This window comes from Carassius auratus, chromosome 17 (genome assembly GCF_003368295.1).
Source record: "Carassius auratus strain Wakin chromosome 17, ASM336829v1, whole genome shotgun sequence".
NCBI lineage: Eukaryota > Metazoa > Chordata > Actinopteri > Cypriniformes > Cyprinidae > Carassius > Carassius auratus.
Genome location: NC_039259.1, coordinates 14,466,312 through 14,610,490, shown reverse-complemented (window position 1 = coordinate 14,610,490; position 144,179 = coordinate 14,466,312). Strand labels below are relative to the sequence as shown.

General features: G+C 37.0%; 4 protein-coding genes across 5 annotated transcripts in view; 3 read left to right on the top strand and 1 right to left on the bottom strand.

Annotated features, from left to right (window-relative positions):
* Positions 1 to 9,416, top strand: part of LOC113117341 (rho GTPase-activating protein 5-like) — a 37,177-nt gene extending 27,761 nt beyond the window's left edge. The window contains exons 4-7 of the mRNA XM_026285953.1: positions 4,093 to 4,170; positions 5,840 to 5,971; positions 8,089 to 8,194; positions 8,637 to 9,416. Coding sequence (XP_026141738.1) covers positions 4,093 to 4,170; positions 5,840 to 5,971; positions 8,089 to 8,194; positions 8,637 to 8,952 — 632 coding nt within the window. The 3' untranslated portion in view covers positions 8,953 to 9,416. The remainder of the gene's footprint in view (positions 1 to 4,092; positions 4,171 to 5,839; positions 5,972 to 8,088; positions 8,195 to 8,636) is intronic.
* Positions 9,417 to 12,295: 2,879 nt separating this feature from the next.
* LOC113117342 (BRISC complex subunit Abraxas 2-like) lies at positions 12,296 to 21,240 on the bottom strand. Of its 2 annotated transcripts, none has more exons than XM_026285954.1 (9): positions 21,119 to 21,240; positions 19,383 to 19,473; positions 18,557 to 18,593; positions 16,750 to 16,816; positions 16,437 to 16,627; positions 16,105 to 16,227; positions 15,521 to 15,605; positions 14,861 to 14,978; positions 12,296 to 14,771 (listed from the first exon to the last, which is right to left on the bottom strand). In XM_026285954.1, the coding sequence occupies exons 1-9, from the start codon at positions 21,188 to 21,190 to the stop codon at positions 14,326 to 14,328; spliced, it is 1,230 nt and encodes a 409-aa protein (XP_026141739.1). In that variant the 5' UTR covers positions 21,191 to 21,240; the 3' UTR covers positions 12,296 to 14,325. The 2 variants fall into 2 exon arrangements, with proteins under 2 accessions (XP_026141739.1, XP_026141740.1); XM_026285955.1 differs by having other exon boundaries at positions 16,105 to 16,224.
* A 594-nt stretch (positions 21,241 to 21,834) lies between these two features.
* On the top strand, positions 21,835 to 24,089 carry LOC113117340 (EEF1A lysine methyltransferase 2-like). Its single transcript, XM_026285952.1, has 6 exons — positions 21,835 to 21,951; positions 22,169 to 22,234; positions 22,450 to 22,564; positions 23,402 to 23,509; positions 23,622 to 23,838; positions 23,921 to 24,089. The coding sequence occupies exons 1-6, from the start codon at positions 21,842 to 21,844 to the stop codon at positions 24,016 to 24,018; spliced, it is 714 nt and encodes a 237-aa protein (XP_026141737.1). The 5' UTR covers positions 21,835 to 21,841; the 3' UTR covers positions 24,019 to 24,089.
* A 49,142-nt stretch (positions 24,090 to 73,231) lies between these two features.
* On the top strand, positions 73,232 to 132,130 carry LOC113117339 (protein FAM196A). Its single transcript, XM_026285951.1, has 5 exons — positions 73,232 to 73,581; positions 82,115 to 83,195; positions 94,737 to 94,808; positions 130,243 to 130,694; positions 130,804 to 132,130. The coding sequence occupies exons 2-4, from the start codon at positions 82,120 to 82,122 to the stop codon at positions 130,424 to 130,426; spliced, it is 1,332 nt and encodes a 443-aa protein (XP_026141736.1). The 5' UTR covers positions 73,232 to 73,581; positions 82,115 to 82,119; the 3' UTR covers positions 130,427 to 130,694; positions 130,804 to 132,130.
* Positions 132,131 to 144,179: the final 12,049 nt, after the last annotated feature.

Genomic DNA, 144,179 nt, shown 5'->3' with positions numbered 1-144,179 from the left:
CACATTCAAGATTACCTCTGCTAAAAGAGAACTGATAAATCTGTGTTATATTGTGATTTCTTCTGGGTTTTATATGAGTGCCTGATTTGATTTATGGTCTGTTTTTGCATATGGGCTCTATTTTGACATTTCCTGTGCTACCGTAATGCCTGTGATTTCCTGTATCATGGTGGCCTTTTGTTGCCTCTGAGGTTGAGCGCGATGGCAATCTGCTGATGAGGAGGTGCAGATAAAGTCCAGCGGTGAATGGGAAGGGCTTAGGGGGGACAATAGACTTGCATCCAAATTAAGATCACTTCCCTTAGTACGGTTTCCTGTTACTGTTTTTACCACTCTTTTGACATTGACCTTCCTCACAGCATTTGACTAAAGATCATCACGTCTGAAATTATTGATACGGCACACAGGATTCGCACACAGACTGATTTTACTTTTATGGCTGCCAGCTGTTAGACACCATGATCATCGGTGGCTTAGAATCCTCTTGGGAAGATTGTATTTATGTGTTGTGAAGTCGTGACTAACGATGTCAGGTGCGTTCAAATCACTTTGGTCAAAGCAAGATGGTGATGCACCTTTTCTACATAAACATACAGAATGTGCATTGGTTGTTCTGCATTGTTTTAACGATTTTTCAAAAATTTTACAATTCTGTTATTTTGTAAATGCAATTTCGAAAAAATAAAACTATTTTTTTTTTAAATTTTGACAAGCTTAAGGGATAGTTTACACAAAAAGTGAAACATCTGTTATCATTTACTCAATTTGAAGTTGTTCCAAATCGGTTTCTTTTTTGTTAAACACAAGATTTAAAGAATGTAGGGAATTAATTTTTTCCGGTAGTCACTGATTTCTTTAATCTAGAAAAAATACTGTGGAAGTCAACGGCTACTGGCAACTGTTTGGTAACCAACATTCTTCAAAATATCTTTTGTGCGTGTGTGTGTGTTCAGCAGAAGAAAAGAAAATTATGTCTGTTTTCATTTTTGGATGAACTATCCCTTTAAAGAAAATCCTGAGTTTCCCACTCGTAATTACAACTTAGTGAAATGCATGCGCATTCAACTCGTAATGACTATCTTTCTGATTTGACTTGAATGCACCATATGTTTGAAATGTGTCTGCGCTGAATGATGAGTAACATTTTACGTTATTTGGACTGGTTGAAGTGTGTTTATACTGTCCATCAAGTGATTTGTATAAACCTGAGTAGCTAAATCTCAGGGACGTGGAAATGTCTGTTTGTGTGTACTGTGTTTTATCAGCTATCTGAAATAGGAAGCAGACTCGTTCTTGAGCAAGCTGACAGTTCAGTACGTGTGAACTCCTTCAAGGCTTTGACTTTGGTTCAGTGCGGTTCATCTTGAAGTGTTCCTGCACTTGTAAGTGAGCTCACACTCTGTTTGCAGTGTCAGGCTGGGCATAACACCACCAGGCCGGAGCTCACGCTCACGCATGTGACAGGCCTGACAAAAAGGGTTGGATCCAAACCCACACCGTTGCGTGGGAACCTCACCAAACCATCACTTAATCTCCATGAGTCATCAGCAGGCCACAAATGACATCACAAAGCAACAATCAACCAGGGATGGGTCACGATGGTTGTCGAAGCAATAAATAAAGTTTGCTAATTCATCTAGGTTTATTTTATCTCCCTTATTTTTGTGTGTGTGTTTCCTTTTCACTTATTTCATGTACTAAAGTACGTTCTTCTTGCACATGCTGTTTCGACTTCTCAGGGGAATGGATTTGATAATATTTAGTTAGAATTAAAACATTTACATATTGTGGTGCTATTTTTATTTGGTCATAGTTTCACACTAGCTCCTTAAGTAACTTATGTCCCTCTGTAGAATGAGAGCATCAGAACATTAAAGATGTTTTCATTGTATATTTTTTAAAAGTTTTAATAGTATATTTGCTGATAGATTTATTTAGTTTTATTTTAAATTTAAACTGTTTTGGGGGCACAGAGAATTTAAAGGTGAGGATATAAATGCAAAATATTAAGAGTTGAACAGTCTTTTTATTTTATTTTGTATTTATATTCTCGCCTTTAAATTCTCTCTGCCCCCAAAAAAAGTAACCCTAAACATCTGCCTTTTTTTTTTTTTGCATTCCCAATTGCTCAAATAGCAAAATAAAATTGTCACAATAGTGTTTTCACTACTCCGCTGTTCCTTCTGTAAACCTTGATTGACAGATGACTCGTCCTGTCAGCGGTGATTTCTGACTTATTTTTTCCAAATTTTTGTTGAGTTTTCTGATTTGATTTTTCTTTTTTTTTTTTTTGATTTGCATTTGTAATTTGTTATTTTATTTTCAGAATTGTGATTTGTTCGGCACTTCTCGGCCACCGTACTGCTCACCGCACCGCACATTTATCCACAGTGGAGAGAGAGCACGTACTAATGGTTGCCAGGTTGACAAACTAAGATATTCCCATATTACACAAGTGTGAAGCTATGTTTCGTGCATTACGTCTCTTTATATCAGGCAACCCCGGTTGTGTTCTTCTGCGGCCAGATTAAACAGTGTTGTAGGCCTATATATTATAATCTGTTCATTATTTTTTAGAAACCTTTGCACTTTTCCACTCGGTTTTAAATGCTGCTCTTGTTTTCAAATTAAGCGCGGTCCATGATATCGATATTTGTATTGTCAAATCTCTGTCGATACATTGTCGTATCTGTGTATCAAACACAGTCCTATATTTTCGATTTACATTACTTTGAATCCATTTGGCAACAGTGGCCAAAGTTAGTTGAAATTAAAGTATCAGACAATCAGTTTCATCAGAAATAACTTAATTTGTGTTCTGAAGATGAACAGAGGTTTGAACTATCCCTTAAAGCTGGAATATGGCCACCTACTATGTCGGGGGTGTCAACCAGACACATAATTTTTCACAGTATTATCATCACTGTAGTATTAGCATGATAATATTTACTTCCACCCCCCCGCCCCCACCCCAATATTTGTATCTAGCTAGATCTTTAGATTTCAAAAAGACTCATGTTTCAATTATTTTGACCCATTTCACCCAGGCAGTAATAAACAGCCCACATCCGTCACTACACACCTGCCCTTTCCATGAACACGGTGGCAAGTAAAGCAGGCGCCTCTGTGTATTCTCCCACCTCTCTGGAGGAGGGACCGGCTCTGACATGTGCGAGCATCTCAAGAATGCACAGCGGTTTTGACTTGTAGCAGTTAGCAGCCCACAAGGCTTTGGAAGCGACTGTGGGGGCCCTGTGTTTTGCATCAGCGCTCCGGAGCACTGCGGAGCTACACAAGGTCACGGCTTCACAGAGCTATCTTTAGCTTGATAAATGGGCTTCAGTAGATTAGACGTAATGAAAATAAAGAGATACACGCAATGTTATCTGTCAGGGAACGGGGAAGTGTGGGTTGAATTCTGCTGCATTATCTGCATTTCTGGCCTACTTTTTCTCGCTGTGAGATCAGCTTGTATGTCCACTCGTCCATCTGGAGTGGCCCAGTTTACTAGGTTGAGTGCATGATTTGAAATATATGAGCAAAGGATGTAGAAAAAGAGCTGTAGATCGAGGCGCTATAGCTCTCAGTAATATTTGGTCTTCTGAGGAAGATTTGCACCTCGGTAATGACAGCATTTCCACGGATGTGAGACAGACACATACTGTTTTGGCAGATGCTTTCTTACCTGTGACTGACAACAACATACTGTTACTTTAGAAGGTAATACGCACTCAGATGGAAAAACACAACGGCACAGATACAGCTTGTCATATTAAAAAGCCCAGTTTAAAAGATCATCTTGTCCTTGGAATAAAAAGAAAAAGGATCATCTCACTGTTCAGATGTTTTGTTTTCCCAAGCATAATTTTCTGTCAAAAATATGGACCTTAACTTGTGTTTTCTCCACCCTTTACTGTTTGTTCTGCAGTGTTTCTTCATTTGTACGAAACTGCGACTGACACCGATCGTTCATTTGTGCATCATTTTAAGCATTAGCTGTTTTTTAGAGCACTAACTGCTTTGTTCCACTGAGGTTTTGTCACATAACCTTTGTGGGATTGATTTTAATGAAATGTCACTTTTAATTTGCAGGTCTCACCACAGAGGGCCTTTATCGAGTGAATGGAAACAAGACGGATCAAGACAACATTCAGAAACAATTCGACCAGGGTACGTACTGATTTTAACTGGGCTCTGTGGGAAATTAGGCTTCATTTGCAGGCGTTTGATGGCATGCCGCTGGGACACATGTTGGAAGATAGTTCGCAAATTGGATAGAAGGAGACTGATAAACTCTAATTTGAAGGGTTAATTTGTATATTTGATTTTCATGTCACCTTTTCGATTCATTATAGTTCTGTTGAAGACAAGCACTGCTCAGCAGCATTCACCTCACGTGTCTTGTCTGCTTTAGTTATTTGCTTCATTTTAATGTGCAATATTTTTTATTTAAAAAATTATATAATTTTCCTTCGTTATATATATATATATATATATATATATATATATATAATATTATTATTATTATTATTTTTTTTTTTTTTTTTTTCTGTTCATAGTACATTTATGTTAACAATTTACATAATACATTTTTCATATTTTCTTCTTACTATCAAAGGGTGAAATCTCCATTCAGCTGCATGAATGACAAGAAGCAGACCCTGAATTACGTGATTATGATCTCTCACACTGTAAATGGACCATTCCTGTAAAAACAAACTTGCCATTTGTGGCTACTGACTGGCGTGATGCCTGCAGGCCTCCACCAAGCTGTGATTTGCACTAGTTATTAGCTTATGCAGGAGCATTTTTAGCTTAAATCTCCTTGTGACACATAAAAGTGATCTGTTATATTCTCATTTTAAAGCGTAGAATTAAATTGTCACTACGCTGGCAATATATATTGAGGCAGTTACAGGCTAGCGGTGGGTGGTATGACCAAAATTTATTCCACGACACGAACAATTTTATTTCCCTGTAATGGTCTATATCACAGTGTAGTTATTTTGGCTGCAAATCCATTGAAAAATAGATTCTAGATATGAAATAACTGAGTATTTTGGATAATGCAGTGTGTATAAATACTTTCTGTTTGTAACTTGATGGACAGGAAGCAAATGATAAGATTATTCATAACAAATGAAGCCTGGCATGCATGCAAAAGTGGCTTGTAGCACGTTATGTAACGCTTGAGTGAAAAAACAACAGCTTCAATAAAACTTCAATTAAAACAATAAAACTGACAAAAACAAATGCTGTGCATAACAAAACCCTTGCTTATTTTGACAACTTAGCAATATATTTCTCGTGTGTAAGACCATCGTACCGCTCGCTATTACAGAAGATAGACGTTTTTATTTTGTAGCTTAAGTGAATCCACTCTTGTTTTCATATATCTTTCAAATCAAACACTAGTCATATCTAGCTGGTGAGTTGTGGAGATGAATGGGTGGAAAATCTTCAGCCGAGTGACCAGATTATTCACTCAGTGAGCCATCGTTTGGCCAAAAGAGCTACTATAGGCATCAGTCTGCCCGCTGGCCCGGAGCCATTAGCCTCGCTCTCTTTTTCTCTTCTCTCTCCTCACAATACTGTGAATTGGGTGCTTTTTCCCCTTTTTGTGTTCATTCAGTGCCTTTGCGGCGAGATCTAGTCTGACAGCTGTCATTTCACCTTAAACCCGACTCTTACAGCCTCTCTTTCGCTTTATTTTCCTTTTCTCCATAGTTTTCCTTCTATTCTGCTCAGTGGCGTTAAATCTGTTTTAGTGGCTTTTCCAGCAGTGACAAAGGGAGTTGGATGCTTATGCAAGCTCACACTATTTTCATTCTTCTCTCAGACCACAGTATTGACCTGATCGTGATGGATGTAGCCGTGAACGCCGTGGCTGGGGCCCTGAAGGCCTTCTTTGCCGACCTCCCCGACCCCCTCATACCGTATTCACTCCACCCAGAGCTAGTGGAAGCAGCCAGTAAGTACCGCTTCATTCAGGTTATTAAGTACTGTGTTAACGGACTGCCTATTTTTTAATTGAAGATCGTATGCTGACGGTTTCTGCTAAGTGTGACATTAAGTAGCTTTATCTAAGTTTTTTTTTATTATTATTTTTAAAATACATACAGCTGTAACTTAAGCCAGTCATTTGTAGGTTGATTCCTCTAAAAACCTGTCACTGTAGCACAAAAAATATTTCATTTCTTTGCGCATTATAATAACCGTAACCATTGACTTAACCGATGGTGTTTTTTTGTTTTTGTAAAATATCTGTTATCTGACTGCAGTGTTTAAAATTAATTTAGCCATGCCACAGACTGTAGTTATTACTGCCTTATTTTGTTTTGCGTTATTTCTTTAATGCATACTTGATAAATAGTAGTATTATTATTATTTTTCAATCAGACACAAATACTATAGTACAAAAATTAAATGTTTTTTTTTTTTTTTTTTTTTTTTTTTATAAAATCAACTTTAAAAAAAATGTATTTGTTGTTTATATAAGTGACCCTGAACCACAAAACCATAATCATAAGTAGCACGGGTATACTGTATTTGTAGCAATAGCCAAAAATACATTGTATGGGTCAAAATTATAGATTTATTTTATCCCAGAAATAATTGGTATATTAAGTAAAGATCATGTTCCATGAAGATATTTTGTAAATTTCCTATCGTAAATATATAAATCAAATGTTTATTTTTTATTAGTAACATGCATTGATAAGAACTTCATTTGGAATTAATTTTTTCACCCTCAGATTCCAGATTTTCAAAAAGTTGTATCTCAGCCAAATATTGTCCGATCCTAACAAACCATACATCAATGGAAAGCTTATTTATTCAGTTTTGTGTGATGTATAATCTAAATTTCAAATAAATTGACCCTAAGGACTAGTTTTGTAGTCCACGGTCAAATATGGTTATTTACGTTTTTATTTTTCACTTGTTTCTCCCCATTAATTGGCAGCCGACATGGCACAGAATTATTTACAAACAAATATTTTACATAAGGATTGGAAGAATTGCAGCAATTGAAATGATTTCATTTCCATATAAGGTGTAAGCCAAACAAACTTCAGTTGACTCCATCTGTAGTCATGTCTGACTCCAGTCTCTTATCCAAACTTCAGTCTTCACAAACAGCAGGTGGGCGGCAGTGTGTCGAGGTAAAATGAGGCAGGTTTAGTGACACAGCGTTCATCCGTTGCATCAGCACAGCTACAAGAAAGACAGGAAGTGTGTCTGCTTCAGCTATGAGAACAAGTAGCAACCTGCCCATGTTACTTCACCACCGTTTCAACAGCCTCCAGTCGAGTTTTTTTTATTTTTTATTTTTTTATCTGTACCCGGTTTCTTCTTTCAACTACGTTCAATATTAATCCCATCACCACACCGTCTAATCCCAGCCCAAGGTAGCTGAGAAGTCATTTAAATGCATCTGCATTTCCGTTTGATGCTTCCGAGTGCTGAATCTAATCCAGGGCCCCCTGTGATTTACTCCTCATTATTTCTGATCCACACTGCTGTAGATAAATGACATTAAGTGCTGGGATGCTGTTCTTTTTGAACATATTGATATTTCAGCTTTATCTCTTCCTTCCCCTTGCAGTTTTTTTGGCCAGGCGGTTGTAGCTTGTTGTCCTTATACAGAAATCTCTTTTTGATAACGAGTGTGACATGAATGCAAATTTCTCATTGTCTTTCTGATGGAAAATGTAAAATATACATTTATTATGTGCTTGCTTATACGTTTAAAATATTCTGTTCTTGTTGAACTTAATTATGAACAGATTGCACGTGACGTCTCTCTGAGTATTTGATTCTGATTGTTTAATTTTGGTTATCTGCAGTTAAATATAATATATATATATATATATATATATATATATATATATATATATATATTTTTTTTTTTTTTTTTTATACTACGGGGGGTCATTGAATGCTTGAATCTGATTGGCTGACGAACGTATTAAGACGTGCAGTTATTTTCTGGGAAACGCAGGTATCAATCAAGGAGTATAAATATATAAAGTCTAAATATTTCCTCTCTTCTCTGTCTAACGAGTTTGTTAAATGTGTTTTCTCCAGAAATTGTAGATCATTATGAAAGACTGCAAGTGCTGAAGGAAATCGTGAGAAAATTTCCTCCTGTGAACTATGAAGTTTTCAAATATGTCACCACTCACCTCAACAGGTAAAGCTTCAGCTTCCACTTTAGATTTGTCTTCAGCTTTAGAAAATATTTATCTTTGTTAAAGTTCTGTTAATAATAATTTGTCCCATTCATCTTTATTTTTTACTTTATAGGGGTGTAACAATACACATTAATTTTGAACTGTTTGGTATGAGGCTTTCAGTTTGGTACGCATTACAAACAGAATGATTCGGTTTGTTGGACTAGTCCTATTATGTTTGGAATATTAAACTGCTTGGTGTGTAAATAATGTTCTCAGTGCCTCTGCGCTCAACAAGGCAGCCCAAACAACAAAGACAGTCTAAAGATGATGATCTTGTATCGATGATAGTCAGAGATATTGTCAGAAACATCAACTGTTGGCAATATGATATTTGACACATATATGTGTGTGGTTTTTAAGAATGCTTTTAAAATAGATTTTATCTGCTTCTTCAACTAGGGTAAGTCAGCATAGTAAGACCACGTTGATGACGGCTGACAATCTGTCCATCTGTTTCTGGCCTACGCTCATGAGGCCTGATTTTGAGAACAAGGACACGCTGTCCACCACCAAACTCAACCAGTCCGTCATCGAGTCCTTCATCCAGCAGTGCCAGTATTTCTTCTATGGTGGTGAAATTACAGAGCCCTCCAGCGCCAAGGGGACGCCTCCTCCACACGGCCACGGCTTAGAGTCCCTGCTGGCCCTTCAGCTCCCTCCTCCCCTCCAGCCCCAGCAGATCCAGCACCCGCTGCCCCCCGAACCCCTCATATAGACCTCCTACTCACATTCGGCTTGTACGTGTGCGGATAAGCCGCTTAAAATAAGAAGTGAAAAAAAAAAAACACCTTTTTTTGTACAAAGGAATATGTGACTTGCCTGAGACCTCCCCTGTCCATTTTCTTTTATTTTTATAATTTCCCCCTTTTCTGTTCCTCAGCCAGTCTGAATGAGATGCTGAATAAAACTGTAAAAAAAAAAATTGTAAAGAAAATGTCAATGTTAATTTGACAGTAAATATGCACATCGACTAATTTCAAACATGGCAAACATAAGGAAGATATATTTATAAAGCTTTTGTTTTGTTTTGAAAGACAATGGAGCTGTCAATCACTCACTAAAACCAACACCACATGCACAGCTTGCCATAATGGCAAAATGTGCCTTTTTTTTTTTTTTTGCTTGTTTGTATTGTCCCCTTTTTATTTTACAATGGACTAAAGATATATTTTTAGGATATTTTTATCTTAAAGACAGCAGTTGTTGTTGGGGTGGTGGTGACCCAAGGCATTTGGGATTGAGCTAATATGAGTTCATGAAATCAGGGGCACCTGCCTAGGATGCACTTTGTCCTACAGACTTTAAACCGGGAGCCCCTCGTACTCTGGAAACCACAGAAAGGGAAACACTCCACTGCAACCGTTTGGCACATCTCAGAGATCCAGGCTTCAGAAGACGCCAGGTTATCTCCATCTCGTTTCATGTTCGTTCGTTTCTGTTTCCTCAGACCACTTTCACAATTTCTATGGTTCTGTTGATTCATTTCTTAAACTGTAGTTGCATGTTCTTTGCCACTTTTAATAACTGAAAGAGATGAAAAATGTTAATGCTTAACTGTTTTATGCAAGACTTTTTGTTTTTGTTTTCTAACTTGTTTGAGGGAACATTACAATGGGGTCAAATTGTTATATTAGTTTGTTTGTGTCATGCCATAGTTCGACTTATCATATTTTGACTTTAATCGTTTCCCTACAATAGGAAAATATAAATATATCTATATACACAGTGTATATATATATATATATATATATATATATATATATATATATATATATATATATATATATATATAAAATATGTGTTGGCCTTGTTTGATGGCTGGCAAAACAAAAATCCCGGGGTACTGGAGCTCTGTATAATCTTGTAAAACCTATAATCAGATTTTTTTTTTTGTTGTATGATAAATTTGGGGCTAGATCCATTGACTGTACTTAATTCTCTATATAAATACAACTTTTTTTTGTTTTTATTAGATGGTACTGAATTTTGTTCCACTGTAACAGATGCCGTTTAGAAAGCTTGCAGTCTTTGTGTGGAATACAGCACAACTCAGAGGTGTTTAGTTTTGATGCCGGAGCTTGTATGTGAATGGATGGGAACAAAAATGACAAGATTTATCTCAATTGACTCACTAAAACAGAGGAAAGGGCTCAATAGGGTAAGTGTGCAGCTGCTAGGATCCCATTTAGTGTAGTTTAAAAGAAAAGAGCAACATTATGTTCATATGACTGCATCATATGATGTACAAACTAAATATTTTAACATCATCTGCTATGTATTATAGTAAATAAATGATTTTGACAAATGATGTTTGCCTGATGTAATTTTTTCTGGTATGAGAGATGTCACACCTATGAAGAAACAACCAATTGTATGATGTATTTAAAATATGATTCTGTAATCGGGGTTGCCAGATCTGCGCAAAAGAACCAGTTTATGGGCAGTCAAAGCTTGCCAAAAATTTTATTTCAAATATAACAAAACTTAAAATACGCCATTTCCTACCTTTTACGTTTTATAATGCATATTGTAGTTATTATATTGCATTACAGTTAACTTAAAAATCACAGTAGAAATCGTAAAAGGTCTGTTTTTCAAATAGGATTATCTTACACTAAAACTAATGAGTGTAATGTGTACACAGACTTCCGTGGGGATTCTACATTTTTTATTTTTGACTTCTTGGTCCTTTTTATACATTTCTGCAAACATGCTCCTCATCAGATTATGTGGAGATTAAATATTGAGCAGGTTAAATATTTAAATACAAACATTCCGATCAAATAGAATTTCTGCAATATGTCAAACATTTAGCCCGCGGGAAAAAAAGGATAACGTTATAAGTGCTAAGTTTAAAGTATCCAAGTTCTTTTTCAACCCTGTCTGCAGATCCCGTGAATGACTTGCGCCACCTACAGGATCAAGATATAAACTACACAACTCGATGTGTGCGGTACTTAGTTCTATTTGATTTGTTTACATTATTATTATTTTTTTGTAACGAATATGGTAACATAACTAGCTTCAATGACACAAAATTGAGCTTATATATATGATCGAAAATTCAACATTTCTGTAGTAGTCATTGTTCCACCTGAGGCTGAAATCTTTTACCATCATAGTTGAGGATTTAAAACGATCACATTCAGTGAAAGGGTTTTTGCTCTCAAACCTAATATATTTGATAGCTCAGCTTAATTTGTCTTGTGTGAAGAGTGTCAAATCATAGTTACTCCTCATGTAGAGATCTTGTGAAATCTGAGGCCAGCAAAAAACACGTTTAAATTTGGCTTTAGGTGTCTGTTAAGCTTTTGCAGACTGCTAAATAAACGGGTCTAATAATTTAACAGATAAGGATAATGTCTACGGGATAAAATATGCCTTTTAGCCTAATATTATAGAGAAGTTGTTCAACCAAAAATTAAAAATCTGTCAGAATTGATTCAACCCCATGTTTTTTGGTACGTTTATGAGCTGCTTGAACATTCCCCACAACGAAAATGAATGGTGACCACAACTTCAATTGCTTACATTAGGCTTATCATGTGGCTTCAGGATTGGAATATACTGCATAAGTCATATGGATCACTTTAATAATGTCTCCGCCTTTATGAAGCTCGACAGGACCTAATCCCCATCCACATTCATTGTATGGAAAAGAGAAGCTTACACATTCTCCAACTATCTTCCTTTTAAGAAAAAGGCCCTGAAAGCACATGAGGGTGAGCAAATGATGAGAGAATGGGCATATTAGCCACCAAAGGATACGAACAATACAAAATGTGTTTGCTGAAACACTGCTACTAGTTCATAACTGGGAATTTGCTTCATATTTGTAAACACGTTGACAGATTTATGACAGAAGTAGATGGAACGGTTAAAGCTTGCAGTAGTGCAACAGCCTTCCAAACACACTCTACGCTTGTAAAACATGAGAAACTTCAGGCCAATTCTGACGGGAACAATGTTGATCACTCACAGCTGCTCGATTGCAGGAAAACAGTCAAGTCAGACCTGCAGCTGACTAAACTGACAATAAAAATGACAATCACATCATTGCAATTTCCCCGTTAAAATGGCACAATGCCAAATTTGAATTTATTTTGTAATCAGATTTGAAAGCATCTGTAAGAAGAAAGCAAAATGCAATATGGCAGCAAGGACTTATCATCATGAATAGCATTTGTTGGATCAGATCCTGTATATGCATATATATTTTATCATCTTAAGTGGCATTTATGTTCATCTGAACTTTCTAAGAAACATGTTAGTAATGATAAAATGGCATTTTTAAAGCTCAGAGGGACCGGCTGCCAGCTGTCCAAACAAGCCCACGTCAAGTTTAAATGTGGAATCTCTCCACTTTAGTGTCACTGTTCAGTTTAACGCTTACATATTCATGTTGAAAACCATGGGTGGTGGTGGTGGTTTTTGGCCGTACACTTGAAGACAGATGCCAAAGTCCGAATGAGGCAGAAACATTTAAAGCAGACGGTTAATGCAACATGATACAGCGGACTAAAACATCTCTGTCAGTGTACTCTCATTCACACTCATGCCAGGGAACAAACATTTGTTATTTTTCTGTCCTGCTGCGAAAAAATATCCTGAATGAAAAGTGAGACATTCTCGGGCTCTGCCAAAATAAACGTCAGAGCGTCAGACCCTGAGATAAAACTAAGAAACACGTTTTGGATTCTTTGGGAGAAAAGTCAGACAGCTCATCAATCTGATTCGAATTACTTGCTCAAAATTGTTCACAATATGCACAACATGAGTGAATCTCACAAGAACGTGTTAGTCACATTTCACTCCACATTTTTCAGGTTTATATATATATAAAATTTGTAACTGGGTTCCACTAAATCTCCAAATGTTATTGCAAAACTTGTTTAAAGTAATATTAAATTGTGAAGTGTCTATACATCATGGCCATTTGAAATTCAGTGGCAAGTTATTATTATTTAATGGTTAATGGTAAAATGACCCAGTCATGTTTTTCTGAGATTCACACACACACACAAACTTTTGAGGGAAAACGTCATTTTGGTTTGATCAGATGTAGCAAAACATCCACTAACAGATAACAAAACTGCTTCTACCTTTAAAGATCTGCTGCATATGGCTGAAATCTTTATTTCACGTGATCACAGAGCTCTAAACTGATTCACCACTGCACTGCTTTGAGCAATCATGTCTTCTCAACTAAAGAACAAAGGCATGTGGACAAGATGATGTGAGAAAACCGCAGCCCTGGAACTGTAAAAGAATCCTGAGATCGATGATGCTGCATTCTGACCCTTCCAGTTTCTGATGGCTCCGTCAAACCGTACGACCGGAAGATTCGGTTAAAGCTCAATGGTGAAAGTTTGAGGTTCAGCATAAAGAAATATCAAATTTGATTCATTCATTAGGAAAAAATGTGTTCAAGCCAATAAAATTAGTAGTGATCTAGTATGTCATAGAAAATACAAGCACCCCTTATCAAAGTTACTTTTATAATCGTTGACCCAAACAATTTTTATGAATAGGCCATTATATTACTCAATCAAATCAAATATAACTGATAAAACCAAAAATAAAATACATTTTTCTACAGTGTCAGCTGTAGTCCTAAGCACTTAATATAACTGATTTTTTTCTGTCCATTCAGATTTATGAAGCAAGACAATGAAGATAGAATAAGCGCGCACAGAGATGTGTCTGAAGGCTGCAACAAAAAAGAAAGACATCATTCCCTTTGCTTTTACAAATGCAGATCAAAAGAAGGCAAAACAGTGCAAGAGGTAAATGGTGCAAGAACCGAACGACTCCAGTGAGTGGCAGACACCGAGATAAGCAGGATGCACCTCTCCACCCAAACCAAACCAGAGAGGAGAGCATGAAACGGAGAAAAGGGGGCGTGTGGATCCAGATGGGGATATCATTCCATTCCGCTGTCCTGCACAGAGCTGTTAAATGTGTGCAACAGGACAGCATTGTCAAAACTCACAAAAGGCAAGTGTTTGTTTGTGTTCCGAACACCATGACCTCACGATCACACCTAGTTCTGTTCGTTCATCCGTATCCCCGTTGGTTTGTTTGACTATTAGGAGCCTGGGGGGCTGTGGGCATCTCCGTCGGGCCACAGTGTAGCCGGTCGTCCTAATGTAACAGTTTCTGTTAAGGAGGGTGGTTGCAATTGCTCGCTAACTAAATTTTCGTACTCGCTACTGTCCTCGTCGTCGCCGTCCTCCTGGCCGGTGGCCTGGCGGTTCAGGGAATCTGAGCTCGAACCGTCTCCGTTGCCCAGGCCCAGACTGGGAGACGGGTGTCCGGGCGAACCTACGGCTTGGGGCCGCGGTAGCAGTATAGCGCTTGGTGAATCTGGAGGCAGTGTGGTGCTGTAGATTGGTGGAGATGAGGAGTTCACGGGTCTCTCTACACTGGGCTCCACCGAGGGACCTGAGAGCACGACTTGAGTCGGTGAAGACTGTGAGGAGTCAGGAAGGGCAGAGTTATCAGGAAGCGGGACAGCGGCCGCCTCTTGGAGTCCTGTAAGGAAAACAGAGAGGATAATAAAAAGGAATCGTTTCCCTTTTTGGTTAAACAAGCCACAAATGCACAGAATCATCAGCACGCACTTCTCTCTTCCTCAGCGCGGTTCCGTTTCCTGAGAGCGATTTCCTCTTTGAGTTTGTTCACTTCTTCTTGGATTTTCTCCCTCACTCGTTCACTTTGATCTACTTCACAACACACCGCCTGCAGGATGACAGAAAATTCATTAGGGATGCATGATTTTATTGGAACGTCTTAATGTAAACATCAGCATCATCCCTGCTCAGGGAGTGCTAATGATTTTTAGAATTTATACAGCATTTTTGCTTAAGACCATCTACAAATGTTAAATCTAAAAAAAAGAATGTTAAGCTTACAACTGAATCTGTCGAGAAAAAATAAATAAAAATAAAGACAGCAGTGATTGATTTTATTATAGTTATTTTCAAAGCGTCCAGTGTACTTATAGCTTTTAATCATCTTTATTTAGTTCTAACAAGCAAGTAAACAAGGAAGCAAATTATTTTTCCACATTAATCTGCACAGGACAGACTTGGTGTTGTTTCCAAACAAAGTAAATGTGTATATCAGTATCGGCTATCGTGCATCCCTAAAATTCATAGATAGCACATTCTGAGCATAACTTATTTCAAACATTTAAATGTTATTAGACATAGCAAATTGAGGTGTATTTTAACCAAAATCTCCTGATGTAATCTGACAGTTCTGACTGAACTGAAACTCACCTGCACTCTTTCTTGAAGGGCACTGTACACTTGAAAAATAGCTCGAATGTCCTTCATCACCCCATCCTTATCAAAAAACTCATTCCTATAATTAAATAAATGAATTGGATATCATAATTCAAGTATTTACTGCAGCAAAAGAAAGACTATGTTTCACATGCTGTTTAGGTTAAATTATGTAAATGCAGAAAAACTTTATCATGGTTACTACAAAAATATTGAGCAGTGAAACTATTATCAACATAGATATCACTAAGAAATGTTTCTTGAGCACCAAATCAAAAAAAAAAAAAAAACGTGACACTGAAGAATAATGCTGAAAATTCAGCCTTACCATCACAGGAATTAATTTCTTTTTAAAGTATATTCAAATAGACAAGTTTTTAATTGTAATAATATTTCACAATATTACTGTTTCACTGTATTTTTGATCAAATAAACGTGCCACTTGATTTACAAAAGAGACTTCTTTAAAATCCTACATTTTTGAATGGTAGGACAAAATCAAAATAGCAGTTTGCTATAACAACATTTCGTGACATGGCTGAAGAGGAGTATTGAACAATGCAGTTATGTTGCCTCACCCATGTTCTTTAATGACCCCGGCGTAGTTCTTGGAGGTGTTCGGCACAGAGGAGACTTTATATTCCTGTTGACTGGTGTTGCCCAGGTTTGGGATGCTTAGAGATATCCTCTGATTATAGCTACTGAGATAAAGATCAAAATTGCAACAGAAATGCTCATAAACACAATATCAGCAACATCACACCATTTGCAAACATTATGCATGGTATTATGAAATACAAAAATGAGAGACAAGTCTCTAAACAGTTAAACAGAATCATGATTTTGTCATATTTTGTTCCTTTTTATCTCACAGTATTACATAATTATGTATTTACCAGCATGTACATACTTTCTGTTGGGCCTGAAGAGCACATACTCCAAAGCATGTGTGGAACTATTGGCTGTGGAGATGAAGCTGAAGAGGAGGAAGACCAGATCTGGGATGCCAAGTATATTGGTCAACTGCTTGTGGATCACCTGCTCCCTGAATGACATCTGCTGTTGAGTGTTCCTTCTAAACCGGTACCAGCCGATAACATTCTGCACAAAAAAGAAGAGACATTGGGAAGTGTCAGACAAAGTTGAACACCAAAGGTAATCGTTAATCATTTATTCATTTTACTCTCTAAAATTTGTATGCATATTTCATGATAACTGCTTACTTTTCTTCTGTCCTTGAGGATTCTGTTGAGATTTTCTTCATTGACGTTACCCGCATAGTCATAAAAGCTGCAACAAACAAAAACACTTGCAGTTAAAACTTTGATTTCAATAATTCCATTAAAAAAGTGAAACTTGTATATTATATTCATTCATTACACACAGACTGATATATTTCAGATGTTTATTTCTTTCAATTTTGATGATTATAACCGACAACTAAGGAAAATTCCAAATTCAGTATCTCAGAAAATTAGAATATTGTGAAAAGGTTCAATATTGAAGACACCTGGTACCACACTCTAATCAGCTAAGTAACTCAAAACACCTGCAAAGCCTTTAAATGGTCTCTCAGTCTAGTTCTGTAGGCTACACAATCATGGGGAAGACTGCTGAATTGACAGTTGTCCAAAAGACGACCATTGACACCCTGCACAGTGAGGGCAAGACACAAAAGGTCATTGCAAAAGAGACTGGCTGTCCACAGAGCTCTGTGTCCAAGCACATTAATAGAGATGTGAAGGGAAGGAAAAGATGTGATATAAAAAAAGTGTACAAGCAATAGGGATAACCGCAACCTGGAGAGGATTGTGAAACAAAACCCATTAAAAAATGTGGTGGAGATTCACAAAGAGTGGACTGCAGCTGGAGTCAGTGCTTCAAGAACCACTACACATAGACGTATGCAAGACATGGGTTTCAGCTGTCTCCTTCCTTGTGTCAAGCCACTCTTGAATTACAGACAGCGTCAGAAGAGACTCGCTTTAAAAATGACTGGACTGCTGTTGAGTGGTCCAAAGTTATGTTCTCTGATGAAAGTAAATTTTGCATTATATCAGGGTCCCAGAGTCTGGAGGAAGAGAGGAGAGGCACACAATCCACGTTTCTTGAGGTCCAGTGTAAAGTTTCCACAGTCAGTGATGGTTTAGGGTCCCATGTCATCTGCTGGTGTTGGTCCATTGTGTTTTCTGAGGTACAAGGTCAACACAGCCATATACCAGGAAGTTTTAGATCACTTTATGCTTCCTGCTGCTGGCCATCTTTATGTAGATGCAGATTTCATTCCAACAGGACTTGGCACCTGCACACAGTGCCAAAGTTACCAGTACCTGGTTTAAGGACCATGGTATCCCTGTTCTAAATTGGCCAGCAAACTCGCCTGACCTTAACCCCAGAGAAAATCAGTGGGCTATTGTGAAGTGGAAGATGTGATATGCCAGACCCAAGAATGCAGAAGAGCTGAAGGCCACTATCAGAGCAACCTGGGCTCTCATCACACCTGAGCAGAGCCCCAACAAGTATTTAGTGCTGTACATGCTCATACTTTTCATGTTCATACTTTTCAGTTGGCCAAAATTTCTAAAAATCCTTTCTTTGTATTGGTCTTAAGTAAAATTCAAATTTTCTGAGATACTGAATTTGGGATTTTCCGTAGTTGTCAGTTATAATCATCATAATTAAAATAAATAAACATTTGAAATATATCAGTCTGTGTGTAATGAATGAATATAATATACAAGTTTCACTTTTTGAATGGAATTAGTGAATCAACTTTTTGATGATATTTTAATTATATGACCAGCACCTGTATGTATATATATTCAAAGGTTTATGGTCATATATATATGATTTTTGTTGTGCAATAATATATATTATTATTTAATAATTATTTTAACCAAACCTTGGCGAACAAAAAAGGCTTATTTCAAAAATCTTTCAGACACAAAACATTTAATTGATAGTGACAAACTGACAAACATTTATAAAATGCATCTACTAAATCCAATTGCCCATGCAGGACATTCTTACCTAAACAGTTGTGCACAAGGTTCATGATTATGGACCTCTGAAAAACAAGTGAATGCGAGTGATCAATTATATTCAAAATCTGAGTAAAGCAAGCATGCTATGACTGTCAAAAGGTCTAATTTAAATATTAATAATATGCATACAGATAACATTAACCTTGGAATAAACTAAGGAAAATATGTTAGCAGATTTGTTCTCTAAAAACTGTAACATGCAGCCATCGTGATCTGAAGGTTGTCTAGAGGACAACATGACCTTCATAATGACTCCTCTTGCTGCAAATATAAGGTACTATCTGGGCCCACTTTTGATGTTGAAGGTCTTTGTGAAATTATTTGTAAAGTGATCAGAGATGAAGGGTACCTGGGAGCAACGCCAAACTCAGAAACATGATCACTTAATGCTGGAGGAAGCTATTTCCAGCATTTCTGAGCCAAAAAGGTCTACATTGATGTATGAAGCTTTATCTCTCAGGTCTTAATCAGAAATGCTGGCTGACACAAACTTAAGTGGTTTATCAAGTTATTGACAACCAGGGCAGCTTGCAACAGTTCTTTGAACGATTGAGACTAAACAGATTACATCAGCCATATCTTGAACTGATAATGTACCTCTGCTCACACACACGGAAGGTTGTCACGTCCTCAATGTGAAACGTATCATGTCTGTGATTTGAGCCTTCAAGGATTTCAGTAATCGTGCATCGTGTTTTGATAATGCATGATAAAATGGTCATTAAAAACTTTTTATTGTGCAACAGTATTTTTTTGTCTGTAGTTTTGGGACAGTAAAAAATAAAAAAATAAAAAATCAACCATGGTTTTACCTATTACACTGACGAATTCTGAACTACCGATGTGTGAGTCACTGATGCTTAAAGTCTCCTCCTGTCTCACTTCTCCCAACAGGAAGCCCTCCTAAAAGAGGCATAAAAGAGGCATAAAAATTACATTTCAAAGGCAAAGAAAGTGTAGTTAAGATTGAATGTTATTATTACAGAAGTTAATAGACGCTTTCAATAAAAAGTACAAAATAAGGCCAACAACTGTTTTAAAATTAAGTAATAATTACTATTATTATTAGGCCTATTATTACTCAAAATTTGGGATGTCTACATACAGTTTAATAATCTTGTATGATTTAGCAATTTCTTAGAAATAAATATGAAATACACATACCATTAAATATGCAAATGTTAAAAACAACTTAAAACTATCAACACATTTATATATATATATATATATAAACAGCATTCCAACTTTGTCATATGTTAAGCTGCTCTTTAGTCATTGCTTGCTAGTCTGTTACAAATGTTGGTTTTTAGTTACTTATCATAGTAATATAATTTTATTTTTCTTACTGTAACAGAACGAATGCCATTTAAAGGGACATTTCATGTGTTTAAGAGCAAACAAAACCTAACCTGTACCTCTAAAGGTCATGTTATACCAAAATGTACCATATTAGGTGAATATACCCAGAATCCATGCAACAAATATGTTACAAAATAGACAAGTTTATACAAAAAGGTCTAAAAAACTGAAATTTCCCAAACACTGCCTGCAATGAGAGAACAACAGAAACACTTTCTCCAGGCACACAACTCAACTTACCTGGCTATTTACTTCAGATCATACTAAAAATGCTGAGTGCTCTTCCCAATTAAAATAAAATTAGGTTACCAAGACGGTTTAGTATCATAAATACCATGTTAATTAACAGTTTATCCCATAAACAAGCTCAAATAAAAATTTAAATGGTTGTCATTTATATATTGAATACGGAAAAACAGTAAAACCCGTCATAACTTTAACTGAATGAACACTTGACTAACCAGCCCAAAGGTCAATGGCAGATCACCTAGTTCCTAATGCCTCATTAACTACATTAGAGGGCATGACATAAGGAGTAAAATAAGGCTGGAAATGTTAAGCAATTCGTGAACAGTCCATTAAATATGTCTTTCGGATATTCAAGTTTGCATTTGACAGTTGTTGCTGACATGATACAGTTAAGCTAGCCAGCCAGCTAACGTTAAAGTGACTATTTTGACACCTCGACGTAGACGAGACTGAATTCACCGAGAGCTACTGGGCGGTTTACACTGATGACAGCGAACAATCATACAGTGAATAAACGGCAATGACACTTTCTGACAAGCTTGTAAAATCTTACGGCTTGTAGATTTGCTAGCTGTCACCCTGGCTGCGTCTCCAAACCCAGTGTGCTCCCTCTCTAGACCGCACTCGGTTTATCATCAAAGGCGTTTAACGTTACGGAGTCTGCTTTATTCGACTAAACATATCTAAAAATGCCATGAAAAAGCACAACATTCCCGATGAGTCAAGATTTTCATTGTTCTAATACACCCTTGAATGTTAGAAAAGCTGTCTAGATAGGCGGCTGGCCGGGTTTTGATACACAGCCCCTATGAAGCCACACCAGGAAGATGACACCGGGAAATGAATTAACTGTGATTTGATGGAATAAACTGTTTGTTGTTTCGCTATGCGATCGTGTCCCTAAACATTTAACCTCAAAGTCATATGATGGAGTACTTACATGATCGGAATTGGTGTTGGCACTGTGATAACACACAGAACTAAAAGTGTATCCCGAAATTGACGCCGCCATGATGGAAACATACGCGCCGAGCCCACAATCCTTTGCGCACACACTGTACACCAGCCTTCCCATGAATAAACAAACGCTGAGATAAAATATCCTCACCCTATGTATATACTTGATTGATATATATGCTTGATTGGATTATTTTTTTATTATATAAATAAAACGCTGTAAATAAATAATAATTACATCAATTTTAAAATGTTATAAATCACACGTTAAAACTATTTGCATACACGTTATATAAACCATCATATTAACATTGAAACAACAACAACAGTGTTTTTTTTTTAACTTTAATCTATCTCTGTTTATAGTATAAAAATAGAAATAAGTGCAATCATCGTCATCAGAACTGACGACACACATTACGTCATGGCGGAATGATGTAAAACATAAAGTAAGAACTGTTATAATTTTCTACAACAAAAAAGTGCAACATTTGTCAACTGTGTGATGTTTTAATTTATTAAAATATATATTTTGCATATTGTTTTTATTGATATCCGTCAATCCGTGTTTTATTATTATTATTATTATTTATTTATTATTTTTATTTGTTTGATCGATTTTTGCTTTCGATTTTGAATATGCAATACTAAAAACTTTTATTTTGAAGTGTCATGTCGCTGGTCATGTTGTGTATGACGTCAGCGGATGTTGACGAGTCGAGTCGTCATGAGCACACATGGGGCAGAAGACTGTCCGCTGCAGTGCAAACAATCAGAAGATGATTTTGCTCCTTCAAAACTCGGAACAAAGGACTAGTAAGAGATTTTACTTGATAAGTTAGCCCTTCTAGAAGACCGGCACATGGGTTACACTTGACTTATGTTTTCACTCCTAATATACCTCACATGATTACTGTATATTCTACCCAGCATGCGCTGTTTTTTTTTTTTTTTTTTGAGTGATTATTTTAGATGTGACCAGACTTCTGACTTGAGCATAATTTTTCTGTCCATTCTAACGTTTTCCTTTAAGCTGGGATGATGCTTACAAGAGAGAGCTTCAGACTTTCAAGGATATTGGAGATGTTGGAGAAATATGGTAATTTTACTTCGTGTGTGTGTGTGTGAGTGGGTGTAGTTGACACATACTTGTTTATGAATGCAGTTTTATACAGATGTTCTTCTTCAAATAAAGTGGACAGTGTTTCAGTGCTAGTCCTTTGAACCAGTCCCATCTTCTGCTGTATAATAGTTGTGTTCAGTTATTCAGGAGATTTTGAAGACTGTTATAGTATTCTTCTGGTCCACCTTTAGGTTTGGAGAGGAAAGCATGGGCAGAGTAATCAGATGGATGGAAACACAAAATGTACCTGAAAATGCTGCCATACTTGACATTGGAACTGGAAACGGGATGTTTCTTGTGGAACTGGCAAGTCAAGTTAAATTTAGCTCAGCGTTTAGTTATTTACTTTATATTCAATCATTCTAATTAATTATTACTAATTAATAAGTCAATTATATCAATGAAGTGAGCAATATTAAGTAAGTTTATACATAAAACAAGATCAAACATCTGTCTTTAAGGTATGACTCCCTTTGAATTAGGTTGATTTTTTAACTTGACTGATATTTGTTCATGTTTTAAAGATTTATATATTTAGCCGTTATTTAACTAGGCAAGTTAATTAAGAACAAGTAACGTTACTTATGTTCAATAACAGCCTGGCAGGAGAATGAATATCTCCTGAGAAACATACATTACAATACATAAAACACATAAAAGAAAGAATAAAATCTTTACAGGTCGAGGTCAGAGCACTTACTTGTAATTTTTTTAATATACTGGAATATTTGGCTCTAATTTCAATAACTTTTGTAGCACATTCCAGCAAATTCAATAGCGTAAACAAACATTAGTTTTTTATAAAACAAGAATTTTGATGTCAAATAATTTTAACGGTTATGTAAATGTATCTTGATTTAGGAATCTTTAGAGAAAACAGACAAAAATACCAATACTAAATTTATTAAAGATATTAAATTTCATGAAGTTGTATTTTTAGACTTTGTTGATTGATTGTTCAAAACATTTACATTATGATTATTGTCACATTGAAGTATTGTTACAATTTATTCAATATCATACTCAAAAGTATCTTTTCTTGATCAAAAAAAAAAATCGTAAAATGTTGTCAAGTCTTTACCTCACAGAAACCCTGATGATGTAAATGAGTATAAATAATAATGGCATCAATTATCCTTTAAGGCCAAGCATGGTTTTTCAAACCTCACTGGAATTGACTATTCAAAGGCTGCTGTGGAGCTCACCGTAAATATTCTGGAAGAGGAAGGCTTAAAACATGTTAAAATTCAGGTAATGGAGATGATTTGTTCTTAACATACATCAATTAATCAAATAAGTTCATTGCACATTTAAAAAGAGCACAGAATAAAAGGGAATGTTTATTTGTCTTTGTGTTTTTCAGGTGGAGGATTTCCTGAACCCCAGCACTGCATTGAAGGGTTTTGATGTATGTATAGATAAAGGCACATTTGATGCCATTAGTTTGAGCCCAGAGGACAGAAAGGAGGCAAAAAAGCTCTATGTGAACTCTTTAAAAACTGTAATGCAGCCAGGAGGCTTCTTCATCATCACCTCCTGCAACTGGACCAAAGAGCAGCTGCTCCAGATCTTCAGACCTGGTACCTTGACATATCGCATATTCCTTGAACTAATAATGTTTCAAATACTGTATTGATTGAAGTATAATTGTGTTTCTTGCAGGGTTTGAGTTGGTCCGAGAGCTGCCCACCCCTCGTTTCCAGTTTGGTGGTGTGACGGGGAACAGCGTGACAGCTTTGGTATTTAAACGGATTGATTGATTCTAAAGTTGTTTTTTTTTTTTTTGCATTATCAGTTATGTACTTTTAGAATAAATCGTTTTGGAAAGCAATGATCTTTTTTTTCTCAATATTTCGGTAATACAAATAAAATGAATGACCTATTACGTGGGGGGTGTACACATGAGGGCAGTATTGAGCTACACATAATTTGAACGTTACTGTATGTCCATTTTGACTCAGTTCTTATGTTGATGTGTAATGTTAGGCATAAACATGGAGTAGTTAATTGTTGCAAACACTCACTGTCAGGTAAAGTTGTTTCTCTATATAGGGTATTTTATTAAAATCTTAACAATAATTTTTTTTATTGGTGATTTTAACATATTTCAAGTTTTTTTGGCTTTGTATGTAGTGTTTTCTCTGATTAGAGCAAGAGCAATTAGATATGATAAGATTAGAGCAACATTTTTTTTTACATATTTAAAAAAATATATATTTAAAATGATCTTTTCTTTTCTTTTTTTTGAGGTCTGAGCAGTGCCTTTTTCTAATTTAATATTTTGACTGTATTTCATGTTATTTCTTTTTGTCTTTGCATGAGATTTGAGCAAGACATTTTTTTTAATATATATTTCTTAAACTTTTGAGGCCATACAATGGAATTGAATGTAATGAAAATGCCAGCTGCAGAAGTTAAGTGCGGTGGAATTTGTTGAATAACATTTTCATTGCCATTTGATTGCTTGTTTTTAATGCCAAGTTTTCAGGCAGCAACTTAAAAGCCAATTTAATACCAAATTATGAAATCAGTTAAACTATCAAAAAGCCCCTTTATTTGTGCTCCATAATTTGTTTATCAATTTACTAAGCATCCAGTAATTGAGCTTTTTCCCTAGCAGTGTTCACGCACCAGAGCTTCACCCCGAAGCTCTCAGGCACTCTTGAGAAGTTTCTGTGCTGGTGTAAATGTGCGTTCTCTGTGTCTCCCTCTGAAACGACTGAACATTCACAAATGTCTCACGCTTAATACTGACTCACACTATTGACCGCTCAGGAATAGCATCCATACGGTCTCTGTTACCTCTCTCTTTCTTGGGGATATTTCTTTTTCTCTTGGTCATTTTTAAGAAAAAGTCTGACAGCTGCACCTGATAAGAAAGTGATTGAGCTTCCAGGACACGACTGCTGCCACGGCAACAGCGAGAGAGCAATAAAAGCCTGGCTTTGGGCCATGATGTTGTGGTACTTTAAAGAGAGAGAAATCCCCCATACCTCGCTGGTTATTACCCCGTCCCCCAGCCGGAGAATGAAATGAAAAACAAAAACCTGAATTTAAATCTCTCTTGGCACCTTCCAGAGATGAAAACAGAAGTTTACATTAAATAAATGGATTGAGGGTGCGAAAACTTCACTTTTTTCCAGTGCATCAGCATTTCTTGTCAGTAAGAATCTGAGTGGACAGAGAATCCAGACAGCTCTTATTGAAGCGGAGATGCTGAAGAGTGAATTAATAGAGTGTGAGATCGATGGCTTGCCAGTGTACATAAATGTGGGAATCATGTGAAGTCCGCAGCACTGGATCAGCTGTACCATGACCACTCGAACACACAGAGACTATGAGCTAGTTAGCAGCGGTTTTTGTTTTTGTTTGACAGATGGTCATTAATATATCTTAACTTGTTAACTTATGCCTTAATGCCTTATAGTCTTTTGTTTTCATGGACAAACATGTTTTAGGTAAACATGAATTTAAAAACAAAAATAGACAAGTCAAATTTTATAATTTTGAAATCTGTTTCTTCTGACTCTTGCTATAAATGAATACACAAATTGTGGACGTGATTAGAAAAGGCTAATTGCTCTTAAAAATAGTCAGACCTGTGACCTTTATGGCCAAAGTTACTGTCATATAAATGGGCAGAGCAAATTTTTTCTGAAAATCCTCTTTAAGCAGCTAGTGAATGCACATGCGCTGCATCATGGTATTTTATGTGGTATGGCATTACATATGATTTTCCTTATTTCTCAGAGATGAGAATGATAAAATCTGCCATCCATGCACTGGAATACCTTTTCTCTATGTTTTATAACTTTGCTTCATTTTTCTCTTCCATAATTTTTTAATAATTTATATAGAAATATATGGTGCATAATTTAGAGTGGAATATTGTTTAGTACAATAAATTGTGTTTTATAATATAAAACAAAGAAATTCTGCTTTAAACCTTTCAAAGCAGTCAAGACCATTATAAAAACAGAAAAATCTATTTCCATTGCCAGATGATGATCTTTCTTCAGGTTGCAATAATAAATGCTGATTTGAAAAGCCCACTCAGTGTTTCTTTAATTTAAGACTCTTGATTGTTTATGACTTTATTTATGACATTATCCTCTACTTGAAATTAAGGACAGGGCTTTATCTGTCTCACATTTATCTGCATAATTAGAGAGTTAAACCTTTAATTCAACATCCAAGCACAGGTCTCTCTAATGAAGAAAAATCGTTGTGTTTAACTGAATTAATTTACTAAGTCTGCCTTCTACCTAGTCTGCTAAATATAGGCTGATATATTTTATACTGGAAGTTTGCTCTTCTGTCACTAGTTTAGCACTCTTGGGTCTTCAAAGGATCTTCAGCAGATATAAATTCACAATGATGGTATAAAGGAGAAAGAAGTGGGCTGGAGGCTCTTCTGTAACATCTTTAACTCAATCCTGCTCTCGTCATGCAGGAATTGGCCCCAGCAGGTTGAGCGCAGACTGATGGTCAGACTAAAATACATCACCTTTGTTCAAAGAGTAGGTGGAGAGTTCTGGGGAAAGATGGAGCGGTCCAAGACAGAGCATGATGAGAGATGTACCTGATCTGTCTCCTCGTAGTGAATCTTTGAGATTAGGGCCTGTGTGGATGCTAAAAGGGCCAGGTCATTGTTCATATGGATGAACTGAAGTAAAATTGGGACACTAAAACTGTGAAAAAGAGCAAATAAATATGATTTGATCTTTCAGATATTTTTTTAAATACTTAACTAATGCCCTCTGAAGCTTTCTATTTTCTCATCCATCGTAAGAAAATTGTATAGTATGGGTTAAACTAGATTTAAATGGGTTGATCCTGAAAAGGTGGACTGAAATGTTGGTGGCTCCTATAATAACTGCTAGGTCATTCTGCCGTAAGGGGCCTATAGCAGAATCCCTCTGGGATGTAAGCAATAGCTTTTGTCCCGTAGTAAAGATTAAATATGTTTGATATCCACAGACTAGATGGGATCAGTCTGTTCAACTTTGAAACTTCAAGGCAAGTGTGTTGGAGCTGGTAGGAACTAAACACATTGTTTATGTTGGCCCTCCAGAAGCAGGATTGGACACCCCGATCTAATTTAACCAGTGGCGCGATTCTTACCACTTCTGAAATCACACCCGTTGTCCCCATCACAATTGTTTTTTTTTTTTTTGTACTCAACATTCAGTTGAGTTCAGTTCATTCTCACTATAGTGACATAAAAAGAGAGAGAGAGAGAAAAAAAACGGACTATTTGGACAGTTCATACACACACTGAGTTGTAAAATAATGCGATATGAACACAAGCACAAAAACAATTGATAAAGGGGAAAATTTGCCTACAATCCATACATCAAAAACTAGCATGAAATAAATAATTTCCATATTTTTAATAAATGCTATATGTTAAATTTTTCCTGCCATAGTATTTGACAGAATCAAGTGTGTATCCCATATTTTCTGTCAGCTGTTTAGAAAATTAAAGATGCTAAGTTTGTGAATGAATTACTGTCTAAATCGTTATTCCTTCTTTAATGAATGTCTGTGGATCACTCTTTTGACTCATTTTTTTTTTCAATGAACACGTGGGTCACACGAGTTAGTAAAGCTGAATCTGTTAATGATTTGGAATCATTCAAACCATTCGCCCATTCACTGAACCGTTAAGAGAGGTATCTCACTCATTAAAATACAGTCAAAAAGAGAACAGGGTGAAGTGGATAATTACCTGAAAAATTTGAAACAGCTGAAAATACATCTTATCATAATCTTTTGGTAGAGTTGAAGAAACACTTAGATCAACACGTCCACCTGCAGCTTGTGGACACCTCTGTATGTAAAGACACGGTCTCTTCATTACAAACACAGTGAGAAATGTAGGCTATACTATATATATTTTATAAATATTTACCTTTTTTATTTAAGTACCTTAACAATCTATTTTAATGAAGGGTGCTGTAGCTTCCAGCTTAGCATATCTAATATTAGTAGCTTGCCAACACTGTGTACATGACATGGTTAATGATAACCATTTGAAGGAGGAACTGGTCTGTTATCTACTTTACAAGCCAAGATCTTGGAAGGTGCCAAATGCAAAGAGGGAGTTGGGTAAGATGTAATGAGCAGTCAAAAGTAGCACGTCTGACCCCTACTGAGTCCAAAAGAGATTTTAAAACCCAACTGTTCATTCAAATGCAACATATGGTATATCTCAATGGCTCTACAGTAACCCTATGCCACAAAATCGATAAAGCTGAAACAGAAGGTACTTGGCCAGTGCTGAAAGGTTTGAGTTATGCTTTTAGTTCTCGGCCAGATGAGTGTGAGTTATCTGCACAGAGTTTCTAGAGCCAATTTCCATATGATAACTAGAGGCTAAAGGAGCATCTGTAGCTCGCTGTGGTCTGCATCTGGGACTGTGCAGACAGATGTGCCATTACTGTTCTGGACAGGACAGTGCTTCAGACATGTCATCAGGAGACGTCCCGTTAGTTCTCTACACGGGTCCATGTTTTTCACCATTTGCCCTTTTGGCTGTGCCATGGACTGACAAAGTAAGCCAGTCACCCTTAAAAACATAGTTCACCCCCCCCCCCCCATTTTAATTCTCATTTACTCAACCTTGTGTCACTGCAAACCTGTTTGACTTTCTTTCTTGTGTGGTAGACAAAAGATTTTAGAAGAATGTTGGGCTATGAATAAGTTTGGAAACCTTAGATTTTTTTTTTTACCTCATAAGAAAGAAATAAGAAAGAGAATGTACTATTTTCTAACAACACATTGATGATTTATATTTCATTTTTAGGTGAGCAATCCAATACTCCTGAGTGAACTGACTACATCTACTAAAAATCACCTTGTGATTAGTTGGATGGACAACTGTGAAAATGACTAAGGAGTGTAAAGTTAGAGCATTGTTTGTTTGCACTAATTATTTGATATTGTGTTATGTTGATACCTTTTCAAATTGTCCAAATATATGTTTATGTTTATACCAGTTAATACTTTGAATACAAATGAAGTCTCAGGATTTTTTTTTAAGGTTTATGCTTAAATTAAAGTCAAAGTTTTAGATTAATTGTGCCTACTTGACAGAAAAAAAATGACCTTATGTATTATATATATATATTTTTTTTTAGTGAATGGGATGGAACAGATGGAATAATAATGAAAAAGCAGCCAAGACTTGTTGGAACTCATTCAACACTTTTTAAAAAGCATCCAAGGATGCATAAAACTGGTTGAGAAGCCAGAATGTGCAGAGCTGTTATCTAGAGAATGGCAACTACTGAAGAACTGGCTACTGAGAAAGCTAAAATATATTTAATTGAAATATAATTTAAATGTATGTCTGTATACCTTTTCTAATGAAAATAATAATTATAATAATAAAGAATGAGTATCTTTTGACTGTAGACATCTCCCTGATGACTTATTTAAATTCCTGGTATGACCCTTGTCTGCCAAGTTAAAGCAGTATTATAGTTCATCATTCCCTTCCTCAAACCCTGCACTGCCCCTCCATCATTCGGCCCCCTGCTGATTTATTGCTTCGCATTAAATTCTGTGACACAGTTTTTGTCTCAGCTGAGCAATTGGCCGCTTAAGCAGCTCTGCTAATTGATCCTGTAAGACTTGTAAATCATGCTGGCATTCCTCTTTTTTGTCTCTCTCAGCCTGTGGATTAATCTCATTAAGAACCACACTACACTTGCCAAGGCACATTACAATGCACTTTTGCAGCTTACAAGGGACCCTACCTCCATGGAATAACTCAACTGGACTTTGCAGATGGCCGGTCAGAGACAATGTAAAATGTTTTTCTATCAATCTGATAATCAATTTTGCAGGTCCCAGATTTGGCTACACTGCAGTGTCATATTTTGAATAATGTCGGGGTTGTCCAAACAACACTGGAGCCCATTGACTTGGTACAAAAACACTGAGACATTTGTCTTCTTTTGTGTTCAGTGCAGTCATAGAGGTTTGGAATGACAGTAGGATGAGTACTTGTGTCAACTATGACTAAAAATAATTAAATAAATAAACAACAGTTCTTTCTTGTCCTCGAATCTGATTGGCTGAGGGTTTAATTTTCACTCTGCTATTTCTCACACCCAGTGTCATGGCGGATGCCCAAATCCACTTTAATTTGATAAAAATACTGTTTTGTGTCAAAGAATGTAGTTAAACATTTTTTTTAGGATGTAATTGTGACGGCTGGTGAAAGACAGTCCGGAAACAAATGCGAGTTTAACAGGCTTTAATGAAATGAAGACAAGTAGAACAATGATACACAAAGACGATGGGACGATAACACTCCAGGGAGACGGTGGTTGGTGAGAAATCCGGCCTGAGGTGGAGTGTAGGTGGGAAGTCCGGGTCTTGGTGGCGTGAGGCAGCAGGAGAGAGTGGCACAGGAACTGCGGGGAATAGAGCCGAAGGTAAGTGTCCGTGGCTGAGTGATCGTGCGGAGAGTGGATGAGGTTCTAGGAAAAAACACAGACATCCAAACGCAAACTAACACTTTAACCAGACGGGGGTAACACAACGACATGAAACAACGATCTCACAAACACAAGACGTGAGACAAGCCATATATATAGGAGATGAGTAATGAGTGGCAGCTGTTGCTGATACAATTAACGGAGACGCCCACAACTAATCAGTGCAAACGCAGAACACACAGAATTCACCACAAAGTGTAAACAACCCGAGATCACGGTTTACCAACCGTGACAGTACCCCCCCCTCTAAGAACTCCTCCTGGAGTTCCCAGAAGGGCCTACCTGCTGATTGAATTCATCAATAAGGGAGTGATCCAATATGTCCCTAGCAGGTACCCAACTCCTCTCCTCCGGACCGTAACCTTCCCAGTCCACCAGATACTGGAATCCTCGTCCCCTCCGTCTTGAGTCCAGAATACGATTAACCGAATATGCTGGTTCCCCTTCTACGAGACGCGGCGGCGGGGGAACCGGAGTAGGCGGATTAATACGTGCATAAAACACGGGTTTAATTTTGGACACATGAAAGGCGGGGTGTATCCTCTTGTACGCAGGAGGTAGTTTGAGGCGGACTGTCACCGGACTAATGATCTTGGTGATAGTGAACGGGCCGATAAATTTGGGAGCTAATTTGTTAGAAACGGATCGCAATGGAATGTTACTGGTAGAAAGCCACACTTTTTGACCCACGACGTAGACGGGAGGCTTTGACCGGTGGCGATCGGCCTTGGCCTTAGTGCGCTCCCTCACCCGGAGCAGAGTCTCACGGGCTCTGGTCCAGGTGCGGTGGCACCTCTGGACAAACGCGTGAGCGGAGGGGACCGTGACTTCAGATTCCAGACTGGGAAATGCTGGTGGCTGGTACCCTACACTACACTGGAACGGAGAGAGGCCCGTAGCAGACACTGGCAACGAATTGTGGGCGTACTCCACCATAGAGAGTTGTTGACTCCAGGAAGAAGGATTCTTGGAGACCAAACATCTCAACGTCCTCTCTAAATCTTGGTTGGCTCGCTCAGACTGTCCGTTTCTTTGCGGATGATAACCCGACGACAAGCTAACTGACGCTCCTAATAACTTGCAAAATTCTCTCCAAAATTTGGATATAAACTGGGATCCCCTGTCTGAGACCACGTCTACCGGGAGGCCATGAAGCCGAAAGACGTGATCTAACACAGTAACCGCTGTCTCCTTGGCTGTAGGTAATTTGGGCAAGGGAATGAAATGTGCCGCCTTCGAGAACCGGTCCACTACAGTCAAAACGACTGTCATGCCATTAGAGGGCGGGAGGGCGGTAACAAAATCTAGAGCGATATGTGACCAGGGTCTCGAAGGGACAGACAGCGGTTGAAGGAGCCCATCAGGAGGTCGGTTAGATGACTTACCACTGGCACACACTGAGCAAGCCAAAACAAAATCGCGGACGTCGCGAGCCATACGTGGCCACCAGAATCGTTGTCTAACCAACCCATTAGTTCTACTTATCCCTGGATGACAAGCCATGTTGGAACAATGACCCCACCGGACAACTTCGGACCTTAACTCCTCCGGCACAAATAAGCGGTTCGGTGGGCAACCGGACGGAGGCGTTACCCCTTCTAAGGCCGTCTTGACCTTCGACTCGACCTCCCATACGAGTGCTGAGACAACTAATCTCTCAGGCAAAATACACTCAGGAGTAACGGGACAGGCGGAGGGATCAAAAAGACGTGACAAAGAATCGGGTTTAACATTCTTGGAACCCGGGCGGTACGATAGGGTAAAATCAAAACGACCGAAAAAAAGTGCCCACCGAGCCTGCCTGGAATTGAGTCTTTTAGCAGTTCTAATGTATTCTAAATTCTTATGATCGGTCCAAACAATAAAGGGAACCCTGAACCCTCTAACCAGTGGCGCCACTCCTCCAACGCTAATTTGACCGCCAACAACTCTCTATTGCCAATGTCATAATTACGTTCGGCAGGAGATAATCGATGAGAGAAAAACGCGCAAGGGTGGACCTTATCGTCTGAAGCAGCACGTTGGGACAACACTGCTCCTACCCCCACCTCTGATGCGTCGACCTCCACCACGAACTGACGTGTGGGATCAGGGGCGACAAGGATGGGAGCCGAAACAAAGCGGCTCTTTAGGTTGGAAAACGCAGTTTCAGCTGCGTCAGACCACCTGAACGGAGTACTGGGGGAAGTCAAGGCTGTCAGAGGTGAGGCTAGTTGGCTGTAATTACGAATAAAACGCCGATAGAAATTGGCGAACCCCAGAAACCGCTGTAGGGCCTTACGGGAATCTGGAGATGGCCAATCTATCACAGCCTTTACCTTGTCAGGGTCCATTCGTATTCCCTCAGACGACACGATAAACCCTAGGAAGGGGACCGACTGTGCATGGAATACGCACTTCTCCGCCTTGACAAAAAGCCCATTCTCTAGTAACCTCTGGAGCACTCGTCTGACATGTTGGACATGTTCCTGGAGAGATGAAGAAAAAATCAGTATGTCATCCAGGTAAACATATATAAACTGATCTACCATATCTCTCAACACGTCATTTACGAGTGCTTGGAAAACCCCGGGCGAGTTGGAAAGCCCGAATGGCATAACCAAATATTCAAAATGCCCTCTAGGGGTATTAAAGGCAGTTTTCCATTCATCCCCCTTCCTGATGCGGACCAAATGATAAGCGTTACGTAAATACAATTTTGTGAATACCGATGCTCCCTGCAACCTCTCGAAAGCTGAAGACATGAGTGGTAATGGATAAGTATTCTTAATAGTAATGTTGTTCAGCTCCCGGTAATCAATACAAGGTCGCAGAGAACCATCCTTCTTACCCACAAAAAAGAACCCCGCCCCCGCTGGAGATGAGGAAGGACGGATGAATCCAGAGTCTAGGGAATCAGAAATGTATTTCTCCATGGCCTCCCTCTCAGGAATAGAAAGAGAGTATAACTTGCCTTTAGGCGGAGATTTACCTGACACTAAGTCTATGGCACAGTCGTAGGGACGATGCGGAGGAAGAGAAGCAGCCCGGGACTTACTGAACACTTCCTTCAGGTCCAGATACTCTACGGGCACGTTTGGCAATGCCATGATCTCCTTCTGAAAGACAAACACAGGAACAACAGGACAGGCAGAAACCAAACAAGACTCATGACAACTTTCACTCCACAATGTGATAGTGTTTGAACCCAATTCCACTCGTGGATTATGTTTGGACAACCAGGGGTGACCTAAAACAATGGGAGCAACAGGGGAGTCCATGAGAAAAAAGGATATAGTTTCTTGATGATTGCCGGATGTGATGAGTGTGATGGGTTCAGTATGATGGGTGACAGGAGGCAGTTCCTGGCCGTTGAGTGCGGTGACATGGATGGGGAGAGACACAGGAAGGACAGGAATGTTCAGGTGATGTGCAAGTGAAGAATCAATGAAATTACCTTCGGCTCCAGAGTCCAGAAGAGCTTGGCATTCATGATGTTGATTCCTCCACCGCAGTTTCACCGGAAGGAGGGTCGAGGATGTGGGTGAGGACTTCTCGGCGGAGATCCCACCCGATAGTAGCCTCAGGTTTACTATCGGGCTGACTCTTTTACCGGGCAAGAGTAGTTGTTATGATTAGCGCCTCCACAGTACAAGCATAGTCCTTGGGACCTCCGCCGTTCCCTCTCCCTCCGGGATAGCCGAGCTCGACCCACCTGCATGGGCTCGTGATCGTCGACTGAACCGACCGTGTTCTCTCGACTCAAGCGCCCCCTACCGGAAGAGAAGGGTTGTCTGGAGGGACTGTGTTGACGGCCCAGGCGATTAAACCTGGCGTCCACCCGCAACGCCAGGTCAATGAGTTCGTTGAGGGTAGGAGGCAGCTCGAGGAGGTAGATCTCCTGCTGAACACGGTCGGATAACCCATGCAGGAATCTATCCCACTGCGCCGCCTCGTTCCACTGGCACGCGGCCGCCAGGGTCCGGAACTCGATGGAGTATTCAGTGACAGATGAGTGTCCTTGTTGGAGTTCCGAGAGGCGATGGGCGGCCTCCCTGCCGGTCGCGGCCCGGTCGAAAACTCTCTTCATCTTTTCAGATAGGAGGTGGAACGAGGCACAGCACGGATGTTGATTCTCCCACACCGCCGTTCCCCATAAGGCAGCCTTGCCTGATAATAGTGTGAGCGTGAACGCTACCTTGGATTCTTCTGAGGCGAAAGTGTGGGGCTGCAGAGCAAAATGCATAGAGCACTTGTTAAGAAATGTTCTGCAATAAGTAGGCTCACCAGCGTAATTCTCCGGTGCCGGAAGTCGCGGCTCAGGCCAGAAGTGGTCCTGGGGAATCCCCGGGGGAACGGTCGGCGCAGGCGGGGCGATGGGCGCAGTGGGAGACGTGAGCTGATGGATCTGCTGGGTGAGCTCGGACACCTGTGCCACCAGCGCTTGGACAGCGCGTCCGGTGTTCGAGATGCTCTCCTGCTGCTGATCCATTCTCTTGACGCTATGGTGCATGAAATCGGTGAGGGTGTTGGTGCTCGCTGCTTCCATGTTGGGTGAGATCGTTCTGTGACGGCTGGTGAAAGACAGTCCGGAAACAAATGCGAGTTTAACAGGCTTTAATGAAATGAAGACAAGTAGAACAATGATGCACAAAGACGATGGGACGATAACACTCCAGGGAGACGGTGGTTGGTGAGAAATCCGGCCTGAGGTGGAGTGTAGGTGGGAAGTCCGGGTCTTGGTGGCGTGAGGCAGCAGGAGAGAGTGGCACAGGAACTGCGGGGAATAGAGCCGAAGGTAAGTGTCCGTGGCTGAGTGATCGTGCGGAGAGTGGATGAGGTTCTAGGAAAAAACACAGACATCCAAACGCAAACTAACACTTTAACCAGACGGGGGTAACACAACGACATGAAACAACGATCTCACAAACACAAGACGTGAGACAAGCCATATATATAGGAGATGAGTAATGAGTGGCAGCTGTTGCTGATACAATTAACGGAGACGCCCACAACTAATCAGTGCAAACGCAGAACACACAGAATTCACCACAAAGTGTAAACAACCCGAGATCAGTAATGTACTTGTTTAGACTTCAAATATGTGGTTTGTTAATAAAGATAATGTCAATTAGAAAATTTGTTTAAACGTTTTTCGAAAGGATTGTATGACACAGATATCGCTTTCCTCAGTGGACATTAAAAACTAATGTTTTATTGTGAATATGAGATTGATATGAAGAATAAATGCTGTATCAGATGCAGGTAATCACACTCGCTCAGTCAATCTCTCTCTGTCTCACAATACAATTGTTATGTCCTTGGGGACAGTTAGTGTATCTGTGTGTTTTGTTTCTCTTTTCTGTGTCTTTTTGCCTCTCTTTTGCTGTCACTCTAACAGGCCGTTGCTGATTTGCTGTTTTGCCTGTCAATCATCTGTGACGACTTGATTGGGTGTGCCCTGTGAGGGCGCGATCCTCACCATCCATGGCCATATCACACTGCCATATTACACTGCTCCTCATGTATATGAGAGAGTTGTTAACTGAAGCTAAAACTCGAAAAATCATTTTCGGTAATTGAAAAAATATAATTAATTGATGAAAACATTTAAACTTAAATGAAAATTAGAACTTTAAATTGAAAGTTTATGCTGAAGAACTAAAAGGCCTAAAACTTTAATTACCAAAATGTAAATTAAAATGCATTTAAAAACTAAAAACTAATTCAAAATACTATAATAGTGTATAAATAGTACAAAGAAAACAGTCATGTGGTTTTCCAAACTCTGAAAATAGCATAAAATATGTATAAATATTAATTATTGTCAGGAAAACAGCTTTGTGTGATGTATTGAATGCAGTTTTGGCTTAATGTAGTCAGAAAAAGTCCATGATGTGCAACGTAAACAACAGAGAAAAAAAAAACACTAAGTGCACCATTAAGATTAGCATCATTAAATAAGGATAGTTGTAAAATAATCATCATACTTAATTGCTCATTAATTTCTACATAGTGATCATTTATATAATCGCTCAAATATGGTTTGACCCTTGCAATGGTAATTGGATAAGTGTCTCCTGAGCCTCAGATTTATTGGTTCTCTGTCTTTGTTGATGAAGTAAACTATCTGTATGCCCCTTCTGATCTAATGAGGAATCCATCACAAAGGCCGACTGAGACTTCTCTCTAGCTTATTAAATGAAGGAGTTCTTCTGTTCTTCGATCACCAGATTCAAGTCCTGAAACAAGCCCATTGATCAGCCTGGTGTTATGTTCTCTGTGATTCATCAGCCACAAGGGGTGCTTTCTACTAGTATTGCATTAGTAAGCAGAGTTCCTCTTATTTTTCTTTTTACACGTTTGTGAGCCCCTCAATACACTTATTTCGTCTGAATAGTAAAACCCTCAATGAGGTTTATAGCTCATATAGTGTCTGTATTATTCATCACAGCAGTGATAATGAACATGTCTGCCTTTATATCTCTGGGAAAAAAGTAGTTTCAGCCATAAAACAGCAAGATGTTTCAGTTGTGACTTAAAAGATCAATGTATCAGTCGTATGATATTGCTTTTTCTCCATACTGTGAGCTCAAAGATGTAAATCATGAAATCAAGATATATTTGATTATGATGAAATTTAGTTTTCTGTCACCAGTATCGTCTTTTCATTACATTGCATGTAGTTTAATAGAATATTCTCCTGTAAGACCCTCTAAAATCCATTATATGACTCATTTAAACCAATTCAGAGGAGATATGATTTGAAAATCGAATCCAGTTGCGTTTGTATGTGTATGATGAGGTGATTGTATTTAATAGTATGTTTCAGTACCGTTCAAATCAGAGCTGTTTGGCATGACTCTTTCCAAAATGCAGGCAACCAGCAAATTTAATTCTCCAAACAGCTGAAGTAAGGGAGCCACAGTGCTTTGTAAGTAAAGTTCTTATTTAAACCATCAGCTCTTATTGAAATACTTGATGAAAAACAAGAAAAGGTTTTGCAATTGCTGTACAATGATTACTTGCCAGCATGACTATCCCAGCACACACTTCTGTGCACATCTATATGGAACACACAGTCTCTGCCTCACAGTCTCTTTCTCTCCTGTTTAACCATGCAAATAAATTAATCTTGAGAGTACACCTTGATTTATGACTTTAACATATCTAAATCTATCAGGGTGTCAAATATTATATATTCTGAATACAAAATCAACTGATCACTGAGTTTTGTCATGGCATAAGAAAAAACATTATTTAAATGATACAATTTCTTTAGAGCCAGCTTTTAAAAACTGGTCACTTGAAAACAAGTGATTAATAAGTGACTACTATAAGAAGAGTTCTTATATAATGAATGTAGTTCAACTATGATGTCTATATAAGCTTTAGAAATGAAACACAGGCAATATTTACCATACATTTATAATATACAATGCAAATGAAACAGGTTACAAATGTGTAGATGATTTCACACTGACTAACTGAAATGTGTCATCTGCAAACTTCAGGAGCTTGACAGAGGGGTCTTTATATGTGCAGTCCTTGGTGTCGAGGGAGAAGAGCAGTGGGGAGAGAACACAGCCCTGAGGAGCTCCAGTGCTGATCATACGAGGATGTGAAATTTCCCAGCCTTACTAGCTGCTGTCTGTCTGCCAGGAAGCTGTTGATCCACTGACAGACGGAGAGCTGCAGTTAGTTTGGGCAGGAGAAGGTTTGGAATGATAGTGTTAAAGGCTGAGCTGAAGTCCACAAACAGGATCCTCACATAAGTCCCTGGTTTGTCTAGATGTTGCAGAACATAATGCAGATGTTTACTGCATCATCCACAGACCTGTTTGTTCTGTAGGCAAACTGAAGAGGATCCAGCAAGGGTCCAGTGATGTCCTTCAGGGGGGCCAGCACCAGTTTATCAAATGACTTCATGACCACAGACGTTAAAGCTACAGGCCTGTAGTCATTTAGTCCTGTAATGTTGGATTTCTGTGATGGAGATGATGCAGTGATCTGCTGAAGATTTATGTGAAGATTGGGGCCAGCTGGTCAGCACATAATGACAATGTGGTAAAAAGATAGTGCCACAAAATACTGCAGGGTACTTTTAATAAGGAAATAAAATTGCTGTCAATTGGTTATGAAATTAATGCAGTCTTCACTAGGGTCAGAGATTTAACATCATTAATATGTTCAGATATTAATCCTTTGTGTCTTAGTCAGAAAATAGTAAGACATATCTGAAACACTGGGAAAGAAAAACAATGATTCCTTTAATCAGAAGACCTTTAACAATCAAAATAAAGTAAAAAAATAACCAATAACAGCATTTCAAATTAAAACAAAAGCTTATCTTCAGTTTATCTGGCTTCAGAGCATCATGCAAATGATTCAGTTCTCTCAGTGTGCACTAAAAAGACATCAGACAGACTTCACTTAAACAAAACACTGAATTACGAAAAAAAAAAAAAACTATTGAAAGAAAGTTGACACGGTGAATGTATTGCTTTCACAATGTTTGTGTATCGAAAAGCCCCCACTTAAAATTGAGTGCCTTTGGATGAACAAAATAATTTCTCTGAAATTAAATTAATTAAAAAATAATAATTTTACACAAAAATGTAACTTTACTAAAAATTATTCACTCTCAAGCCATCCAAGATGTAGGTGAGTTTGTTTAATTATCAGAACAGATTTGAAAAAAAAAGAAAAGAAAATAGCATTAAATCCCTTGCTCACCAATGGATCCTCTTGCTCACCAATGGGTCCTGTCAAAGTGAGTCCAAACAGCTGATTAAAAAAAAAAAAAAAAAACATTGTGGTAACCCACAAATAGACTCCAGTCCATAAGTTAATGTCTTGTGAAGTGAAAAACTGTGTGTTTGTAAGAAACAAAACCAATTTAACTTTAAACTGTCACTTCAGGCCAAGATACTTGCAGAGGATCCACTGGTGAACAAGTGACGTAATACTGAATTCCTCCGAATCTGTTCAGATGAAGAAACAAACTCATCAACATCTTGGATGGCCTGAGTGCCAGTAAACTTTCAGCCAATTTTCAGAACTATTCCTTTAACGGTTTTTTTAATGCCAACCTTATGTAGGTCTGATATACAGTACCTATACTTTGCTGCCCCTTAAGTAGATTAGTAGCTGCTTATTAAATCAAAAAGAGTTTAACCTGACAGCTAATCTAAATGGATAAACTACCTCTGAACCATATTACCGGTAAACCATTTTCGTCCATTAAGATCCACTCTCGCAACAAGGGACATCTTCATCTTTAACCTTATGCAGTGCAACAACTGACCATGACTAAGCTTGAAAAATGGCCTTTGTGTATACACTGCTATGCTATACATTACAAATCTTTTGACAATTTTGCAGTTATGAATCAAGTTGATGGCATCTGCGGGAGTCGTTGCTCACGCAGGGGTGGGAGAGGGCTCTCATCGCCATGGAGATAAGAGTGCTTCATTTTTGCGTGAGTGGAGTGGCTTGTCAAGGTCAGAACCGAAGTGTTCCTGTGCTGTCTCACAGCCCACACAAGAGAGGGAGGAACAGGGCACGCTGGTAATTGTTCAGCGGGGAGGAAACCTACTCTAAGAGTTTGATTGTAATGAGAGGGATGGACTGTAAATAGGGATGCTTTTCCACTGTATTTTCTCCCGTCTGTGCTTTGATGTCATAGCATTATAATTTACTTGAAATATTGAGCTGTTTGGGCATCAGAACAAAAGGTCTGTGTTAGAGGTTAAAAAATAAGCCATACCAAAGTACTTCATCTGTTTTTTTGTAATCGAATGTGAATGGTAGGAATATGAGTCTCCATATGTTTTGTATATCTTTTAAATATCCAAACATTTACTTTATTATTCAATAATGGCAATAGTTCAAGGCGTGATTTGGCTCAAAAATAATCATTACTATTGCAAACATGTGTTTTATGTGTCACGCTGTAGAGAGAAGCCTGCAGCTTTCGTTCCAATGGTGAGGGCAGATGGAAGAACAGCCACGTCTGTAATTATGTATGATTATGTGTCTCATCGAGTGGGAGGGAAGGCGAGCTTTGGTTATGTAATTATTAATCAACACTGTCCATAACAGTCTGAAGTTCACAGTTCCCCCACCAACAAGAACCCGTCACCGGCTCAGATTCGGCGACACACCAGCACCAGAAATAACACGCGGTTACAGAGAATGGTTGAATACACTTTTTCATTTTTATGTCTAAAATGCTTGTTAAACAAGTTTAAATGTATGTAATATTGTAAACTATCATGTATTCACTCAAATAAACGTAATTTGTCATGTTCTGTTCATATGATCTCGCTCATTAATAAATGTTCAACTTTTCATTATTGATGTTACCTTCTATTAATTGATGTTACAAAACATGCAACCAGCTGGCTCAAAATAATTTGTTCTGTCCAATATTTACCCAGCTCTGGGTTACCAAATAACCAAAGTTGGGTTGTTCTTTGCTGTGTTGTAAATTGTGTTATTCTATATAATGCAACATAAGGTTGAGATGTCAGTCAGCTGCATCAGCAGCGTTAGTTTCTCATGATGGAAACACCTTTTGCCTTGCATTACAGAAATTGATTTTATTTGATATAATACTGAGTTTAATTTAATTTGATGTTAAAATATGTTCTCTAATCTCAGTACTGTTTATGGGTAGGTTTTGGAGTCAGTCACAGCATCTTTCTGCAAAAAAGCAAAAAAAGCAAAATAAAAAGCATATATATATATATATACTTTGTGGAACAAAGGTATTTTCTTCATTTACTTTATTTTGAATTATCATTCAATGATTTGTTGACTAGATTGTGCTGTTGACAACTTTGCAAAGAGAGATCAGCCTTATCCAGGCTGCACATATGTATTATTTACACAGCTGATTTTTAAGGCAGACACCGTTCAAATTTTTTAAAGAAAAAACTAATTCTTCTTAAGGATGTATATGTGCAAGACGTTTATTAGACTATATGTAACAAGGTCATTCTCAACCAGAGGCTACCAATATGATGGCATTTTTCTGTGTGTGGGTGTAATGTTAGACCTCTGCAGTCTCATATGGGAGTCTTTGATGGCCATAATAATATAAAAATGAAAGCCATTTCTTTCTAAATGACTGCCGTCTCCCTCTTGAGGTCTGTTTTTTATGATTCATGTCTGTAGAAGGACATTTAAAGGACTAGTTATTTAAGACAGTGATAGTTAGGAATACTATTGCCCTACAGGAGAATTTTTGGAGCGTGATCTCAAGCTTTTGTGTGCTTTGCCTACATGTGTTTGTGTGTTTGAGTTTTTGGTGCTCTGGCTATCAGGCTGGGAAGCATCTCTGGGATCAATAGGCTTCATCTCCCTCTGCAAAGTGGAAACAGGTCCAGTTCACTGATTTAGAGGCTCACTGGTTGGCAAACACGCACACACACACACACGCATATGCACACCGTGCTCTCTTGGCCCCCTGCTGTTTGGAGATAGCCCTGAAGCAGCCTCTTGTTTGGCCTGCTGTGAAGGGTCTCGAGAAGGTGGGGTGCCACCCATTTCTACAGAAGAGCCTCTAATTACAGAAGCTGGGTGCCCTGCTATTGGTGCACAAGTGAATAATAGCCACAATTTGTCTCAATAAATGCCCCCTGTAAAGCGATGACACTGAGGAAAGACAGAAAAAGCAAGAGGAGTGATGAAGTGATGTTTAGCTTAAATTGAGAGACTGTGATTCTTCACTATTATCTCATTTGGTGGAGATCAATCAGAGACGCAAAAAGCATCACTGGGTCTTTTTTCTTCTGTCAGTCTGATTGACTTGTCAAATGCAAAAATGGTGGATTAAAAATTAGCGATATCAATGAGTGTAAACCTATACACACTCAAAATCACAATCACACACACAGTATACACACAGACACTTAATAGACATAGACAGTATTTATCATTAGTCTCTTATTACTCATTCTTTTACTTTTAGCAATTAATCACATTTGGATTCAAAATGACCAACTGTCTCTTTATCTGCCGTTCAAAAGTGTAAGATCAGCAATTTTTTTGTACATTTTTTATAATCATGATTTATAATCAATGTTGCGAACAGTTTTGATGCTTAAGATTTTTTGGGACTTATGATACTTTTTTCAGGAGTCTTTGATAAATAAGTTTAAGTTAAAAAGAACAGTGTTTGTTCAAAAATAAAAAAATTATGTTACACTACTACTATACACTACTATTTAAAAGTTTGGGGTCAGTACATTTTTTCTGTCTTTTTCTTTTTTTAAAGAAACATTTTTATACAGCAAGGATGTGTTACAGTTCTTTTTAGCTGCTTGCACACATTTTCAAAACCTTGCCTATTTTTTTCAAAACTTTACACAGAAATCCAAGAATCGCACACACAAAATACAAAATGCCTCACATCTCTTGCAAAATGAAGCACTGCATTCAAAATATCACAAACACATCTCAAAAGCAAACATTTCTTACGTATCACATAGAGAATGGTGTGTTGTGTTTTGCAAAACGTGTTTTAGGAAGGCAGAAAATTAGTGTACGATTTTAAATCAGCATATTTTTATGATTTCTGAAGGATTATGTGATGCTGAAAATTCAGCACTGCATCAAAGAAATACATTTTAAAGTATATTAAAATATGAAACCGATACTAGAAGTTGCAATAATTTATCAGTATTACAGTTTTTATTTCTGTATTGTTGATCGAATAAATACAGCTATAATGTAGGAGACTCTATTTAAACATTCAAAATCTAACTGATCCTACACTTTTGAATGGCAGTGTATGTGGTACAATATCTACTGTGCATGTACAATATTTTATATTGTATATGTATCTTTTATTATGTTTTATGATACACCACTGTTAAAAAGTTTTTTTTACATTTTTTTTAAGTATCGTATGTTCACCAAGACTGCTAAAAAATACAGTAACAATTTTCTATTTTAATATATTTATAATGTAATTTATTCCTGTGATGGCACAGCTGTATTCTCAGCAGTCATTACTCCAGTCTTCAGAGCTGTGGTGGTTTGGTTTGCGACCAAACTATCGTCTCCCAGAGAATTGAGAAAATTGAGCAAGCTGTTAAATGTTAAGAAAACGAATAATGATTCTCTGGGTAAAATTTGTTCAGAAACATTAAAATTTATGATTTCTGAACACAATTCATGCTCTTCTTCCTAATCAGCAATAGTCACTGGAAGCTCAAAAATTCCCAGCATGCATCTTCGTCCTGCTGCACTTAAAATGTATATGAGTAATGATGTCAGAGTACATGAGATGTAGGAATCTTTGCCCACCTCTTGTGCTCGATGGGAATGGCTCAGTTTATATCTGTTGTGATGAAGGAGAAGAAGATGAATAATAAGTGACACCTCTTAATGAGGGCACTGATTACACACAAAGCGCATTATCAATCAACAGGAGCGTTTCTGCTTTAATAGAGCCAGACAAATGCAAAAGGGCTAAAATCCAGAGCTGCTTCACCAACGGGCTTCCTAGCTTATATCAGTCACTCTGCAATATTAATATGAGTTATTTGTGCCATTATACCGCAAAAGGAGTCTCGGCACAAGGAGAGAATGTTGATTAGCACCAAATCTGGAGACTTTCTTTGATATGGCTGTTGTCAAGAGAATCACACGATCACATTAAATATGCCGAGCTGCTTCTTAAAGTTGAGTCTAATCAATGACTGTAAACTAAGGCTATTGTTATGTGCAGCAATGATAAACAGTGTCATATTTTAACACACTTCAGCATGATATAAAATAATATGATCCAATATAACACAGTGCAGAACATTATAAAAAATAACAATGTGTTACAGCAAACTGTTTTATAGTCAACAGTAAGCTGGTCCAAAATATATACTTGATATATCCACATAATATAAAATGAAAAATGTGTAAAAAAAAAAAAAATAAATAAAATAAAAAAAAAAAAAAGAAAGAAAGAAAAGAAGAAAAAAAGCAAATAATAAAAAAAATATGCATTTGTGGAAAATTTCAATTGTAAATATAAGTCCAAAGTCCATTCCATATTATTATTGTATTGTCACAATATGTCAGCAGTTACAATTTGAATATAGGCTTAATTTAATATTTTATGCAAGTCAAAGTAATAAATGCACAGGCATGCCTCTTCTGACCTACCAAAATAATAATGTAGAACACAATATCAACAATAATAAATGCTAAAAAATTTTTTTACCCCATCGACAAAGGATCCTACAGTAATTTGCTTACTTGATAAAAATCTGGGATTCTTACAACAGATTTTTATTTTTTTGTATTTTATGTGAAGGTAACTCATAAGCTTCTTAGAGCTATGGCTAAGATTGTCTATTAAAAGTAGTCATGTTTTGGTTTAAGGCAAGTTTAACCGTTTGTGTGGATAACACCACCTGTTGGTAATAAACAAGAATGGAAAAACAGATTTGGATAAGTCTCACAGGATCCGTTTTATATGAGCCATTCGAAATCTAATCCTCCAGTACTATTATAGGATATCTGAAAGAGGTTGAAAACACTTCAGTATTGCTCTGGCAACCATCTCCAAGGAGAGTCAGGTCTTTAAGTAGCCATGCCTATTCAGTGGATTTGATTTCAATAAGTAGGGCTCCGGAAGGGAGGTTCTGTGGGCTTACATACACCGCATACAGGCCTCTGAATATAACACAATTAATTAATGTCCATTGTATGGGGGATTGTCTGTAACAGTTTGAATGTAATGATTTACCAATCTCAAGGTTGGGCTTTTTGTTTATAAAGCCATAGTTCCTTATGGTCAGACCAGCTGTGTATGTTCACACGCAGAACATTGAAATGGTCACTTGAAACAAAGATGTAGTGCAACCTATCAATGTGACTCAAACAACTTCTAATCTGTGCAAAAAAGAAGTGGATCCTGTAAATTTAATACATAATGGAGTACACAGCTGATCTTCGGAAAAAGAAGATTAATCACAGGAAAAAAAATTCTTACATTTACTTTTAAAAATGAACATGACATTATTCATATTTTTATAAAATCTTTTTTTTTTTTATTATTACACACACACACACACACACACACACACACACACACACACATACAGACAGTGTTCTGGCTTGAAACTCTGGATGGCGCAGTCTGATAGGTCTAGCTCAGTCTGACCTAATGACATCATTATCACATGGCACAGCTGATTGGTTCTCTCCTGTATCAGTAGCCAATGAACTCGCTGCTCAGCATTCAAATATATGATTAGGGCTTACTGTAGGAGGTGCAGCTTGCTTCAGAAACCACACACATACACACATATACATACATATATACAATTATGTAATTATTTATATATTATACATATAACACTTTCTTCTTTCTTTTTCAAAGGAAAACATTGTGCAATTCTGAGTGTACTACACAGGTGAATTGGCTGGACAAACTGCTTGGAGAAACAGACTTTTTTCCCTCTATATGCACCAGACACTTTCCTATAAACACTCCATGTTAAAAGAACTAAAACTTGACTTGACTATATTGCCTATATAATACACAAAACCAAGTGTATTGTGATTGGCCGAACACCGCAAGCACTCGTGACTCGAGTGCTTGCGGTGTTCGGCCAATCACAATACACTTGGTCACAGGGCCGTGCACAGACCTTTTGAGGGGCATGTGCTGAAACTGAAAAGGGGCACCCCCCTCCCTTTTTTTATATCAAGATTATTCAGTAAGCCTGCATAAAAGGAAGAAATGGTCAAATCTTCATGACAAATTCAATACTACAAAATAATAGTCTCAAAATCTTTAGATTTATTCACGATTAATAACAACAATAATAATAATATTAGATAATTCGGTAATATAGATAAACATAAATATTTGTAAGGTCCTGTGTTTGTGAATTGCTCTTGTGTACTCCCTCTTCTTTTAAATTGCATTAATAGAGAAAAAAAATACTTGGCTCATACATAAACATGTTAACCAAATAATAAAAATTAGCTTATAAAACCAAACAGAAACCAAAATCTTTTTTTATTGAACTTTATGCACTTTTTTATGAACTTTGCAAAGAAAAAAATGATATATATTCTCTTTTTTAGCTATTCTGTTTGGTTTTATAAGCTAATTTGTATTATTTGGTTAACATGATTATGGATGACATTGAGAAGAGGGGAAGGTGAGCAATGAGTCAAGTATTTTTGACAAACTTTTTTGAAAAATAATTTATGTAATTATGTCCAACTCAATTCCAGATTATAAAAAACTATAGCCATAGAGTTACTATAACATATCCAAAATGTATCCGCCTACCTGGCAAAAATGTTATACTGTGGTGGACCAGGGATGTTGGTCTCTTGAAGGTCTCTTATTCACTACACTTTCCCTAAAATAAACCAGCAATGAATAAATAAATAAAAATGGTGTAAACAGTACAGTTGCAGTGAAAAGCATTTCTGATGGATCACGTGACACTGAAGAGTACTGAACTGGAGTAATGATGCTGAAAATTCAGCTTTGATCACAAAAATAAATTACATTTTAAAATATATTCAAATAGAAAACAGTTATTTAAATTTAGAAAAAATATTACACAATATTACTGTTTTTGCTGTATTTTGGATCAAATAAACGAAGCCTTGGAATAAATCATGAATTACATTCTGCATAATAAAATATAAAGATTTCACAGTGATCTTCTGTAAAAAAAAAAAAAAAATTGTTACTACATTACTGTAGTAAAACCATGTTTTACTACATTTTATACATGTGAGGACGAGCGGAGAGTATACTATAAGATGATTAGCCTAAATGTTAATAAATAAAGTGTATCAGCAATCATAAATCAAAGAAGACATTTCTTAGAAATATGTTATCTAAGTGACGAGGATCACTCATCGCTTTGTGTAAGTTCCAGTACGAAACAGCGCGGGGGCGCACCTGTTATGATTTTCCGATGGTAAAAACTAATTATATGTTGTTCTATTACTTATCAATATATAGTTTTTGACCAGCGAATGTGTGCAAATGTGATTTTTTTTTTTCGTCATTAAAACGGCGACGGCATCATATTACATTTTCATCTAGTTTACAAACTAGTTTTTGTAGCTATATAGACGGAGCGCTCAGTTTTTCCTGTGGTAAAAAGCATTTGGCCAAAATCGCATTTTATAAAAGATGAAATGCTACTGTATGCATAGGCTATTTAAGTGTTGGCTATATATCGGCTATGACTAGATGGCAAATGCTAGCCCTCTCTCTCTCGCCCACTAAGCTGTGTCCAAATTCAGGGTCTGCATCCTCCTTAGGATCCTTCCTACCCGGTTGAAGGAGGATGGGTCCTCCGATGACCGCAAAAACCGGAAGTCATTGTGAATTTGGACAGCCTACCCTTCTTTCAGTTCCCTCCCTTACCCGTTGCTCATTTCCTGTCGCCTAGCAACCGTGACAGCGCTAAGCAAGACGCGGGTGAAGAGCTCATCGTTCTCTCCCTGGAGCTTTATAAACACTTCTGTCTGGTCTTTCGTCCTTAGAAGCGTTAAAAACTGCTTCAATCACTAACAAATAAGCTGTGTGTAAGGCGATATTCACACAGGCAGTAAGGAAGAAGCTAGTTTACGAAAGTAAACTTTTTTTTTTTTTTTTTACATATACACGTACAAATGTAAAAAAAATGCTTAACGCTAAAACAAAATGCCTAACTAGAAAACCACTGAAAATATATATTTTTGAAAAGCCAGTTTTTAAAAAACATCGAAAATAATACTCCTCCCCCACTCCGCTACCGCTCGCTTTGTCCTGCCGAAAAGAATTATGGGATAGGTAGGACGCGAAAGGATCCATCACACCCATCCTTCCAATTCGGGGAAAAGGAGGACGCATTTGTGGGCCGCATTTGAAGGATCCTATGAATTTGGACAGCCTTCGTCGCGGCGCTGTGACGTAACATCCTTCAAATGAGTTCTCCGAAGGATGTAGACCCTGAATTTGGACACAGCTCACATAAACTTGTTCATGCCTTTATCACCAGCAGGGTGGACTACTGTAATGGGCTCCTCACCGACCTTCCCAAGAAGACCATTAGACAGCTGCAGCGCATCCAGAACGCTGCTGCCAGGATTCTGACTAGAACCAGAAAATCTGAGCATATCACACCAGTCCTCAGGTCCTTACACTGGCTTCCAGTTACATTTAGGATTGATTTTAAAGTACTTTTACTCATATATAAGTCACTAAATGACCTAGGACCGAAATATATTGCAGATATGCTCACTGAATATAAACCTAACAGACCACTCAGATCATTATGATCGAGTCAGTTAGAAATACCAAGGGTTCACACAAAACAAGGGGAGTCCTCCTTTAGTTACTAGGCTGCCCGCAGTTGGAATCAGCTTCCAGAAGAGATCAGATTTGCTAAAGCACTAGTCACATTTAAATCTAGACTTAAAACTCTGTTTGGCTGTGCATTTATTGAATGAGCACTGTGCAATGTCCGAACTGATTGCACTATATTTTCACTGTTTTTTTAATGTAAAATCATTTTTAAAATTGCTTGTCTTAATTTTTGTTATTATTTTTCTTCATGATTATTTTACTTTATTTTATGTAAAGCACTTTGAATTACCATTGTGTACGAAATGTGCTATATAAATAAACTTGCCTTGCCTTGCCTAGTAATAAGTAGACATTTAAAATACATCAATAACTGATATCATAGTTTAAAACGGATAAAATCAGAGTTAAGGCTTGCTTTATGTGTTGTTTGATGAGGATTTCTCTATCGTTGTGACTTAAAATCCTGAGGACACAAAATGCCGTGGAAGCTCCTGCCGCGGAGTGAAGAAGAGGTTGCGTTACAAGGATTTTCAGACAGTTGAAGTGTCCAATGGAGTTTTGGAGATTTGCTCTCAATCTATTTTCAACACTTTAGATTGTTTACCACGTGGGGTTTGACCAATAGCATTGAATTGTGAAAAAATATGAAATAGACAAAATTTGGACATGCAAGGATTCTGCCCGACAGTGACGATATTTTAATAAAGGTGTTCCATTCCAATGTTAACCTGATTCAATTGGATCTGTGGTTCATATGAATTGTATAGTATACTGTGCCTTATGAAATGTATAATTATTAAATGTATCATAAATATAGATCAGCACTTACCTAATGTAAGTTACTTTGCAGTAACAAAGAATTTGTCAACATTCTTCTCACCACTGATAATGTGATTTGGACTTGAGGCTATTTTGTCCAGCGTTCTTTCATTTTGGACACCTCATACATTGAGTGACAGAACACTCCTATTTGTCATGCTATATTTACATATTTGGTATTGCTGGATTCAGCATAACCTCACCTTTCCAACAATATATTATATGTGTTTCTATGATAATGCCAGGCAAAGCAAGCACAAAGTAAATGAAAACATTCTGCATTGATATTAAATTTGTGCATGTCCGCTTATTTTAGATATGTGTTTACATGTCTCTGTTTATTCCATACATCAAGATATTCACATCCAGTCTTTTTTAGTAGTTAAATCAACTTCCTGACTACAAACATGTCAAGTTTCATGCTTGTGTGATTGATCTACATTAGTTTATATGCCTTAACTCCCATACGGACAGGCTATATTTTAGTCCTTTATTGATTTTGGGGTGTATAACCATATCTGTTAATTTAACAATCTTAGCAGTAAAATATTTTTAGCCAAGAATCCATTTCATATATGGAAGACCTTAGAGATGAGGAAAAACATTTTTGGGTTTAGTTCTACCTCGTTAGGGGTATCTCGAAAACTAAATCACTTTTTGACCATTTGTCACTAGCCTAACATGTCTCAGTCAGTCAGACAGACATCCAATAAATAAAATATGAGCCGATCGAATAAGCTTGAGGATCGAATAAGATTTGCACAAGCTCGTTTTAAGAACTTTCATTTGCGAAATATTAGTAAAACAAACAGACAGACGTAAAGGGTGACCAATAGCATTGAAAAAAAAAAAAAACACCACTAAAAAAAAGGGCACTTTGGAGTGTAAGGGCAAAAAGGGCATGTGCTCTGCACAGGTTGAGCCCTAGCTGTGCACGTGCCTGATTGGTCAGTTGGCAAATCAGAGCAGACTGTGCTTGTCGGGAGGAGGGACTTTCTAGAAAATTACGTGTTTGAGAGAAGCAGGGTATAAAGGACCTACAATAATATACAGTATTTGAAAAATAATGTGTTTTTTGAAGATTAAAGCAAGTCAGCATATTCTGTTACATCAAATACACAAAATAATGATCTTCAAAAAAAGCATCATATGACCCCTTTAAAACTGTGGTGAGAACTAACTAGGGCTGAAACAGGGGTTTCATGACCCTTTAAAGCAAAGGTTCTCATTGATCACAAGTGGTCTGATTCCCAGAAGTGAAACCTCCTATAGGGTATACAGCTTAACATAACTTTAGACTGAGACAGACTGACAGCACATCGATAGTAAGGTATGAGAAATGCCCTTGGCTACTAGTCAGTACATCACAGTATTGATCAATGTTCTTTTTATGAGGTTCAAGGTCTTAGTGAAGAAGAAGCCTAGTCAGCCAGAACAGATACATGACCTCCACTACTGATGAAACTGAAGTAGCGACAGATATTTTCTTCTCTATACTGATGTACAACTAAATGTAATGCATTATCAGAAATTAAAGGTAAGGTGGGGACTTGGTTCATTGCATCTGTTGAGGCATTACATTCAAAGGTTGAATTGACTAAATGATTGGAGAGATAATGACAGTTATTTTGATTTTAAACATTACAAGGTATGAACAACTTGAACATGTTTAATAATATAGATAAGGCAAATTTTCATTGAGTAGAGCAGTGGTTTTCAAACCTGTTACTCTGTGGTACTCTGCACATTTTCAGTGTTTCCCTTATTTAACACGGCTGATTCAGATCATCAGCTTATTAGGAGAGAGCTCCATGAAGTGAACTGAGTGTGTCCGATAAGAGAGACATACAAAATGTGCAGAGCAGTGGGTCCCCAGGACTAGGATTGAAAACCATTGGAGTAGAGCACAAAGTGAGGAACAATTTAAAATGATCCCATTGGTGTTGAAAATATACAGTCATATACAGTGTCACATACAATATAATGTTACTGCACTCTAAAAAAATGCTGGTTTAAACACAACCAAACTTTGGTTATTTGGCAACCCAGCGCTGATTAAATATTTGACAGAACATATGATGGGTTATTTGGACTCAGCTGGTTGGGTTAATGTTTTTTATCCAACATGTTGGATTCTCTGTAATCACTTTTTACCAAAATATTGCTAATTTACAAGCCGGCGTGTCGCTGAAATCTGAGCCAGTGTAGAACTGCTGTTCGCCGGGGAAATTGCGAACTTCAGACCACTGCCTCCCATTTCACTCGTAGTTGAAAGAGGCCGTGACTGGTTTTGGAACCTGCCCATGAACAAACAGTACTGAGATTAAAATACACATTTTAACATCAAATTAAATTAAACAGTATTACAACAAATAAAATCCAATTATGTTATGCAAGGCAAAATGGGTTTCCATGATGCAGCTGACTGACATGTCAACCTTGTATGTTGCATTGCGTAAAATAACAGTACAGTACAGTACTTTATAAATTATATAAAACATATACAAACCTTTATTTTGGTGGTGGCGGCACTAAGAACTGCTCTCTCCTGTAGGATGCAAAAAGCCTGAGCACTGACTGTAACCCTGCAGCTGGGTTGTTTCATCGGAGACAGGTTTAAATCAGTGGTTGGGTAGAAAAATAACCCAGCATTAAAAATGACCCAGCAACTTAGTTTACAGAAAAACTACCTAGTGCCTGGGTAAAAAAGGACAAAAAATAACCCCAATAAAATGACCCAACAAGCTGAACCCAGCATTTGGGATACAAAAATAACCCAGTAATTTTTTAGAGTGTAGGAAAATAAATCATTGACAAAAATATAAAAAAAATAATTTTATATTTTAGATACAGCTTGTACAATCTCACAGACATCACTGGAAAGTTTGTACTTCGGTCGGATATTTCAAAAACAAGTAACCAAAATGTGCACAAGTTAATAAAGTTATTTGATGGTAAGGAGAGAGAGAGAGAGAGAGAGAGAGAGAGTCAGCATGCACTTGTTGCATGATTGTGATTGCTGTTTGCTCCATTAGCTCATGCATTCGGATTAAAACTAAATCGTAAATATAAAATAAATAAAAGTTATGGGACATTCAATATAACCTATAATTATAAATACTATAAATTTATGTTAAATATATAAATTAATCCAACTAACATGATTCTTATTCTTCTCATTATCTCTCTGTACCCAATATTTAAAAAACAAAAAACAAAAACAAAGACAAATGCTATGAAAATACAGGTATCAATATCGGTATCGTCCAAAAAGTAAAACGTACCAAAAATTAAAGTATCATTAGGAAACTCATTCTGAAAAAAAGGGATATCGGTGCATCCGTAAAATAAAATTTATATAATAGCAATTATATTTGCCTAAAATTACAAACATATTTTAAAGTGTAAAAGCAGAACACCAGGCCCTTTAGATAGATACAAAGTGAGGGTCTTTCAGAGAGTACTTTGCAAGTTGAATAGCAGAACCCCCAGACCCTCTGTACTAATATTAATCCTCATAGCCTAGTAGCCTATGTAAATTTCAATTTTCTTGCCAAATTGTCCTTGTTGCTTAATGTAGGATTAGAGTCTGCCACTAGAGGCATCAGCCCTGAGGGGCCTTCAGGGATGTGGTAGGAGCAGGTTTGAAGAGAAGAGAGAAGAGCGTGTGTTTGAAAGTCAAATGTTTAAGCGCCCATATTATGCTCATTTACATTTCATGATTTTATTTTTGGGGTCTGCTGGAATACATTTACATTATTTAAAGCTCAAAATCACATCTTTATTTGCCCGAAATGCTTTTACTAAAAAAGTATGTTCCATACTTGAGTGTAGTATGAATGAGTGCAGAATTAATGAGATTCTGATGTACAATATCTGCCATGCTATCACTGTCAGGTGCACATACAGGTGCATCTCAATAAATTAGAATTTAATGGAAAAGTGAATTTACTTCAGTAATTCAACTCAAATTGGGAAACTTGTGTATTAAATAAATTCAATGCACACAGACTGAAGTAGTTTGAGTTTTTGGTCCTTTTAATTGTAAAGATTTTGGCTCACATTTTACAAAATTAATCTTAACAAATTAGAATATGGTGACATGCCATTCAACTAATCAACTCAAAATGCCTGCAAAGGTTTCCTGAGCTTTCAAAATGGTCTTCACTAGGCTACAAAATCAGGGTGAAGACTGCTGATCTGACAGTTGTCCAGAAGACAATCATTGACACCCTTCAAAAGGAGGGTAAACCACAAACATTAATTGCCAAAGAAGCTGGCTGTTCACAGAGTGCTGTATCAAAGCATGTTAACAGAAAGTTGAGTGGAAGGAAAAAGCGTAGAAGAAAAAGATTTGAAACCAACTGAGAGAACTGCACAACTAACTGAGAGAACTGCAGACTTATGAGGATTGTCGAGCCAAATCGATTCAAGAATTTGAGTTAACTTCAAAAAGAATGAACTGAGGTCAAGGCATACAGACGTGTAAAGGAATTTGGTTACAGTCGTAGTATTCCTCTTGTTAAGTCACTGCTGAACCACAGACAACGTCAGAGGCATCTTACCTGGGAGAAGAAGAACTGGACTGTTGCCCAGTGGTCCAAAGTCCTCTTTTCAGATTAAAGCAAGTTTTGTATTTCATTTGGAAACCAAGGTCCTAGAGTCTGGAGGAAGGGTGGAGAAGCTCATAGCCCAAGTTGTTTGAAGTCCAGCGTTAAGTTTCCACAGTCTGTGATGATTTGGGGTGCAATGTTTTTTGAAAACCAAAGTCACAAATCACCACAATTAAAAGAACCAAAGACTTAAACTACTTCAGTCTGTGTGCACTGAATTTATTTAATACACAAGTTATTTGAGATGAATTACTAAAATGAACTTTTCCATGACATTCTAATTTATTGAGATGCACTTGTACAGTGTAAATTGCATGAATGAGTTCAGTGCCAGTCACAACTCCTCTCCCATGACCTCATGGAATAGTAAATTGTCCATTGGATGCACACTTCGGACTCTCGCCAGAAGTAGTACGACACCTGTATACTTTTTTCTGTAAACTAATTGGCTCACATACTGTTTTTCTACTATATGGAAGCAGACATATTTAGACAATGATTAGTTCCTGTATCTTCAAAGTCCACCCTTCCAAGAAAGCCCAATCTGTTCTGATTGGTCAGTAGTTAAGAACATGTTGGAAATGTAACACCGCTTACGATAATTGGGTTTCAGATCCTGAATATGGTAGTGTTGGTATTGGAAGTCCACACATTTCTTTTTTGCCCTTGCAGCTAAAAACATCTCCTTCACATAACAAAATTCCTTACCCATTTGTTCTTTAAGGGCAGGCATTATGCAAATATGAAGTCACAGAAATAATGGCAGGACTACAAACAAGTGCTTTCTGTTCTGCACTCACTGACCTGCAAAAATGCAGCTACGGTTAAACACAAAGTAGGAACATGATAACAAACGTCATCTCATTAATGATTTATGGTATCCAGAGAAAATGAAACTTTTTTTTTGTTTGCTCTTGGTTCATTTCAGAAAGCTTCATGATTGCTGCTGAAAATGATTGTTCTACTTTGCCCTCAATGTCATTACGCAGTGTTACATCTCTGCTGTCGTCCCTTTGAGTGCTCTGCACTTATAGTGAACCAGTGCCTGTTTGAGATGAAGGAAATGGAGCTATTAAAAATGAATAGAAGTTCCTGAAGAAGATCCTTAAAATATATTGTCAGTTCTGTAGCCAAGAGAACTCTGGGCATCATGTCACTTAGTGCTTCACAAAAAAGCTGCCACATCCAAATATTCTCTCGGTGTTCTTTGCGAAAAGGCTTCTGCAATTAAATTAAAGCCCAGTAATTATTTCAGAACACTGTGTACTGATGTCAGGAATAAGTTACCTATTAAAAATGTGCTAATGACTATACGCTTGTAAATGAAAAACCTTGCTAAGTCCTCCACAGATGGATTGATACGTGCATATGCAAATAAATCAAACCGCAGTAAAGCAATTCCCAGCAGTGACCAGAAAATCTCGTCATGTTTCTTACTGTGCCTTTATTTGTCACTGATGACATGAGCTCATTTTTACTTTACTGCACTACTGCAATGTAGCTGCAGCATAAGAACTTTTTTTTATTAACATGTGGCTCTATGCTTATCACTACCAGCCATTACTCTTTCTTCATATTTGCCTGACTGTCACCGCATGGTTAGACCAACCCTTCTTTTTCCTCCTGACAGGAAATGAAACTCAGGGAAGGCTGAACTTTACTTGACCTCACCATCTGCCTCCATAGTGATGAATTCATACTCTACCATGGTGACTGAGTTTTCTCAGAGTATGGTAGTCTTGGGCTGAACCAGAACCGAAATGTACAATTCTGTATATTTTCCGGTTTAGTGTCTCCTCTGGTGGAAAAACTCACACCTGCTTCTGATGTTCCTCCTTCTGCTAGCAGGGGCTAACTGCATCATGCTAACTACAGTAACTGAATCTAATGCTTATGTACTGAAGGGGATACTAAATGCTTAGTAAATGATACTAAAATGCTTCATTTCAGCTGTGGAAGCAAAGATTTTTAAAGACCCTTCTTGGAAAAATGCAACTAAACAGCACTGCCAGTCAACTGTTTAATTGGAAACTTTTGCAGAGAAGCCTAATTTATTGTGATGTTGGTGCATGACATCTCATGAACATAGAGGCACTGACGTAAATGTACACAGGAAATTATAAAACGGTTGCAATTATTATTTTTCCTTTACTATGATAGGACAGTATTTAGACAGAAGGTGAAGTGAGAGAGAGAGAGGGGTAATGGGATCAGGAAAGGTCCGCAAGCTGGGACTCAAACTCTGGACACCCAAATATATATATATATATATATATATATATATATATATATATATATATATATATATAATATATAATATAAATATAAATACATATATTCAATTACTATTGCAGAACTAATGCACTGTAAAATAAGAAGCTTAGTATTTACTGCGAATACTATTGTTATTCAATGTATATGTATTTTTTTATTATTATTTAAAGTCCAAAAATAAACAAATAAATAAATAGATATGCCAACCCCCCAGAGGACCTCAGATAATGCTAACCATGAAACAACATACAGAACGAACAAATATTGCTGCTTACTATGCAATCACATTATAATTGCTGTTAATAGTGTTCATCGTCTGGTTGACAATCTTGTATACATTTTTCTGAAAATTCCTGTCATATGCACACAAACTGATCACCACTTATAATCAACTACTAAATATTGTAGAAACCTTTATAAATATTGTAAAAAAAATGGAATTGAATTAAATATGACTTTTTAAATAATACTATTGTACTGTTAAATAAAAAGGTTGATTTCAGTAACAATAATATTACTACTACTACTACTACTAATTAGTATTTTTATTATAAAGAAATATAATACTACTGTATACTGTAAAATAAGAAGCTGAGTATTTATTATTGTTATTGAATAATACTGTTTTACTGTAAAATGTATTACTCTTACAATAATACTATTGAACTGTAAAATAAAAAGCTGAGTATTTAGCAATAATAAATGTAATTATTATTCAATATTATTTTATTATTATTAGTTTTTTTCAATTAAACAAATCAATAAAGCAAACTATTATTATATTAAATAGTAGTGTTTACTAATAATAATAATTTGAAATTATAATGTAGAAATATCCCACACAAACGACTTTGAATGTAGAGAATGGGGAAGCATTAGACAAGGAAGACAGGTGTGTGGGCACATGGTGGACCAGGACCTGATTGTGTTAAGACCAGAGATGAAACTGGAGATTTGCGTAGGAGCCTGCCGAGAACAAAGCCAATATGCCAAGAAACAGAAAAGTCTGTTGACACACACACACACACACACATACACATAAACCGTATCACAGTACTTCTGTTGGCAACAACACTATGAGTTCTCACAGGCAGCCAGCCACCGTGGTGATCAAGGAGCCTATCAAAAGACAACGTCAGGCAGAACTGACTCCAGGATATTTAGACAAGACTAATCAAATTCAAGCACTCTGCAAATATTTCTAAGCTTCTACAGATTTGAGAATTGCTCCTCTGTTTGGTTAGATACAGTAAACCAATAGCCTACTGCTCTGTAAGGCTCTTGCATAATGCAGACTAGCGCTTTATCTTCATATCTCAAGGCTGCTTCACGCATCGGCAAACTTGGAGATAATCTCTCAATCATAACTCAGCCTTATGTTTCATAAACTATATTCTAACTATGATCAGGTCAGCATGAAATAAGGAACAGTCAGTCAGGCATTCAGTATGGAGATGTAGCTACTTGTGAGCATATGTGAGCAATGTCTTGTAGACATTACAGTAAAAATATGATAATGAAGCAGTGACACATTGCTATTCAGAATTTAAGCATATCTAAACAACAATAAACAAAATATTTACAGTTATATGAAATGAAGTTTAATTGTAAACAATATTGCCACCAACATTTTCAATTATTACTCTGTTAACCTAATTATTTCAGATAAAATCAAAGCAAAATTGACCAAAAGACACAAATCAGTATTTTGAACAGACTGGTTGGGTAAATGATTCAATGACTCACTCACAGTTGCAGTTACCAAAATGAATCACGTTTTTGAATGAATCAGGTTGATTGAATGATTCATGATTAAAGGCACTTGTGGTGTGACCTACAAGAATCACTGAAAATTGAATAACAGTCTGTCTGAATCGTGCAAAAACAGAAAAGTGATACAAACAGTGAAAAGTTCCAGTGCTATTGGAACCTTGTCTAGCTTTGCACTGTTGATGTAAAGGCCTGGATTCAAAGTGAAAAGGTTTTTTCTATTATCATTAAATTACAACAGAATTTAATAGAGGACTAAGCTTAATCAGAGTCTTGGAAAACAGCCCTAAGAATAATTTCAGAAGGTGAAATTTTAATTTCATGCTAGTGGGTGTTGAAATAATGCAATAAGAGGATTCTGATAAAAGCAGAATACAAGCTTGTGGCAGTGTTTGCACATGTGTTATAATTTTAATTGATATTAGTTTCATTCAAGCAACAGGAAATAATCATAAGGGAAGCCTTATTCACAGAATGTCTGTAAGGCAGTAACCTGATATGATGAATGCAGTGAGGAAAGCAATAAACATAAAAGGAAAAAGTCATGGAAAGCCTTAATGAAGTTTCCAAAACATGATGGAAATGCATTCTTTTTCATGCGAGTGACTGAAAAAGAAAAAAAGAGAAGACCATGTTTAATATTCCAGGAATGAATCTATGACTTCACACCTCTCCTTCTGCTCTGCTGAGCACCCATTTCTTATTATGCATATCATTTTGCATCTGAATCCACTGCCTTTATTAGTATCCTGGGGATAGGACATGCACAGAAAACCCTCATACCCAACCTAACCCAACATCATTTCCAAAATAGATTTAAGAACTCACCGGGGCAATGATACCTATACACCTGCTATGAATATTTTCATAAGAAGCACTGCGATTAATTTACTCCTCCTTAGAAACAGGAGCTTAGTATAATCTACTGAAAAATGAATGCTTATGGTTGCTTTCATCGGTTAATAAAACTAATTATGAAAGCTATGATAATACCATGACAAAATTACAGCTTTAATGGTCCATTAGGTTGATTGGTCGCCCCCTAATATCACTGTTGGTTCAGGGTAATAACGCAGCCCTCTGCACTCATTAACATGCACTAAAATGAACTATAAAGCACCATCAAACAACATGCTCGTAAAATATTTCACATATGATACTTTTTTTTTTTTTTTTTGACAAGGTCTAAATCCCCCTAGCATCTGCTGCTATGACAAAGTAGTTGCAAAACATCAGATTTGGGCAGCTATGCAATCCATCTAGTCCTCTGGCGCTCAGTTCAGACCCTGAAGCCAGTGTAGCTGTTTGTCTTTGCCTCTGCCGCAGTATGCACGGTTCATTTACTGCCAGTAACCGTGCACATAATCTCACCTAGAATGTGCAGGGAGCATCTCCATCTTCTAACATAGTAATGTAATGATTTTAGCATGTGACAGTGATCAATACTGAGGTAAATTTATGGAACTACTCTTATTGTGTGCTGGGTAGATAATTGGCCATGGACTGTGCATATACCCTACGGAGTGTGCAAAGTAAATAGCAATGCTGGACTAAACAATGAGGTAAACTCACAAGTAACAGGCACATTCTGTTTTTTATTATTGCTCATGCTCATGAATCTAACACTGAATCTAACAGGATTTTCTGGGTGTATATTACTATATTCATTTATTTTTATCTTATCCGTTTTCATTTCCGTTTTGTCATGTGCTCTTGTTTTTATTTATTTATTAATAGCTCTTAATAGTTTTATTTCAATTTCAGTTTTATTTTAGTTTCAGCCATTTTAGTACTTCAACTCAATTCTCAGTTCAGTTAGTTGAAAAGGCAGCATTTAACAGTTTACGTTTTTAATCTGATATTTATATTTTATTACAGATTTATTTCAAATGACTTTAATTGCTTTAATTATAGTTAATGATTACAACACTGCTAGACAGATCAATCTCTTATTGATATATTGGATTGGATATTATATATTGTTATGTCTATATTATGTCTATATATATATTAAGAAAACTTGGAACAGCTCATGATCCAAAGGATGCAACATCATCATCTGTAAAACGATGGCATAGACATGCATGGCTTCCAGTGGCACTGGGTCACTGGTGTTTACGAAGTGAGAAGAATCCAGAAGACAGAAGGGTATATGGATATAATGTGTACTCACATTCAACCAAATGCAGAAGTTGTTTGGACAGTGCTTTACAGTACAGATACACAATGACCCAAAACATACAACAGAAGCAACCCAGGAGTTTTTGCAGGTATAAAAGTGGAATGTTCAGCAATGGCCAAGTCGATTGACTGATCTCAGATGTACTTCACTTGCTGAAGATAAAACTAAAGGCAGAAAGACCCACAAACAAACAACTGTTGAAGAAAAGCTTGTTTAGGTGTGTTTGATTAGCCCTGGAGCTAAACTCTACAGGAAAATGGACCTTTAGGGCCCACAATACTGAGCATTTTGCATTCACTTTAAGCAAACACACCTGATTCAGGTCATCAGCTCCTTAGTAGAGAATCCAATCCTTAAAATAGGTGTGTCAGACAAATGAGACATGTAACATGTACAGTGTTTGGGTCTCCAGGAACATCGTTATGAAACGATATAAATGATCTATAGGCTTATAAATTAGTAGAGTAGGTAAAGACAGCCATGAATAACAGGATGCTGGGGTCTCGTGCAACCAAGCTGTTTCTAATAGACCCCTAATAACATTACTGACATTTCATGCTTTAGCCAATTAGACAAGATAATTGCTTTAGTAAATCTGTCCCTTGGATTTTTACTCCCAGTTCTGTTTGCTGTCACAAGCTCCTCATACATTATTCAACTGCAGAATTTGAGGCTTGCCTCTAAGCAGTATTCAGGAATGTTCAAAGTTATACATAGTAGATCTGAGGTCTTTATTTCACCTGGGAATCATTCAGATTAATAGTGAATTAAAATACTTAAAATTCCTTGAATGCCATGGACCCAAGTTTTAAATCCAGACCGCAGTGATTTAGCTGAGCTGAGCACATTCGTTCCATCTTAAGTGAAATTCAGTCATAAAAGTACAATATTCACCTTTTAAAAGACTGATTCCATACCAGCTGAAGCAGTTCTGTAGATTTATTTAGTATTGCTGCAGGCTTAAGTCAGACTCACTGAAAATGATCTGGGATTATGATTACATGTTTCTATCCTGCCTTTACTTCTTTCTCTATTCTTCATGCTCTCGCTGTCTCTCTCATGAAATCAATTTTACACACATCCTGCCCAACAATTAATCGAACTTCATGATATTTATGGTACAGCAGATTTATCCTGCATACAGTCTGTGTTTGCCTGATAAGAAGAATGGAGAGCATGTACTTTTACAACAGCTTAGCGATATGTCAAGAACAACCCCAATAACAATGGAAGACATGCAATAGACTTTTAATAACATTATCAAATATTAAGACACTGAATCATACTTAGCAGATGTATTTTTAAATTTAATTAATGTATTTTGTATGTAATATACAAAAATAAACTAGAGACAAGCATTAAAAAAAATCCAGAAGGCCATCTATAAATACTCTCTTAATACAAAAATGAAAAATAATGAATTATAATTATTAAATGGGTTTTTTCTGGAAGAAGTTTGAGACATTTGGATTCAAAGAAAAAAATTTAATTGGCATATTATTAATGTTATATAAACAGAGAATTTGTAGTATGTAAAACTTCTAAAAGATGTCATTAGGAAAGTCAAAAGTTTGCTTCATATATATGTGGTCATATTTAAATATACATGAACTACTGAACTGTTCAACATTTTATACTTGTTAATGACATATGCTCTAATTGTTTCCACATTACGCTGTTATAACACCAGTGATTAATTTTTGTCTGTGTTCACACAGCAGGACACCTTGGATACATTCATTCACTATACATGGGTGTTTGAATCCATGCTATTAAACCTGTTCATCTTTGAATGCAAACACCATTTTGGATAAACCAACTGCTTTTTCACTTTACATTCAAAAGGTACTTTATACACCTTTATACCATAACAACACTAGTGGTGCTTCATGGGAAAAAAATATAACTAAACAAAAAACAAAGTTCAAGTGGATGAGTGCCAACTGTCAGTGAGGTTAATGTGGTATCTGTTCTCCTCTGTGCTCAGTGTGACAATGTGCTGATTGTAATTGCTGAGCACTAATAACAAGGAGGTGCGGCTGTGACTGTAGCACTAATTAACTCTCTTATGCAGATTACAGAAAGTGAGGAGAGATGAAAACCTGCGCCTTCCTCTCTTCCCCACAAGGCAACTTATAAAACATTTGTTACAGATAGTTAATAACTCAGGTACACAGGTAGACCACATTATATCATGTCTTAATGGAATTCTCGATCGCAATCTGAGTTGGTCTCTCAACCAATTCTTTTAAAACACTAAAGCTGTGTCAGGAATCAAACTACATTTGGATAAAAACATACTTTACAACCGATAAAACATAATGTTTTGAATGAATGAAATACGGACATATTACATCGGCCATGTTATAGCACCATTGGCTCTGCTTCATTGCCTCCTCTTCCATGCTCTCATGGCATGGTAAAGTGTCCAATGTGCACTTCAGAATCTAGTAGGCAAGTAGGCATATTCAGCCGCAGGGTAATGCTTTATGGGTGAGACATTGAATCATTCACTGAACCAGTTTGTTCAACATCACTGATTCATTCAGAAAAAGAAAAAGAAAACACTACCGTGTACTTGTGATCTCAGCATTACATATGCTTTTATTAATTTGTATGCTATTGTGAACCCATGCTGGCATTTTGCTTTATTTTCTGGGGCACTTTGGATGAGCTTAAGTTCATTTAAAATAATAGAGCCATGATAACTATTCCCCAAGCTCAGATGATCTTTCACATGAATTAGGCATGTGGGCTGTAGCAGAATGAGCTTCTGCACAATTCAAATGTTAGCTTTGCGTTCCACAGACTCCGGATCAACCATCAATGGAAATCATGTTTCGGAATGTGAAGCACGTGAAGCTCCCATTACGTGCTAGTTTGAAACCACAATTCTCCCCCCTGATAGTAGACGAGCTCATTAAAAGATCATGTGTGCTTCTTTAATTTGTAATCCAAAGCTGAGAAAGGTTCCACAACACTGAGCCTCATGACATTTATGTGGGTGTGCGCTTGGTGTTGTAGACATCAAATTGTCCCTGGCGATGTCATTATGTGACAAGCCGAAGCTCTCAGTCCACAAGGGTCAGTTCTGTCCGTTGTCAGGGGAATACGCTCAATCTCACTCAATGAAGCTGTTCGTTCACTCGTTAAATCTAATTTAAGGACCCGTAATTACATTCTAACAGACCAGGCGGAAGAATAACTCCACAAAATTGCCTAAAATAAGCCATATTTTCCCAAGCCACATTTTACAAGAAATGAGATGACTAAGCTCTGTATAAACAGTATAGAGTCCCATTTGGTCTATGATGTCATTAAGGCCAATATTGACGTTGGTTCTTATTGAAAGTGTGTGTGTGTAATAATGGATGGTATGGCCTCCTTGTCAGGGGATTTCATTGTTTTTCGAAGGTGTTTGTATATTTGGATATTTACAACAGACTGACAGTGTTTCCTTTTACAACTTTAGAGATTCATCATATGTAGCAAAAGCTACTCGGACACAATTTCACAGCAGGCCTCTTGTTTATTATTAAATGAAGGAAAAGTGTTGCCCCCAAAGGAAAAATAATTTTTTTTTAATGGCAAATGTATTTTGAAATGAAATGTAGATTTGAGCAATGCAAAATAAAGTCATTTGTATTTGCTATGTGGAGGAATTTAATTATCATCAAAGCTCAACGAATATGGAAATTAGTCTGTGTGTGTTCTTGAGAAGCCACACAGAACAGAATGAGAGGTAAATGCATTTAGTGCATTGAATAAATGTGATGGTATGAATTAACCCTTAACTGCTATAAATACAATTAATTCCATACATTCAATATAATATAAACATTCTACTTCTCTGAAGTTGCACATGTACAAACTCATTTATGTACTGCCATTATGTTGATTTTGTACAATTTAGGGTCTATGCAAAAACGCATGTGTGAAAGAACCACACTTTACATATGAATACTAATGTGATCATGTTTTCCTTGCGGCTAAATGCTATCGCTTTGCATATTTTATGCATCTACCTAATTATGAAACAACAGATCCACTGTACGTGTTTAATGAATATCTTGTTATATGTTTCATGATATTTTTGTGCAAATGTTAAGAAGGACTCTGTTTGCGCCTCAGGCTATATTCTGACTACAGGAAAGAAACAGAAACACTTCTCTCGAGCAATTACATGAAGAATGAAAGTGAAAATGGCTATGAACTATTTATCATAATTTACCACAAATGACTTAATCTACTCCACATCAAAACCAAAAAGTTAAACTGCACGGGCAATTTAAAACGACCAAGTAACCACTGGGAACAATCAATTACATCTATTGTCGTGCACTGTCAGAAAGGACAAACACTCCATCTCTGCATTACTAACAGCACGAGCATTTACATTTTCCTCTGATATGCTGTGTGTGGTGACAAAAGGACATTTGACAGCATTGAAACTCTCTCCAGGACTACTGCTTTTACAGCAAAGCCTCCTCATGTGGCGAGATCTGTTAGATGGCAAAGCTGTCATGTCTTGCCAACACGCCTCAGTGCTTTGTGTTTGTATCTGCTCCAAGCAGAGTTACAACCCACAGAACAGAGGGAGTTATGTTAAACAGATGTATAGCTGATACATAGTTTATGGCTAGTTTGACACAGTTCCCGTCGCTTCTGTTCTGTGGATGCTGTGACAGACTATTTACGGACAGTGTTGGAAAGCTGCTTTAAAATGGTAAAATGCCAAGCTACAAGCTAGTTACAATTTAAGAAGTTAATGACTGTCAAGTTATGTTTTTTTTTAAAAAAAAAGACAGTTAGCTCCACTACAAACAAAAAGTAGCTACCTAAATTAAAACACTTAAAGGAGGTAATATTTGATTGCAAAACTTGATTATTTTTCTTGCGCAATAACAATGCAGTTTTTTAAAATTAATTAATCTTGATGGTGACAGAATAAAACTTTGTACATTTGCAGTAAGAAAGATACCGACTTTTTGAATCAAGGTGTTTTTAACTGTCAGATATAACTGTCAGACTCTCCAACTGGAAAGACAAAGTGACATTAATCATGATGATTTTGTTTGGCATTAAGACACATTGGAGAAGGTCCCTACTGTATTATTAAACGTGATTGTAATTGCTTTTGAAAATAGAAGGTCAGTCCCTGCTTTTTAACATCAGCTTCGCTGTGTCAGAGTCAGTGGCTTTTGTCACTCTCACTGTATTAAAGATAGAGTTTTTACTGTTTAATGACTTTCTTGGTAAGTCACTCAGCTAAATCCAGACATACCCTCTAATCAGAGACTCAGCGCTGCACAGATAGGATACATTTTATGTCGACCCCAGTTCTTTCAATGGATTTTGCACAAAATAATTAAATCCATTATTTGTCATTTTAGAAAAAGCTGGATGATTGACAACTCAGGTTTGAAAGGAGGATTGTGAAGCTTAGCGGTTAAAGATCTGGTTTAGTCAAAGAGATTGTATAGGTTCAAATGCCTACTATCACCTCTCTGCCCTTGAACAAGGCACTTAAATCTGAGATGCTGAGAACAATTCAGATAAAGAGCAAATTAGTTGGGACTGGGTATACGTGTCCTCAACTAATTGTATAAGTGATCTATAGCATAAGATAACCATGAAATAATGGTAAGAACGCATGTCTTTTTATTTGGCCACAACCAGTGGTTTATGACCAAATTGATCCTTTAAACAGATTATTCCTAGTAAACAAAAATAATATTGCATAACCAGTTCAGAATAATTTATGAACAAATAGATTATTTTAAATAGCTTCTTTCAGGTCAGCCAAAACCATCCCAGCTTGACCAGTGCAGACCAGTCCGATTCACAAACAATCTGTACTTTTAAATGATTCAGTGAATCCAGAACATATAGCATGACCAGTGCAGACCGATTCACAAATGAATTACTCAAATATTATGAATCGGTCTTAGAATTGAGTTTTTCAGAATGACTCCGTTACAAATGAGGTATGGTGCTAAACGAAAGACAAAGTGCTAGAGGAGGAACGGGATCAAATGATGAGTTTACTGACGACAGAGAATACAGACTATACATAACACATTAAGTTACATCCAGTATACATTCATTGACACATTTAATCACGGACAAGGAGGAACTGAACAGAACGGGTATTTGAACACACAGAAGGTAATGAGGGAACTGGAGACAGGTGGGGAATAATCAATTAACCAAAACTAGAACAGGAAGACCAAATAAGGAAAAAGAAAGTTCATAATCGTAACAGACTCAGACTTTTTGTACTTTTTCATAGGAGTTTATTACTGAAACATTTAGAAGTTTATATTTTATAAATGTTATAATTATATTACATAATTAGATTTTTACACATTGTTATATAAACTGCAGCTTAAACATATGGTCAAGTAAAATTTTACTCCATTTAATATCCAGTTTTAATATTTTAAAATTTATATTTTCAGAATGCCACGTTAGAAAGTTCCCTGTATAATTTAGACCATAAGCAAATGAATGCTCAAATGAATCAGAATCTAATAAAACTGAATCAAGGGATTGTCAATCAGAATCTAATCATAAAACCATTACTAGGCCTACAAATTAAAGAGAAATTAAAAGGAAAAAATGTATCCAAGAAGACTGACGAAAAACCCCATCAGAAAACAGGCTTGTAACTGCTCATACCATACAGTTTAGCTGCAAGCTTTTACCAAGTGTAAATGAGTCCCTAGAGTGTAAATATCTCAGCTCTGCCTCCATTACTGCTATTTTATGAGTACTTTTTAACCATACAGACAAAGGACAGTGAGGATCGAGTAATGCCTTGTTAACAATTAAATTTAGGACTTCAGAACATCTCAAAGAGACTTGCAATTATATGGTACATGCAGGCGAATTTAAGTAACGAGACTAGAAACATTTTACTAGCAAAACTACAGACCTGACAAGCAGATTTATGTTTTGCTTCTGGAACGTGTCTTTAGTTAAGCTCTTGGGCTGATTTGGTTAATGCAAATTAATGCTGGTTAATTGAGGACAGTGGATCTGCCCTCTACGTATGGATTCCTCCCTGGATGCCTCCAAGCAATAATGCATTCTGGTGATAACAAGAGAAGGTTAATGATTAAAGTGTGGTCAGTTGTGCAGTCTAACTAGGCATGCAATCTCCGTTATTATTGTGAAAGATCAGGTGTGTGTGTTTAGACACGCAAGGTAACAGGACATTACTGAAGGTAGGGGGCAGCAATGCTTCAGTAGATGCAAATAGTCTAAATCTGAGCAAGACACCTGCTTTGTTTTTATACTCACCACTGCAAATGCACACACAGATGCCCGCACACATGCTGCCAAGAGAGCTGTGCTGACACCATATAGCCTGAGAAAAGGTTTAAACAACCACCAGTGATGCTGTTAATCACAGTCAATCTCCCGTGCACCACGCTTCACAAAGCCTGAAGAACATCCAGCATCCTCAGTCCCTTGGCACTCGTAACATCTGCCTACACCACTCTACAGCGCTCATGAGATGAACACAGTGCATACTTCTCAGTCCTCACCCTACTGAATAATAGCAACCTTTGTTCTTCCTTAACATGTAGAATTACTAAACAATTTGTGGAAACATCCTTTCAGCCAATTTTGATTCATCCTGACAGTGTGCTCTGGAGAAATCTCTTATTTCCATCATGTAGGTGTAGTCATACCCAGTATTGCATAAATAAAGAAACCTGAAGTGTGAAACCACATTGAATATATATATATATATATATATATATATATATATATATATATAGACAGAGAGAGAGAGAGAGAGAGAGAGAGAGAGGGCCGTGAAAAGGTTTTTGCTAACTTCCTGTTTTTTTTTGTATATTTGTCGTACTTAAAAGATTCAGATCATCAAACAAATTGTATTATTACACAGAGATAATACAAATAAATACAAAATGCAGTTTTTTTTTAAAATGTTGATTTCATTTATTAAGGGAAAAAAGCTGTCCAAACTTTAAATAGAACCTGTCTGACAAAGTGAAGCATGCTTAAAGAGCAACACATTATGCCACGATGTAAAGAAGTTCAAGAACAGATTGGAAACAAAAAAGTTGACGTATCAGAAAGGGTTATAAAGCTATTTCTAATGCCTGTTTCACACATACTCTGTCTGCTGTGTGTATGCAGTGTGTGTGTTACCTATGTGGTGCAGAAGCAGCACGGACTCATTGTGCTTTCACACAGGACACGTTTGCAATCCGCTAATGTTAAGGCCACAAACACAACAGTTGTTTTGATTTCAAATCCAAATGTTGTTACTGAAAATGCTTTTTCAGCATTGTGATCTACTTTTATCACAGTACAGTAACAATCTTTCATAGACATTAGTTTAAACCTGTTTTTATACAGTCTATGGGTTAAACTCAATCAATATAAACAATGTATTATTCATGCAGGCTATCAGAAACATTTAAAATGAAAGCTCACCACAGATAGACACAGTCGACCCTTGTGGCTTTTTTCATTTAAATCTTTATTACAACCAATCCCACGGGTCTTAAAAGATCTTTGTATTTCTACCTCCACAAGTGCATCTATTATGTTGCCTTGTCTATCTAAAATGGCACATTTTGACTGTGAAACACATTAGACTAGATTGTATCAATGTATTGTGAAATTACTAAATTTATGTGTCAATCCATGTAAAGTTTTTACTTTAAACAATGTGCTGTCACTTTAATTTATTGCGTACAGCAAAGCAAAAACGGACTGGTAATTGCTGCACTGCTGCATATGCGTCGCTCCTAGAACGCACCGACAGACTGCTAATCCGTTAACATGTTGACTTTTAAACAATTGTTTTTAGTGAATCAAAACCATACAGCATTAACAGTGCAATCTTATTCACAAATAAATTATTATTTTAAATCAATTATTTTTAGTGAACCAAAACTTACAGCACGATCAATGTAGTCTGATTCACAAACAAATGAATGAAATGACTCCATTAAAATGATTTAGTGCATACTCCTTAACTCTTTTTGAACAAAACGGGTGGTTTAGAATTTACAGTTGCATTTGACAAATACATTTGCAATTAAATACAAAAAAAAAAGAAAAGAAAGGAAATAGAAGCATTTTCCCTTATAACCTAACATTATAACCTTACATCTGTAGATAATATAAAAGAAGAAATATTCCAGGGAGTGATTTTAATTATATTGCTTGTTACTTTTCATACCTATTTGTACTAGAAGTTTGGAAATGAGGTGACCTATAGGATGGTGAGAAAGCTCTTAAGAGATTGTTTGGTTATTATTCAGTTAGAATATATATATGCAGTGGCTCATACAGTATAAATAGTTGAAGTCTTGAGGGAATATGCACGAACATCATGAAATTAATGAGCAGAAGGTGATCTGTTCCAGTAACAATAAGAGGAAGCCCAGCGGCCTTCAGTGAGAGCTGGGCCAATGGTGATCAAGCAGCAGAAATAACTCTTAGCTGTGGCACGAGAAGAAAGCAGGAGAATGTGCTCACAACATCAAGATGGGGGGCACAGAGAGAGGATTTTCTCCTCTTTCCTTTCACTCCTCTGATTAGCCCTGCTCAGTAATATAGGCTAGAGCTCAGTGGAGAATCTCAGCAAACATCTCAGCTGTCTCTCTCAAGGTTTCTTTTCTTCATATCCAGACTCACACCTCAGGGCATGTTCAGATCAGCGTTAAAACAACCAGAAGAGAAAATGATTTCCTTATGTTGTTCTATTGCCAGTTGTTGACATCTAGGAATTTGAATTTGGCTTCTATGCAGAGAAAAATCACTCTTGACAGACAAATCGATCCATAAAATATCTAGCTCATAGCACTATGAGGAAGGCCTCACATGGCATCTGCCCCCCCCCCCCACCCAAACCATGAGGGTATCCAGTACGCCAGTAGGCCGACTCTGATTTCATTGTCACTTTAAAAGAGCTGATATCTAGCTCTCTGTGCTGGCGGCACCGGAAGACAATTTGAATTGCACGAGACAACCCTCAACAGTGCATCCTGGAAATGGCAGAAATTCCATTTAAAAGATTTGACCTCACTGAAAGTCACTGTATAATTTGCACACATTACCACTCAGGGCATTCTGGGAAATGTCAGCTCAACATACTTCCTGTTCTGAACATCTTGTGAAGGGAGCTTCCCCGAAAGTGTTTTACAAATCTTTTTTTTGTGTGTGTCTTCAAACTGTTTAAGCTGTGCTAGCAGATGGAGTCTGTATTCCTGCTAAATTATGAAGATTTTTCTCCTTCAGTAATTGGTGGAGGGAACAGTTTTATTTCACTTTCTGCGTAATGACAGCCGATGGCCTGAGGCACAGGGGAGAGAAGTTCCATTTCACAGACACCTGCAGAGACTAACAATTTGTGGCTAAGAGAGACACTGTGTATGAACTCCCTACTCACCCTCTAATGAGAACAGCCTTTTTTTGCTGTTTTAATTGCAGAATATGCATGCAGAATATTTTTTTCTGAAGTTCATGAATATGATATGAGCACATTTACTGATGTAGGAACACTTCTAGCTGCTGCGGAGTAAGCTGAATTTGTAAAGCAATCAAGCATTTTTTGGAGAAAAATACCGGTGCAAATGAAACGCCAAATGGTCTTGCAAGTACATCAGACTTTTAGTTAAATGCAAATTTAAAAGTAAATAAAACATTTAATTCCAACAAAACAACTAAATATAATTACTTGTTGCTATAATACTGTTTTAGTGTTTTTAAAAGTTGTTTCTTATGCTCACCAAGGCTGCTTTATCTGATCAAAAATACAGTAAATGCAATAATTAAAGCAGTCATTACTCGTCACATGATCCTTCAGAAATCATTCTAATATGCTGCTTCGGTGCTCAAGAAACATTATTATTATCAATGTTAAAAACAATTTATTTTGCTTTTTGTGGAAACCTTGAAGAATTTTAGTTTTACATGAAAAAATATCATAATGTAGAATTCAAAATGAGTTTCAATCAGCTTTTCAAACTGATTTTGAGAATACTGACCGTCAAGGTCACATCCTTGACTGTGAGTTCATTTATTATGATCATCAGATGTTGTTGTATTCCAGGTGCAGGGACAGTAAAAGGGTTCTGACACTCAGTTAATGCATCTAAGAATTGTTCTGAGGTAGGTTTATGATTTTTGTTTTTCATTCGCATCTCAGTGGCTGTGAGTGAATAAAGATTCAGTTTCACTTTTGGGTGAGGAGATGATCTTTATCCGTGGCATGAAATATTAAGGCTACCATTTATATGGCCTTTTTTAAGAAAATGTCTTAACTGAACTTAAAATGTCAAGTTGCACTTAAAATCTGCCATAATTGTAGAAATGATTTAGGTTAAGCAATGTGTCATATTTTTATACAATTGCATAAATAAGTTCCCGTAATTTACATACAAGTAGTTCTAAATTTAATTGAATATTTGCTTTATGCATGTATACTATGTATACTATGGAAAGCAAAGTGCTTGTTTTCCTAAACTACTGACAACATCATATGAACAGGTGGAACACTAATGACTAAAAACACTCATGAAATAATGAAAAAACTGATCATTTTGAGTAGAAGAACAACACGTGCTGACATCACAGTTTACTAAACATGATAAAACAGCACTGTAAGCCCTGGGTCAAACAATGCAACCATATTAATTATTCATGCCCCAGTGCATGCTGGATACAGCGGATGGGACTGAGCCACAAGTCATTCCTTCAGTGTATTGAACTAACAAAAATGCATTCATCCAAATCATATGCTATGCTTTTTGGTTTGACTTATCCTAATGGCAAAGCAAGATGCATTTCTTGTGTTCCTGAAAGCTGCAGGCCTGCTTTGTTAGAACACCAAGTAAACAAAACCCTAAATCAATCAAATAAACATTTGCCGTTCTTTCAACATGACTTACGTGATCTAAGATTCATTTTTGACAGCGTACAATTATTAGTGAGCATGGATAATCAGGAGAGTGGTGTGTCTTTGAAGCAGCAACTTATCCCCAGAGGAATTCTGGTAATTATAAAACACAGAGATGTCTCGCGTTAATTAACAATCCAATTACGCTTCCTTACATTGAATTTTTTTTTCTCACCCACACTTTGTTCTTCCAATCTCTCCATCTCTTTCTCGTTTAAATCATGTCATCTTGTAACGAGGTGTAATCAGTGTGGCTAGCCATTTAAAACGCGTCAGTATTATTACTTCTCAGCTTCCGAAACCCCACTAACACAGCCATCCGCCCACCCACTCCTCCGATTACATAAGCTTTGTGGGTTAGTAAGATTAGATAAGATAGCATGTGAAATGACCAATTAAACTGAACTAAAACAGGACTTCCCTAACCATATTTCTCATCTTACTTCCCAAACTCTCCTTCCCCTCCTCTCTCTCTCTCTCTCTCTCTCTCTCTCTCTTCTTATTAAACACACAGGGTCTGCACTCTGCAGCGGCGGGAGGAACATCGTCTGCGCGCGCTCGTGCCAAATATGTGCGCTTGAGTGTGTGCAGGGCACGCACACATGTGCCTCTCCCGGTAATGTGAGAAATCAAGAGGGACACATCTCCTTGTGGTGGGATTTCAATTTGACGCACTGAACGTAACTCTCCCTGCATGTGTGTCCGCTCGCTAGGCTACAGCTCCGGCGTCGGGCAAACCCTCTCACTGCTGCACTTCAGCCACTGTGGAATAACTCGTCTGCAGCCGGTCGCCCCGTATGGCTGCTAAAGAAGCGGACATGCCACAGTTCCACGGGAGACTGCCGCCTTCACTGTCTTCCTCACCTCCGCTAATGGTCCTCTCAGGGTGAGTGTGCTCTCCGTCCAGCCGTTTTCACATCAAGTGCTGGAGCAGGAAGGTCTTTTTATGCATTGCAATGTGCTTATTCGCTGACGGTTACTTACTGTACTGACTGAGTGAGTGAGTGAGTGAGTTTGGTTTCAATTACACTTCATCTATGCCTGTGCCACAGACTGGAATATATTAATTAATTTCACTTTTTTTTCTGTGGGAACGCTGGAGCTTGTTCCCAGGTTTGTGATTGACGTGGTTTGCTGGAGCTATTCTGTAGCCTATAGTTGGTTCTGTTGGTAAGTCCAGTCTCTCTGCAATTTGAAATTTTGAAAGCCACGTCACAATGCTTCCTGTGAAAGCTTCAAAAACAATATTTGTAGGTGTAAAGGTAATTTGATGAACGTGGGATTATGTCCTTCGTGGATGAGGGCTTTTTCTCCCACGCCTCAGCAGGCTCGCCACAATGCATTTGCAATTGGATGCTGTGATTTTTTCCATATGCATAAGGTGTATTTTCAGTTGAAGTTATGTATTTTAAATGGCGCAGACTTGTTTAAAATCTGTTAGTCACTATAATGGGGAGTTTAATAAGCATTTATTGGAAGCTGTATTGTAGATGTGACAAAAAATTATTTAGATAACTTTTATGTAAGGTATAAACCTGTCAGGAAAACATGATAGGATGTGCGTTTGAATGATGGCATCCCTGCCATATGATATTGTGCTACATTGTGTGTGTGTGTGTGTGTGTGTGTGAGACAGAGATTTCCACTCTGTCACGGACCACCCTATATGATGGAATGACACTTTCTATTTTCACTGTGATTCAGAATCTCATTTTCTTCAGATATGAACTTTTTGTCATTTGTACACATGACAGAATGGAAAAATCTCCAGGATATTTTTCACCCATTTTGAGTGAAAAGTTTCCATCATTCTTTCATTACCTTGTCCTTGTGGGAAGATCAGATGCTCTGTTTTTTTTAAATTTCTTTTTACAGATTTACCTTTTGATTCCAGGAAACCAGACTGAATCACTGCATCCTTCCGTTTTATTTTAGTACCATTTTCGTCCACCGTATACCTCAGTCCTGCAGTCTTAGGCCTCTAACTGAACGGAGGATGAATGTGTTTAGTCACGCTCCAGAGCGTCTTTACTCTCTTCCCTTATTTTTTGGTCTTTCTTCAGTTTTTGTTCACTTTCTGTAAGTCATGACTGATGATGGGCCATTGAAATAAGCTTTTGTGTTTAGATTCGGGAAATGTGTGAATAAAGGAAAGATCATTTAAATAATAAATTACATTATTTAATTTATTTTGTATAGCACACCAAATCTTCATTATTTTCACAGCAACATGTAGAACATATTAAACACCCACCTTTCTTTTGCTTTCTACCTTTTAACCCTTTCAGTCATTACACAATGTCCATTGTAGAGAAGATTTGTCAAAATACAAAAGGGGTTGTAAAATATTTCAGATTCTGCACTATTGTAGGCATTGATCAAATGAGCACATTTGTGACTGATCATTTGACTCTGTACTCTGTAAAAAGTATGAAATTATAAAAACAGTAAATAGAAGCATTTGAGAATTTTTTAATTCCACTGTAGGATGTTGAATAAACAATTGAATTATACATATTTTTTTACTTAGTGACTGTGATTCATGCACCAAAGGGTTACATTTTTCTTCCTTTCATACACCCTCTTACAGTGGTTTAATGACACCCCAGTGTACATCACAAATCCAAAAGGGGATTCCTCCATTTTCAGTCACTTTAATACTTTAGCTTGTTAGTAGGATTAGTGCCACATTTCTCATTCACAGCCCCCTTGCTCAGAGCTCTGGTAATAGAAGTCATTTGATCCCACTGTACTCCTTACATGGCTTGCTGATAAGTCTGTAAATCCAGTGCTACAAACTAGTCCACCTTTCTCTGTACCAGCTAGTGGCCAAAGGCAGTTTGATGTTTAGTGAAGCCTGACCCAACACAGAAAGACAGTAACCCCCTTTAAAATGGGGATTTTGGCATGTCCCACATTTTGACCTTTTTCAGCTGTTTGAAACAATTAAAATTTCATCATTAGTTTGGTATTAAATAATCAATTCATTGTAGTAAAAATGATTTTAATTATTATTATATATATTTTTTAATAAGTAAAAATATGGTTGCTAGTGCAAAAAATAAAATTGTGTAAAAATAATATATATATATATATATATATATATATATATATATATATATATATAATATGCCATAAAAATGTTTTCAAGCAATATACAGTTATTGATAACTGCAAACCAACATTTGGTCCCAAGCTAATAAGCCCATATAGAGTGACAGCTTAATTTAGGCTGGTTTGCCAACTTGTTACTTGCAACGTTGCCGCTCAAGCAGTTTTCATTCAGAATTGGATTTTCATTTATTATTTACCATTTATGCTGCCCTCCTGAGCCTGACAGTCAACATTCATGAAGGTTAAACATCTCCTTTTCACTGAAGTGTCAGGCTTAATTTGTAACCTGTTTGTGGAAAGTAGCATACATACTAGACAGCAGTTTGAGGACTTTTGGCCTCCCAGCGAGCAACCTTCCAGTAACTTTTCACTGTACCGCAGTGTCAGTGCTTTCGGGTTTCAGACTGTGCAGTCATGTGGAGACAACGGAAGGCAACGGCAGCTTGAGAAAATCATTAGATTGTTCTTCACGTTAAGGTTTGGTGCTACAAGCAGAGCTCAAAGCCCTTTGCAGAATAAAAGACAGAGATTACAGCTCTCCTAATATTAATGACTGTTGCACCACACACAGCTTGGGATATGGTTACGATAAAGGGAAGAGGGGGAAATTGGACTGCCAGTATATTGTGTTATACTGTGTGCTTTTTAAACAAGTGATGCATTTATAACTTGCAAGCGCCAATGTTTTCCAAAAGGAGACAATTTGCTGGAAGTCAATTTACAGGTCCTTTATTCCAAGGACTGAAGTTAGCGATTCATTTTCATATTATTTTTAATGCTGAACTGTTTGATGAATAATGTCAAAGGTAAGATCTGACAAACTAGTACAGAGACAGGCCAGCAGCCTTCATTTTTACCATGAAACCCCAATGCTAATCAATGGTCATGCGTCACAAAAAAACACGTCAAATTGTGACGTCTGTGACATTTCGAACAATATTGTATTACAAAGTGGTCAACACTTTTTCAAAGGGAAGTAATGAAATATGTCAGTTTAGTGTGTTATCAAAAGAGCAACAGACAGGGATGGCTCAAGACCTCAGCATGATGTAGAAGGACAGTCAGTCAGGCAGTGTTTTATCTGAGGCAGGACTGTACCCATCCTCTCTCTCTCTCTCACTCTTTCTCTCTCGCACTCTCTTGAATCTTGCATAGACATATTGGTGGGGCTGAAAGCTTCCTGGTAGTTGGCTGATTGCTTCACTCACTGTTTTTTTTCATAAAGGCACCATCATAAAAATAAAAAAAGAAGACAGAAAATCAAGCCATCAAATCAGCTCAGTTCAAACTGAAGGTTTCACACTGATCCAGACGTGATATTAGGAATACCATGGCTAAAATACATGCCTACATTCTCCACCATTATACATTTAAAACACAATTAGCAGTCAGAAAGAATGAATTGTGGCTAGAAAGAAACCCATTATAACAAAACACAACCATTGTATAATATGCATTATTATATTTTGCATTATTTTGCGGAAAGAATGAATAGTGGCTAGAAAGAAACCCATTATAACAAAACACAACCAATTGTATAATATGCATTAATATATTTTAATACATAACATTGTATTTTAAAGGTCGAGCCTACAAACCCCACACTTGTTTTATAAAATATTTGAGGCATATTTTAGAGGCAATCGCTCCATGTTGTCTATAAGCATTAACACCATTTCCCTGCTAAATGTTACAATGCTTCATTCACACATCATGCTTCATTTGCATTACAAAACGTGAATAATATTTGTAGGATTTACACAAGAGCTGAGTACAATAGCATGCAATAAAGCTCCTGATGCACAGACAACAATAAAACCAGCTAGTGCTGTTATATCACTGCGATGTAAAAGGAATACTAATTATATCTCTGTGGTATAAAAGTCATATCAGCTCTCAAATCCACAGTGAATCTTATTATCCCCCCAAAATCGTGAGATAAGGACAGATTTTTGATATGAAGTCCCTAGTGGAACTGACCTGTAAATCTGAGGTCTCCTCAATATCAGGTTGTGCTCCAAGTTGATAGGATTTAAAGAAAACCAAAGCTGGTATAAATGAAATCAGAAATATCTGAGAATAAGATAGCATTGAATAAGGATGTAAGATGATGTTTTGAGCAACACATTGTTTGGCAGAGGAAGAGCAATGGAAGCTTTACAGTTCCTGCTGCGGGGGATAACCATCCATTGACACAGCTGGATGAGAGTGTGGGTTAAAGTTAATAAATAAATGTGTTGAAAAAAAAAACCCCCTAAAAATGCACATAGCTAAAGAGTTAAAGTCTGTTTCTTTTTCACAGCCGTTTTCAATAGGAGCAGTGGGCCTGTTTGAACTGACATGCTGCTAAAGTGCATGAGGAGAGTTAAGAGGATTATTTTTGCAATTTTAGATTCAATGCATTACTCATAATCCTGGGGTTGATGGTGGCCAAATTGTCAGGGTCGAAGGGGGGACCTCTGTGTGTGTGCTTGAAAGAGAGAGAGAGCGTGAGAAAGAGAGATTTAGTTTGCAGAACACTAAACCCGAAAAATAATATTTTGAAGTAATTTTGAAGAATTGTAATGGTCGCTCTTTTAAAATAAAAAGCTTTTATCCTTCAAAAAGAATATAAAAACACAATAAAAATGCTTTACACTGATATTTAAGTATTTAAGTGTTGCAAAAACTGTTGAAAAGAGGAACTTGACAATAAAACAGTATTATAAATCATTCAGACTGCATTTTTTTGATCTGACTCAACCAAAAATATTTAAAGAATAATTATTTCCTAAATTGGATATCATTATTACTAATGAAATAAGCTTCACTCATGTCAAAATGGATTACTTTTATGATAATTTGGTGGTGCTTATTTCATTCATTGTAATTGCCTTTAAAAGTACACCAGGGTGAGTGTGAGTAAATGATGAGATTATGACATTTTTAGATGAACTAGCCCTTTAAATGTCTAGTCTCTATCTGTATAATCTCAAGGTATTTTTGCCGAGTGCCCTTTGGGAGGAGAATTATTCACTGCAAATTATTGATGATGACAGTAATGATGGCAGTAATTGCTATCATCAAGAAACACCATTACAGCATAGCAGTGTTGCTGGGGCTTCTGCTACTGACCATTAATACCTTTCACAAGAATAAACTGAATCAGTTGCACAAGTGTCCACCAATACAGTTCTAATAATTGCCTTTACGCTGCTTTGAATGTGTTCCCAGGACATTGCAGATACATTTTCCTGAATACCACTGCGAGTACTCATAAATGACCCAAAGATCGTTTTCAATCCTAATCGTGATTCAGTTGGCACTTACGAGACACGCAGGTGAGCCACTACCATGTGGATTTAATTAAATTACAGAATCAATGAATCAATCAGCTGCCGCCATCTGTTTAAGGACAGATGGTGCTATAAATCCGAGATTGGTGGGAGAGCAGATGCTATGAGGGGTCTCAAGATTTTGGCATGTGCAAGGCAATACACTTCTGAAAAGTGATTGTAGAAAGCATTCATCTAAAAAAGCATAAAATACATAGTGTTACAAAACCTTTTTTGTCCCTAAACCAAATGACACCCGCATAACTTCTCTCGGCTTGCCACACGGCCTGCTGGGTAATAGTCTGCCATGAAGTCCACTCCTCTGCAGACTCTACAAAAGTCCACATCGAGGACATCGCATGTGACCCCTAAAATAACAAAAGGCTTCATTGACATGCACAAAATGACTGACGCCAAACAGGAAATGCTTGCTTTAAAATTTGTATTAATATCTCAAAATATCTTTCATTTATTTTTTATTCATTTTTATTAATTATTTTAAATATTAGTGTTTAGGTTGAATTTATTTTTATAATGTATGTTAAAAATATATGAATTTAGTTTTTCTGTTAGTTTTAAACAGTTTTCATTAATGTCAATAACCCTGCTTTTTAACACACACACACACACACACACACAAAAACAACAACAGACTTCCTCTCAAACTGAAGCAGACTGAGATTCATTTAACCCTTGTTGCGGAATCACTGCCATCATATACTGCGTATTCTACAGCCTCCAATAATTGATAGAGCACTGGGCTCATTATTTTAGTTGCTGATTGAATCGTTAGAGGGGGCAGTTCATTGACTCAAGGAGGATGAGTGTTATCACTGTCGAGTCAGATAAGCTTACGGAGTGAAAATCAGACACCGGAAGCCACTGCTGCTGACTGTCAGATGACAAGGTGTCCATTTGTATTCTTCCCTGTTACTGAGCCTGCCAGACACTGCAATGACTAACAGTAAATGATGGACCGCAGCTGAGTGAAATGAATATGATACAGAATGAAAACTGTCTTGCCACTATATTTATCTGCAGGCTGAAATATTTATTTAACATTGTATAGCCTGTCCATGGCATGTTAAAAATTGTGTGAACATGGCATTTGTTTGCCCAACAATATAAGGCTAGTGCTTGGTGATATGAAATTAGTGATCTTAAACAGTCATGGTGTTGACAAATTATTTTAACAATAATAAGTGGTGCTTTGCTATTAGTATTGCTCATATGAGGTGTTGGGGGTTTAAACAAATTAACAATCTTTAATATTAAGCAACGGACATGAATGATATTGCAAATTGTGCCATTTATCAAGAAACAATGAGTGATATTACTGTTCCAAGCATTTAAATGCATAAAATTGAATCTGACTTTATTGATCTAATAAGTTTAAAGCCCCCAGTTTAGTTAAACGTTTTCCACTTTGCATTTAGTTTATCCTGTCAAAGTTGATGTTTTAATCATAATCATATCCTCATGGTAAACAGTCAACAGTAAGTTTCCATTTAAATAATTACAGAATATATTTAATAATTTTACTGACAATATTTAGAAATAAATATATTTCTATATATGTCTATATATCTATATTTCTATGCAGAGGGTATAAATAAATATTACGACATTTCTATATCTAATTATTTTTAGATCAGTTTCATGCTGCAGAGCACCTAAAATATAATTTAATTAAATAATGTCCTCTCTTGGAAAATATAAATGAGTTAAAATAACACTTTGAAGTTTTTCATGGAAAACATGAGCTTATTTGTTTATGTATATTGATGATCCAATTGGTCTGCTGTTTTATTCCTAATGTAGTCTCACATAGCCAGACATTCAGGAAACTTCAGCAAAGATAATACCAATGTGATGCATACATCTCCCAGAAATCCTGCAGACTTCAACAAATCAGTTGACAAATTCAAAACTCCAGAAGTGTTTTCAATTTTGTGTGCCATATGCATCAGACGTTCAGCCAACAGTCTGTGGGCGTGATGTGATGTCAGAGGAGGAGACTGTTTCAAATATAACTCCTGGTTGTAGGCTTTAGTATTATTTATTGTATATGTAGGGTTACGTTTCAATTTTTTCCTTTCAAAGTTTAATGGCATGGCTTTCAAATATTTAGTGGTGAGCAAGCTGTAACCTAGTGTTAAGTAACATGCGCACTGGTGGTTGGGCTAGCAAGCAACTATACATAACACATTAGAAACCACGTAGCAATGCCTCTGGAACCACTATAGCAACCAATGCATCAAAACCACTTAGAAAACCTTTGCAACCATGTAGGATTACCCTGGCAACTGCTCACCCAAGCACTGTCAGTGAGTTTTGCACAGCCATAAAGTAGTTGAAATGAGCAAGCAAATTGACAAATTGACAAATTATTCACGGTCCACCAATTGGTAAAGCAGCATTTTTTTTAAACACACTCATGCATGCACCCCACCCCATAATCCATTAGATTTTCCTGTACATGAACAATTCATTCTGATCCAGAATGAATTGTGCGAAAAAACAGCAGAAACTCAAATTGATCATTCCTATGCACACATCTTTGATTGATGTTGTTTGAACCATTTTTCTCCTCTTAATTCAGGTGTTGTGTGTCTGTATTTGTCATCAAGTGTTGAGTTGTATTTCATATCTGATAACTCAAAGCCCTGTTCCGTCTCGCTGGCAGTCTGTGCTTCAGCCCCCATCTCCCATGTTCTGGCAGCCTCATTAGAGAGATGAAGCCTTAGTGTAATGAGAGAGCATGAATACAGGTCGCTCTGTGTCAGCTGTAACTTCCACTGCTAAACAAAACACACGCGCCCACAAAAAAAAAAAAAAAAAAAAAAAAACAAGCTTTGACTGCCAGGATGTTGTGCGCTGAGGAAAAGACAAAACTAGGCCATCTGTGCTTGAGCCGCAATCACTGGCATTTTATTAACTGTAAACGTTCTTGTTGTCCCTCATTCTTCCTCCTCTCTCTCTCCCTCACAGGAGTTATGGTCAGTAAGGAAGCAGGCCGCTGCACTCTGTCAAGTTCAGAGTCTGACTCAGAGTCTGGTGGTCCTTTGCTGGAGGGGAGCGGAGCAGACGCGGTACGCAAGCGAAACAAAGCCCTGCAGGTGCGTTTTAAAGACATCTGTGAGGCGCAGAATGAGGCTGCCCACCGAGGTGCCAGAGACCGCTCCGTTTCCTGCAAGGTCATCCACCGGAGGTACATGACCATGCCGGCTCGCCGCTCCATCCCAAATGTCACCAAGAGCACGGGCGTGCAAACCTCGCCCGATTTGAAAAAGCGCTACAAGACTTTCCCCTTTGACCGAAAGAAGGGAAACGTCATCAAACACACAGCTCTAGTGGAGAATTACCCTGATCAAAGCAATTGTTTTTTGAGTGATGTAAAGGGTGGGGAACTGGGGACAAGGTGCGAAGGACGGGTGCAGCAGACCCGGGTGTTGCTCCACACTACACCACAGTGCAGTGACGCTAAGGACTTGTGTGCTGGGCCGGACTGTTTAGATGGGAATCTCTGCACTGATCTGTCAGACACAGTTTTGGATCAGTTGGACTCACGGAGGGACACCAATGTCCTGGGGAGTGGGGCCAAGCACAAAGGATTACCCAGTGAAAGCGAGGCAGGGGCAGGCCAGCAGCCCAATTGTGCCTCCTTGACCACGCCGACTCAACCTCTGCAGGTCAGGGGTGACTGTTCAAAGATTTCTGGCCCTATTGCATGGACATCTTTGACACAAGTGGAATGCCCGGAGAGCCCCTCAGGGAGCTGCAAACGAAAAAAAGACACGGCACAGCTGAATGGATTGCAGACGCAGTCTCAGGCTTTGCCTCATTCGGCGAGTTGCGCTTCCCAGGCCCACTGTCACAGTAGTCAAAACGCGGGCACCGCAGAGACCCGGCAGGGCATGCAGGGGCAGCTGATTGCTCTCCCTGGGGCCGATGGGAATGTGAAAGACAGGCTCCAAGCTATGGAGGCTCTGATCAACTCCAGTCAAGAAACCATCAAAGTGCTGCTGGGGGTAATTCAGGAGCTGGAAAGAGGAGAAGCACAGCGAGAGGGGTGAGTCATAGTCTTTATGTAATGCATTTAGTATTCATCAACTGTATTTGTGCAGGTTTTGTGTTTCAGGCTTGTTTTCTCAATGTGAGCAAGAAAAGATAATACTAAAAATACCAGAGTTCTAAGGCTATTGAACCTGTTTTTCATCAGAGTTTGGAGAATCTGCCACTTGCTGATCGGAACTTAAAGAAAAGTTGTTTAAATTTCAGTTTGTAAACACCAACGGGAAATACTGTACAGTACAAAGGAAGCCTTGCAAAAAATGGTAATCCCACAAGTATCTGTTCAGACTTAACAGTCTACATATTTCTCACTGTATAGGGATGAAACAGGTTGAACATTTTGGCCAATATCGATTTATAAATATTTTATACTTTTTTTTCTGTAAAATAAAAATTAAATGCTAAAAATGAACAGCAATCATTTTAAAGGCGCAATATGTAATTTTTCTGCTTTACAAATAGCAGAAATCACTATATCTATGTTATATATATTTTTTAGTTGTGTACTTACATTATCCCGACAGTTTCCACGAACTTTCAAATCCGGAGAAAATTATATTTTAATTAGAAGACACGGCACGTTTCTTTATTTCCGTTTTGTCGCCCGTCTATGACGTCATATAAACTTTGACCCCTCCAGTTTATCTAACTTCCTGCGGAACCGCCAAATACAAAGGTGAACAAAAGCAAAGACAAGACGAAGAAGAAAAAGTAGTAGCTAGCCTTGATCGAGACTATTATATTTTATATTTATATTGTTTATATTCGTATTTATACCTCAATCAATAACTTAGTTATGGATCATGATTATGCTTTGCCTGCACGTTCTGTGAAGTGCAAACGTACGGGTACAGAGAGATGCCGAACTCGTTTGCATTCTGATAAACAGGTATGCATCCATTCAGCTAATGGTATCTATCCGTATATTTTGTGAAACGATGATGTCTTGTGTAAAACGCAGACGGACTAGCTCTCATGTATAGTATAATGTAAATCTACATTTGTTCTATATCTAGCTGGATAAAGTAGCTTCAAATGCAGTTCACTATATTGTTCGATATCATAGTATAAACGTAATTATAATTATTAACTACAGGCGACCGTATTTTTTTAACATATCGTCCCCTTGGAATTATAAGGTTCTATCTGCGTTCTGAGTAGTTATGAGATATTGAGCTTTAAAATTTTTGTGTTCCATAGACTTCTGTTGATAGAACCTTTTTGTTTTTTCAATAAAAAATCCCAAAATGTACACAACTTAAAATAAAACATCACATTATGTAAATAAATTATCACAGAACAAGAATATGTGAATAACTAAATTTTGTCAAAAATGTCAGATAAAACCTTATAATTCCAAGGGGACGATATATTACTACTAGCTAGATGGAATATTGATTTGATAGGGGTCTCATAATTCATATATCTCTCTGTTCGAAAAGACGTGATTGTCAAAATACTAATACTTTCTTCCTTATTGTGATCTACATGCTAATTGAACAGATTACTGAAAAAGGGGAAAAATTACTGTAGATGAATTTGGTTTTTCTATCAGTTGTTGATTGGAGATCTGAAAGCTTGCAGTGGATTGTAATAAAGGGGTGGGTTTAAACGGTTTAAATTATTGTAAAGGTCCTACAAATGTCCCCAGAGAGAAGTCTGACATTTTACCAGAAGATAAAGCTTTTTGATTATCATTTTGATTCGAACATTATGATGAAAAAAGGAATATGTGCATAGATTAATTGTTCACAGTAAGAACAATAAGATTGCTTTTCATTGTGAGCATTTGAATAGTAGGCTATTAAAGATTATCCAAAAAAATGGGTCAATTTTAATAGTGACACAAGATACCCAGAGAGAGTCCAAGCAGTGTTTTTCCTCATCCAAGTGACTACATAAACCTTGACAAGTGTATTATGTAAATTAAACTGTCACCTGCTTTCCTGAATGGACTTGTGGAACATCTGGAGGAACAGACATTTTCTCTTTTTTAATTTACAGTTTTTAATCACATTACTGTGATGTTTAACACTTTTAAAGGAAAATGCAATGTAACAATTCATTTCGACCCATTTAAGTATAACATCCAATCAATTGTTACCACTTTATGAGCACATTAACTAACAATCAAATGTTTGCATAAATTTTAATTTCAGTCATATGAGATGTTTGTAAATGTATGTTCTGCAGCAGTAAACAAGGGGGCGGTGCTTAACGAACTGTCAATCCATAGCCTGTAGTAGTCACTCTTCAAAGATAGAATAATAATGTTTGTTTGGAAAATGTGCTGGAGCTACTCTTCTGTTACACCATACTTCATTTAGCAGACAAGGTCACTCGTAAACAACAAAGCATTTCTAAAACGATCCGTCATACCTGATTTATGAATAAAAGGCAGGTGTGAAGTCAGCAGGGAATATGTATTCAACTCGGCAGGTCGAATATTTTAATTTCCCTGCATTTGTGGTGTTAGCGCCGCACAGGTTTAAACCAGCACTGTGAACAGCATGAACATCCATTTATAACAACTGTTTAAAGCTTTCAAATGCACTTCAGCTCCATTTCCATGCCAGCATCTATAGTGAGTGGCAAAAATTCAGGGTTATGGGTTGTGGTGACTGTTGAAATTGGAACCTGGGAAGTAAATGAGGTGAAAAGATGCTTCGGTGCCTGTTGAAAGCCACTTGCGCAGTAACACAGGGACACTTCAATGTCAGATGTCATCCTGCATTCTCTAATACCTGATGCTCCACAGGCACAGAGCCAACCTCACTTTCTCTCTGCCAGCCCTCCCGATGAGAGGAAAGAACTCGATACAATCAGTGCTCCTCATGTTTAATAATGCCCCTCCATTAAGTGGACGTCTCTTCTGGTTGGGATGCTGGGAGCTTAGAAGTGCCTGCCTCAGCTGTTGGCTGGACAGGACGTGACAGTTTATTTAGTGAAGGTCGATGAGAGTGGGTTCTGGAGATATTAGCAGCTCTTAATCTCTGGTAGAGATCCAAAAGGAGAGTTAGGCATGTGTTTTATATATATATACACACACACATGTTGACTACCATTTAAAAATACAACGTCATCTTTTTTTTGTTAAAAGAAATTGATTATTTTATCCAGCAGAGATGTATTACATTGCAATAAAGTGACAGGAAGGACATTTTACAAAAGGTTTCTGTTTCAAATAAATGCTATTCTTTTGAAATTTAGATTCATTAAAGAATCTTCAATATCATAGTTGCCAAAAATGTTAAACTTCAAAACTGTTTTCAACATAGATAATAATAAGAAATGTTTTTTGAGAACCAAATCAACATATTAGAATGATATCTGAAGCATCTTGTGACACTGAAAAGTCCTGTTTGCCATCACAGGAATAAATATAAAAATAGAAATCAGTTATTTTATCAGTTATTATGGCAATAATACTTTACAATATTACTGTTTTACTGTATCTTTGATCAAATAAATTCAGTTTTGGCCAGCAAAATAAACTACTAAGATGTATTAAAATATCTTAATAGCATATTTAGCACAAACATATTTATACATATATAAAAAAATCTTGAATTTTAATTAACAGTTGGTGGATTTTGAAATGTAAATCCCATTCAGCACTCAGGTTTTTTCTTGTAAAGTGTCATTAAACCCTAGACTAATAAACCATTCACTCACAGAAAACCTTTACAGAACATCCCAGGAATAAACTAGAGATTTCTGCTCCATTTTTTTTTATTTTATAAATAATTTTTATATTTTATTTTTATAAATACATGAACAATATCATGAAGCATACTAATTGGATTGGATATTATTTATATATGGGCTTGAATAAATTGACATTTTTATTTGATGCTTTGTTTTTTAATGGTAAATGAGGTTAAAATTTGATTAAAAAATCTAAATCAAGGCAAATGCTTCTCACAGTCAAATCCATCTGAATCCTCAAAACAATTCAACTAAAACAAAAACTTGTATTCTCTCCAGTCTGTTATGAGTGATCCGACAACAATATTTAACCATGGTTCTAGATCATTTCTCTGAAATGACTCTTTGAAACTAGTCTTCTGTAGACTGACATAAGAAAATGACAACTGTTTCTACGGTAAAATTGGTCCATAATATTTGTATTGCTGGGCTCAGCAAGGTGTCAGTAATAGCCACTTTATGTCTACCATATTATTTCCCATTAGTATGGCAGAGATCTTGTAAACAGCAGATAGCTGAATTTGTGTATACTGTATTTCACCCTAAACATCCCCTGAAATGAATCAAATTGGCCACTCAGAACTGGTCTAAATCCCACAGTCTCAGCACTTAATGTCCTTCAGGCATTGCTTTGGGCAGGTAATGGCCCTCAAACCTAACTCACTGTCTAAGGAGCACTGGACTTCTTTCTAATCCCAGCCAGGAGTGAAAAAAGCAGAGCACAAAACCACTACCCAAACAGCCTCAATTAGCAGTGCCTCATCAGGCAGCCCTTTCATCTTCGGAAGGAGAAAGTGTATCAGTTTTTGTGAAGTATGTGTAGCTCCTATACTTCACAATGAGTGTGGGGCCTATTATTAGAGGCAAGACCTCCGTGCCCACACTCCCACATGCTAGGTGTCATCAGAGCAGAGTGGCTCAGTGTGGGCAAATGAAAGCCCAGCCAGACTCCCTGGGTTAAACCAGCCAGAGCCAAGGGTTTTTGATGTACCTCTCTGTCTGAGTGCAGCGCTTTTAGTGCAAACAAAGCGTCTACATGCTGCTGACAGCCAGGGTGGGCAGAGCTTAAAATGCCAAGCACTCGGGAGCCCTGGCATGGATGCCTCTGGAACACCGGGGTAGAGCCTTTAGGTGTTAAGCCAGCTTTTATTGCTGATTGAGTTGTGCTGCGCCTGGAAATTTGGCCAGTTAGTTTGCATTAGGACAGTACTACAGTAGTCATCAGTCTAACAGAATTTAGACAATTTTTTGGCATTTTGCCCCATACGGACCAAAGTGTTTAGAATCAAAGAAAGATGGAATTTGCAAAATATTATTGGAAAAATAAAAAAATCTGAAAATGAATGAAGTGTTAATAAATAAATAAAACAGCATATTGATATATAACTGTACCCATATGGTTATATGACATATATTGCCCTTTAGATGGTTTCAACGGCAACAACATAAAATAGAGGTTTCCCCAGTAACAGCTGAGCTCACAAATGCTGCTTTATCAGACATTACATGCAAAATGAAATGAAAATGAAATCGAAAATGTTCTTAAGATAGCCTTCCTTCCTATCACATACAGTGATATAAAAACACCCGCGCCTCGTTTTGTTTTTTAAACGTGCAGTACGTGCTCATGTTTATTCAACGAAGCCTTTTGGAAAATCGGTCAGTTTTGATATAGTGGCGAGAGCCACAAATAATAAATATATGGGAAATACATAACACAGCACAACCACCTGAGCCCAACATTAGTCTCCTCATCACTTTAACTTTAAATCTTGCGTTTGTAGCCGGCGCCATAGCCAGACTGATAAACAAACACAGACCGGAAGCTAACTTAGGGCCAGGCTCATACTGTACGCCCGATGAAACCATACAGTATTTATCGAAGAGTGAAATTGCCATGTATGTTAATGTTACCTACATCATTTTCACATTCATACATTCTCTGGTTAGATGAACACAAGTGATTCTAGTTTCAAATAAACCTCTTTAGTAACTTTTCTATATGATGATTTTTATATGGTACCACTGTATGTAGCAACCATATATGTCAACAGTACATATTTATATATGCAACTTTATGAAAACGATTTATTGTATACTTATATTTTTTTTATATCTATATTTTAATAAATGTATATCGTTTATATTAATATAATAACTAGTTTTGATGGCTTTTAGGAAAGATACACATGTACATGTGCATGACATATAGGTCAAAAATTTACATATACATAAATATACATATTTGGATGAACTGGAAATGTATGTCAATATATTGTGAAATTGTTCCAATTTTTAAGAGGTTTCATATTGTTTTACTTTATATTTACTGTATCGCACCTACCCCAAACTCTTGAACAGTTTTATATAATTTCTTATTTGTAGGGATACTCTCATATACACAAAAATATACATTTTTCAGATGCTGGCATAAGTTTCTTTTTTAGGAAGGCAATTGAAAGATAATTGTAGAGGAGGAATAAATGATGATTCTGTGTTTCTTCAACTTTGCTGATGCCTCAAATTAGCAACAATATATAATTTTCCACAAGTACTTTAATGCATTTTGTTTCCACTCGCCGAGGCTCATTTCACCATTATTTTAGACGATAGATGCTTTTTTTAATGCAGTACTTTCCAAGGACAGTCACTGGGTGATGTATCCAAATGGAGATCCAACCGCCTGTACTGCTTTTTAATCATTATCACAACTGGCTCATTAGTGTGTCATTGACTTCCACAGCCAATCTGACAGCAACAGATTGTCAGTGTCTGGATGAAAATGGGATTTCACAAGGCTTGCTCTGCTGTGGTTTAAGGGCATTTGGATTCCTTTTCACTTAAAATGCATTTCTAAGCATTCACAATACAAAACAGCACAATTAAGTATCAGTCATTGAAGCTTATTAGTGCTGCTTAAGTACACTAAAAACTCAGATCATTTTATTGCTAAATATTGGGATTATTTCATTAATACATTTAAATGTAACTCTAACTACACTTTATGTAAACAACCAGTCAGTAAGCACTGATAAAGACAATCCGTTAGATGTAAGCTAAAATGTGTTTGATTCACTAAACACAACTGACACATTAGAGTCAGTTTTTCAGTAAGTGGACTATACTGGTTTAATATTGTGATTTTGATTCAATAAAGAGATCCGAATCATATTGTTCATTGTTCTATAAATAAACTACACTGGTCACATTGTGTGCTTTAAAATATTGCTGGAAACTGTTCAAGAATTTGAGTATGCTGTTCCATCCCTCCATAAATGCAAGAACCATTACTGGGAATCAAACAGCAACTGATTCCTGGTTCCCTCTTCTAGGCAAGCATCATTCATTCATTGTTTTAGATAACATAAAAATCTAGTTCTTCATTCTATATTTTGTCTTTGATGATCAACAAATGAATTATCCATGAGCAGCTTTCAGCACAAGTCAAGGGACTTCAATGAGTATCATCAGATACCGCTCTTGCTTACAGTGTCACGTATCATTTTCATTAGCATGTGCAAACATGAGTATGTCTTAATAGAATTCGCTGAATTTCAATGACATACGAACCATTGTGTACTTTATTCACATTAGAAACAAAACATTAGTTTGCTATTACACAGTGTGTAGACGTGCTTCTGCTGCCGGTGTCAGATTTTCACAGGTTATTCCAGGAACGTAGCAGTGTGCCACCTCCATGCACACTCAGGGCACACCTCCAGCGAGAGAGGGCAGAGCGTGCCTTTCAACAGAGCTGATGTCTGCAATAACTGAGAGCCAGCTTGGAGGGAAAAACACACACACACACACACACACACACACACACACACACACACACACACACACACACAGTCTGATCAATACTTATTTTAAAACAACTGAAATAGATACATAATATTACTGGATGCTCCACAAATTCACACTTTCACAGATGAGAAAGGAACCTGACAACTCTGTTTTGGAACATGGTTTCTAGCTGGTTATTAATTGGTGTAAACTGGTAGATCATATAAGCAGGGCATAGTTTACACACAAATGATAAGTCTGTCATTATTACCCTCATGTTGCTCCAAACCTGGGCTTGCATTTCCCAAAAGCATCATTAGTTAACTATGGTTGTTAGTTATTGAACTCTATTGGTAATGACGGAACTTGCAACCATAGTTGCTTTTTAGAAATGGTTGACTTTCTTTATGTTGCATAACAGAAAAGAAGACATTCTGAAGAATATTTCAATTCGTTATGCACATACAGTAAATGTTAATTGGGTCCAAAGCAACATTGTACTAGGACAGTACAGTATTAACAAAATATATTTTTGTTGTTAACGATAATTAGACCGTATTTTGCTGAGTGTGTTTTTGTACTGGTTTAGACTTTTTGTGGGCAGCTGATTAATAAAGCGTTTTGTATTCTTCAAATTATGTGCAGTGGATAGTTCACAGCAATGACAGAAATCATCTTTTTCATTAAGGGCTGCCTTTTGCCCCACTAAATTGATTTCCAGTGGCAATTTTTGCCCTATTGGATGTAGGTATACATGTATACATACATCAATAAATGAGACTGGAGTAGTTTAGTCTTTGGTTCTTTTAATTGTGATGATTTTGACTCACATTTAACAAAAACCCACCAATTCACCATCTCAACAAATTATAACACTTCATAAGACCAAAAAAAACATTAAGTGAATTGTTGGCTTACTGGAAAGTATGTTCATTTACTGTACATGTACTCAATAATTGGTAGGGGCTCCTTTTGCTATAATTACTGCCTTAATTCAGCGTGGCATGGAGGTGATCAGTTTGTGGCAATGCTGAGGTGGTATAGAAGCCGAGGTTTCTTTAACAGTGGCCTTCAGCTCATCTGCATTGTTTGGTCTCTTGTTTCTCATTTTCCTCTTGACAGTAGCCCATAGATTCTCTATGGGGTTCAGGTCTGGTGAGTTTGCTGGCCACTCAAACAAACCAACACCATGGTCATTTAACCAGCTTTTGGTGCTTTTGGCAGTGTGGGCAGGTGCCAAATCCTGCTGGAAAATGAAATCAGCATCTTCAAAAAGCTGGTCAGCAGAAGGAATCATGAAGTGCTCCAAAATTTATTGGTAAATGGGTGCGGTGACTTTGGTTTTCAAAAAACACAATGGACCAACACCAGCAGATGACATTGCACCCCAAATCATCACAGACTGTGGAAACTTAACACTGGACTTCAAGCAACTTGGGCTATGAGCTTCTCCACCCTTTCTCCAGACTCTAGGACCTTGGTTTCCAAATGAAATACAAAACTTGCTCTCATCTGAAAAGAGGACTTTGGACCACTGGGCAACAGTCCAGTTCCTTTTCTGCTTAGCCAAGATGAGACGCCTCTGACGTTGTCTGTGGTTCAGGAGTGGCTTAACAAGAGGAATACGACAACTGTAGCCAAATTCCTTGACATGTCTGTATGCCTTGACCACAGCCTCAGTCCATTCCTTGTTCACTCAAATTCTTGAATCGATTTTGCTTGATAGTTCTCATAATGCTGGTCATTTTGTGTGTAAATGTATATTTCTGATGTAATTTTTGCACATTTGATGTTAGAAATCAGTATTGTAGTAATTAAATATTTGTTTAGGTATCACAAAACTTATTCTATTTTGTTGTAGATCATTAAACCGTTATGTTGCCCCAGAAGTCTGTCCGAAATCAGGTTCATGAGGTGCCTTCGTGCAAAAACGCTGCCTGGAAAGTCATTGCCTCATACGGCAGCGAGGTAGCAGTCAGCTGCCTATGTTCTTGGATGCAGCCCATGAGACCATTTTGAAGGCTCAGGAAACCTTTGCAGGTGTTTTGAGTTGATGAGCTGATAGCATGTCACCATATTCTAATTTGTTGAGATTGGTAGGGAAGAACTGTTGAATGCAGTTGTTATTTTAGTTTACTTTTTGCACAAAAAGTATTCTTGAAGCTTTATAAAATTATGGTTGAACCACTGATGTCACAAGAACCATTTTAATGATGTCCTTCTATGTTTCGGTGCCTTGATTGTGGTTGTACCCTTGCTGTCTATGGAGGGTCAGAGAGCTCCCGGATTTCATCAAATATATATTCATTTGAGTTCCGAAGCTGAACGAAGGTCTTAAAGGTATTGAACAACATGAGAGTTTGAGGATGTGTGAGCTGCGCGATTTCCTATATGTGTGTGGGTGTCAGTAAGCAGCTCATTAATACAGAACGATAATTAAAGGCTCTAATGCACACCAGCACACCAGTATATGTGTGTATTGTAAGAGCTAGACGACGAACGCTGATGACGTGTGACGTCATGGTTGTGGTGTCCCAATCCTTAGGGGAATATCTTCTCCCCTACCCCCTTGACACTCAGTTTTATGGGACAAGGGGAAGGGGTAGGCGGAGGGGAAGGGGAAGGGGTATAAAATAGAATTGGGATTGGGCCTTAATGAGTCACTGAATCATGTATTCAAGCAATTTGCTCAAAATCACTGATGTATTCAAAAACAAAGTTTTATGAATAAATTATTGGATCATTTACTCAAATTATTTTGTTAAAAAATGCAGATTCACTATGTTCTGAAACACTGAATTTCACAATGTGAGTAACATTGTGTCAGCTCACACATCATTAACAACAGTTACAATCTTTACAGTGGACCCCACTTTTTATTATATATATATATATATATATATATATATATATATATATATATATATATATATATATATATATATATATATATATATATATAATATATATATATATTTGTGTTCCACAGAGGAAAGAAAATCAGTCAGGTTTGAAACGATGACAGATTATTCATGTTAATTTCAAAACACACAGGAACCAGCACTCACCTCCAACAGACCTAACCATCACATTGGATGCTTTTTGGGTCACCCTTACTGCCAATAATTCTTTGCCCTTCCTGACCTTTAGGATATTTCTTCCTTAGTGCTTCTGGAACAAGGAATGGTGCAATCTCATCTTATTCCTATTTATTCCAGATCATATTGAACATATTGATTTCCTTCCTTTTTTAAGTACAGTTCTCTCCTACCATGACGTAGTGCCCTAAATCTAAGCATTCAGGGAAAGATATTATTTTAGTCTATAAGCAAGTAAAGTAAAATCTCAGTTCAGGGGTTGTTTGTGCCGACTGCATTGCTGCAGCAAAACATCACTCTTCTACTTTCGGACATAATGTGTGTAACCACAGTCCTCAGTAATGTCAGATTGAACTGAATACAGAATATCAATGACCATCCCGACTCTTGAGTGCTCAGAGGGTTAAAGTGATCCAGTTAGGCTTTCATTTAGCTTTAATGAAAATGCATAACTGCATGGCTGCTGGGTGCAGCTCTGTTATTGTCTCTGGAGAAATGCTAGGCGTGTGTCACAGTGTCACATTAGCACACAAATAATATAGCAAAACCACTTCAAGTATGCCAGACTAGTGCATGATCCATCATCCCCTTGTACATACATTAATGCTGCTGAAGCCCAAGGGCCACAAATGAACTGTGGATAGATACAGGGAATTCAATCCTGGTGTCTTCCATCATGAAATAATATATAGAAATCCTGGTCGCAGGGCAGAATAAAACAGTAATCTGCAAGAGGCCCTGTGTTAAGAAAAGACTCCAATGCAGAAGATATAATTAAGGCTATAAATCAATGAAAAAGTTTTATTGAATCAAACAATTATATATCTCATGCTTAGCATACTGTAGCTGTATTGTTTTGAATCAAAACAGCACTGTGAAATATTAGAATTTGGTACTTTGTTTTAACTATACCTTTAAGTTTAATGAATTCTACTGTTTTTCCACAGACTGTCTTATCGAACTGGGCAGGATACAGCCAACTGTGACACATGTCGTAACAGTGCCTGCATCATATACAGGTGAGTCTCTGATATCACAATCTTTCAGCTTGGCCAACATTTTTATACTGTTCAAATTTTTTTTTTTTCCATTGTACATTTTGAAGTTTCATCTGAATCCTTGATTCAGAGATTCTCTGCATAAAAAGGCACACATTTGTACAAGTGCAGCTGCAGTGTCCAATCATATTGTCAAATTTGTCTCTGTTGCAGTAAAGCTTTGAAGAACTAAAAAGTATAAAAATCTGTGCTGTTAGCCTGAGCTCTTCTACCAATAAGAATTCAAGTGTAAAATGAAAAATATCATCAGTTCCTTTGATGCATCCCGCATATGGACTTCATACATTTTTACCAGACCAACTGAAAAATCCACTCAGAAACTGTAAAACTACACCATTTTTTCTTCAATGCAAGTTAAGTGCAATTGTACAATTATCATAAACATATCCTTTAATTTAAATATTTTAAATGAATGGTTTTGCTGTTAATTTTGTTATAAAAGCAATAATTACCCCTATGCCATTTCAAACCCATATGTCTTTGAAATCCAGAATGGCAGACCTAGATCACACAAACACACACACACACACACAGACACACACGCGGCTGTTTTCATTCGTGTTTGTTTTGCAGCAATATGCTTGCACGTGGGAGCAAAACACAAACATTTTGCCTCTCAAGCATTTTTGTATTAATTCATTTACACATTGAAATCAAATGCAGTGACATGTACATAAAGGCATGCCATCTATCATCAGACAAATGCAGCATTTCACCGCCTACCAGACGACCCTGGAATACATTACTTGGGTCAGAAAAGAAATCAAAAATATGCAATTCAGTTTGCACAGTGAGGGAAATCAAATACACCCAGATATGCATACTGTATAAGCTTGTCAGCACTCTTTGAACACTGGCCCAGAAGACATTACTATAGAGAGGAGCTAGAACACATAAATAAATAAAAAACTACAGTACACTCTAATGCACACATAATGATTATTTAGGTGTAATTAGTAAATTAAGGATTTTTAATGTAAATCAATAATGAAATCTGTAAATGTTATTTTTAAATTAATATTGGTGTTACTATATGTAATTATATGATATGATATTATGTTTTATTATTATATCTTTCTATTTAATTATATTTAAATCATACAGATTTAGAACAACATAAGTAAACAACATGAGGAAATATTGCCAGATTTTTCAATTGTGGTTCAAATCCCTTCTGTATTAAAGGACTGTTTATTTGATTGTTTGTATGTTTATCGTGAATATTCATCCATTCTGCTCAGGTGTGCTTCCGTTCGTTAACTAAACCATGAAATTGAAGGATCTGATTTGTAAAAGCTATAATTGGTTTTGGTTCTTAGGAACAGTTCATGGTGAATAGACAGTAGGTTTGGGTGAGCAATAAAAAGGTGTTAAATTGCAGTTCAATGCCTTTTCCTGAGACCCACTACTGGAATGTTCTTATAGAAGGCGACACACTGTGACACTAGTATGAGAAGAATACTGAGCAGAAATAGAGAGAAACATGTATTGCTGAGGATGATGTGGTTGTCCTAGTTACCGAAGTGATGAGGTGGTATAGAAGGGAAAGGTCCTCCTAGCTTTGGTTGGGGTTAGTGAATCATAGCAATATGTCTAAAAATTTACAGGTGCATCTCAATAAATTTGAATGTTGTGGAAAAGTTCATTTATTTAAGTAATTCTTGTGTATTAAATAAATTCAGTGCGGAATTATTTTAAGTCTTTGGTTCTTTTAATTGTGATGATATTGGCTCACATTAAACAAAAACCCACCAATTCACGATCTCAAAAAAATTAAAATATGGTGACATGCCAGTCAGCTAATCAACTCAAAACACCTGCAAAGGTTCCCTGAGCCTTCAAAATGGTCTCTCATTTTTGGTTCACTAGGCTACACAATCATGGGGAATACTGTTGATCTGACAGTTGTCCAGAAGACAATTACTGACACTCTTCACAAGGAGAGAAACCACAAACATTAATTGCCAAAGAAGCTGGCTGTTCACAGAGTGCTGTATCCAAGCATGTTAACAGAAAGTTGATTGGAAGGAAATAGTATGGAAGAAAAAGATGCAAAAACAACCGAGAGAACCGCAGCCTTATAAGGACTGTCAAGCAAATTTGATTCAAGAACTTGAGTGAACTTCACAAGGAATGCTCTGAGGCTGGGGTCAAGGCATCAAGAGTCACCACACACAGACGTGTCGAGGAATTTGCTGAACCACAGACAACATCAGAGGAGTCTTACCTGAGATAAGGAGAAGAAGAACTGGACTGTTGCCCAGTGGTCCAAAGTCCTCTTTTCAGATGAGAGCGAGTTTTTCATTTGGAAACCAAAGTCCTAGAGTCTGGAGGAAGGGTGGAGAAGCTCATAGCCCAAGTTGCTTGAAGTCCAGTGTTAAGTTTCCACAGTAAGTGATGATTTGGGGTGCAATGTCATCTGCTGGTGTTGGTCCATTGTGTTTTTTAACTTGTTTTGCGTTCATTTTCTTAATTTGTTATTTAAATAAAAATATATTTCTCATATAGGCCTATTTATTCGATTATATATATAGGTCTATATACAGTATTGTTCAAAATAATAGCAGTACAATGTGACTAACCAGAATAATCAAGGTTTTTAGTATATTTTTTATTGCTACGTGAGTAGTTATTATTATACACTTTATGCCAAGATGATTTATGACTTTGACCTTTGACCTTTTGACAGGTTGAACTTCCGGTAACCCTATGATGGATGGGCGGAACTTTCCGGCTTCAAGGGTTAACCTATGACCTTTCCAAGCATCGATCATGCGGTTTTGACAGAAAGTTTTACCCTATTGACCTAATTAGTTTTAAATCATGGTTTTGACGGCTAGTTTAAACGGAAGATGAAAGACTCCCCACGCATCGATCATGTGCTTTTGACAGAAAGTTTTACCCTATTGACCGTTAGTTTGTTTGAAGTCTGTGCCAGATAAATTGTTTGAAGTTTGTGTCAGTTAGCTTGTTAGAAGTCTGTGCCAGATAACTTGTTTGAAGTTTGTGTCAGTTAGCTTGTTTGAAGTTTGTGTCAGTTAGGTTGTTTGAACTCTGTGTCAGTTAGTTTGTTTGAAGTTTATCACAGTTATACGGTTATGTGTGTGTGTGTGTGTGTGTGTGTGGTTATACGGTTTCTCCCCCTCCCATTACGTTTATGAGCGGTGTATAAATGGGGTCTGTGTGTTCTACATTTATATATATAAAACATCCTATAATTTATATATATAAAACAATTAAAGATTGAAAAACATTTCAGTTATATAATTTATATAATCTAAAACACATTTTAATTATTTCACATTTATATATATAAAACATTATATAATTTATATAATCTAAAACACATTTTAGTTATTTAACATTTATATATAAAACATTATATAATTTATATAATCTAAAACACATTTTAATTATTTCACATTCATATATAAAACATTATATAATTTATATAATCTAAAACACATTTTAATAATTTCACATTTATATATATATATAAAACATTATATAATTTATATAATCTAATACACATTTTAATTATTTCACATTCATATATAAAACATTATATAATTTATATAATCTAAAACACATTTTAGTTATTTCACTTTCATATATAAAACATTATATAATCTAAAGCGATTTAACTAAGGTTGAAAAACATTCTGTTCTTTTAAAAAAGGTTATAAATGAAACTGTATAAAAAATATACTGAAACCGTCTGTTTCAGATAAAACAAGATCTTTTTTTCTTTTTTTTTTTTTTTTAGAGAGCAGAAATGAGGTGTTTTCAGAGAGCTGAAGGTCCCTGTGCTTGCACGCCACAGTGCACACTCGTCCGAGTTTACTAACCAATCATAATATCTTCAAAGCCATTTTTTAATTAAAACCAAACGTATCTCACGCGGGAGTACCATGTTTTTGACAGTTTTCTGACGGTTCACCTATGAATTACGGTTGGTGCACGGCTAGCATCTCTTGTACCCCTCTCTCTCTCTCCCTCTCTCTCCCTCTAATGCCTGTGTACACACATTCGTCTCCAAGTCTTATTTTCTTCTTTTAATGAATATAAACACATTATACATTCACAAACAATATAAAACAAAACATTTACATTAGTTTTGTTCATCACTAAAAATATACATTTTACCAGGATCGGGGAAAAATATATAACTGAACAGAATGAAGAATATGGTCTATTGAGGAACCCGGACGTGTCATTGACACAATTCAGTTAAATTCATTTCACATTATTTGTTGCAAGACATTTTCTATATTATATTTAAAACCTTTTATATCCATCTTTATATCATATCTTTTTCAAAAAGCTGTTTAATTATTTATTTTAACCGTACACCTACAGTACCACCATACAATAAAATGCTGCATGCACGTACACTTTTAAGCGATCTGAATTATGACTAGCCTATAAATTTCATCATAAGCCACACGTACCTTGTTATATCACTATAATATCCACGGCGCTATACAAATTTGTATTCTGATAAACCATATAAACAAGCGGACATACGCGTGGACATATCAAGTTAAAAAGAGACTTATCTCTATTTTAAACAATATTAAATTATATATGACGGCATGTTACTAAACCGGAACATACATTTTAAACAAGTATTCATCGTTTTTATAAAACACATCGCAGTAACAGACATGTTACTAAACCAAAACAAATAATTTTATCATACATTTTTTTAATCATGTATTCAATCAATACTTATACAACATATACAAACACATTTTAAACATATTTTAAACAAAAACTAATCATAAACGCAGCCTTCTCAAAATTACAGACATGTACAATCATGCTGATCACATATTATGGGATATTCAGACTTTTAGCCACTAATACGTTTTAGGATAATGAAAAACACCAACGTCTGAGGGGTGTCAAAATATCTCCAGTCCCCAAAACCCACTCAGACTCCAGGGGTTAAAGAATATGAAAATAAATAATTATATAATGACATCGGGCTACTAAAGCAATTCATTAAACAAAAAAAGGTATTCAACATTTAAGTTAATCAAACTTATAAAACACACCATACTCTTCTTTTTTTTAAAAAGATAACTTATTTTAAATGTGATAGCATAGTATATATACAATAAACATTTCTGATGATACATATAAAAAATTATCCCTTACAGTCTTAGACCGGTGAGAGATGTCCAAACATGAATGAAATATCCCCAAAATAAAATAATACGACTTAAAAAATAAAATAAAAATGATTAAATCATAAACAGAATCTCACAGGTCCTCGTAGTGAAATGTATGTGAGACCCGAGGGGCTGCTTCACACACACCCCGCGCAGGCGAGGGTGGAGTTCCAGACCGCATGATCTAAGTCAATGGTGTACATTATTTCAAAGCTAACATTAATGTAATGTTTTTTAATAATCAGTACCCCCAGTACATCTGATGTCCGTTGATTCTTAATTCAACAAAATGATAATATATATTACCTAAAATATTTTATATTTTTATATAATATTATATAATAAAAAATTATTTATATCATATTATATCATATATCATATATATGATTATATTATATTAGATGCGTCATGCATTAATCACTTTAGATTCTTTAAAGTTCTTATTTTTAGCACCATCTTCAAAGTTTTCATACCATCTCTCTCACTCTCTCTCCCTCACACCCACACACACACACACACACACACACACACACACACACTCTCCCCCCTCTCTCTCACACACACACACACACTCTCTCTCTCACACACACACACACACACTCTCTTTCTCTCTCCCTTTCCCTCTCCCTCTCTCTCTCTCTCTCTCTCTCTCTCTCTCACACACACACACACACACTCTCTTTCTCTCTCCCTTTCCCTCTCCCTCTCTCTCTCTCTCTGTCTCTCTCTCTCTCTCACACACACACACACACACAATGAAACATGAAGCCAAAGTCTTTCTGTATGTTTTTTAAAAATAAAACTTAAAATATTGATTTTGCTTTAAATCTATGCTGAGGAGCTCGTTTGTTTGTCACAGTATAGACTGTGAAGTTTAGATGAAGTTGCTTTATCTTTTAGAAGAAAGACCCTCGATCGTATTCAACCATTAAAGATGGTTCAGGAAAGACCCACGCGTCCTAGAGATGTAATTTATGTGCGTTGCTACGGTCGTAAACCTTTCACATATCCACGGTACTTTCAGACACAGAGCAGGAAAGACATTTGCAGGCCCTCTGCTTAGCCGTCCCAAAATACCTCCATTTAAAAGCAAAAATATTAAAATGACCGCCTGTACATCTAACAGGCTGTAGTTCTATTTTATATGTTTTGTATTAAAATTACTATCCATATTATATTCCTTATTTAAAACAATATATTTAACCGACAGTATCCCCCCAACGTGTGTTTTCCATCAGTTGTTTGCCCTTCAGCCTTATTACGTAGTGCTTTTCATTTAGCCTACTGTAAGATCCCTTTACAATAGTCTAATGAAAGTTAACTTTTCTTAAAAGTTTATAGTTGTATTTTACTATATCCCCATCCTTCTATCCTGTAGATTGTATGCGTACTGTAAAATAGCAAATATACATCTTGCTTATAGTCAGTCAAATAATTACACCTACAATTTGAAACGTGTTTAAACACGTTGTGTGTCACTAAAGCAAGGCACACCGTCTATCGTCTTATTTTTTTTTTATAACGCGATGACCGGCATCGTCTCTTCATATAATTTATCCACCCGAGTGCTTTTCTCACACGAGTAGAAAACTCTTTCTCTTTGGATGTGTTTGGCAGAAACATAATTTCTACATCAGAAAATTTTTTAAATGTACGCTGAACTTTTCTCATTCGACAGAAATACTATTTTCAAATTATTTACCCGGCCTATAACACTCGGTGTAAATGTTCTTACCTAGAACAGAAAACATACGCTTGACTGTTTTGTAGATGCCAACAGATCATGTCAAGGGTGTTTCACATCTAAGAATCACAATGTTTTGTAAATGACATTTTTCTTACACCTCGATATTTAGCCGTATCAAGATTTTGGAGGTCCGTTCACAATTTGTTTGTCGGATCCTACGTTTTTATGCGATCTTTGTGCGGCGTCATCGTAATAGGAATAAATGAAAATTAAGAAATTAAGTTACAGTTTTTCTCTTCGAGATATTTCTTTTAGCTCAACTTTGTGTCTGTCCAAAAATGTGATCGCATGAAGCATCGACGCAAAAATGAAGTCTAGCTGTTTTACCCTTAAAACTATTACAACCTAAACAAATCAAACGGTACACTCGTTAAAGTTTCCACACTCTTGTGAGATACATTTTATCCATAACCTTTTGTGTATTCGAGCGACCAAATCACTAAGAAAGAGAGTATAGTGAGAAAACAATTCAGAATACAATTGTTAAAGTATTTTTATTTTTTTGTTAAATGTTGATTTGTAAATGATATTTTTATTACTCCGTTAGATTTAGTCATCGTGTTCGGATAGCCGATGACACAATTCACATTTTTATTTTTAAGACTCCTGTAAGTCCATGCTAACTCTCGCGTGGGAAAGAGAGCGGGGTGAGCGCATTCTATTCATTTAAGAAAAATTATTAAACATTTCCCCCGAACATTTTTATTATTTTGACAAAACACGTCACGACGACATTAAAGAATGTTATCAGTTCCTACGGCCATCTTCTTCGATTCAAATAAAGCAACATCTCTAGTGTACGTGTGTATGTGCTAAACATCTTTGCTTCTCCACTTCTCCATATTTGTTAGATGGGCTACCGTTGTAATACAAACACATTTGAGAACTACGACGTTCTCACTTTTGTAACGGTTATAGAAAAATGTCGTACACACTTTTGCATTTCATAATTCAGTGATTTTCTGAGATTTTTCTGCTTTGTCCACTTTTGACGGATTTGCTAGAGGGACTATGTCGCCTTGTTGTAACGTGATTACGTTTAAGATCCATAAGATTGCACTACATTCAGCTGAAAAGGTTATAGATATAGTCTTTTATACAGGAAATGTGTATCAGAATAACAATTACCTAATAGTGAAATCCACTCTTCTAAACTATTGTGAAAACTTTTAATGTTGATCCGGCCCAACAGCTGTGTATCTTTTTCATTGTTTTTTAGATAAAGACTATTCTCAGAGTTTGGCCAACAGACAAAAACATGAACAAAATAGAGTACAAGATGATAAAATGATTGTCAAGAGAGTGTTTAAACTGAGATTGTGATGCACTTTAGAGCTTTTGTCTGGTCTACCTGTGTCACTAAGACACATAATAGCCACTACCTCGACTTTTAAAATGAGTCTTACCATATTCTGTTATGACTGTTACACTTAATACAAACCCATCTACTACACTAAAGTTAGACATTAAAAATCATGGATGTCATGGATGTGGTATTTTCATCGTATGCATCTCTAAACAGTACTTCAATAAATAAACCGCTGTTGATAAGTCGTTCATTTAAGTGAGAGGCGGGATGATTTTGACCGTTTTAGTCATTGATCGCGCTTAAGGTCAGATCCGGAAAACGCGCTACGACTGTAACTGCGCTGTCACGTCTACATAACCCGTTCTTCTTTAAGAAAACCGCGAGGCGAGCAGTTTCTGACATCTATTAATTCACTTCATTTTTTTCACCACCGCAAATGTTTTGTTTAGCATACATGGTAGTTTTAGTCAGTTACATAGGCGTCACGCATGAAGTTTATAGTTATTTTAAATAATTATGATGGAGTTACAGGTTTAGGTTAGTGGGGTGCCTGTAAGCGGTGACAACTTCGAGCATCGGAGACGACGGTGCTACTCAAACAGCCCATATCTTTTAACAAAAACTATTATATTCCATGTTACTAAGACAAAATCTGTAACAGCGTTCATCAATATGTTGAAATGAAAATGAACATACAAAACTTTATAATGACCGTATAGCCTAACACCGCATAGACAAATGTTTGTTCTAACGCTTTCGCCCTAAAATTGCGAGATTTCTTAACGGACGCTAGAGCGAACTGTAAACCACACACTTTCTCATCGCATTATGCTAAGAAACTGCACATGGTTAAAGCTATTACACCATAAACTGTCTAAAGTTGTTAATGTACAAGCACAGTAACTATTTCTACAAAAAAAATATCATTGCACTACTCTTTTTTTGCATATAATACATCGTTCAACAATACTTTTGCACACTCATTCGACCATATTTATTACCGCCGTTCTCACGTTCCTGCTGTTCATAATGTATATATAATCCTTCATTGCTCCGTTCATAATGTACATACGATCCCTACATTGCATTCATATTTATATTCTGTATATACTCTGATCGATATTGTACGTATATAGCAACTACACTGTACATCATAGCTTTACTTACTCTGCACTTTTATGTATATAAAACACTATATTCTCGCGCTTCTGGTGAGATGCTAACCGCATTTCATTAGCTCTGTACTTGTACTCTGCATAATGACAATAAAGTTGAATCTAATCTAATCTAAACAAGTACAATCTTCCAAGACTTTGCTCAGTCTTTTTGTTTCAATTTGTTTAAACGACTTTCGCATTCTTATCTTATTTTCACCAACTAAGCGTAATTCCTAGGCCTTGCGGATTGTTTTCAAGTTTTGGCCCTCAAACTCCTTGTTCATACGCAGTGATATCTCTGTGAATCTGCCTCGATTTCATAAAATATCTTTTACGTTATATCAGTATACTATCCTAGTTTATATCAGATACAAGTTTGTTTCTTCATATTTCTCTTACATCTACCCCCGTTAGAGTATCCGCGACTGTACACTCATTTTTAAGTCTCTTCGGACATGTGCTAAATCATTTAAAAAAATGAACTCTGAGAAAGAATATCCGGTGAAAGGATTCAAACTTTTATTTCAACAAAACAGTGTTGAATTTACAACGAAGTAATGAAGAAAGTGATCAAATTGTTATTACAAACAATAGGGATGACATGACATCACAAGTTATCTAGCCAGAAAAGAAAATCTCGGCAGGCCCTCAAACTCCTTGTTCATACGCAGTGATATCTCTGTGAATCTGCTCGATTTCATAAAATATCTTTTACGTTATATCAGTATACTATCCTAGTTTATATCAGATACAAGTTTGTTTCTTCATATTTCTCGCAAGTCAAACCCCTAACTACGGCCCTTCACCCTCCTCTGCTTTTTGAGCGCAACACCCACTGCCTATTTTTTGGTAGAATGTACAGAAGATCGACCGCTACTCCCTCGTGACTACGGCTAGTCTTTATCCCCTGTGAGCGGCTGACCTCATAAACTCTGCAGTTATCGCAGGTTTTCTTATGATCTGCGAACAAGGGTTTATGAGGTCAGCCGCTCACAGGGGATAAAGACTAGCCGTAGTCACGAGGGAGTAGCGGTCGATCTTCTGTACATTCTACCAAAAAATAGGCAGTGGGTGTTGCGCTCAAAAAGCAGAGGAGGGTGAAGGGCCGTAGTTAGGGGTTTGACTTGCGAGAAATATGAAGAAACAAACTTGTATCTGATATAAACTAGGATAGTATACTGATATAACGTAAAAGATATTTTATGAAATCGAGCAGATTCACAGAGATATCACTGCGTATGAACAAGGAGTTTGAGGGCCTGCCGAGATTTTCTTTTCTGGCTAGATAACTTGTGATGTCATGTCATCCCTATTGTTTGTAATAACAATTTGATCACTTTCTTCATTACTTCGTTGTAAATTCAACACTGTTTTGTTGAAATAAAAGTTTGAATCCTTTCACCGGATATTCTTTCTCAGAGTTCATTTTTTTTAATGATTTAGCACATGTCCGAAGAGACTTAAAAATGAGTGTACAGTCGCGGATACTCTAACGGGGGTAGATGTAAGAGAAATATGAAGAAACAAACTTGTATCTGATATAAACTAGGATAGTATACTGATATAACGTAAAAGATATTTTATGAAATCGAGCAGATTCACAGAGATATCACTGCGTATGAACAAGGAGTTTGAGGGCCAAAACTTGAAAACAATCCGCAAGGCCTAGGAATTACGCTTAGTTGGTGAAAATAAGATAAGAATGCGAAAGTCGTTTAAACAAATTGAAACAAAAAGACTGAGCAAAGTCTTGGAAGATTGTACTTGTTTAGATTAGATTAGATTCAACTTTATTGTCATTATGCAGAGTACAAGTACAGAGCTAATGAAATGCGGTTAGCATCTCACCAGAAGCGCGAGAATATAGTGTTTTATATACATAAAAGTGCAGAGTAAGTAAAGCTATGATGTACAGTGTAGTTGCTATATACGTACAATATCGATCAGAGTATATACAGAATATAAATATGAATGCAATGTAGGGATCGTATGTACATTATGAACGGAGCAATGAAGGATTATATATACATTATGAACAGCAGGAACGTGAGAACGGCGGTAATAAATATGGTCGAATGAGTGTGCAAAAGTATTGTTGAACGATGTATTATATGCAAAAAAAGAGTAGTGCAATGATATTTTTTTTGTAGAAATAGTTACTGTGCTTGTACATTAACAACTTTAGACAGTTTATGGTGTAATAGCTTTAACCATGTGCAGTTTCTTAGCATAATGCGATGAGAAAGTGTGTGGTTTACAGTTCGCTCTAGCGTCCGTTAAGAAATCTCGCAATTTTAGGGCGAAAGCGTTAGAACAAACATTTGTCTATGCGGTGTTAGGCTATACGGTCATTATAAAGTTTTGTATGTTCATTTTCATTTCAACATATTGATGAACGCTGTTACAGATTTTGTCTTAGTAACATGGAATATAATAGTTTTTGTTAAAAGATATGGGCTGTTTGAGTAGCACCGTCGTCTCCGATGCTCGAAGTTGTCACCGCTTACAGGCACCCCACTAACCTAAACCTGTAACTCCATCATAATTATTTAAAATAACTATAAACTTCATGCGTGACGCCTATGTAACTGACTAAAACTACCATGTATGCTAAACAAAACATTTGCGGTGGTGAAAAAAATGAAGTGAATTAATAGATGTCAGAAACTGCTCGCCTCGCGGTTTTCTTAAAGTAGAACGGGTTATGTAGACGTGACAGCGCAGTTACAGTCGTAGCGCGTTTTCCGGATCTGACCTTAAGCGCGATCAATGACTAAAACGGTCAAAATCATCCCGCCTCTCACTTAAATGAACGACTTATCAACAGCGGTTTATTTATTGAAGTACTGTTTAGAGATGCATACGATGAAAATACCACATCCATGACATCCATGATTTTTAATGTCTAACTTTAGTGTAGTAGATGGGTTTGTATTAAGTGTAACAGTCATAACAGAATATGGTAAGACTCATTTTAAAAGTCGAGGTAGTGGCTATTATGTGTCTTAGTGACACAGGTAGACCAGACAAAAGCTCTAAAGTGCATCACAATCTCAGTTTAAACACTCTCTTGACAATCATTTTATCATCTTGTACTCTATTTTGTTCATGTTTTTGTCTGTTGGCCAAACTCTGAGAATAGTCTTTATCTAAAAAACAATGAAAAAGATACACAGCTGTTGGGCCGGATCAACATTAAAAGTTTTCACAATAGTTTAGAAGAGTGGATTTCACTATTAGGTAATTGTTATTCTGATACACATTTCCTGTATAAAAGACTATATCTATAACCTTTTCAGCTGAATGTAGTGCAATCTTATGGATCTTAAACGTAATCACGTTACAACAAGGCGACATAGTCCCTCTAGCAAATCCGTCAAAAGTGGACAAAGCAGAAAAATCTCAGAAAATCACTGAATTATGAAATGCAAAAGTGTGTACGACATTTTTCTATAACCGTTACAAAAGTGAGAACGTCGTAGTTCTCAAATGTGTTTGTATTACAACGGTAGCCCATCTAACAAATATGGAGAAGTGGAGAAGCAAAGATGTTTAGCACATACACACGTACACTAGAGATGTTGCTTTATTTGAATCGAAGAAGATGGCCGTAGGAACTGATAACATTCTTTAATGTCGTCGTGACGTGTTTTGTCAAAATAATAAAAATGTTCGGGGGAAATGTTTAATAATTTTTCTTAAATGAATAGAATGCGCTCACCCCGCTCTCTTTCCCACGCGAGAGTTAGCATGGACTTACAGGAGTCTTAAAAATAAAAATGTGAATTGTGTCATCGGCTATCCGAACACGATGACTAAATCTAACGGAGTAATAAAAATATCATTTACAAATCAACATTTAACAAAAAAATAAAAATACTTTAACAATTGTATTCTGAATTGTTTTCTCACTATACTCTCTTTCTTAGTGATTTGGTCGCTCGAATACACAAAAGGTTATGGATAAAATGTATCTCACAAGAGTGTGGAAACTTTAACGAGTGTACCGTTTGATTTGTTTAGGTTGTAATAGTTTTAAGGGTAAAACAGCTAGACTTCATTTTTGCGTCGATGCTTCATGCGATCACATTTTTGGACAGACACAAAGTTGAGCTAAAAGAAATATCTCGAAGAGAAAAACTGTAACTTAATTTCTTAATTTTCATTTATTCCTATTACGATGACGCCGCACAAAGATCGCATAAAAACGTAGGATCCGACAAACAAATTGTGAACGGACCTCCAAAATCTTGATACGGCTAAATATCGAGGTGTAAGAAAAATGTCATTTACAAAACATTGTGATTCTTAGATGTGAAACACCCTTGACATGATCTGTTGGCATCTACAAAACAGTCAAGCGTATGTTTTCTGTTCTAGGTAAGAACATTTACACCGAGTGTTATAGGCCGGGTAAATAATTTGAAAATAGTATTTCTGTCGAATGAGAAAAGTTCAGCGTACATTTAAAAAATTTTCTGATGTAGAAATTATGTTTCTGCCAAACACATCCAAAGAGAAAGAGTTTTCTACTCGTGTGAGAAAAGCACTCGGGTGGATAAATTATATGAAGAGACGATGCCGGTCATCGCGTTATAAAAAAAAAATAAGACGATAGACGGTGTGCCTTGCTTTAGTGACACACAACGTGTTTAAACACGTTTCAAATTGTAGGTGTAATTATTTGACTGACTATAAGCAAGATGTATATTTGCTATTTTACAGTACGCATACAATCTACAGGATAGAAGGATGGGGATATAGTAAAATACAACTATAAACTTTTAAGAAAAGTTAACTTTCATTAGACTATTGTAAAGGGATCTTACAGTAGGCTAAATGAAAAGCACTACGTAATAAGGCTGAAGGGCAAACAACTGATGGAAAACACACGTTGGGGGGATACTGTCGGTTAAATATATTGTTTTAAATAAGGAATATAATATGGATAGTAATTTTAATACAAAACATATAAAATAGAACTACAGCCTGTTAGATGTACAGGCGGTCATTTTAATATTTTTGCTTTTAAATGGAGGTATTTTGGGACGGCTAAGCAGAGGGCCTGCAAATGTCTTTCCTGCTCTGTGTCTGAAAGTACCGTGGATATGTGAAAGGTTTACGACCGTAGCAACGCACATAAATTACATCTCTAGGACGCGTGGGTCTTTCCTGAACCATCTTTAATGGTTGAATACGATCGAGGGTCTTTCTTCTAAAAGATAAAGCAACTTCATCTAAACTTCACAGTCTATACTGTGACAAACAAACGAGCTCCTCAGCATAGATTTAAAGCAAAATCAATATTTTAAGTTTTATTTTTAAAAAACATACAGAAAGACTTTGGCTTCATGTTTCATTGTGTGTGTGTGTGTGTGTGAGAGAGAGAGAGAGACAGAGAGAGAGAGAGAGGGAGAGGGAAAGGGAGAGAGAAAGAGAGTGTGTGTGTGTGTGTGTGTGAGAGAGAGAGAGAGAGAGAGAGAGAGAGGGAGAGGGAAAGGGAGAGAGAAAGAGAGTGTGTGTGTGTGTGTGTGAGAGAGAGAGTGTGTGTGTGTGTGTGAGAGAGAGGGGGGAGAGTGTGTGTGTGTGTGTGTGTGTGTGTGTGTGTGTGTGGGTGTGAGGGAGAGAGAGTGAGAGAGATGGTATGAAAACTTTGAAGATGGTGCTAAAAATAAGAACTTTAAAGAATCTAAAGTGATTAATGCATGACGCATCTAATATAATATAATCATATATATGATATATGATATAATATGATATAAATAATTTTTTATTATATAATATTATATAAAAATATAAAATATTTTAGGTAATATATATTATCATTTTGTTGAATTAAGAATCAACGGACATCAGATGTACTGGGGGTACTGATTATTAAAAAACATTACATTAATGTTAGCTTTGAAATAATGTACACCATTGACTTAGATCATGCGGTCTGGAACTCCACCCTCGCCTGCGCGGGGTGTGTGTGAAGCAGCCCCTCGGGTCTCACATACATTTCACTACGAGGACCTGTGAGATTCTGTTTATGATTTAATCATTTTTATTTTATTTTTTAAGTCGTATTATTTTATTTTGGGGATATTTCATTCATGTTTGGACATCTCTCACCGGTCTAAGACTGTAAGGGATAATTTTTTATATGTATCATCAGAAATGTTTATTGTATATATACTATGCTATCACATTTAAAATAAGTTATCTTTTTAAAAAAAAGAAGAGTATGGTGTGTTTTATAAGTTTGATTAACTTAAATGTTGAATACCTTTTTTTGTTTAATGAATTGCTTTAGTAGCCCGATGTCATTATATAATTATTTATTTTCATATTCTTTAACCCCTGGAGTCTGAGTGGGTTTTGGGGACTGGAGATATTTTGACACCCCTCAGACGTTGGTGTTTTTCATTATCCTAAAACGTATTAGTGGCTAAAAGTCTGAATATCCCATAATATGTGATCAGCATGATTGTACATGTCTGTAATTTTGAGAAGGCTGCGTTTATGATTAGTTTTTGTTTAAAATATGTTTAAAATGTGTTTGTATATGTTGTATAAGTATTGATTGAATACATGATTAAAAAAATGTATGATAAAATTATTTGTTTTGGTTTAGTAACATGTCTGTTACTGCGATGTGTTTTATAAAAACGATGAATACTTGTTTAAAATGTATGTTCCGGTTTAGTAACATGCCGTCATATATAATTTAATATTGTTTAAAATAGAGATAAGTCTCTTTTTAACTTGATATGTCCACGCGTATGTCCGCTTGTTTATATGGTTTATCAGAATACAAATTTGTATAGCGCCGTGGATATTATAGTGATATAACAAGGTACGTGTGGCTTATGATGAAATTTATAGGCTAGTCATAATTCAGATCGCTTAAAAGTGTACGTGCATGCAGCATTTTATTGTATGGTGGTACTGTAGGTGTACGGTTAAAATAAATAATTAAACAGCTTTTTGAAAAAGATATGATATAAAGATGGATATAAAAGGTTTTAAATATAATATAGAAAATGTCTTGCAACAAATAATGTGAAATGAATTTAACTGAATTGTGTCAATGACACGTCCGGGTTCCTCAATAGACCATATTCTTCATTCTGTTCAGTTATATATTTTTCCCCGATCCTGGTAAAATGTATATTTTTAGTGATGAACAAAACTAATGTAAATGTTTTGTTTTATATTGTTTGTGAATGTATAATGTGTTTATATTCATTAAAAGAAGAAAATAAGACTTGGAGACGAATGTGTGTACACAGGCATTAGAGGGAGAGAGAGGGAGAGAGAGAGAGGGGTACAAGAGATGCTAGCCGTGCACCAACCGTAATTCATAGGTGAACCGTCAGAAAACTGTCAAAAACATGGTACTCCCGCGTGAGATACGTTTGGTTTTAATTAAAAAATGGCTTTGAAGATATTATGATTGGTTAGTAAACTCGGACGAGTGTGCACTGTGGCGTGCAAGCACAGGGACCTTCAGCTCTCTGAAAACACCTCATTTCTGCTCTCTAAAAAAAAAAAAAAAAGAAAAAAAGATCTTGTTTTATCTGAAACAGACGGTTTCAGTATATTTTTTATACAGTTTCATTTATAACCTTTTTTAAAAGAACAGAATGTTTTTCAACCTTAGTTAAATCGCTTTAGATTATATAATGTTTTATATATGAAAGTGAAATAACTAAAATGTGTTTTAGATTATATAAATTATATAATGTTTTATATATGAATGTGAAATAATTAAAATGTGTATTAGATTATATAAATTATATAATGTTTTATATATATATATAAATGTGAAATTATTAAAATGTGTTTTAGATTATATAAATTATATAATGTTTTATATATGAATGTGAAATAATTAAAATGTGTTTTAGATTATATAAATTATATAATGTTTTATATATAAATGTTAAATAACTAAAATGTGTTTTAGATTATATAAATTATATAATGTTTTATATATATAAATGTGAAATAATTAAAATGTGTTTTAGATTATATAAATTATATAACTGAAATGTTTTTCAATCTTTAATTGTTTTATATATATAAATTATAGGATGTTTTATATATATAAATGTAGAACACACAGACCCCATTTATACACCGCTCATAAACGTAATGGGAGGGGGAGAAACCGTATAACCACACACACACACACACACACACACATAACCGTATAACTGTGATAAACTTCAAACAAACTAACTGACACAGAGTTCAAACAACCTAACTGACACAAACTTCAAACAAGCTAACTGACACAAACTTCAAACAAGTTATCTGGCACAGACTTCTAACAAGCTAACTGACACAAACTTCAAACAATTTATCTGGCACAGACTTCAAACAAACTAACGGTCAATAGGGTAAAACTTTCTGTCAAAAGCACATGATCGATGCGTGGGGAGTCTTTCATCTTCCGTTTAAACTAGCCGTCAAAACCATGATTTAAAACTAATTAGGTCAATAGGGTAAAACTTTCTGTCAAAACCGCATGATCGATGCTTGGAAAGGTCATAGGTTAACCCTTGAAGCCGGAAAGTTCCGCCCATCCATCATAGGGTTACCGGAAGTTCAACCTGTCAAAAGGTCAAAGGTCAAAGTCATAAATCATCTTGGCATAAAGTGTATAATAATAACTACTTACGTGGCAAACAAGTTACCAGTAGGTTCAGTAGATTCTCAGAAAACAAATGAGACCCAGCATTCATTATATGCACGCTCTTAAGGCTGTGCAATTGGGCAATTAGTTGAATTAGTTGAAAGGGGTGTGTTCAAAAAAATAGCAGTGTGGCATTCAATCACTGAGGTCATCAATTTTGTGAAGAAACAGGTGTGAATCAGGTGGCCCCTATTTAAGGATGAAGCCAACACTTGTTGAACATGCATTTGAAAGCTGAGGAAAATGGGTCGTTCAAGACATTGTTCAGAAGAACAGCGTACTTTGATTAAAAAGTTGATTAGAGAGGGGAAAACCTATAAAGAGGTGCAAAAAATGATAGGCTGTTCAGCTAAAATGATCTCCAATGCCTTAAAATGGAGAGCAAAACCAGAGAGACGTGGAAGAAAATGGAAGACAACCATCAAAATGGATAGAAGAATATCCAGAATGGCAAAGGCTCAGCCAATGATCACCTCCATGATGATCAAAGACAGTCTGGAGTTACCTGTAAGTACTGTGACAGTTAGAAGACGTCTGTGTGAAGCTAATCTATTTTCAAGAATCCCCCGCAAAGTCCCTCTGTTAAAAAAAAGGCATGTGCAGAAGAGGTTACAATTTGCCAAAGAACACATCAACTGGCCTAAATAGAAATGGAGGAACATTTTGTGGACTGATGAGAGTAAAATTGTTCTTTTTGGGTCCAAGGGCCACAGGCAGTTTGTGAGACGACCCCCAAACTCTGAATTCAAGCCACAGTACACAGTGAAGACAGTGAAGCATGGAGGTGCAAGCATCATGATATGGGCATGTTTCTCCTACTATGGTGTTGGGCCTATTTATCGCATACCAGGGATCATGGATCAGTTTGCATATGTTAAAATACTTGAAGAGGTCATGTTGCCCTATGCTGAAGAGGACATGCCCTTGAAATGGTTGTTTCAACAAGACAATGACCCAAAACACACTAGTAAACGGGCAAAGTCTTGGTTCCAAACCAACAAAATTAATGTTATGGAGTGGCCAGCCCAATCTCCAGACCTTAATCCAATTGAGAACTTGTGGGGTGATATCAAAAATGCTGTTTCTGAAGCAAAACCAAGAAATGTGAATGAATTGTGGAATGTTGTTAAAGAATCATGGCGTGGAATAACAGCTGAGAGGTGCCACAAGTTGGTTGACTCCATGCCACACAGATGTCAAGCAGTTTTAAAAAACTGTGGTCATACAACTAAATATTAGTTTAGTGATTCACAGGATTGCTAAATCCCAGAAAAAAAAAATGTTTGTACAAAATAGTTTTGAGTTTGTACAGTCAAAGGTAGACACTGCTATTTTTTTGAACACACCCCTTTCAACTAATTGCCCAATTGCACAGCCTTAAGAGCGTGCATATCATGAATGCTGGGTCTTGTTTGTTTTCTGACAATCTACTGAACCTACTGGTAACTTGCTTGCCACGTAGCAATAAAAAATATACTAAAAACCTTGATTATTCTGGTTAGTCACATTGTACTGCTATTATTTTGAACAATACTGTATAGCCTAGATTTATTATGTTTTTCTCCACTCGCAGAAGCACGGTAGGTGCGTGATGTGACATGAAGACCATGTGAATCCTCATGTTCTGTTGTTTGCTGCTTTTTTGCATATGTAAAATTAATTACCGGGAAACAAATGTTAGTATTTTTAACTGGTCACAGACACTTAACCTTTCTAATTTAATTCAATTCTAATTTAAAATAATCTTGTCAGTTAACGGTTAATAATCGGTTAACGAGCATCGGTTGTTGGTTAGGAAAAATAACCTAAATGAATATCCCTAGTTTGTACATTTATACTAAATATAGTCTAGCCAATTTAGAATCTGGTTTCCATACAAATACTGTACCTCAAACAGTAAGAATAAACAAATTTTATTGTTTTTTATAATAATAATAAATTTACATCTGCATTCTAACTCGAGCTACTACTACAATCAAATGTGCATTTCTAAGAGACCTTTTTTTCTTTTTACATTGGTATTAATATTATCAGGCAACACAAACCTGTTTGTTCATTTGATGCAGTTTTACTCATTAGAAAATGTAGAAACTAAGACATTATTTTTTTCTATTAAGATATTTATTCTGTTAAGGAAAAATGGCTGGAAACGTGTAAAGAATTAAATAAAATGAAGTGTTTGTCATGTTCTGACCATAAAGAATATAACCACAATTAACTGTCTAGTTTCTACAACTTTGGAGCAAAAATCTGCCTTTAAACTTATAAGAAATACAAATTGGTCATTTTTTGTCATAATTATAGATATAAACTGATCTGAAAAAAAAAATTATCGTCTTGGCCATATTGCCCAGCCCTACTTTATAGTAATTCTAAGTACTTTTGAACAGCTGTAGCAGCAGTATCGCTATTCAGATCACAATTTTAGCGAATTGTAATAGCAGCAGGATCATGAGGTGAAATAAGCATTTTTTTGTCTTTGCTTATTCAATACGGCTTACAGCAGGTTTTTTGCAGCAGCTGTATTATATTTAGCAAATTCTGATTCCATGTTATTACAGCTGTAGCTCACATAGTATTAACTCTACAACATTGTGAATATCATTCAAAGAAACAACATGTATTACAACTCAGTACTGAAAAGTTAGTGTATATTATCAATAGCAGCAGTGGCAGAAGTTAATAATCAATGTAGTTGCATGAGGGTACAGTGAAAAGCTTGCTGGTAGTGATCACAGTGCCACGCAGAGACAGTACACGTGGAAGCGACAAAGCTATTGTACAAATTCTGTTTTTTTTTTTTTTTTTTTTTTTTGTATCTGAAAAACTGTCAGAAATAGAATAGGGCTTCGGTTACAATTGTGAATTGACGCACGGCTGTAACAGATTGTGATGGGTTCTATTGATTTTATCATGTTTTTCTGCTCGCTGTTAGAAATAAAATAGACATTTGCCTAGCTACCTATGCCTAATTAATGGAGCTAACAGCAGTTCAGTTTCTTTGGGTGGTTACAGCAGCATAGGCAAAAGAAAGATGAAAAGGTTTTGGTTAGGGATGCACCGAAATGAAAATTCTTGGCCGAAACCGAAAACCGAAAAAGAGAAAACCAAGGCCGAAAACCGAAACCGAAACACCGAAAGAAAATATGCCAATTATTAGTACCGTTGCATTTATTGCTATGACCGTGTACTAACTTTACTAAAATTAAGACATTGAAATTGCATAAATTAATATTAAAGTTTCAAAAATAATTACAATTACATAACTTATTTAAAAAAAAAAAAACATAAAAATACATAATTACAAATGATGCAAATATTTATTAAGCACATTGCAACAATGCACAGTAGAAAATAAAATTCAAACTAAAAATGTATCCCACTCGTGTATATTTAATAATAATGTACAGGCCTACTGGCCTGCAGAAAGGTTTTAAAATGAACAGTTCTCTCATAAAAACAAAGTGCATTTAGGTGAAGTGCATTTGAAATTTTTCTATGTAGGACTAGAAAGTGCATTACTTCTCCATTTGGCAAGACTGTTATCACAGTGGGGGACTTCAGACAGATAACCATCTAGCTGTTGAGCAGTTGAGCTTGTCATCTGCCTGACATTTGAGAAATATTTTGAGTGTATTTAAATAGGGCCAGGGCATAAATACATTTTTTTATCAAATTAAAGCAGAAATCTAGCAGAAAATCTAGCATAAATATGGCTACAATCTGATATTATGTATGTATATATGTTTGTGTGTGTGTGTGTGTGTAGTAGCCTAAGAACAAAATAGCCAACGTATTATTATTATTTGAGGCACTTTCTTGCAGAATTTCACTGAACATATCAGACAACGATGGTGCATGCCCCTCATCTGGTGCAAAGACCAGTCTTTTTTCTGCGCTCTGATCTGTCTCCTGCACTTGGCGCTTCTCCGTCTCTACGCGGGTTCTCCGCATCCAGCGCGGCCTGGGTCATTTCTTGTGCGCGCTGCCTTATTTCCGCATCCAAGTAATGGTCTTTATAACGCGGATCAAGCACATTCGCGATGAAGTGCAGAGGATCCGAAAAGATCTCAGTGAGACGTGTGCTAACAGACTCTATAAGACTGTACTTTTCTTTGTTTTTACTTCGTGGTCCGTCTTAATCTCTTTGTTAGGAGACGCTGTAGTGCTGCGAATAAAGGAATAAGAAGAGAATGTTCTCACTGGTGTTAAGTGAATGTCGCGTGGAGCTCGTGGTCTGCGCTATGCTGGTGCACGTGCAGGTCGTGGTTTCTGTTTGCGTCATCACAACATTTCGGCCGTGTTGTTTCGGTGATAAAAGTCTATCGGCCGAAAACCGAAAAGGCCATTTTCGGCCATTTTCGGTGGCCGAAATTTCGGTGCATCCCTAGTTTTGGTTATGTGTTACAAATTAATCAAGCATAAACCTTGAGATATTATTTTAACCTGGTGAAATGTAAATGACACAGGGCACAAAACTTTATTAGTTTCTTTTTTTTTTTAATCCATCTAACCTGACCATAGAACGGGACTCGCAAAGCCTTGACATCGTATCTGGGAGATAAATAAATGAGAGTACAATCAAAGGTTTCGCTTATCCTGTCCAAATGCACCACACAAAATTCAGATGTGGGGGTGGGGGGATGGGGGATGGAGGGGTTAATTTCGAAATAACGCAAGGTCCCCAGATAATACTAATCCTGTTCAAATAGGGCTATAGTGTGCATTTCTTTCTCGGTAAATTTGAGCTATTGGCTCAGACACACATAGTTATTTCAGTCATTAGTTAAATAAACCTATAGCACCCAGGTTCACATTGCTAAGAAACTAGTTTAAACTATCTGGTCAGCTGATCAGGTAAACACAGCAATAGTCCACAAGCGGGCCCAGGCTCACATAGATACTGTAGCAAACACAGTCTCATGGCTCTCCGGAGCAGAAGCAGTAAATATGTTTTGGCAATAGACCTGCTTGTTCCTTTGGGAGGGGGTATCTTTTCATCTCTCTTCTGCCTTACAGGGATGATTTCAAGCATGTTATTGTGTAGAAGCAGTATGCTTTCATGCTTATAGCAGTGTACACATTTTAGCGGTTTTGTTTATCTTCTTTCCTAGCTTTGTTGGGGGGTTATTTTATGTGCTATTTGTGCAACAGCAGTATGTCTTTAATACTCACAGCATTGTATGACCATATGCATTGGCTGTAGCAGGGTCCCGTATTGCTTGCAGCTGCAGCAATAATCTACAACTACAGCAATAATCAGCAGCAGCCAAAATAAGACCAAATACATGAACATTGTCATAACCATTACCATGTTAAATTTATTCTGAGAGTTGTCATGATTGTACTGAAATCACTTGGTGAAGTGATATGGACATGGAGTGCAGTCAAGAGCTGCCTAGAAATACATTCGCAGTACGTTTCCCTGAAAATAATACACACCTTAGAAACATTTATTAGCCAATCACATTCATGCATTCAACGGCCCAGTAGTATAAGGACATTCAGATAACTGCTCATTAGACATGCACCGAAATGAAAATTCTTGGCCGAAGTGAAACAAAATGAAACACTGGGCCAAAGGCCAAATACAGAACACATTTTTTGTGTTTGTATTTATCCCATTTTGCCATAAAAAAAAAAAAATATATATATATATATATATATATATATATATATATATATATATATATATATATTATAATAATAGTCAAAATATGCAGATTTTGTTTTGTTTTGCCTTTGGGAGACAAAAAAAATCATTTATAAAACAATAGTTTAAAAATATTTACTTAACACTGAACCTTTTTTTATTGTAGCAGACTTTACACCAATAAAACACAATTTAACTTCAAATCAATAAGTTAGTTAAATATTGTTTTGGGACATTTTTGACACCCTTCTTTAATAAGGCGTTTACTTTTTACTGTACAAATAAATGTAGCCTTCCTGAGCAGAAGAGACTTTTAAAGTCACCATGAAATCAAAATGGGTAATTTCTTTTTTTTTTTTTTTAATGGAATACTGTAGTGTTTATTATAAAAATTTTATCAGTGCACTTAATTTTTTTTAATTTTTATTAATGTGCCCTAGAAATCTTTAATCAAAAATGTTAACCTCCCCTCCCCCTCAAATGACTCATCTTCTCTTCTCTTCATGAGCTATGGCACAAGGGAGGAGCTAGTGACATGACACGTGAAGCCAACAAAAAAGTGACTAAAACTGTAATTCATCGACTGGCCGCTTGAGGCTGGCTTCAAAAAAGAAGTCAGTCCCATAGACTCCCCATGTTAAAATCCCAACTTTACAGCAGGAAAAAACATGTTTACAGCCTGGTGCAAAAAATGATTTTAGTATATGCTGCTCATTTTTCCCTTCATGACAACTGTGGGTGGGTAAAATAATTTTATAACGCATCCGTTTAAATTATATTAAGACTTAAAGTTCTGCATAATTCAGGGCGTGGCCACTTGTGTGACAGGTGGTTTGCAACTGCTGACAGTGCCGCCGTGCTAAGTGGGCGTGGCTTCAGCAACTAGCTCCCGCCTTTTCGCCAATTTTCGAGTCGCGCAGTGATGCGCTGAATTATAAGTATGGGTCACCATACTTGGCTGTATGTCACATCACTTTCACTTTGTTTTTTCTCTTTTTCACTACCCTTAAAAATTGAAAAGAAACATTTTTTTTTTAATGAATATGCCTTTTAACCTGATGGAGGATGCACTCATTCCGGCAGTTTCTCTTTCCCTCTCTCTCTCTCTCTCTCTCTCTCTCACTTGCACATAAGCTGTTAGGAATATTCTGTACTCTTGATCATTGTTGTCATCGTCTTCCTCAATAAATAAAAAAAATCTCCATGCTTGGGTGTAAACGGTGAATCCAGTGGAGAGAAATCCCCTCACAACTAACTGCAAACTGGCATTCAGATCTGTCTCCATTTTGTTAGCAACGGCCAAACTTCCAACGATCCAATCAATTCCCAATCGAGGAAATCAAGTCCCATCCTCTCATTTCAGATGCTGTTTCACTCGGATAGATGTCACCGTAGAGAAAAAAAGACAATCACTAATTCCGTTTCATTGTGACTTTAAAACATCAGAGAATATTACAGATCCCAATCTGAACAATTTGTGAGAATGTTATAATAAATGTATTTTAGTAATTTTACAATAGTAAAATTACAATATAATTTATGAATGTTAATGGAGTTGCTTTTTCTCAGTTTTTATTTTGATGGAAACCTGCAGGAAAACCTCGGTGCTTTTTGTTGACGACGGCAGATTTATAAACGATTATCTTTACAATTTTGGGAAGATGTTTGTTGCACGTATTGCATTGTCACATGCTTTGTAGAAATTCATATAAATGTTAACTGATGAGTAATACTGTTTCAGCACAGATTGTCCTCATGCTTTGGACTTTAAACCCTGGCTAACAAGCTTATTCCACTGTCAGAATACAATATATGCAAAGCGCATGTTTATTAAAAAACACAATGTTCTGATTTCTAACATCATACAGTAACCAGCAATAACCACTCCTTCCTCTTCTCATTAAAAACATGAGATGCAGCACTAAACAACAGTCTCTCGATGTTGGGGTTTGCAGTGATTTTTGTCTTTCTCGGACAGTATTAAATGCTTTCACACTGCCGACATGTTTGCTGCATTAGTGCATGCCTCTATTCGATCACGTCACATCATTGTTTGGTACAATTTATTCTGTCTTATCGCTTATTCGGATAATTTTGCTTGCCGCTTGCCGAACATTTGATACATACCTACTGCTCATTACATTTAAAATAACTGCTCATTACATCTTATTATTTTATTTTTGACTTAGTACTTTCCAACTGCTCTGAAATTCCAATAGATAAGAAAAGAAGGCCTACAAGGTCAAAGTTCATTGTTCATTCAGTGTACTCCACATGACCCATACAGGGTTTAAAATGGATGCCAGCATGGTGTAAGATACCTCTTGCTGTTCCTCCATCACAACTTTCTCAAAGGAACACAGAAAGCACCGTAAGAGAGCAGCATGCTCCCAGCAAACAACCAACAAGCTGGCTGCAGCATACTGTGCCACATTGTTGTTTTAAACAATGGCACATCCTTCTTTCAACCCAAAGTATTTAATGTGTATTCCTTTCCAAAACATTGGCAACAATGAAAGCTTTGAGAGAGCTTTTTTTGAGTGAGTACAAAGACACGGATTGGTAACTTGTTTATTTTTTTGTGTGTGAAATGTTATATTACGGAGTATATATATACTAAATTAAATTAAATTATATTATATTATATTATATTATATTATATTATATTATATTATATTATATTATATTATATTATATTATATTATATTATATTATATATTTTTACTTTATTCACCCAATTTTAAATTACATAAATGTTCTATGTGCTGACAACTGGCCTTAATCTGTGAATTTATACACTGTTAAATGTACTGAAAATAGCATTAGAAATATTCATGAACCGCTAAGCACCTTTCGGCTAATACAGACTTACGCAGAGTCTAACCATGCAACCTTATTAACAAAATTAAAAATAATTATTCATATAGCAGATTAAAAAGGTATTCTAGGAAAAAAAGGTCAGCATTGCTTTTTGCAGTTTTGTGTGAAATGCAAAAAAGGGCCAATTAAAAAAGTATCCTGATTTTCGTTAGCTGTGTGTATAGTGGGTATAATAAGCAACTTCCAAACTGTATATTGTGGGTATTTTCTTTTTTCTGAACCTTTAGTGCGCTTTTGTGGAGTCTTGATGCTTGATTCTCATTTCACATTTGCATCAGTTCAACTAAGCTCAAATTCTTTGTGCTCTTGTTTGAAACGTGTATCTAAGAATGTTCTCAAAGCTGAGCATGTGCACAAATTGGTTAAATCGCATTAATGGTGTCACTGTTAAAGCATTAATAGAAATATCATAGGAAACATTCTGTCATCATTTACTCACCTAATTCCAAACCTGAACTTTTCTCTTTTCTGTGGAAGGCAAATAACCCAGTCATGGGAAGATACAAGAAGAAATTAAAATAAAATAAATAGGTCAGCTGCATAATATACAGTATGGTGATGCAAACAGTACAACTTCTGGGCATATGAAGACAAAGTAGTATCAGCATGCCCAAGAGCTTCAAAGCATTTGCACCTGTGCATACATCATTGTACATACATTTCTGTATATTTTTACACTCTCATATATCAAAATATCGAAGCCAGCATGGTGTGAATTTGCTGCGATGTCTCTGTTGTTGGACACATACTGGGAGACAGATAGCGACAGAACAAACAGCCCGACCTGTGACCGTCCTGCCGCAACCTCTGTCCTCGGGGTACGCTGACGGGAGACAGGCATGACTCATTTATCAGAAGAAGGAAAAAAATAACCATTAGAGTTTTGAAATAGTGGCAACCATCAGTTTTTCTTGCATGGTGTCCAAGGTAACTCCGTGTGGAATTCCTACAGTTTGCATTTAGCACCTTTTTTCTTCCAACTTCATTTATTTTGTGTCACGTCTCACGGCGGCCCAGTGGGTATTTACAGACGCTTAGCAATATCCTTCCTGCTAGAAGCTTATGAAAAATTTCCATTAATGGTGCCAAATACAGTTGCAGTTTGTTCCATTTGGATCTGTATATGTGTTTTTAAATGTCTTTGTTTTTTTCCAAGTGGATTACTGTAAGTGTCTTGCATGCATCAATTATTGAGATGGTGTGATGCAGATATCCTCCTCTCACTTTCAAAGGCTGCAATATTTCTCATTCTAAGCAGCAAGTCAGTTTCCATTAAGTATTTATGAACCAGGAATAAACTGGGTAAATCATGTGCTTTGTGCAGGCTCCAGATGATTTCTCAAAATGTAGGAAAGTGTCCACATTCTTTCTATATTTTTCTCTGCCCAACATCCTTGCAGCTCAGAGAAAGACAGATGCAGAATACAATCGTCAGTCTTGTTTTAGAGTGATAAATATGGCTGCGTTCGCACAAAGTTTGGTCAGTAGCGAAAGCAACAATTACCTTTTATGTTCAAACTGGCTAACTTCAATTTTTAGGATTCACAAATTCATTTTATGTAAACTCGTGTAAATAAGTTAATTTTTATATATTTAACCATGCATTTTTATAAAATCACACTAATTTATGTATTTTAATCAAACATGATGTAAATGTTTAAAAATGAGACAAATCAACTAATCACAGAATTTACACTAATACTAATTAATGTTGTTTTCTCAACATGATCATGTCACTTCCTTGAGCATTATTTCTTCCTGGAGAACTTTTGTAGTTAAAAATGAATGGAAACTGATAGTTGTTCTCAGCCAAGGGACCAGGGTCCACTAGGGGGCCTCAGCAAACTTCCTTAAAGGAGGCATATTGTATCATAATTAATAATTTATTATTAATAAAATAATCTAAAGTTAGTTCAGTGCGTGAAACTTCCAGAATCACAAAATGAATGACTTTATTACCAATATTTATAGCTTATGTAAAAAAAAAAAAAATAAATAAAATAAAATAATAATTAATAATTACAATAGAAATAACAGATATATCATATATTATATGGGAGAGGGCATTCAAATATTTAGTTGGACAATGGGGGTCAAAACATTATATTAAATTATAACTTTTTCTGTGTACTGTTCTGTGTAATTAAAATGCTATTTAAAACATTATTCCTAAGAATACATTATGTTTGAACTATTAATAAGAGAGGGGGGAAAAGGAGAAACTATTTAAATATTTCATAAATAATTTCCAGTTTTTGGAAATTCCAACATATTAAATATATTAACTATATTAACTACACACATCTAAAATATGTATCTATACAGTGGTTTCCAAAAGTCTTGGACCAATACTGATTGACTGATTGATTGATTGAACAATTAAAAAAAGTTTAAATACTTTTAAAGCAAATTGTTTGGAAAATATACAAACATTGACTGACCCAGGGAGTGAACATTCACGAGTTTGCATGGTGGCGATCACCAGTGCTGAAAACTGTGCTGCTCACAGCACTAATAAGAAGACCAGTTCTTCATTACCCAACAGAGGAGGGGAAACAGAAGACAAGACAAAGTCTGATTGCCAAAAATCTCATTTCCTGCCCTGAGTTAGCAGATCAGCCAGTGAGGACGTGCTGATTGTGACTCCTGTTGTTGGCATATAGTGGCCTGGACAAGTTGACTCTGTGGCTGCTATCTCAAGGCAAGGACAATGTGGCCGTTCGTCAACTGACGGCCCCGTCCTTCAGCACCACCTCAGCCTGTCCTGTCCACACAGCACCTCATGAATGCAGACAAGTGGACACAAGCATGTCACGTGTCAGGTTAGTGGAGGACGAGTGGTTAGTTTGAATGAGAGGTGGCAGAGATACCCAGCAATGTGCACAGCAGGGATGGACAGCGGTGCCGCTCGAGCAGAAATTACAGACGGAGCTTGATAATAATCCACTCACTTCAGTAAAACCCTCAGAAATGATCCAGCTGATTCCTCGCACCAGCCTCCGCTCACTCGGATAAAACCCTTTAGGCCTGCTTCTGAAATCAATTGCTGTCTTGACTCGTACTGGAACATAATATTTGACATTGTTGTGTCTAAGATTGAGCTCTTCTTTTAATACAGCCTCTCACTGACTGAACCTATTACAGTTTGTCCCTGTGGTAAAGTGCTTGAACATAACATCTATGGCGTCTGACAGGCCAGGTCTGTACCCTGTCATTGACCGAAACTCACGGCTGAATGTTTGTATACCTGAATAAAGGATGATTTTCTGTGTTACTGTGATTAAATATTTAGCTCCATGTCTACAACTCCCCTGGGTTTGACCGTATGTTTCTGCATTACAGCAAAGCAGTCAAGCAAATAATTGAGCAAGAACCTGGGTCACTTATATTTGATGTTAACAATGGGGAGTTATTTCAACAATCCCTATTTATACCCGCAGCGCTTTATTAAAAATCAATTTCAAATTAAATTTCTGTGAATTTACTGGAAGCGAAAAGGATAGTTCAAAAATGAAAATTAATTTACTCACCTCCATGTCATTTCAAATCCGTATGAAATTCTTTCATGGAACATAAAGAGATGTTTTGCACAATGTCTCAATGTCACAACTGCTCATTTCCAAATAGCTTTTGGGTGAGGAATATTTAGATATTTCATATTGTAAAATTATTTTCATGTTTTGTTAAAGTGTGTTTTAACATATACTCTGCTGTTCTTTTTGAAAAAATAAATAAATAAATAATTATATGCATTTGGAACACACACACATACATACGCACATGCACACATACACAAATTTAGAGGTTTGAGGTATGGTTTGTTTGAAAGTCTCATATGCTTACCAATGTAAAAAAAAAACAGTAATATTGGTAAATATTATATTATAAATAACAGTTTTTAAATACAAACGTATATATATATATATATATATATATATATATATATATATATATATATATATATATATATAAAATGTATAATACATGTGTTTAAAATGTAATTGATACTTGTGATGGTATCTGAATTTTCAGTAGTCATTAATCCAGTCTTCAGTGTCACCCGATCCTTCAGAAATCACTCTGAAAGCTGAACCAATAAGCTTTACATTGATGTATGGTTTGTTATGATAGGACAATATCTGCCAGAGATATATACTATTTGAAAGTCTGAAATCTCCTTTAAAGTTGTCCGTATGAAGTTCTCAGCAATGAATATTACTAATCATGAATTAAAATAAGAATATCTTCATGGAACATGATCTTTATGTATTATCCTAATGATTTTTGGCATAAAATAAAAATTAATAATTTTGACCCATGCAATATATTTTTTGGTTACTGCTAAAAAAATACCCGCGCTACTTATGACCGGTTTTGTGGTGCAGGGTCACTTATGCTGATTTGTTATTAATGTTGAAAAAATAGTATATATATATATATATATACACTCCTGATCAAAATCTTAAGACCAGGGGATGCTTGCAAATTTTACACATTTCGCACTAGTGGATCATAACCGGGTTGTAAGTGCTGCTTCAAAATGCCAAAAGAAGAAACAGGAGCAGAAGATAAAAAATAGAGAGTAGGCAATTTATTGAAAACTGCATTTAAGGTCAAACAGGCTGTTCATCAGCTGATCAAAAGTTTAAGACCATAGCCATAAAAAGGTCAAATCTGCACAAAAATATGGCTTTCATGTCATTGTTTTTCAAGCAGTCATACTGTCAAGATCTCCTGATGGCAAAGGCAAAAAGGCTTTCTCTTTTTGAACGTGGCAGGATTGTTGAGCTGCACAAGCAAGGTCTCACACAACGCGCCATCGCTGCCGAGGTTGGACGCAGTAAGACAGTCATTTTACATTTCTTAAAAAATCCTGAGAGTTATGGGACAAAAAAGTCAAGTGGTAGACCCAAAAAGATTTCACCTGCACTGAACCGCAGGATCCGACGGGTTGTCCGTGAAGACACAGGTCGATCCTCGACCCAAATTAAGGCCCTTACTGATGCTGACTGCAGCCCAATAACCATAAGACGTCATCTGCTAGAGAAGGGCTTCAAGAACAAAAAACGTCTTCAAAGGCCACGTCTCCTCCCACGACACAAACTTGCCCGTTAGGAATTTGCAAGGGAGCACCAAACATGGGACATTGAAAGGTGGAAGAAAGTTTTATTCTCTGACGAGAAAAAATTTAATCTGGATGGTCCTGATGGTTTCCAACGTTACTGGCATGACAAGGAGATCCCACCTGAGATGTTTTCTACGCGGCACAGTGGAGGAGGCTCCATCATGATCTGGGGTGCTTTTTCCTTCAATTGGAAAATGGAGCTTCAGGTTGTGCAGGGGCGTAAAACGGCGACTGGCTATGTGGATCTGTTGCAGCGGGCATCCCTCTTGACCGAGGGGCCCCGTCTGTGTGGTAATGACTGGGTCTTTCAACAGGACAACGCTGCAATTCACAACGCCCGCCTGACAAAAGACTTCTTCCAGGAGAATAACGTTGCTCTTTTGGACCATCCTGCGTGTTCCCCTGATCTAAATCCCATTGAGAACATTTGGGGATGGATGGCAAGGGAAGTTTACAAAAACGGACGTCAGTTCCAGACCGTGGATGCCCTTCGTGAAGCCATCTTCACCACATGGACCAACGTTCCCACCAGCCTCCTGGAAACAGTCACATCAAGCATGCCGAAACGAGTGTTTGAAGTGATCAACACGAACGGTGGGGCTACTCACTACTGAGTCCTTTTTTGACACTTTTAGTTTTGTTGTGAGTTTATTTTTGGGCAATGGTCTTAAATTTTTGATCAGCTGATGAACAGACTGTTTGACTTTAAATGCAGTTTTCAATAAATTGCCTACTCTCTATTTTTTTGTCTTTTGATCCTGTTTTTTCTTTTGGCATTTTGAAGCAGCACTTACAACCCGGTTATGATCCACTAGTGCAAAATGTGTAAAACTTGCGATGCATCCCATGGTCTTAAGATTTTGTTCAGGAGTGTATGTGTGTGTGTGTGTGTGTGTGTGTGTGTGTGTGTGCGTGCGTGTGTGTATGTGTGAAAAAAAGAACACACACACACACACGCACGCACGCACACACACACACACACACACACACACACACACACACACACATATATATATATATATATATATATATATATGTGTGTGTGTGTGTGTGTGTGTGTGTTATATATATATATATATATATATATATATATATATATATATATGTGTGTGTGTGTGTGTGTGTGTGTGTGTGTGTGTGTGTGTGTGTGTGTGTGCGTGCGTGCGTGTGTATGTGTGTGTGTGTTCTTTTGGTAGCACTTTATTTTACAGTCCTGTTCCTCATGTACATACTATGTACTTATTATATTAATTACAATAACTATGTAATAACAAGGTACTAACCCTGAACCTACCCCTAAACCTAACCCTACCCCATGTAGTTACCTTGTATTACCAGAACTTTCTTAGATAAATAGACTATAAGTACACTATAAGTACATGTTACTACACGTACTGTAAAATAAAGTGCAACCGTTCTTTTTTTAACAAACATGTTTTTTAGAAACAGCCATATTATTTTTTTATATGTATAGTAGGATTTTTCCTTTTTCAACAGTAAAAAGAATGTTTTGAATTGAATGCGGCTGTTACAGATTGACTGCATTTGTTGCAAAACACCATATAGCAGAAGAGAATCCTTTTTTTAGGATATCATCTCCTTTCTGAACCAGGTTTTGTTTGCTGTGCATTTTTCACCAGCCACCCATATGTTTCAAACCCCCGGTTGGTACAGGTAGTGTGCACAAGTTAACTGCTCAGGTTTTTCCAGTGATTAATTGCTAAGCGTAGTTTAACCCAACCCAGAACAGAAAAGCACTGCTGTTCCATTCTCTTTCACCCTTAGAGAGTCTGCCGAGAATCGCTGAGCTTTCACAAGTTCTGTAAATAGACAAACCAAACACTGTCTGCAGCTTCTAAATATATCACGCCAGAGAAGTTTTTCTGATCATTTGTGAAAATCCAGAACAGACTTGAAAATGAGATGCAGATCGCTTTGTCTCCAAGGGTTTTAGTCTGTTTTTGGTGCATTCTGCTGCCTCGAAACGAATGTAGTGGGAAAAAGTCCTTGGTTTAAGGTTTGTTTGTGTGGAATTGTGATAAAAAGCTATCGAATTTTCAAAGGATTTGAAATTCAGTGCAAAATTCCATAATAATCTGAACGATTAACGTCTGCGTTTCACCATAGCAGCTTTTAATTAAACGAAATGTCTGGGTTATCCAATACAACACTTTAAATGAAAGCCAAAGGGCTCGTCTGTTGTATATAAAGCGTTCCTTAACACAAACCAAACAAACCCTCAGTGGAAAGACGGAGATAAAAATAATTGACTCTCATGCTGCAATTTGGTTAGAGAGCTCTCTTTTTTTTTTTTTTTTCACAAATCTTTTATAAATGGATGTAATTGATGAGTCAAACAGCATTGATTTCCAATACGCTCATTTGCAGTGCGGGAACGTGAAAAGAAGGGGAGCGAGTGAGGAATGGGGCAGTTGAAAGTGAGTGGTACTGATGGGCTGTGTGTCTCTGTTCTTTACACTGATGAGTCGGACGCTGCTTTCATTTAGATGAGATTAAAGCTGTCTCTGATGGTTAATCTGGGAGTTTAGCCACTGCAATCATCAGGAATCATCTGATTGTCATGGGATTATGTCTTTAGAGGGAAGACTAGGTCAGACTGTGGCTGTACGAGGACAGTCAAACACACACATACACACAAAAATGCTGAGACTGAGCTAAACAGATTAGTCATGATGTTAGAGGTTAGGAATAAGGTGGTGTACACTCATGACATTTTCTAAGGCAGACAGAACTCGAACAAGAAAAAGCATTTGCAACTCGTTTTACTGTCAAATTATTACCGGGTGAAAGAGGACTGCAAGAGGAAGTAGAAAAATTGTATTATATTGGGAACTGATTATTGAATTTGGCTTAATAATGTAATATTTCAAAATAATATTTTAATATTGTTATAATAAATTACCTTACTGTTGAAACATTTTGGGCCAGACTTTTAATCTTTCTTAATCTTTCTGAAAGAAGTCTCTTATTCTTATTTGATCAAAAATACATAAAAAAAGAAAAGAAAGAAAGAACGAAGTTATAGTGAAATATGATTACTATTTAAAAGTAATCTGTTTTCTATTTGAATATTTGTTCCTGTAATTCAAAGCTGAATTTTCAGCATCCACTCCAGTCTTCAGTGTCCCATGAGCTTTCAGAAATCTTTATAATATGCTGATTTGCTGCTTAATAAATATTTGTTATTTGATCCTTTGATGATTAGAACGTTCAAAAGCGAAGCATTTATTTAAAATAGTTTTAAATATTATGTTGTTTCACTTGATATATTAAATTAATCATTGAATATTACTATATTCATATAATATTAATATAATATTACTACATTTTTTTAAAATATATATGGCATTTTTAAATAATATCTTATATTAATACAATTCAAACAGACAAAGTGGTGTCAGTGGAAAGAGAAGTTAGTGTCAGTGGTGTAATTGCATGGTGACAAATGATAAAGAAAATATATTGATGCATGTTGGAATAGAGTTTTGGGATGCTGATGATGAAACAGGCACAATAAGTTTTGATTTATTGTTGACTTTAATTGGACTAATTTAGGTCCTCATCCAGACAATTCTGTATAATCTGTTTTGATATGATCTCACCTATCCTCACCTAAAATGTTCTCTTTTTCTTTTTATAGTGTGGAACTAGATTTTAAACTTCAAGAGGACAAACTTCAGCCCTTAATGAAGAGACTGTGTCCATTAGAAGAGCCGTCCTACCCCTCTCTGCCTTACACACACGAGGTGTTCACCTCTACACCCAAACGCAAGTCCAAGACTGAGACCAAGAAGCATGCACGATGGAAACTCTGGTTCCTCTAATATATGGATCCAGGATCCCTGAAACCATCACAAATGAGCAAATTCTAGTGGAATTGGATAAACATGGAGAAATGCTCACTGCTAGCCACCGTTTGGAACATGCATCACGGGATCCACTGAACGACTGGATTGTAGTAAGGAATAACAGTTGTTTTCTAATCATGACCCTCTGATGAACCCTCTGTGTTTGGGAACTGCTGAATTCACCTGATCTCACATTTTTCAATGGGATTACACAATGATCCTTAGGTTTAGTCAAGTTAGCAAGGTAAGAGAACAGGGATGATTGTTGGTGTGCTGTGCAGTGTGTGTGTGTGTTTTCCAGTGTCTAACTGAGATCTCTCTCTTCTTTCTACATTTATCCCATTTTACTTTAGGGACCCTGCAGAGGCAACAAGAAACTTCAAAGCTAAAACACTAGTTTGCCACAAAACTACTTTGGAGCCGTAGATCAAAGACATTTAATCAGCAAAGCACAAACTTTTGAGGATTATAAAGTAGCTTTGATAGCTGAGATATACCTCTGTCTGTTTCCCTGTTTTTCCCTCTTTTTCATTCTTTCTTTCTTTCTTTCTTTCTCAAAGTCTCTCACCTCTTCAATTTTTTAATGAAATTTGATTACCATTTTATGACAGAATAAATGATATGAATGAAATGAAATTAGTGAGTAAATGCAGAATCAGCTGACTGCATGCACTAATAATCAATAACTTTGTAGAGATATTTTTCTGGAAGATGTTGAGAATGCACAATTAGGTAAGGTAAGAGGTAAGGTTGTAAAAGGGGTTTACACACTGGTGTTCTCAAAAAAAAGTAGATTATAATAATAATTCATGAAAATACGGTGACTTTCTGTTTCAAATAATGGGCCATCAACATTTCTGGAATAAGAACAACTTTTTCAGTGTGCAGATGTTCTGGTCTGAAACTATTTTCTTGGGAATGTGATGCTGTATTTACAACATACTGTTAACCTAGGTCAATTTTTCAGTAAATATATTTTTCAGACTCATAAAGATGCTTGAGAATTGGCTGGAGATTACAGGCAATATGTTCCATGGTAGAAAACATGAGAACACACCTCAAATCTGTTTAGATGATCATTGTTTTGTGTTATAGGTTGGACAGTGCACAAATACAGAACACAAAACAATAGTAATAGGCTCTATCCTACAGAACACACCACTCTGTTCAAGCTGACGTGTCATTTGCTCAATTAAATTTGAATATGATGGCAGTCAATCACCAAAATCTTGTGCTTGTTTACCCACCTAAAAAAAACTAATGAAAGGAACACAACACACAAATTGGGGAGTATAATAATGCAGGTAACATAGAGGGCTATGTATATACAAACTGTGCTCATCATTTTATTAGCTTCAAAGAGTCTTTGTGTTAGATATTCGCAAGTCTAATGTCTTCACTACAGTGCCAAACACTGTATTTAGCTGGTAGCCCAAGAACCTTCATACTTGGAGGGTGTTTTTGATAACTGTAGGATATATATTTAAAAGTAATATTATGTAAAAAAATATATAAAAAAAAAATCTTGGTCACAGTATCTTGTTGTTGAATTGGAGCACAGTACTTGTAAATTCTTGTAGCATAACCCAAATGCATCATAATACATTGAGAAAGTGCAATTGATTTATATTGTGCAATATTACATTTTATACAATTTCTACCCACAGTGCATTTACAATAAAGAAACCAATGCAAAATATCCTGTTCCCGTGTACATTTTTTAGTGTCGGACCAAAGGAGTGTGGGTTGCTTTGGGATTTTTGCAAAGTGCATTATAGTGGTGATACTCAATTCATGAAGATGATGGAATAGTGCTTTGAACAGGACTCAGCTGGAGGATTAGATGGTTGCAACACTTTTCTCTAAAACTGATTGGCTTCAGCTTTGGTGCACACTCCACAGACGTGCTCTGTGATTGGACGGCCTCCAGTAGAACACCTGCTGCCAAGATACTGTCAGTCACTTTGAATCAAGGGATGAAATATTCCTCTGAACTCTTTCTGAAAACATAACTAATCTAAACCATGGCGAATGTAATTCTGCTGACCCATCTTAGGGATATGACTACAAACGAATCTCTCCAGACGTTCCCTGACCTTATTCTCTGATCAAACAGCCTTATTTTAATATTGATAACAGTTGCTACTTAAGATGATGTGCACATGAAAGTGGTGAACAAAATGACACTGACAACTGATTGCATTTCTGTACCCCTGCAATCTTTCCAAACAGACTGATAGAGGATCTTATATATATATATATATATATATATATATATATATACACAGTACAGACCAAAAGTTTGGACACACCTTCTCATTCAAAGAGTTTTCTTTATTTTCTTGACTATGAAAATTGTAGAATCACACTGAAGGCATCAAGGGCTATTTGACCAAGAAGGAGAGTGATGGGGTGCTGCGCCAGATGACCTGGCCTCCACAGTCACCGGACCTGAACCCAATCGAGATGGTTTAGGGGTGAGCTGGACCGCAGCCAGAAGGAAAAAGGGCCAACAAGTGCTAAGCATCTCTTGGGGGAACTCCTTCAAGACTGTTGCAAGACCATTTCAGGTGACTACCTCTTGAAGCTCAATGAGAGAATGCCAAGAGTGTGCAAAGCAGTAATCAAAGCAAAAGGTGGCTACTTTGAAGAACCTACAATATGACATATTTTCAGTTGTTTCACACTTTTTTGTTATGTATATAATTCCATATATAATTCCACATGTGTTAATTCATAGTTTTGATGCCTTTAGTGTGAATCACAATTTTCATAGTCATGCAGTGAATGGGTTCCATCAAAATAATAGTCCAAACTTCTTATAAAAGCATCACAATAATCCACACATAATCCTCATGACTCTAGTCAATCAACTGTCTAGTGAGGTGAAAAGTTGCAATTTTGTAGAAATAAATACAATAAAATAAAATAATAATAATACACTACAAAATCACAATATTGAAATATTATTCTATGGTCTACAGTTATTTGGACTCTCATTCTGATGGTACCCATTCACTGCAGAAAATCCAGCTGTTAGCAAGTGCATCTTGGATGAGTGTGACTAAATTTTCTGCAAACTTTCATTTTTGGGTGATCTGTTACTTTAATTGAGGGGTACAGACATATTTTCATGAAAATATTCTTACACTTTCATGCCAACACTACAACACTAAGGCTGTAGATGATTGTGATGGTGGCAGAAAACTATTTTTTACCAGTGAGCAGATAACTAGATCTCATTTTAAAGGTTTGTGCTGAGGATAAATTGTATATAGCATATGGAGTGACTGTAATCTTCCCAATAGTTGCTTATGTTTTGAATGTCTCCTGTGTCCAACAGAATCTGTATTTTGCCACTGGCCTTTAAAAAGAAAGATTTATCTGTGAAAAGTTGTCTAGCTTTGCTCCCGTGACTTCAGAATAATATCTGTAGACTGTCGAATAAATGTAAAACATAGAATAACATATCAATATAATACAAACCAGGGAGTTTTCGAACAAATTCGAGAAAAACTACATTTTTGTATGTGTTTATTGTCAAAAAAAAAAAAAAAAAAATTAAGACACTAAATACATAAAAAAAATTCAATTTCACTTTGCTTTATTAAAAAGGTTTAAAATTATGATATTCATCACATTTTATTCTAGATCATATTTTAATAATTTGTTTTGGCATTAGAACAGAAAAAATATAAAAACCAGTTATTTAAATTAGGAATCAACATGTCTTTATAATATTATGCATATTATGAATTACGTTGTCACAGTGTCTGGGTTGTGTTCCCTGGGGTTCCACTAGATGTCCTCCTTTCTCACGGTGTCTGTCACCATATCACTTCCTGTTCCCTTATTTGGTCACCTTCCTCCTTGTTGTGTAATTGATTGTTCCCCACCTGTCTCCTGTTCCCTCATTATCCTTCTGTGTATTTATACCCTGTCTGTCTGAGTCTGTGTCACGGAGTCCTTGTTTAATGTCTGAGTGTTATTCATGTCCGTCAATTCTTGCCTTGCCTTGCCTTGCCTTGCCTTGCCTTGTGTTCGTGTCTAGTTTATGTTGGATTTGGATATTCTGGTTTTGACCCTGCCTGGACTGTTTACCCCTTTGGATTACCCTTTAATAAACATCATACCCGCAATTGGTTCTCTCTGTCCTCGTTCCTTGCATCACGAGCCGTGACAGAATGACTCCGTCACTGCAAGAGCCAGCGGTTTGTCGGCTTATGTCTCCTCCCCAGCCACAGTGCGGGAGAGGAATGGATTTGAAGGAACTCGCCTGGTGGTTTTCCGGGGAACCAGAGGAGGTCGCCGAGGAGGGAGTGGTCGAGAGGATACTCTTCGACCTGGGGCTCGTGTGGGATGGATTAGAGCCACCGTCTCACCATGGCGGACGGAGAGGAGAGAGGAAGCGCACGTCCGCCACGGTGGCGCCACTGCCCATGATGGCCGCTAGTCTAGCGCCACGAGGCAGGATGGACGCCAACACAGCACCACAACACAAGGCGATCACCAATCCAGCGCCATGGGGCAAGATGGCCGCCAGCTCAGCGCCAACGCCCAAGATGGCCGCTAACACGTTCTTGGATTACTTTTCCACACTGTTAAGGATCTTAGAGATTCCCAAGACTGTTCACGTCACAGCTGCTGAGCCAGCGCCACAGCCCAAGATGGTCGCCAGCCCAGCACCACAGCACGAGACGGCCGCCAATCCAGCGCCACCACACAAGATGGCTGCCAGCCCAGCACTACAGCACAAAATGGCCGCTAACCCGGCGCCAAGACACAAGATGGCTGCTCGTCCAGAGTCATGGCCCAAGATGGCCGCCAGCCCAGCGCCACAGCACAAGATGGCCGCCAGCCCAGCGCCACAGCACAAGATGGCCGACTCGACGCCTGAGTCTCCACACAAAGTGCCACCGACTCGCCATCATAGAGGACAGAGGAGGAGGATACAGGCGTCTACCGTTCCTCAAAGTCCGGAGAACGTTCCCAAGCGGGCCACTGCCGTCCAGGAAGACGTTCCCGAGCGGGCCGCTGCCGTCCAGGAGGACGTTCCCGAGCAGGCCGCTGCCGTTCCCGAGGCGGTGCCTGAGCAGGCCGCTGCCAGCCTCGAGGCGGTGCCCGATGCTGTTCCGGAGGCCGAGGCGGTGCCCGATGCTGTTCCGGAGGCCGAGGCGGTGCCCGATGCTGTTCCGGAGACTGTTCCGGAGGCCAAGGTGGTGCCGGATGCAGAGGCAGTGCCCGTTGCTGTTCCGGAGGCCGAGGCGGTGCCCGATGCTGCTCTGGAGGCCAAGGCGGTGCCCGATGCTGTTCCGGAGGCTGTGGCGGTGCCCGACGCTGTTCCGGATGCAGTGTCCGAAGTCGAGGCGCCTCAGGTCTCCACAGGCAGTCCAGAGTCGAGTCAGGTTCCGGTGGACTCTCCGGAGTCGAGTCAGGTTCCGGTGGACTCTCCGGAGTCGAGTCAGGTTCCGGTGGACTCTCCGGAGTCGAGTCAGGTTCCGGTGGACTCTCTGGAGTCGAGTCAGGTTCCGGTGGACTCTCCGGAGTCGAATCAGGTTCCGGTGGACTCTCCGGAGTCAAGGCTAGTCACCGCTGACCCTCCAGAGTCAGGGCTAGTCACCGCTGACCCTCCAGAGTCAGGTCAAGTCACCGATCTTCTGGAGTCCAGTAAGGACACCAGGGGATTACCAGAGTTTAGTCGTCCCGTTGGTCCGGCCGCACGGAGGTCTGCTCTGCCTTGGGGGGCTCTGGTCCTGACCACATGGCTGTGGTGGTCTTCTGCTCCACCCGGGGGCCTTCCGCCCTGACCACACGGTTGTGGTGGTCTTCCGCTCCACCCTTGAGGACTCTGGCTTTGACCACAAGGACGTGGTGGTCTTCTGCTGCGCCCTGGGGACCTTCCGCTGTGACCAGACGGTTGTGGTGGTCTTCTGCTCTGCCCTGGGGGGCTTCCGTCCGGACCACATGGCTTTGGTGGTCTTCTGCTCCGCCCTGGTGGGCGCCACATGATGTTTTTCTTTTCTGGCCCTCCATCCCTCTCCCTGAGCCTCCACCTGTCCGCCTCCCTTCTGGTCTCTGTGTTGTGTCTTGTCGTGGAGCGTCTGGGAGCCGCTCCGTAGAGGGGGGGTATTGTCACAGTGTCTGGGTTGTGTTCCCTGGGGTTCCACTAGATGTCCTCCTTTCTCACGGTGTCTGTCACCATATCACTTCCTGTTCCCTTATTTGGTCACCTTCCTCCTTGTTGTGTAATTGATTGTTCCCCACCTGTCTCCTGTTCCCTCATTATCCTTCTGTGTATTTATACCCTGTCTGTCTGAGTCTGTGTTACGGAGTCCTTGTTTAATGTCTGAGTGTTATTCATGTCCGTCAATTCTTGCCTTGCCTTGCCTTGTGTTCGTGTCTAGTTTATGTTGGTTTTGGATATTCTGGTTTTAACCCTGCCTGGACTGTTTACCCCTTTGGATTACCCTTTAATAAACATCATACCCGAAATTGGTTCTCTCTCTCTGTGTTTCCAGTACACCGATCTTGACATACGTTTTTATTATAAATTCAACATACTTTAAATGTAACATTAAATTGCAGCTGCATTTTAATATCTGCTCTTAATATTTTACTCTGTACAGTTAGATTTTTTTTTTTTTTTAAATAAGAAGTGACTTTGCATATTTTCCATATTATAAAACTCTCTAAATATGGGCATGTTAAGGACAGTTGTAAAGAAAAGTTGTAAAGTTTTAAAAGTCCTCACATCATTTGCAATGGCTGGTAAACCAATGCAATGGTAAAACACCTTGGCTATGAGGTGTAGCCAGGGTCAACCTCAGAGATTTTTCCTACATTGGCAAACAGAAAACAACATAAAAAAGGGAGTGACAAGGAAAAGCATAAATGAAATGCACAGTAGATACAGTCTCGCACACAGCATGTACAAGTTGAGCATTTATACAACGAACGGTTCAAAGCACCTTCCGTTAATAAATTAAGCTTTGCATTAGAAGTAATTACAACTGTGTGTGTGTGTGTGTGAGAGAGAGAGAGAGAGAGAGAGAGAGAGAGAGAGAGAGAGATCGTCAGCAAAAGCCGGATGGGGTTGTTGACAACCGGTTTGGGCTAAATTTTAATCTCCATCAGTGACTGCTTTAAAAATTCAAGGTTTCCTAAGAGCTCATTAATAAATGATAGAGGACTTGAGCTTAGAGGGCTTTAAAAGTAAGCAGCCGGGGCTTGTGCCCCCAATCCTTCAAATGTTTATGAGGACACTCAGACTCAGCAGTGGACTTATAGCGAGACCTATACGAGGACAAAAGGTTGAGGAGCTTTAATGGAAATTACAGCCTATAAGGTTAATGTGTGCATGAACTCCACTTGTAAAATGTTTACTCTGCATCAGTGTCATGTGGGCCTGTACGAATCTCCATATGCACCATCAGAGCTACGAAAATATGGCATTATACCATCAAGTATATGAATGCTGCTTTTTGTGAATATTGTAAATGTGGGTAACCTGTTTTCTCCTGTTTTACTGAGCAGATATGAGGAACTGCCATCAGTGACATTATTGGGGGGATTATTGAGCAGGTTAGCAGCTGTAAAAGATGGTTTACTCAGCAAAGTACAACTTACTTACTTTAATTTGCCTAGAGATTTGAAAGGGTAGCAGAACAGTTGTCCACAGGAAAGAAAAAAACACTGAGATCTATGTATTATCTATTTTTGAATCTAGACATGGAAAGCAAACTTAGACTTTTTCCGCTTCTTAGATTTGTCTTCTGATAAAAATACCTCAGTAACCCCAGATCCCACTCAGCAATGTTGCAAACGGTAATAAGACATTAATCAAGTCTCAAAATTAAGTCTTAAGCTATAGTCACATTTACCTTTGTTCAGTGAATTTTCACAGATGAAATCAAGATACATCCTCGTGATCAGGAGTTTTGTGTGAGTGTGAAAGATTTCCCCAAGCAGGCTCTTTTTAGATGGCGTACAGTGGGCACAATTGCGTGCAAGAAAAAGAAACGAGACACAATGATTGAAGAGGACATTGGATGCAAAACTTACTTTTATATGGTTTGCACATATAAATGTGTCCTAGAAGTTTGTGGACACAACCACCCTACATTGATAAAAAAAAAAAAGAGGAAACCGTCTCAATTATCAAGCCATTTTGATTTTATGCTAATACAGGAGTCAGCCCCCACCCACAACTGCTGACAGACTGTCCCATATTAGCATATTTCCCCCTTTAGTCAGCTGTATGCTAACTCCCGTTTTTTCCGCACTCGAGCAGTTGTAGCAACAACAGTGTCTCATAAACAGTTTTAGTTGGATGTAAAAGTAGACACAAGAGTCTTAATTTTCTCCTCAAATCCGAGCCACTGATAACGCATTGGATTCGTTTTGTTTTTGATGATAAGACGCCACTGAATACACAAAAAACTGAAGACATAGATGGAGTGAGCAGTTGCTCATTATCATTTAAAGAGACATGCACCGAAACAGGTCTCTGTAAGTACAGAAGTTTCTGACAAGGTAAAAAGGGTGTTGATTGTGAGCATTGAGTTTTAAGTATGTTGCAGACATCTCATGAAGACTCTAAAGAATCCTACCAACTTGGGTATCCAATGTCCCCTTTAAAAAACAGTGTAATGTATAGTGCTGAATCTGAACCTGTCCTTAAAGCCTGTTCACACAAGACGTAATGTGGTGGAATAGAAAATCACACAAAAACGTATAAAAGTTATTTTATGAAAAATACATTTCATAAAAACTTATTTTAACAAAAGCATCACATTTGTAGAATATCGTGTGTTGCACAGAATTCTGCAAGAGTCAAATGGGCTTTTAAAAGGAACTTTCCATTACTGCAAGTTCTCCATAGAGCCAACTCAGAGCAATATTTTTTTTCTTCTAAGTGATTTCACTTGTATATCAGATTTGGATTGAAATGCAAAGAAAAAAAAGAATTAACATCTCTCTTTTTAATAACACCCTGTGCGTATCTTCAAAAAGAGTGCAACAGAGTACAGTTTTTGTATCTCTTTGTATCATTTACAACATAAATGGCTGCCCACTGCTCCGGGTGTTTGCTCACAGTGTGTGTGTGTGTTCACTGCTCTGTGTGTGTGCATTTCGGATGGGTTAAATGCAGAGCACAAATTCTGAGTATGGGTCACCATACTTGGCTGAATGTCACTTCACTTTCACTTTCACTTTCTTGCTTTGCAAGTGGAGTTAATCACTGAGAGAATGAAACTGTGAGTGTAAGAGACATAATGGGACAGTGGCAACTAATGGGCTGAAATGTTGAATGAGACGAGCAGTTAAACAGAGTCTTTCTAATTACTCAATGCTCACATATGAGACCTGCCCTGTTGTGTCAGGAGGAGAATGTAATCATATTGGCCTCAGACTATAACACCACAGTGCTTCTATTATCTTGTGCCACAGTGGAAGAGAATTAGAAACACATGACAGGTTAAGATCATGTGAGAATGCGAGGAACATAATACTGATATTTATACTGCCATCCATTCTCCCATCTGACCCTAACTGTGTTTATTTACAGTGAGCCACTAACAGCTTGGTTTTTGCTTTCAAAGCTGTAATAGCCTCTGAAAGTCTCCGTAGACATTAAAGCCTGTACAATTTCACGCCGCCATGCCCCACAATTGCTAGAAGGCAGGGGTCAGGACACTTCAGTTTGATTTAGAGCTTTGGAATCGGTCCGACAAAAACTGACAGAAGAAACAACCTTAACTTTGTAGCAGTTCTTCATGGAGGGCTCATACTGGTCTAAAGGCCCAGGGCGCCTGGAAGATAAATCATGAATAATGCATGGCACTGATCTGCAGGGGAAAAATCACAGCTCCTTGGATATTTTCTCTCTGCTCAGTGGAATGGAGGTTTCCAGTCATGCTAGCCGGCAGCTGCAAAATTCATCCAAAAAGACCTCCAGAGCAGAGCCACCGAATCAAGCCCCCTCTCAGCAGACGCTAACACAGGAATCATTATTTTGGACATCATGTTTCATCCATCCACCTGAGACTCAGATCTAGACATGTGCACTAACCAAGTGTTAACCAAGTGCTCCATCACTAGAAGGATTAACAATATAGTTAGTTACGGCAGTGGTTTAAAAAATGCCACCATACTGTGAATATGGGGACCCGTGTAAGATTATTCAGACCGTTTTTAGAAAGCAGACAGAATACTGCAATAAAACAGCTGCGATGTGATATCAATGTGTTAATTTTATGATTTTTTTTTAGCATATTGTATGCTGGAAATAACTTGGAAGTAAGGACTGGTGCCTGATGAACAAAGTAATTAAACTGGTTCAATGATTACTTGTAATAAACATTCAGCAGGAGATCTCGCTCTGGAGCACAGACACTGAGAAATGTCCATCGGAAACTTGGAAGGAGCGGTCTATTTTCTTCACCATCACTCAGAAGAGTGAAGGGGTCCTGGCCACTTCTAGCGGTCGATAAGTGGACATTAGGGGCCAGATCTCAGTATATGAAGGATAGGCAGTGGGGATCAAAATGAACAGGTTTACTCCCAGAGCTCTGGCCTAGAGCCATGAAAACACAAGAACAATAAGCTAAAGCCTGTTCCTATTAGATGGGAAAATTCAATGTTAACACAAAAGATTGATGGCTGCATCCCTGAGGATGTAAACCCATAAGGCTCTAGCTACTGTATGGTCCTGCTGTAAAAACATATTGAATCTGGATTTTCTAAAGCTTAGCAATCACTCTCCTTATAAAGGCCATCTTAATTTCATTATGTCTCAGCTCTCCACTGAGTTGATCATCTGCACAGGAAATTATATCTCCAATGTGTGAATGTCATATGGGATATTGGGTTTAAGGACTTAAAAGAGAACTTTACTTAGAGAAATCTTGTGAATCTGCTACATATCAGAAAAAAAAAACCTCTTACACAGGGCCGGCACAGGCTCTGTTGGTGCCCGAGGCCATATAAAAAATTCTGAAGATGCAGATTACTATACTATAACATTACACAAATACTGATAAGTGTGAACATAAATAATTAGTTAATAAATTGTGATAATTAAATGCATATGTTTTTATTATGTATTTTATAAATGAATCTGTTATCTATTGAAGGGACCAGACATTAGCTACTTCCACAACTACTGTATGCCTACAGTGACACGTATTTATTACAAAAAAGGGAAATATGAGCAATAGGAAATGCCTAAAAGAAATAAAACAAATAAAAGCTACATTTTGTAATTTATTTGTATATGTTAGCCAGCTAGCTACAGTAGCTAGTTAGTCTAATTAGTTTACCCATAGCTTTCATTTAAATTTTGTGCACACGTACTGTGGAAAATGACATAAATTTAATAATTTCATTTTATGAAGCCTAGATTATACTCCTAGTCATGGTCTTTTTCCAAAGTTATTTAGACACTTTTTCAAGAGGGTCTGGCTGAAGACTTGCACTCTCAGACACTTGCACTTCTTCTAGCGACGTCACTTGCAGTCTTTTTTTTTTCTTCAGTTTTTTTTTTACTTTTTTGCTTGAATCTCTCAACATTTTACAACAGAAGCCAGATGATGAAGACAAGAAAAAATAAACTAAATTACAATGTAATTTGCAATCGCCACTTGCTCTCTCCGCTACCTGTGACGTCACTTGCAATCAACACAAATCATTGCCAATGGAGACAAGACACTGTGGTGGTAATTAAACGATTAAAACTAGTTTTTATAACGTACAGGGGGTCCTGCAAGAAAAAGACAAGACCCGTATAAAATGAAGAAAAAAATAAAAAATTATCACAACAAAAAAAAAACAAGGAATTAAACAATTGATTTAAACTGAATTTAACACAGTTAAAATAGGAAATATTTATGTATAAAATACAGTGCAATCAGTTCAGATGTAGCACAGTGATCATTCAATAAATGCACAACTAAACGGATGAGTTTTGTGTCTAGATTTAAATCTGATCTCTTCTGGAAGTTGATTCTATCTGCAGGCGGCATAATAGCTACTAAGCGGACTCTCCTCATTTTGAACCCTTGGTATTTCTAACTGACTTAATCTTAATGATCTGAGTGGTCTGATAGGTTTATATTCAATGATCATATCTGCAATGCCAGTGTAAGGACCTGAGGACTGGTGTGATACAATATGCTCAGATTTTCTGATTCTAGTTAGAATCCTGGCAGCAGCATTCTGTATGAGCTGCAGCTGTCTAATGGTCTTCTTGGGAAGGCCGGTGAGGAGACTATTACAATAGTCCACCCTGCTGGTGATAAAGGCATGAACAAGTTTAAAGGAAATAAAACATTTAATTCTTGCAATGTTTTTGAGATTGTAGTATGCTGATTTAGTTACTGCTTTGACATGAGTACTGAAACTAAGGTCTGTCTCCAGAATCACACCAGATTCTTGACTTGATTTTTAGTTGTTTGACCCCTAGAGTCAAGGTATGCATTCAGTCCTCCATTCCTTAAGGACTTCATCTTTGTTTCCAAATGCAATGACTTCAGTTTTCTCCTTGTTTAACTGAAGAAAGCGTTGGCACATGCAACTGTTCATTTCATCAATGCATTGGCAGAGGGAGTCAATGGGGCTATAGTCATTTGGTGAGATTAGGCTAGGTAAATCTGGGTATCATCAGCATAGCTGTGATAGGCAATTTAGTTCTTTCTCAATAATATTGTAATGTTATAAAATAACATTAGTAATCATGCCTATAAAATGAAGATTTGATATTGGTCTGTAGTTGCTCATTATGGTGTTATTAAGATTACTCTTTGTCAGAAGGGGCTTAACAATTGCAGTTTTCAGGGATTTTGGAAAAGTCCCAGAAAGAAGTAAGGGAAGTGTGTCAAGATAGCAGTCTACTGCTTCAAAAACAGACATAGTAACTTATTATTGAAATTGCTGTTGAGTCTGTCTGACCTCTGCATAACTTGAAGATGTGCTAATTGTCTTTCTGATATTATCTTCTCAGAAAACTCATTGCATTTGCTGCCGGAGAGCATATCACTGCAATCTGACTTAGGGGGTTGGTCAGTCTCTCAACAGTAGCAAAAAGAGTGTGTGTGTCATTTAAGTTACTGTTTATAAGGTTTGAGAAGAAGGTCTGTCTAGCTGTGGCTAGTTTCACATTGAAAGTTATAGGAATCAAGGAGAAGATCAACAGAGTCTGCAGAAATGCTTGCTGTTAAAAATACTGTATAGCCTCCATAAATGGCAAACTATTTTCGTTAATGCATCTCTTTTTGACAGAGACATAATTAGATTCAGTGGTAGCAGAAATCAATATATCAAAGAAATACAGAAGTGATACAAAAGAAAGATAGTGCTGAATCCTTAATAACAATGGATGAAATTTTTAGACCTATACTGATGAATAAATCTATAGCGTGTCCACGAAATCTTATGTGTGGGTCCATGCACATGCTGAATCAGGTCAGATGGGTTTAAAACAGTTATCATTTCTTAATTTGATTCCTGCATTATATATGTGAATATTAAAATCTCCTGCAATAGCAAAACAGTCAAACTCTGAGGAAATCACTGATAACAGTTCTATGAACTTTTCAACAAAGGCTGGAGTATTTTGAAGGCCTGTAAATAATTATTAACAGAATGCATGCAGCACCTTTCAGTACAACAACTAGATATTCAAAAAAACAAGTACTGACCAAATGACGCTGGCATTGATAGACATCTTAAA

What these genes read in the sequence shown, in the direction of transcription:
- LOC113117342 (XM_026285954.1), bottom strand. Translation starts at nt 21,190, where the DNA reads ATGGCGGCGTCAATTTCGGGATACACTTTTAGTTCTGTGTGTTATCAC. An exon ending in TCCTCAAGGACAGAAGAAAA is followed by an intron (nt 16,628 to 16,749) that starts GTAAGCAGTTAT and finishes TTTTTTGTGCAG; the next exon opens with AATGTTATCGGCTGGTACCG. An exon ending in CCCTTCAAGAAAGAGTGCAG is followed by an intron (nt 14,979 to 15,520) that starts GTGAGTTTCAGT and finishes GTCATCCTGCAG; the next exon opens with GCGGTGTGTTGTGAAGTAGA.
- LOC113117340 (XM_026285952.1), top strand. Translation starts at nt 21,842, where the DNA reads ATGTTGACGAGTCGAGTCGTCATGAGCACACATGGGGCAGAAGACTGT. An exon ending in AAACTCGGAACAAAGGACTA is followed by an intron (nt 21,952 to 22,168) that starts GTAAGAGATTTT and finishes TTTTCCTTTAAG; the next exon opens with CTGGGATGATGCTTACAAGA. An exon ending in GCTCCAGATCTTCAGACCTG is followed by an intron (nt 23,839 to 23,920) that starts GTACCTTGACAT and finishes TGTTTCTTGCAG; the next exon opens with GGTTTGAGTTGGTCCGAGAG.
- LOC113117339 (XM_026285951.1), top strand. Translation starts at nt 82,120, where the DNA reads ATGGTCAGTAAGGAAGCAGGCCGCTGCACTCTGTCAAGTTCAGAGTCT. An exon ending in GGAGAAGCACAGCGAGAGGG is followed by an intron (nt 83,196 to 94,736) that starts GTGAGTCATAGT and finishes GTTTTTCCACAG; the next exon opens with ACTGTCTTATCGAACTGGGC. An exon ending in AGTGCCTGCATCATATACAG is followed by an intron (nt 94,809 to 130,242) that starts GTGAGTCTCTGA and finishes TTCTTTTTATAG; the next exon opens with TGTGGAACTAGATTTTAAAC.